Genomic DNA, 125,376 nt, shown 5'->3' with positions numbered 1-125,376 from the left:
TACATGGAAAAGTGCCTGTGTACAATCTAGAGAACAGACAAAATTGCACGCCTACAGGGCGGCTTGTCAGCTTTCTGGTGAACAGAGCTGGAGGTATAGCTTTTTCAAGAGAGGGTTGGTTGCATGTAAGCCCTCATTTACTCCCGAGACGGCATTGGTGCTTTAGGCAGTGCGTTTTCATTCTGCACAGCTCTCGTCTCTGCAGGACAGCTTGTGTCCCTGCATATTGAATAGCAACTCCAAAATGGCACACTTCAGCTAGAAGTCTATATCACACAAAAGTAGCCCGGAGGAGATCAAGGGCCTAGGCTGCTGGAATGTCACAGGTCCACACTTGCAGCTTGCTGTTTTCCATCCTCATAAAGACGGGTGGGGTATGGTCTGCGCTAACTGCTCAACTTCAGCTGTCATTCCCATCACCAGAGAGTACATCTGCTTTCTTTAAGAACATTTCGGTAGAACTTGTATTTCTAACTTCCGCCTACCTCTTACTAACTAAAACTCAGTTTTCCGAAGATACTGAAGTGAAGCAAAGCTGAATAATACATTTTAGGTGGCCCTGGGCACAGAGGAAAATTAGGGAGTTTACTAAAAAAAGGGAGGAATGGATGGAAAGAGGTAACTACTTAGCAGTGAGTTATGTACTCAGCACTTGACTGGATTCACTTAGTTACCTAACAATATTTAATCTTGTCATCAGATTTCACCAATACTGAAGCCAAAACCTGTAAGGCTTTTTATTATCTTTGAATAACTTAGTAAGTGAACCATGCATGGAAAATTCCACTTGAGAATTGATCCGTGTGTATTAAAAGGAGGTATCTTGAATGCCATGCATAAGGTACAACTACTAATGACTGAGCACTGAAGAAAAGTCTAAATAAATAGATCTGCCTTGAAGCAAAAAAAAAAAAAAAAAAAAGCCAGTGCTCTTTTCATTCATTCTTGTGATTACTTCAGGGAAATTTACAAGGACAAGAAGAAAGTTTCAAAATATTGTGTAGTAGAAGGTTTTCCTGATGCTAAGGTAACATCTTCCAGGAACTTACTACAGATTCTTGGGACCTCACTCCTATTGAGTGAATCAGGAATTCTAAGATTAAGACCAGAAATCTACTTAAATACACACATTCACAAAAATGGTGCTTAAGATGCTTGCATACTCCACTTTCAAATAAAATAAGAAAAAAAACAGTTTTCTTTTGTTTATTGTTATCTTATTGGAAGCATTGATAGACATCTTTCATTTGCTGGTTAGAATGCCCACAACAAATGCACTCCGAAATGCTCCCAACAGCTAGGACTGGGCCAGGGCATGGCTAGGAGTCCAAAACTCAACCCAGGCCTCTCACCTGATGGTCAGAGATTCAAGTATTTGAGCCCTTAGCCAGTGCCTCCCTGGCAAGAAGCTGAAATGAAAAGCAGAGTAGCTGGGACTTGAGCTACACTGGAGGATGTAGATGTGCCCCGTGAGAGCCACAGCACTGTTGGGCACAGCACCACATGCCCACCTCAAAAGCTGCCTTATTTGGAAATCATTTCAGACTTGCAGAAATGTTAGAAGATGACAGAGTCCCTGTGAGATAGTGGGTCAGAGGGAGCCAATTGAGCCACCTGGTGGTAGTTGCTATCGGTTCCTCTTGTTATTTGAAAGCACTTAATGTTCTTACCTTATTACGCTCAGCTAATTCCTGCAACCTAGTTTTTCTATGGTGAGCCGAAAACACCAGATGCAACCAGGTACTTTAGGAGGTTTTATTCCAGCGGGGCAGGAACAGGACGGAGGTGGTGGGAGGGCAATGGGAGAGAGAAGGAGAGGGGAAGAGGGAGAAGAGAGAGCAGAACTGCACCTGGAGGCTCTTTATGTCATTCAGGTGAGACCACAAGCTGGGAGGGGTTGAGGGAATTGGAAGGGATTGAGGGCAGGCTCCAGGGGATTGGTGCCTGGAATGGTCACAGATGGTTGCCTAAGAATGATTGGTAAGTGAGCAGGGTTGGGGAAGGGGTTGGGAGAGATTGGGGATAGGGTTCTCGGGTAAAAGCCAGGCTACATCTGATTGGTGGACGAGTGGACCAGCGCAAATTTCGTGAGCTGTGAGGAGGAGCAAATGGCACCAGGTCCAGAGTGGAATGTTCGAATAACTCCTTACACCTCTTACCTTCTGCCTATACTGGATTCATACCTGTTTAGGGGCTGAGGCTGACCTGGATTGGCCTCAAACTCATTGCACACTCTGTGATAAGCAGTATGTTAAATGACTTGCCTACCAACCACCATGACAGAAAGCATTAAGCCATCTGAAGATTCTGGGACATACCCATGTACTTCCCAGAAAACCCATGAACATTCCCTTCACCTCTTCTTTATTAAATGTATAATGTTAAGCTCAGTTCAGAGTTGGAGCTGCTCTCAGTGGATTAAACTCTCAAGGTAGTTTAATCCCCTGCTCTGCAGTATATACTTTAATATTCTCAACCAAACATCTACTGCTTGCATTAGCTATTCTCATGAATTGCATCACTATGAGTTCTTTCTCGAGGCAAAGGAAAGAACCTGGATACCAGGCAGCCTTTGCTGTCCTTTCTGGCGCCCCTATAACACCCCTCACTCAGCTGCTATTAATACTCACATCTTGCATAACCATGACACTAGGATATTGGAATTAATACAGTACTATTAGTAACAGACTATTGAATTTCCACAGTTTCCCCACTAATGTTCTTGATGGATTACAAGTGTGAGTACCACCATCTTACAGCCTCGCCATCACGTGTGCTCCTCAACACAAACTGCTGCCCGAGATCTCTCACCATCCGTTTCCCATTTTCTAATTCTGCCTCTTCTAATTCTGACCCAATAACTGTCCTTCATGTCTTGTGTTTCAGTTGTCAACGGATTCCAGCTAGAAACCTCTTGTCAAATTTTTAGTTATTCCCCTTGTTTTTTTCAATTTTTTTCCTTCAGATGGATGAAGGGAGGTCTTTGGAAGGTTTAATTTGGGGGAATTTATCCCATATGTCCTGGACTGAAATTTATTTGAAATGTAGAGTTACAGACAGACAAGCACGTATGTGTGCATGTGTGTACACCCACACATCTTTCCTGCACTGGCTCCAATAGCCAGAGCTGAGTCAGGCTGAAGCCAAGAGGCAGGAACTCCACCTGCGTTTATCATGTGGGTGATGGGCCCCTTGTATTGCTTTCCCAGGTGCATTAGCAGGGGGCTGAGTTAGAAGTGGAGCAACCGGGATCGAAACCAGTAGCCAAAAGGATGAAGGCAACTGGAAGCAGCTTAACCCTCTGAGCCACAATGCCAACCCTAAGGTTAGTATCTTGACTGCATCAGTGTCTGTATCCAGGTTGTAAAATTGCTCTGTAAGAGCAGGAGGGGATCTCACGGTGGAACAGGAGGGTAAGAGGAGGTCTGTATCCTATTCCCGGAGACTCCCGGAGGCTTCCCAAGTGCTTTCACCACAGAAGCAATGGATACTTAGTCGAGGATTATCAGTATGGACACAGAGAACCCTATCCCGACTGCCTAGGGATACTAGGGAATATGAATCCCCTCGGAGGCTGAGAACTCTGAGGTCAGTCATTTCCTATTGATTTACCACACGGGATGGTAGCAGCCCCAAACCTTCTCATAGGGTCTGGTGACATGGAACTACATACAGCCAGGAGCCCCGGGCGGTATTCTGGGATAAAAGGGTTGTAAATTTCCTTCTGGACTGAGTAGAGGAGTTTTCTCAGGTCCTTATCTAGTTCCAGCCTTGGCTCCCAGGCCTCTTTTATACCGACCATCAGGGTTGCTTGTGAGCCCCAGAATTAGCTCAGATAGAGACTAATAAAGGTCAGCTAATTGATAATCATGTAGCTTGTACCTTACTGATCAGGCTTCCCATTTGGCTTTTCAGATGCACAGAGACTCGTAGATATAGATACAGAAAGTCTGGAACAGCCAGGGAAAAGGCCAACTAGCCTGTCATCGCTCAGCCTGTACTTACTGGTCAGGCTCTCTATTTGCTTCTCCTGGACTTTACTAGATAGGATGTAGAGTTAAATTCTTCCTCACTCACTGGGTTGTTGGGGATTTCCCTGCTCACTTGCCTAAAACTTTTCTATTCTTCAATTGTTAATATGCAAAGTTCTATAAAACCATGCTTAATCACTATATACTGTGAAGTTTAAATTATGGCTTAATTTTCTCCCCCCCAAAATGTTATCAATTTATGACTGTTAATGCTAAACAAGATGTAACTGCATAGCAACTTTGACGTTAAGCTTGTACTCAGCTGTTTTATATATATGATGGATGTTAATGTTTAAAAACAAACAAACAAAAACAAAATAAACCAAGAACTCCTCCTGAAGTGGGTGTCGTGGCAAAAATAAATAAAAAATAAATAAATCTTTAAAAAATTGCTCTGTAAGATGTTTCCATTGATGAGAAACAGAAAAGTGCATATTGTACTATATTTTCTCCTTACAGTGATATGATTCTACAATTAACTCAAAAAACCTGATTTTAAATAATCAGTTACTCATCTTTTAAATATATGCAGTAGATATCATGAGAAAATGAATAGTGTGACTTAATAAATACCAATTTGTAAAAAATTACATTTTATAGTATTTTAGAACATATTGACAAGCAACAAGCCCAAGCTGCCATGCACGCTGCTTGCTAGAAAAGCATCTTCTGAGAAAGCGAAGCTTTGTTGTAGATTTGCAAAACAGTGGGGGAAATTATAAAAAGCCCAGTGTACCTTCCCATTCAGACAAGGCCTAGCGTTTATGGAGTTAAGATAGATAAGGCAGAGCTTGACAAAATTAATTAATGGAACATGTTAGGTGCAGAATAAAAGGCTGTGGAAAGCCCTGTGAACATGGGCATAAACAAATCCTACTTTTGGGGCTGGCATTGTTGCATAGTCTGTTAAGCCACTGCCTGCAACTTCTGCATTACATGGGGTGTTGTGATCCAGGTCCCTCTTAATACACCTGGGAAAGCAGCGGAAAATAACTGAAGTGCTAAGGTCCCTACACTGATGTGGGAGACCTGACGGAAGCTCCTGGTTCCTGGTTTTGACCTGGTGTGACCCCACTGCTTTGACCATTTAGACAGAAAAACAACAGATGTGATATATCTGTTTCACACTCTGGCTCTGCCTTTCAAATAAGTAAGTCTTAAAATGTCATAATTTTATGTCCATTATTACAGTTAGCCATAAGGTAACTCTTTGGTCAGTTTGGTTTAATCTCTGACTATATCCAGTTTTGTACAGTTTTATCAGGAGCTTACAAAGACAGCTCAGCAGATTTTTTTTTTTAAGCAAAGGAAACTATTATGGAATATCCAGTTACTATGCAACAGGCAGACAGATAACTATTTTGGGCTGTTAATGTCAGGCAACTAAGGGAATCTTGCTGTTAAACCGGAAGTGGGGCGTCCCTCATTGTTCACACAGTCAGATATCTAAAGATCTAGAAAAATAATTTAATGTTAAATGAAAAGGAATCAAGATGATTTCAAGTTTTTTTTTTGTTTTTGTTTTGTTTTAAGATTTACTTGAAAGGCAGAGTTTTATACACAGAGAGAGGTAGAGGTGGAGTACAGAGAGAAAGAGATCTTCCCTCTAGCTGAATCCTCAAATGGCTGCAATGGCTTGGACTGTGCTAGGCTGAAGCCAGGTGCCAGGAGCTTCATCCGGATCCCCAGCAGGCATACACATGTCTGAGCACTTGCGCTATCTTCTGTTGTTATTTCCCAAGATATTATCATGCAACTGGGTTGGAAATGGAACACCTACCTGTATCCAGATACAGGTTTCTGTAAGATTTGCAAGCATTGCAGGTGGCAGCTTAACTGACTATGCCAAAATGCTGGCTCCTGATTCAATGTTTTAATTTACTCTGTATATAAAGACTAAGGAGTAAATCAACATGTGAGTTCAGTGTTAATTTGTGTAGTCATTTTTCCTTTTCACCTTATAAAATTTTTTACTTTCTATCCTTATATTTTCATAAAGTTAACAGGAGCTAAAGACATAAAATATAAATAATCTTGAAATAATACAATGTATTGGATTTTGTTCAAAGCCTAGGTGATGAAAGGATGGGTAGAGAAGGGTGCTGGGGTCCGTGCACTGGATGTGGGGGACAAGAAGGTGTGAAGAGTGTTGTTCCATTGCAAGCAGGGTCACAAGGAATTTCCCACTGTGTGGCAGGCCCACAGTCTACCACCACCTGAATGCAGCTCCGCCTTCCTTTGCATGGAAACCAGACCACCCTGCGGAAGAATTCTTATCCACTCAGGCATTGTTTGCTACTGTGGAGTTGGCTTTTTTTTTTTTTTTTTAAGATTTTATTATTATTGGAAAGCCGGATATACACAGAGGAGGAGAGACAGAGAGGAAGATCTTCCCTCTGATGATTCACTCCCCAAGTGAGCCTCAACGGGCTGGTGCGTGCCAATCCGAAGCCAGGAACCAGGAACCTCCTCCGGGTCTCCCACGCGGGTGCAGGGTCCCAAAGCATTGGGCCATCCTCGACTGCTTTCCCAGGCCACAAGCAGGGAGCTGGATGGGAAGTGGAGCAGCCGGGATTAGAACCGGCGCCCATATGGGATCCCGGGGCTTTCAAGGCGAGGACTTTAGCGGCTAGGCCACGCTGCCGGGCCGGAGTTGGCTTTTTACTCAATGTGAGTTTGGAGGTTAATGTCAATAATGTCTTGTAAAAGGGCCTTTTATTATTCATACTGTCTTGGCTGTCCCCATTGACTTTATGCTAATCAAGAGACCTGTACTTAGGGTTTCATTCTTTCCTTGATCTTTAGGTCCTCCGTATCCTTGTGATACAAGACTGAGTTGTAGAATAAGAATTGTAGTAGGTGTAAGGAGTTATTTGAATATCCCACCCTAGACCCAGCACCATTTCTTCCTCACAGCTCACGAAATTCGCGCCGGTCTAGCCATCCACCAGATGTAACCTGGCATTCCACCTGAGAATCCAACCCCAATCTTCCAGCCCCTTCCCCAATCCTGCTCATTCACCAGTCATCCCTAGGCATTAACCTGCAGTAGCCAATCCCATGGGGCCTGCCCTCAATCTCTCCCAACCCTACCCCCAACACCTTGCAGACAAAAAGGCCCCCAGGTGCTTCTCTCTCTCTCTCTCTCTCTTTCTCTCTCTCTCTCTTTCTCTTTCTTTTTCTCTTCTCTCTCTCTTCTCCTTCTGGCCTCCCTTACCCCTCTCTCCTTCTCCTTTTTCTCTCCACCACCTTCACCCTGTTCCTGCCCCCCTGGAATAAACCTCCGAAGATACCTTGTTGTGTCAGGTGTTTTCAGTTCACGGTAAAGAATCAGGTTGCGGGAATTAGCTGCGCATAATAATATCGTAATATCGTATGAACTAGAACTAGAACTAGAACTCTAACCTTTTAAAATAACTACCAGTAGGAGCTTCTATTGTTTTTAGGTGAAACAAGTGGCAGAATTATTCTTTGATACACCCATTTGATCATGATGTGAAAAGTCTGTGCCAGGAGCTTGTGATTGCTTCTGTATAAATACAGGGAACAAAAATAAACAAATGGGACTACATCAAACTAAGAAACTTCTGCACAGCAAAGGAAACAATCAGCAGAGTAAAAAAGCAACCCACAGAATGGGAGAAGATCTTTGCGCACTGCATAGGTGATAGGAGGCTAATATCCAGAATATACAAAGACCTCCAGAACAACCAAAACACCAAAACAAACCACTCAAGAAATGGGCACGGAAAATGAGCAGACATTTCACAAAGGAACAAACCCAAATGGCAAGCAAACAAATGAAAAAATGCTGAAGCTCTCTGGCAATAAGGGAAATCCAAATTAAGACATCAACGAGATACCACCTAATGCCAGTAAGAATGGCTCACATACAAAAAACCACCAATGGGCCCGGCGGCGTGGCCTAGTGGCTAAAGTCCTCGCCTTGAACGCCCGGGATCCCATATGGGCGCCGGTTCTAATCCCGGCAGCTCCACTTCCCATCCAGCTCCCTGCTTGTGACCTGGGAAAGCAGTCGAGGACAGCCCAAAGCTTAGGACCCTACACCTGCGTGGGAGACCCGGAAGAGGTTCCTGGTTCCTGGCTTCGGATTGGTGCAGCACTGGCCGTTGCAGTCACTGGGGAGTGAATCATCAGAGGGAAGATCTTCCTCTCTGTCTCTCCTCCTCTCTGCATATCTTTGTAATGAAAATAAATAAATCTTAGAAAAAAGAATAATTAGTTTATTAAAATGAATATATAACTAATTCTTGTTGCAATAGCTAGGTTATACAAAGTCACCTTGAACACTAAATTAGCAATTATGGAATCACTGCTCCCAGGGGACACATATAGCTAGGTTCCTGCAAGCCTCTAGTCACAACATTTTCATAAGTGGGCTAATTAGGTAACCTTCTTTACTTGTAATTCTGCTTAAGGACATCTTATTAGACAAAATTGTTGATTCATTAACATTGAATTCACACCCAATAGCACAATCCCTATTTTCCCTAATATAACCTCTCATACTATGAAATAAGAGACTGCAGTACTAATTTGGAAGCTATTTTAAATAATGGAATCATCAAGAAAATACACAAACATATGAAAAGTAGTTAATAATTAGGACACAGAAATGAAGCCTGCTGCCAATATAATAGTTGAAACAAGAAAAATGGCCTCTGTTGGTTCAGCTTAAATGGGAACATGCACTAACTCCAGTAATTCTTTCTTTCTTTCTTTATTTCTCTCTTTCTCTCTTTCTTTCTCTCTTTTTTTTCTCTCTCTCTTTCTCTTTCCTTCCTTTTCTTTTTTTTTTTTTTTTTGCCATGGTAAGCATACATATCTCTTTGACCATGAATGCACTGCTGTGTTAATTTGACATCCACGAATAAATTCTGATGATCAAGATATACTTGCAAACACAGATTCGGAATAATGAGAATCAACTGTATTTAAAGTGGCAAGAATGCTGAGTGATACATTGTGACTACTAAGAGTTCCTTCATGAGTCTGAGTGAACTAAATATGTTAGAAAGCAATGTGTTGATTTTTTAAAATGTCACATTTAGTCAATTAAAAGTGAGTTGGTCATAACCTATCTGTGAGAAAATCAAATGTTTTAAAGTAACACCATTCTTAATCAGCATGAAACACATCATACATCCAAAGACTATGTGTCAGCAACTGAAGTGTATGCTTTCCAGTATTTGATATGCACAAGTTAAATATTTTTAAGAATATTTCAAGGAGGAAATGTTAAAGAATTCCAGTTGCATTTCCAAAACTTTTTTAAAATAGGACATTTCTAATGGGAAATGTTGACATTCCTGGTGTAAACCATGAAATGAGAATTGGTGAGTGAGTACAGAAATACCAGGTTAAAGTGTTAACTGTGTCACCCGCAACCCATTTGGGTGCTATTTCCTGTCCTGGGTGTTCCACTTCCAATCCAGCTCCTTGTTGTGGTATTTGGATAAGCAGTGGAAGATAGTCCAGGTGCTTGGGCCCCTGCCACCATGTGGGAGATAGAGATGGAGTTCTAGCCTCCAGATTTTTTTCTGGCCCAGCCCTTACTGTTGTTTTCATTTGGGGCATGAACCAATAGCTGGACAATTTGTGTTTTTCATTCACTCTCTGTAATTCTGCCTTTCAAGTAAAATACACAAACTTTTTTAAGGAAAATGGAGGAAAAAGAGGAGGAGGACAAGGAAGGAGAAGGAGAAGAAAGAAGAAGAGGAGGAGGAGGAGAGGGTGAGGTGTGGGGGGAGGGGAAGGGGTGGAGGGGCAATGGCTGTGGCCACAATGGCTCAACTGACTAATCCTCCACTTACAAGCACTAGTACCTCCTGTAGGCACTGGTTTGTGTCCTAACTGCTTTGCTTCCCATCCAGCTCCCTGATTATGGATTGGAAAATCAGTGGAGGTTGGCCCAAAGCCTCGGAACCCTATACCGGTGTGGGTGACCTGGAAGAATTCCTGGCTCCTGGCTTCGGATCAGCTTAGTTCCGGCCATTGCAGTCACTTGGGGAATGAAGATGGAAGTGAAGATGGAAGATGTTCTCTGTCTCTCCCTCTCTGTGTAACTCTGCCTTTCTAATAAAAATAAAAAATATTTAATTTATTTTTTTAAATATTTATTTATTTTTATTGCAAAGTTGGATATACAGAGAGGAGGACAGATAGAGAGGAAGATCTTCCTTCCGATGATTCATTCCCCAAGTGAGCACAACGGCCAGTGCTGCACTGATCTGGAACCAGGACCTCTTCCGGGTCTCCCACATGGGTGCGGGGTCCCAAAGCATTGGGCGGTCCTCAACTGCTTTCCCAGGCCACAAGCAGGGAGCTGGATGGGAAGTGGAGCTGCTGGGATTAGAACCGGCACCCATATGGGATCCCGGCGCATTCAAGGCGAGGCCTTTAGCTGCTAGGCTACGCAGCCAGGCCCAATAAATATTTTAAAAGAAAAAAAAACTGCTGATTTTTTGAATAGTTGAGTATACTAATGAAATCTTATTTAGTAAAATCTAGTGCATAAAATTCCAGACTGGGCCCAGCACAGTAGCCTAGTGGCTAAAATCCTTACCTTGCATGTTATGGGATCCTGTATGAATGTTTATTCATGTCCCAGCTGATCCACTTCCCTTCCAGCTCCCTGCTTGTGGCCTGGGAGAGCAATGGAGGCTGGCCCAAAGCCTTGGGACCCTGTACCTGCTTGGGAGACCCAGAAGAAGCTCCTGACTCCTGACTTCAGATCACCTCAGTTTTGGCTGTTGTGCAGCCACTTGGGGAGTGAACCAGTGGAAGGAAGATCATTCCTTTTGTCTTTTCTCTGTGGAAATATGCCTTTCCAATAAAAACAGTAAGTTAGCCTTTAACAAGTAGGCTACAAGCAGGGAGCTGATTGGGAAGTGGAGCAGCCAGTACATAAATTGGCACCCCATGGGATCCTGGTGCATGCAAGGTGAGGACCCTAGCCACTAGGCTCTGCGCTGGACCCCACTTTCATATTTTTCAATGAGCAAAAATATATTAAGCTTGTTTTGAGGGTTCAGAAAGAAACTGAATTAAAAAAAAAAAAACCAAAAAACCATCCCTTGTTAATCCCTCAGGGTTTTAGAGGAATGTCTTATCTGTAGTATTTGTTGGGGAGGACATTGTGATGCAGTAGATTAAGCCCCTGCTTGGAAAGCCTGCCTCCCATTTCAATGTGTCAAGTCCTGATCACTCCACATCCAATCCAGCAACCTGCGAAGGCTCTTGGTGACCCTTGGAAGTGGCCGAATCCCTGGCTCCTCTATTAGGAGACCCAGAAGGAGTTCCTGGCTCCGGCTTTGATAGTTGACCACTTGGGGAGTGAGCCAGCAAATCAGTGGATACAAGATTCTTTCTCTCTCTCTGATGTTCTACTGTTCATATAAATAAATCTCTGTAGAAACAGTATTTAGTGTGACCACTCTTTATCTTTTTATCTATTTTTATGCTGTCTATATACTGTCTGCACACACACTTTTGAACATGATTAAATAAGTAAAGATATGGCTAATGACAAAAATTGAAGCTATATAACAACACCGTTTTTCTCATTTTATTGGACATTAATCACTGGGTTTTAGCTTACTGCATATAAAATAGTGAGGGCTTATGTTTAGGGTGTGCCATTCTCCAGTAGAGCATTGAGAGCACATTTGCTGGGGTTGAATTGTGTCCCCCTCTCCCACACCAAAAGATACATTTAAGTCCTTACTTGCAGGACTTCTGAGTGTGATTTCATTTGGAAATGGGATTGATAAAACTGAAGTAAAGTGTGCTCATGGCACAGTTTGTCCAGAGACCTTGCACGAGGAGAAAGGACATAGATTCAGATATATAAGACAACAGTGTCATGTGCAGGTGGACATACTGGCTTGCCGTAATGGAAGTCACGAGAAGCCAGATCCGCAGAAAGCCACCAAAAGCTAAGAGGCAAGGAGGGATATTCGTTATAGGCTTTAAGGGCCACACGGACTTGTTGGATTCTTGATTTGGTCTGCTATGCATTAAAACGGTAAGATAATACATTTCAACTGTTGTAAGCCATTCAGATTGTGCTATTTGGCCAGAGCAGTCCTAAAAATCTATCTCAGTCATCTCTCTTTCTTTTTTTTAAGATTTATTTAATTTTATTACAAAGTCAGATACATAGAGAAGAGGAGAGACAGAGAGGAAGATCTTCCATCTGATGATTCACTCCCAAAATGAGCACAACAGCTGGTGCTGTGCCAATCTGGAGCCAAGAGCCAGGAACCTCTTCCAGGTCTCCCACATGGGTGCAGGATCCCAAAGCACTGGGCCGTCCTCGACTGCTTTCCCAGGCCACAGGCAGGGAGCTGAATGAGAAGCAGAGCTGCCGGGATTAGAACCGGCGCCCATATGGGATCCCGGCACATTCAAGGCAAGGACTTTAGCCACTAGGCCACGCCGCTGGGCCCATCAGTCATCTCTTCGTATGTATAAATTTGGTTCCTGGCCCTCACCCCTCTGGAATACCAAATTCTGATGATTTTCTACTTACATAGATGATATACTAGCTGCATGTGACGTAAGCTACCCTCCCAAATACTTTAAATCATCTCTAGATTACTTATACTGTCTAATAAAATGTTAATGCTAAATAGCTAGTTGTTGTGCTATGTTGTTTAGGGAATAACAACAAGGAAGTAAATATGAATATATTCTGTGCATGCGCAGTTGTGATTTTCTGAGAATTTTCTATTTCCAGTTAATTGAATTCTCTGTCAGATGCAGAAGGCACAGATGCTAAGGGAAGAGTGTATGCACACTTTAAATCTTCTTCAAGAGTATATTAGCCAAGGGACCAGAGTCGTGGCTCAGTGGGTTGTGCTGCCATGTGCAATACTAGCATTCCATATTGGAATATCGTTTCTATTTCCAATTCAGATCTCTGCTGGTATACCTGGGAAAGCAGCAGAGGATGGCATAAGCACTTGGTCACTATCAGCCCTGTGGAAGACACTGACAGAGTTCCTGGCTTCTGACTTTGGCCTGGACTAGCCTTGATCATGGGTGATCATGGGGCCTTTTGGAGAGTAAAAAAATAAAAGCAAAAAGCAAAAAAACAGGTGCGACATCTCTTTCACTGTAACTGCCTTTAAAATAAATAAACATTTTTTTTTCTTTTTTTCTTTTCTTCTTTTTCCTTTAACTGTAATTAACTATGTAAAGATTGTCAACAACAATACAATAAAAAGAAAAAAATTAAAAAAAAATAAATAAACAAAATAAAATATAAAGAGAATATGTCAGCCAGATTTATTTTTTAAATGGGGGTGGAGAGGAATCATAAAATAAAGCGGAAAATAATAACAACATACTACATTGGATCAAGCCATAAGACAGCCCAGTAGCCCAAAGACTTCAGGGATTGAAGAGCTTTGTACAGGGCCCAGCGGCGTGGCCTAGCGGCTAAAGTCCTCGCCTTGAACACGCCAGGATCCCCTATGGGCACCAGTTCTAAACCTGGCAGTACCACTTCTCATCCAGCTCCCTGCTTGTGGCCTAGGAAAGAGTCAAGGATGGCCCAAAGTCTTGGGACCCTGCACCTGCGTGGGAGACCTGGAAGAAGTTCCTGGCTCCTGCCTCCAGATCGGCACAGCACCGGCCGTTGTGCTCACTTGGGGAGTGAATAATCAGATGGATGATCTTCCTCTCTGTCTCTCCTCCTCTCTGTATATCTGACTTTGTAATAAAAATAAATATTTTTTTTTAAAAGCATTGCACAAAAAGAATTTTTTTCATTCAATTTCCCCATAAATTTCTTGAAGCACCCTTGTACTAAAGGTAGAGAAAAAATATAGAGGATGAACGGATTTTTCACTCATATCAGCCTTCATATCCCTGCCAATTTGTCTGGCAACTGTGTAGCCTTAAGTTTCCTCAATTTCAAAATGAAATATCTGCAATGATTGCAGTTATTGCTAATCATGTGCTCAGTGCCTGATGGTCACCCAGTGTCATCCTAGGGTCCCCAGTGTGGAGCATGCTCTAAGGGTACTGACCAAGTGGTTTCAGTAGTTCTAAAATGCTATTGATTTCATTGCTCCAAGGATGAGGACATCCTTCCAAGATCCATTGGCTGACATAGTCCACTTTAGAGACTATTCACACAGATACTTGCTGGTAACACTTGGTTGAGAGAGTTGTCCGATATGTTCTGCCCTTCATTCTCTGCTATGAGACTAGATGTCCTCTGCAGGCCCAATGAACTGCCTTATCCCCCAGATGCATCAAGCATGTCATCAACTGTACTGTCTTTAGCAACTGAGAAGTCCCAGTTCTGACACATGTGCTCCACGCTCAGACCACAGATCCTGTGGTTGGAAATCTGAATCCACTGGTTCAGTTGGGGGAGGCGAGTCTCTAAAAAAACCTCATCTGAGGTGACCCCAGACCTGACTCCTCCTGTATGTACCTGCCAGTACAGGATCAGGCTCAGACTGGCATACACATCAGCCCCTCCCACCCCCGCCCCACTGGTGGTGGCAGTTGCTGGGTCAGTTCTTACTGGAGCCCCATCTCATAAGCAAATCAAGGGATTATGTAACCCAGTCTAACCCTGCCCACCACATACTTGGCCCTCATGCACACAGTGGGAATAGCAGCCCAGTTGGAGCAAACTCCAATAACCTCTAGACATTATCTTAGCTTTACATTGTGTCCAGATGGGAGTTCTCTCAAGGTTTTAGAGAATTGCTCTTGCAATTATGTTACTGTCTTTCACAACATTTTATGGTGTTTACAAGTACAAATGAATTAAGAGCTTTAAAGCATTTCCATTGGAATTCATTACACTTTAAATGTCTCCATGGATCACAATGTGATCATGTATTTTACTTTTCGGTCTGCTGTCTCTGATCGTGCATTTATTGCTTTTTATTTGTGTGAGTTGGAAATTCATAACTTAGAATGCATTCTTCCACCAAACCAGTGTTACAAATGGTGGCCTCTATAGTGACATACATCTTACAATGTTGCTCATCTGATTCATTCTGCCCTTGACTTTTGATTGCCATATCTTCACAAAGGATCCATCCTCTTCATTCTGCTTTTGTTATTTTGCTGCCTTTTTCCTCTGTGTCACACTAAGTGTTGGTTTACCAAGCCCTAGACATTTTATATCTAAATCTCTCCTAGGAGCTTTGCCACAGCACTTTCACTGCTAAGTACTCTGTTTTAGCTCTTCCTGGTTGTCTCTTTTGCCCACGCCTCTGGGCTGATCTCCACCATCCATCATCCTCCATCAGCTGCTGAAGTTTTAGATCTTGTTTCCACATTTTCCTCTTCAACATGGTTCATGATTTCTCTTTATTCATAGCAATTGGCTCCAAATTTCATTGAATCTTGACTAGAAAAAGCATTTTGGAACATTCATCTCAATGCATCTCAATTTATTTCTCATAATGTAGACATTTGCCTTTTTGTACTAATATTAGTCTACAATAAAATGCATCCTAAGAAGAAAGTTTGTAAGTATAGTTTACAAATAAAATTAGAGGAGGGTGCTTGGCCTACTGACTAACATACAGGAAGTTTCTGGGTTCAAGTACTGGCTCCAGCTTCCTGTTGGTGGGGATTCAGGAAGGCACTGGCAATATCCTATGGAGTTGGATTCCCGCCCACAATGTAACAAACATGGACTGAGCTGCCAACTCCTATGTTCCTCCTTGCCCAGCTCTGGCCAATGCAGGCATGTGGGAATTGAACCAGCAGATACAAGTACTCTCTCTCTCTCTGAAATTAATTAATTAATAAATTAATACTGTGTGTTTTATATTATATTTATTCTTCCATATATTAATCTACTCAGTATCTTCAATATATCTTCAATATATCTATCTACTCTGTATACTTATCTATTCATGCTCTTATCAACTTCTTCCAACATACACACGTTTCTGCTTTCTGGTCTCCATAAATCACTTAGAATTTGCTTCTGTGGGGGCCCCGCGCTGTAGCCAAGTGGTTAAAGTCCTCACCCTCCATGCATTGGGATCCTTTATGGGCACTGGTTCTAATCCCAGCAGCCCCTCTTCCCACCCAGCTCCCTGCTTGTAGCCTGGGAAAGCAGTCAAGGATGGCTCAAAGCCTTGGGACCCTGCACCTGCATAGGCAATTGGGAAGAAGCTCCAGGCTCCTGGCTTTGGATTGGCTCAGCTCTGGCCATTGCGGCCATTTTATATAGGAGGCAATGGGGATCAGAAGATACAGAAAGGAACAAAACAATCCTGACTCAATATTCCCCGCTGTGCCCTCACAACACAGATCACTTACGACAGTACGTATGCGAGAGTTCTTTCCCATGCACTAAACAATCAGGTCTGCAAGGGACACCAGTTAATGTTATTTCAATTTAATTCAATTACAAAACTCTATCGGGAGAGGGTGTCACATATCACACACCGGGGGCTCAGTTTTCAGGACTTCCCCTCCCCACATACATTTTATATGCCCGTCACAATCCCTAGGCATTTACCAATGCTTCTAACTGGCTGGCTGCAAATCTGGACTCCTGCAACCCCTCCTATGGCTCATAGAACTCAGGAAAGCATCTTTCTTTTTTTTTTTTTTAAATAAATTATTTATTGTACTTGGAAGAGTTAGTGAGAGAGAGAATGAGAATCAGAGACAGACACCTTCTACCCTAAGGTTTACTCCTCATATGGCTGCAGTGGCTGGAGTTGGGCTGGTCCAAAGCCAGGAGTCAGGAGTATCTTCCGGATCTCCCACATTGATTCAGGGGCCTAAGTACTTGATTCTTCTGCTGCTTTCTCAGAGGCATTAACAGGGAGCTGGATCAGAAATGGAGCAGCTGGGACTCGAATTGGCATCCATGTGGGATGTGGGTGCCACAGGTGGAGGATTGACTTGATACATTACTGTACTGGCCGTAGGAAAGGACTTTTATTAGTTTGGTATAAAGGATCTTTCAAGGGATACAGATTAACAGATGCATAGGATGAGGTTTGCTCTTTCTTGGTGCCCTGCCTGCCAGAAATCTCCATGAGATCAGCTTCTGGAAGCTCTTCAAACCCTGAACATTCAGTCTGCGTCTTGAGAAGGGAGTTCTGAATCATTGATGAAATCATATACATCGCTCAATATCACAGAGACAGCATGTGTATGTGAACCAGAGATTAGAGATTCGATCGGAAAAATAGTGGTTTGGATGAGATTTTTGGCAGAAAACATACAAGATTAAGTGAATTTAATGCAAATCTAGGAGAGCTGGCTTGAAATAAATAGGAACTTTTTGAAGGACAGTAAAAAGAATGCCTGTGGTCCAGGCTTGCTGAGCGTAATTGTTGTGGTAACATTCTGCTGTAGCTAACCTGGTACTGCTGCCTCACATTAGACTGCCATTCGTTTGTTTCATTCATCTGCTCCAGCATCTTCTTGATTTTATATCCATGCACATTATTTCTGAAATGATTACCATAAGTTGCTGTCTGATGAAATAAGTCTATCTTTCCAAGGCTCAGTGGAAATGCTTCTTCTATCTCCGTAAATTCTTCACTACTGGAAAATGTTTAGCCATTTACTAATGGATGAATATTTGTCACCCACCCCAGCTTTTGCGTATTAGAAGTAAATATGCACATATAGGTCTTCATGGAGTTTTCATTTCTCTTGAATAAATATGTGAGAATGGGATTCCTGGGGCATATGCTAGGTATTTGAGGTTATAACACATTATTGAACCATTTTTTTTGTACATAAGTTTACTTACATGCTTTTTCTATACAATGACATGTAATTGATAGTTACTGTTGCCATCCTCATTTTTAAAAAATTTTTTAATTAATTATTTTGCATTATGTGACAGTTTCATAGGCTCTGGGAATCCCCCCACCCCTCCCCACGCCCCTCCCCCCTGGTGGATTCCTCCACCTTGATGCAGTATTACAGTTCAAATTCAATCAGAATTCTTTCCTTGCAAACGTATACCAAGCATAGAGTCCAGCTACTTATTGTCCAGATGGGTTGAACAGTTTCTTGGGGAGACCATTTCTGGTCCGAAGTTAGAACTGGTAGAATATCATCCCAGTCAATTAAGAGTCCCAATATAACATCAACAGCAATTTGCAACATTATGGAATTGACATGGTTTTGAGTAACCAGTATGTTAAAAAAAAAAAAAAAGCAAGTTCTTAACCACAACCTATGGTTAGCTCATTGACATTTCAATTTTAGTTTATATACAGGACCTGCTGCTATATACCTTAAAATGGCTAGAAGGTACCATTCAGCTGTCTCGTGTCTATTTCATTTTAGTATTTAGCCATTTGTTGTGTTGAAGTATAATTTTGCTGATCTTGGCAGATTTTAGGATAATCTAGACTGGCTTGTAACTCTAACAAGACATTTGTCGACAATTAAGGTGCAGAACATTTTTTTGGGGGGGCGGTGTGCAGGAAAATCCTCAACACCACGGTGAGGAGTGACTAATCTTTTTTTTTTTTTTTAAAGATTTATTCATTTTATTACAGCCAGATATACACAGAGGAGGAGAGACAGAGAGGAAGATCTTCCATCCGATGATTCACTCCCCAAGTGAGCCGCAACGGGCCGATGCGCGCCGATCCGATGCCGGGAACCAGGAACCTCTTCCGGGTCTCCCACACGGGTGCAGTGTCCCAATGCATTGGGCTGTCCTCAACTGCTTTCCCAGGCCACAAGCAGGGAGCTGGTTGGGAAGTGGGGCTGCCGGGACCAGAACCGGTGCCCACATGGGATCCCGGGGCTTCCAAGGCGAGGACTTTAGCCGCTAAGCCACGCCGCCGGGCCCAGGAGTGACTAATCTTTGTGTCCCACTCAGAGAGGCATGAGCCAATCCACGCCAGCTCTTTCCTGTATTGAACCATTTTTTTTTAAAAGACTTATTTGAAAGAATTGCAGAGAGAAGGAGAGACAGACAAATCTTTCACCAAGTGTTTCATTCCCCAGATGGCCACGGCAGGTAATGCTGTGTATGACGGAATTCAGCAGCCAGGAACTTCATTCAGGTGTCCCACGTGGGTCAGGGGTCCACCCACTTGGGGCATCTGATACTGTTTTGATGCCACCACAAGAGTGCACTGAATTTTTTTTCTTTTTACTGCAACACCATTAATTTCCTATCCCACCAGCAATTTATTAGCATTTTGTTTGCTCCTTGTCTGTCAGTTCATTTAATTTTAGACAAATAACTAGATAAAAGGATCTCGCTGTGATTTTAGTTTTTTTTTTCTCTCGCAATTAATGGCACTGTGTTATTTTCCGGTGCTTGTGTGTCATCCAGAGTTCTTCTTTGGTGAAATGTCTCTCCTGTCTATTATTCCTTGTTATTACCTTGCTTCACTTCTGGTAGACATGTTAGGGCTCTTTGTTCATCCTTCATCAGATATGTGCTTTGGGAAGGTTTCCTTCCAATCTGCGACTTCTATTTTCCTTTAACAGTAGTGTCTTTTAAAGACCAGGTATTTTAATTTTTGCTAACTCCAATGGAGCAATTTTTATCTTTTATTGTCCATGCCTATTTGTGTTCTATCAAGGAACCTTAAACAAATTCACCAAAAAAAAAAAAACAGTCACTTTATTTTTAAGTAAAAGTTTTATAGGCTTAACTCTAGCACTAAGGCATATTACTCATATGGAGTTGTTCATTTGTATATGGTATGTATATTTTAATCTTTAATGAACAGCTTTCAATAGTTTCAACTTACTTTGATAAGGTTCATTAGTATTACTCCATCTAGTGGGGACCTAATACATTTACATTTGATTATCCAATTACAGGGCATTGGAACAATAAATACGAAGTAGAAGTTTTTTTTCCCCCTAGAAAGAAGAAACAAAGTATTTTAAGGTCAAATGCTTGAAAATCATCATGTGAATTTATTCTTCAAATTTATGTAAGCATATCAATCATTTTCATATCTCTATACATTTAAAGAACTTGGAAATGGATTTTTCTACTTCATTTTAAATCTCCCTCTAGAAAGTGTGTGAAATTGATCTTCCATACACTGATTCACAACCCCCTACTACCTAAATGGCCACAAAATCTGGGGCTGAACTGGGACAAAGGCAAGAACCTTCAGGTCCATCTAGATCTCCCATGTGGGTGGCAGAGGCCCTAGTACTAGATCCTTTGTTTTAAAGCTACATTTGTTTATTTGAAACTTTATTTATTTGAAAGGTTGCGTGACACACACACACACAGAGGAACACACATATATACTCACACACAGAAGGGAGGGGAGAGGGAGATAGATAGATAGATAGATAATAGAAATCTTCCATCTGCTATTTCACAACCTCAAATGGATCCAACCATCAAGTCTTGGCCAACCTGAATTTGGGATTCACCAACTCCCTCCTAGTTTCCCACATGGGTGACAGGGGCTGAAGTATGTTTACATCATTTGCTGCTTTCTAAGGTGTATTAACAGGAATCTAGATTGGGAATCGGGCAGCCAGGATTTAAACTGACATTCAAATATGAGATATCAGTGTGGCCCTACTAATTAATCCTTGATTTTTAAAAATCTTTTGAAAAGTACATGGAATTGAAAAACGTGTAGTAGATCCACATTGTACTGTGAAAGATTTTTTTCATAGGCAAGTATCAACATAAACCTACAAATGACTTTTGGATTTTTGTATTAGGAGGTGATAAACCAAAAATTAAAAAAAAAGATTATGTGTTCTCATTTAGGATGCAATAGAAATGTTATTAATGATGATAGTAAAGATTTTCAATTTATTGATAAAATATGATGAGGTAGTTTATAAGTTGTCCCTTTCTTTTTCATATATATTCTAAATATATTCTTTTTCATATATATTCTAAATATATAAAAATATATATATTCTAAATATATTTTGTATATATATTCTAAATATATTTTAAAAATATATATTTTATATATATTCTAAAATACAAAGAGGCATATTTTAAAAATACAGAGAGGCATATGTGTGTGTATATATATATATATATATATACCCTACAGGTCCAACCAAAATAGTCTGGGTGGCCCCAGAACTAATGCCCAGCAGACCCAGAACCCCATCATTGTCACATCAGCTGCCATTTTGTGTACTGAGGCAGAGGCAGGGGCAGTGGGGTTGGTGAGACAATGAGCTGCACATGTCTAAGCTCGGAGCAAACTGACATTCGGCTCAGTGCATTGCACTGGTCCCACAGGGAAAACACTACCCATTTGGCATTCTGTGGGTTCCACCCAAAATAGGTCCAGGTGGCCTTCAGAACTAATAGTCGGCAGGTTTCAGCAAGAGCAACACTGACAGCAACCCAGTTATTTAGGACAGCTGGCACTGCTCAGAAAAGGAGTGGGAGAAAGGCTGTGCAGGCAACAGTGTGGCCACAGCACAGGATTAAAGGGGGTGGAGAGTGATGAGTCAAAAGCTGGGGCTACAGACACCGTGAAGGAAGCCTGGTACAAGTGCCTGGAGCTGAAACTCACTAGAAGGAGTGGCACAAATGACTACAATTGAAGAACTTGGTACCAAACACAATCAGTAGACCTGTGGGTGACACAGCTTAGAAACCTGCCCCAAGGAGAGGAATCTGATAACCAGAAGTACAATGACCAGGAGCAAAAGAAGAGACAAAGGCACAATGAATATTACTGAAGACTCCCATGCAAAGGAGCAAAAGCCTTTGCCAACCTTAGAGTTAACTGAGGAAGACATCGAGAAAATGGGGGCACAGAATTCAAAACACTTGCTATAAAGCTTCTTATCAACAATGTGAAGCAGGTAAAGCAGGAGTTCAAGGAATTTAATAATATGTCACACTAGAAATGAATCAATGAAAGCTGATAGTTCAGAAATGAAGAATACAGTGGAGCAAATTAAAAGTACAGTGGAGAGTCTCCAAAATAGAATGAAGGAGGCAGAAGAAAGAATCTCAAAATTAGAAAATATTTTCTGTCACCAGGGGAAACAAAAAGCTGGAAACAGAGTTAGGTCAAGCAAAAAAAAAAAAAAAAAGGTTTTCAAGAATTGAAAGACACTATTAAAAGGCCAAATATAAGAGTTATGGGAGTCTGAGAAGGTGCAGAAAGACAAGCTGGCTTTAAAAATGCATTTTATACAATAATAAAGGAAATTTCCTTAATCTAGAGAAAGAATTGGGAAACAACATCCAGGAGGGGCACAGAACTCCCAACAGGGTTGAGCAAAAGTGATCTTCACCGTGACACATGATAGTCAATCTCTCTTCAATTGAACATAAGGAAAAGATGCAGTATGCATCTCTACTTCCAGACCAAAGATGGACTTCCAATGAAACTAGTTACTGTATCTTGAAAATAGGATGCTGGACTCTCTGCCATTGTCCATGCCTGCAATGATGGATATATGACTGCTTATGAAGAACTATACTATAGTAATAATATGGGGGAACTCAGAGAGGGGGAAGGAGATTGGGGAGGGGGTAAGAGAAATCCCAGGTCCTATAGAACTGTATCATGAAATGATAATAATAATAATAAGTTAAATTAAAAAAAAGAAATTAGAAAAGCACCAAATAAGTGAGTTAGCCTTAGATCTAAAGGAGCTAGAAAAACAACAGCAAAGCAATCTCAAGATGAGCAGGAAAAAATAAACTAAATAATAAGGGAAATAAACCAAATAGAGGCTAAAAGAACAATACCTAAGACCAATGAACCAAGGAGCTGAGCCTTTGAAAAAATCAACAAACTAGATTTCCCAGTAACACAACCAATCAAAAAAAGATGGAGAAGATATGAATCAATAGGATCAGAAAAAAAAGAAATATGACAGCAGATACCTTGGACATAGAATTGTTATGAATTATTACAAGCAAGTATATGCCAACAAATCAGAAGACTGAGAACAAACAGATAAATTTTTGGACACATACAATCCACCAAAATTGAATCATGAGGCACTCAAGAATCTAAATAACCTATAACAAGGACTGAGATTGAATTAGTATTTCAATCCTTCCCAACCAAGAGAAACCCTGGACCAGATAGCTTCACTGCACAATTCTAGCAAGTGTTTCAAGAAGAATTTACCCTAATTCTCCACAAGCTATTCCAAACAACAGAAAGGGAGGCATTTCTTCCAAATTCTTTCTGTGAATCCAGTGTCACCTTAATACTGAGGGCAGGTAGAGATGCAACAGAAATGGTGAACTACAGACCAATGTCTTTGATGAACACAGATGCAAAGATCCTCAATAAATTATGAGCTAATAGGATCCAACAGTCTATCAGGCAGATCATTCACCTGGACCTGGTGGGATTTATCTTTGGCATGCAGGGATGGTTGAATATCATACACAAATCAATAAATGTGATACACCACATCAACAAATTAAAAAATAAAAACAGTATTATCATCTCAATAGATGCAGAGAACATATTTGATAAAATCCAACACCATTTCATGCTAAAAACCTGAAGCGAGATAGGCTTAGAAGGCACATTCTGCAACGTAATCAAAGCAATATACAAAAACAAACAGACAAAAAACAACCATGCCAGCATAATACTAAATGGGGAAAGACTGGAAGCTTTTCCACTAAGAAGTGGAACTAGACAAGGATGTCAACTTTCATCACTGCTATTCAATATTGTATTGGAAGTCCTTGCCAGAGCTATTAGGCAAGAAAAATAAATTAAAGGAACTCAAATCAGAACAGAGAAATTAAAATCATCCCTGTTTGCAGATGACATGATCCTCTACATAAGAGAACCAAAAGATTCAATCCAGAGATGTTAAAACTCCTAAGAGTTTTGGTAGGGTAGCAGGTTATAAAATTAATAAACACAAATAAATGGCACTAGTATGCACAGTAACTCCATTGCCAAGAAGGAAATTTCAACTACAGTCCCTTTTAAAATAGTGGAATGGAATTTCAGTTACCTTGTAATTAACCTAACCAAAGATAGTGGAAGATCTCTATAATGAAAAATTATAAAACATTAAAATAAAAGAGAATACTAACTGATGGAGAAACTTAACATGCTCCTGGATTGGTAGCATCAACATAATAAAAATGTCCATATTACCAAAAGTAGTGTACAGATTCAACATGAGCCCCAAAAAATCCCAACAACATTTTTCTTAGAAATAGAAAAGTTGATAGATAAGAAGAAGTTTATCTGGAAACAAGAGAGCATAAATAGCAAAACTATCCTGTGGACTAAAAATCAAGCTGAAGAAATCACAGTTCCAGGTCTCAAGACATCAGTTGAGTGTGTAAAATGGATGTGAAGGATTGGAAGTGGTAGAATATAAAGAAAGTTACTGGGCAGTGCATTCTTTTGACGAATAGCCAGAAAAGCCATTGAAACAGGTTTTTATGAGCAGTCCTAGCCTCAACTCCAAGCAAGACCACCCTGTTAAATTTATACCCAGACCTCTGCATTGTTTTTCAAGGAGCGTGGAGTGAGAAAATAGCTTTGTAAGAGTGTATGGTTCACAATAATTATCCAATAAATCTTTGGTGGATCTGTACATGTCTGAGGGATTCCGAAGAGTTTTTGCTGTATTTTTAATTTTCTGAAATTTTTATCCATTAGTGGAGTATAATTTCTGGTATGAAAAGTGCATTTTTGTTATAATTCAGGCAGGAAGAGCATGGGGTGCAATGGTGCAGCCATTGCTTGGGATTCTCATAGCATGTAACCAAGTAAGTGCCATTGGAGTTGAGACCCCCTTTCTTCCCACTCAGGAGCAGCCTGATAATGTATTCTAAGATATAGCAGATGAAGACTCAAGTGTTTGGGTTTCTGCTACTCAAGTGGAGGTCCAGACTGAATCCCAGGATGCTAGCTTTTGTCTGGTCCAGATCTGGTTGTTGTGGCCATCTGGGGAGTAAGCGAGCAGATGGAAGATCTCTCTCTCTGTCTGTGTTTCTCCTTCTCTGTGACTCTGCCTTTCAAATAAGTAAGTAGGTTATTATTTTTTTTTGAAAAAAGACTCAACAAACACAGCCAAGACAATGTCCAGAAATTCAACATACACCCAAATGACCAATAAATAAATGTTCAATCTCATAAAAAAACCTAGAAATGTAAAATTAGACTAATAATGTATAACACAGATTGTCAGGATGATTCCAGGCAGAATGATAGTGCCTCCTCAAGGGAATTGTCCTTTGCAGGATTGGGCTTGGAGATAGATGCTCTGACTTATAAACTCCGTTTATGGAATGAAAAGCTGAGAAGCAACAGGGAGAAAGAAGTCAAGTAAAGCAAGAGCAAGTTTGTGGAGTAGAGCAAGGCAATGTGACATGCCGTGTGCCAGCAATGTGAGGAAGAGAGGTGGCCACTGGAGGTGACCTCACATGGAAAGAATCTTTTACAAGTTGAAATGCTACAAGTCATTTCCAAGACAAGGAATGATCAGACATATCCTCTTCAATCATGTAGGTAAGGATTCATGAACACTTGTGTCAGCACGAAATGCAGAAAGCTCATAAACTCGTTGAAACACCAAAGTTGCAGAATCTTAGGAATATCAATATGGAACATAAAGTTTATCACATCAACTGCAATATAGAAGGAATGGAGATGTTCTGTTTGAAAATCCAATAGGATGCCTTAGAAACTCAAAAAAGGAAAACGAAAAAGATCCTGTTAAAGCCAAAAGCAAAAGTAAGCAAATTTTCAAAAGCAAAAGAAATAGCAGTATGTCCCCAACTTCATTTGGTGTCTATGGAAGAAATTAAGGGATCACTCAATGGCGAAGGATATTTCAATTCACCAGCATCTTGACTACATTTGTGGAAAGTTTTCATCTTGTTGATCTTTTATTATTTTGTAGATATGAAGAGAAAAAGGAGGAGGTCTGACCCTGAGAACCAAGTTACCCTCACAGGTTGCAGGAATCAATTACTCAAGCCACTTTCCAGGAAGCAAGAATCAAGAGCTGGAGCTGGGAAACCGAGTCAGGTACTTTAAAGGTTGTGAGTGTCTCAGTCCCTAAGCTAAATGCTAGCTCCCTAGTCTTAATCTAGAGAATAGTGTTACAGTTACTTGCTAACTCACTTACGTGTCATCAGTGACTACCTCTCATTTGAACTAAACAAACTTAGAACACTAAAAGTGCTTCCTCATTTTTCAGGGTTGAGTACAATTTTGAGTCTAAGCCCTCTTTTATCCATGCTTAAAAAAAAAAACAATTTAAAGTCTAAGAAGAGTTTAAACCTGATAACTACTTTGGATTGTCTATCTGCACAGAGAGATGTGCCCATTGAGGGGGGGGGGGTGTCAGGCTTGCCAGTTTTCATGGAGATTGTCAGATTTCTGAATTGTTGGGTGATACCAGTGAGTCTCTATTGAATTAACAGCATAGAAAATCCGCAGTGCGGATACTGATCAAGCATAACTCCTTGCTGGCTGAAATGATGCCAGAGTCTCAGCAGAGAAGCAGTGTTTTGCAAAGACTGACTCTGGTGGAGGCTGTGCCGTGCTGGGCCGAACCCTCCCCGCCTTTTAGGACATAGGCACTTGTGTTCCTGATTGCTGTACAGTTGACTGATTGACTCATAGTCCCTCCAATAGCTTTCCTCTACAGAAAGAGGCTGTTCTGGCTCAGGGCTAGACCCACTTGTTACCAAGCAGCTTGCAAGTAGTTATATTCGGAGTGGGACACAGGCCCACCTTCTTCCTCATCTCTGATGAGTGAGCTAGTCCAAGTTTATGCCAAGATGGATGGAGGGCTCTCCAGCTGGTCTGTCGGTTTGGTCTGCCCATCTTACTTCCCTAACTTCCAAGGAGGTAGTATTCATGAGAGCCTACCCTCATAAGCCTCCTGCAAGGTGATGCCATCTTAGATGCTATTTTCAGAAAGTCTGTACTACAGTTCATGCTCCAAAACATACTTTCAACATTGTAAACTCAACACGCAGAGCTGGGTAGGTAGTAAAATAGGTGGCTTTCTTAATAGCTCACTATTGGTCACCATAGAATTGCTTATTGTTACTTACTTTGGAGGGTGCTACATCTGCCTTTGTAGGTCACAGAGATGTCAGGGACCCACAGATTTGAGTCATCATGGACTATCTTCAAGGCACATTGTCAGGAGTATGGATCAGAAGCAGAGGCAGGACACTACCGTCAGGATGCCAGTGTTTCAAGCAGTGGCTTGGTCTGCTGCAACACAAAACGCACCCCAACTGCAGCTTTTAAGTGCCCTAAATTTGATCATGGATGAAGATACCTGAAATAAGGGGGTTCAAAAAATTTGTGCACAATGGAATTAATAGATGAATTTTTTAATGTAAAAAATGTTGAAATATGTACATTGATAGGCCTTCAAACGGTTCATATGTATTTCAAATTTTTGCATCCTTAAAATAGACATCTTTGTTTTGAAAGATTTATTTATTTTAAAGGCAAAGTGACAAGGAGAGGTGAAGAGAGAGAGAGAGAGAGAGAGAGAAAGGAAGAGACAGAGATTGACTTTCTATTTGCTGGTTTACTTCCCAAATGGCTGTAGTAGTTACATCAGGGCCAGGCAAAGACAGCATCCAGGAATTCTGGTCCCTCACACACGTGATGGTGCCCAGGCACTTAGGACATCTTCTACTGCTTTTCCAGCTGCATTGGCAGGATGTTAAATTGGAATTGGAGTAGCCAGGACTCGAACTGAAACCCACATATGGGATGCTGGTATTTCAAGTGTCAGCTTTACTTGTTGTACCTCAAGACTTTACTATTTTTGCAAAAAAAGGAGTTCTTCAAGTCTCAGTTGTGATAGCCTCATTAATTAATATTATCGTGTCTAGTATAGCTAGTGATGTTTTTATGTCTATGTAGGTTGTATCACTGAATTTACAGGTTCAGTTAACCATTCATTGATCATCTTTCCATGTATCAACTGTTTTCTTCCCAGAATGTGTCAATTTTTTCATTCCTGTGAAATAAATAATTCCTGTTTTTGTTAAGCAGAAACTGAGCTTCAACAAATCTAAGTAGTAATATAAAGTTGCATATTTAGCTTTTGAATTGTTCAGACTCGCATCCAGGTTGGTCTCTTTTAATGTATCTTGAGCTGCTAAGTTGTCAAACTCTACGATTAGCCCTCCACAACTATACATTCCACAACTTAAGTTGTGCCTACGATGGTTGGCTTTAAACTGTATACAGAGAAACTTCTTTTTTTTCTTTGTTCCCTAAATAATATAGTATAACAAGCATTTACATGGTATTAACACTGTATTAAGAATGCCTAGAATGTCGAAATGTACTGCAGCTGAGACGAGCACTTGGGCTAGTGGTTAAGATGCCCGTTAGGGAGCCTGTGCCCCACACTGGAGTAACTGCTTTGATACCCAGGCTGGCTCCTGAGTCCAGTTTCCCACTCCTGCTACTCCTGGAAGTCAGTGGATGATGACTGCAGTGACTGAATTCCTCTACTCCAAGGGGAAAATGATGATTTGGGTTCTTGGCTCCAAGTTTCAGCTCAATCTAGTTCTATGGGGGCATTTATAGAGTGAATCAGTACATGAATCTCCACAAACACATACAGCCATTTTTCTGCCTCTCCAATAAATACAGTTTCTTCTTCTTCTTCTTTTTTTTTTTTTTAAGAGAAGCATACTGGAGGCATGCCTAGGTTATATACAAGCATAACCACTTACATAAGGAACTCAAGCTTCTGTTGACTTTTGTTTTCCTGAGGTGGTCCTGGAACGAGTCCCTGTGAATACCAATGGGTAACTGTATTTTTAGTGGATCCATCTATGAAACAAGGTTCTGAAAAATACTTACTAGTTTGATATAACGAAAGAAGTGTTAGCTGGAACCAGTACTATAACATAACTTACATTTCAGAAGGTAAGTATACAAACATGTGCAACAGAAAAAATATCTGAAATTAGGCCCTGCATGGTAACCTAGCTGCTACAGACTTTATCTTGCTTCCGCCAGAATCCCGTATAGGTTGCCGATTCGTATCCCAGCTGCTTCACTTCCCATCCAGCTCCCTGTTTGTGACCTGGGAAAGCAGTAGAGGACAGTTTAAAGTCTTGGGTCCCTGCTCCCATGTGGGAGATCTGGAAGGAGCTCCTGTATCCTGGCTTCTGAGCAGTTCAGTTCTGGCTGTTGTGGCCACTTAGAGAGTGAACCAATGGACAGAAGATCTTTCTCTGTGTATCTTCTTCTCTCTGTAAGTCTGATTTTCCAATAAAAAGATAAATCTTTTTTATAAATCTGAAATAAACTCTTAAATGCTAAAACTGTGAAAAAATTTTATTTTTATACACTTCTTAAAATTTTGTCTAATATATAAATTGTATGTTCAATTGTAAGTAGAAAATGTAGGAAGCTTATGAATATAAAATTGCTTCCTATTTTAAATGGCTATATTGGTCCTGACAGTTTTAAGAAGTACAGCGTAAAATGAGCGTATTTAACCTCTGGTTGGACAAATAGAAAAAAGTGGTTACTTCAAATTGTCCACTAGGTGGTGCTACAGCCAAGGAAGAATATTTATTTATTTATTACTTTTTAAAATACAAATTCCTGAAATTTTGATCTTGTTTTGGAGTTCAAAGTATCACTCATTGAACCAACTGAACCAATCCATGGTGTTACCATTGGAAAATGTGTAATGTAATAATGAAAGAGATGATATGTACCAAATACTGTGGAAAATTAACTGACTTAACTGATACTACAACCAATGGTTTACTAGAAGCATTTAACATGCACACATCTCAAATATCAATTTTATAATTGGGAGGGTCTTAGAAATAACTGGAGGTACTTGAATGAAACTTGCTGAGGCATGTATGATACAGTGCTGTAAGAAATTTAGCTCAGTAATTTTCTTTGCTAGCATTTTTCAACTCTCAGGTATGCAGCTTTAGTAATCTAAAGTTATGAAACATTGCTGCTTACACACATACTTCTTTTGTTTAAACTATTTATTTAAGCAACACAGAGATGAGGAAAGAGAGAAAGGTCTTCCTTCTACCAGGTCGTTCCCATTTGGGTGCAGCATTGGATCTGCACAGAAACTGGGAGCCAAGAACTTCCACCTGGCCTCCCTGTAGGTGGCAGGGACCCAAGCTCTCTCCTCATCTTCCGCTGCCTTCCTAGGTACATGAGGAGGGACCTGGATCAGAAGCTGCCTATCTGCCTCTCTAGCAAACAAAACACTTAAAAAGCTTGTAAACAATATGCCAGATTACACTCATGGCAGCCTCCTGTACCTCTTTTTGCCAGCAACAGTGCACTTCACACAGACAGTAATGTCTCCAGAGAGCATGTCGAGTGATTGACCTACCTTATCTAGGCTCTGCTAAGTCCATTTTATGATGTAGAATTACCTAATGACACAGTTCTGGCAATATATTAACCAATCTATGAATGAGTTATGATTCACTGCTTTAAAATGTACAATTCAATGTTTTTAGTATTTCAATATAATCAAGGAGTTGTATGAGCATTCATTTCTTGAGAGGAGCCTAATACTGACCATCTTCCTCTTTTTCCAGGATAGCGATCAGAGTTTCCCCAATACTGGAACTTTTGACATTTAGGGTCATGACATGTGTAAAACCATCCTTGTTCGAGCAATCAGTCAGTGGCAGAGAAGATGGCTTGGCTGTGGCTTGTCACTCCTTTAGGCATGACCAGGAATACTGCACACAGACCTCTTCTGGAACCTGGTGCTTCTAGAAACGTCTCTCTGGCAATCTACAGCAGCCTCAGGTTGCCCTTTCTCACAAGTGTGGTCCCAGTCTCACCCACAGCAAGTTCTCAGTGTCCCTGATGAGTTCTGAGGGTGCAGATGCCTAGCTGGTCTCCTCCCCTGCCAGTAGAGCAGGCAGATCTCTGCGTGGGACTTTACAGCCCAGAATCAGACACAGGTCATCCTAACAACAGCCTCTCAGTTGAACCTCCTTGAAGGCCAATTCTCTTGACTTCAGGAGAAATGGAGCAATCCTTACACCCGCCTTTCCAACTGGGTCTCAACTGCAATCTCTCCAGAGAGTTCCTTTTCATAAATCTTCCTTTACTCTCCGTTTTTTGAAGCTTTCAGCACTTACATAAGGATAAGGCATTCAGAAGTTGTGAGCTGATTTTCAGAAAATCAGTTGATATTCTTATAGAGTACTGTGTCCTGTAAGGTCCTTTGATATTTGATGTGTAAATATCTTAAAGTCTAGTAAAAATTCCCTTTTCTCCGCTTGGTTCCATGTTTGACAATGCTGTGAATTAATAAATAATTTATAGTGTGTTTGCTTCATAAAGTCTTACACAGCCATTAGAAAGAGGAAATGTTTGCAATACATTAATGGAAGAAAAGGATATAGCATGTTTAGACCTTGTGACTTGACAGAAAGAAATGAATTCAAATTTAACTTGGGACAATCTGTAGATGGTAAGTAGAACTATTTCATTTCAGAAATTTTGTGTTTTTCCAAATTTTGTACTATACACATACACTGGCACTTTTCATGTTTATTTATTTTCATTTAACTAGAACACATAGTAACAGACAGAGAAAGAGAGAGAGAGAGAGAGAGAGAGAGTCAGTTCAGCTGCTAGCACTCCCTAATTGACTGCAACAGTCAGGTCTGGATTGGGCAATGGCCAGGAGCCAGTCTGGATCTCCACAGGGTTGCAGAAGCTCAAACATTTGAATCATCACCTGCTGAATGCCAGGATGCATTAGCAAGAAGCTAGATGGGAAGGAAAGGAGCCATAGCTCCGAGATAGGTGGGGAAACAACAGCTTAACCAGCTGAGCTACATTCCACATTCCCTTCTTCTCCCTGCATGGAATATTTCTTACCAGAAAAAAAAGTTTGAAAATAACTGCAATTAGTCACATTCACATCCTCGCCCTCTTTAAACTCCAATATTTAAAAGGCTCAGGTGCAATTGAATTTCCCCCCAATTTTTATCTATTTCTTCTTTACATGGTGTCTCATTGCTATAAGAATAAAGACCCAAACCTATAGTAGATGTTTCAGATTCTCACTGAGTTCTCTGCGTGTCGTCTGCCTCTGCACCATCAGTGTCTGCAGCCACCTGTCCCTTCTGTACTTTGATATTCAGTTTGGGAGAAGAACCAGCAAATTTTATTATCCAGACTCCCTATCATCTGGCTTTTGACCAGTTTTCAAGATGGGAGAAGGGTCTAACATAGTGGCTCAGTTGGCTAATCCTCCCCTTGCTAGTACCAGGAAGCTATGTGGATGTTGTTCCATGTCCCAGTTGCTACATTTACCATCCAGCTCTCTGCTTGTGGCCTAGGAAAGCAAAGGAGGATGGCCCAAAGTCTTTGGACCCTGCACCCATGTAGGAGACTGAAAGAAGCCCCTGGCTCCTGGCTTCAGATTGTCTCAGCTCCTGCCATTGCAGCTGTTTGGGAATGAACCAGCAGATGGGAGATCTTTCTCTGTCTTCTTCTCTCTGTAAATCTGCCTTTCCAATAAAAATAAACAAATCTTTAAAAAAAAGGGACTGGAGGGAAAGAAAAGGGATTCAGTCATGCTCCATTTTTCCAGCAGTCCTTCAGCTACAGCATTCAGCTATTAAAGAGCATCTTTTAATTCTTCCATTCCCCAACAGGCACAGCCCCTTCTGCAGCCATGGCCTTAGTGCTCAAACTCAGGACCGTGGTTCCGGCATTTGCTAAGGCCTTCTTCCTCATGATCCCTTAGTGCTTTTGGAAGTCCCTCTACTTTCTAGCAGATCATGGGCCCAGGAGTGGCATGACTTTTGTGCCAAGAGATGTCTCCCCCGGGTAGCACGACTTCTTCCCATTATTTTCCCAGGGTTGGAGATGGCATGTACTTTCTGAAATTACTATCTTATCACTACATAATCTCATTATTATATATTTATTTCATCATTATATAAGTTTATGTTCATCCCCAGCATTGCCAGCACCAGTGCAAGTTGTAGTTTGCATATCTGTTTATCAAATTGGATCCTTAAAAAAAAAAACTTGATCTACTTACTTGAACCACAGATTCTCAGAAAGAAGTTTTTACTCTCCAAATGGCTTTGGCTCATCCTGTACTGGTATTTCAGGCCACAAGCAGGGAGCTGAACGGGAAGTGGAACAGACAGGATATGAACCGGTACCTGTACGGGATCTCAGCACATGCAAGCCAAGGATGTTAACCACTAGCTATCATACCAGGCTCCCTGATCAGCTCTGGACATTACATTTCATATATGTTTAAATACTATTGGCCAGATTTTAGTCACAATTCCCACCCTATTGCATGTGTTGTGTGCTCTGGGAAATGTGGTCTAGAAATGTTTCCAGAGCCAAGAGCGTAGACACAGTTCTACCAATAGTCTTTTTTTTTTTTTTCACACCACCTAAAGGATTATTGACTGTAATGAAAAACTAGATAATTAGGAGATCAAGAAAATAAAAAAGGTAGAATTGCCTAAAGAAAATCTAGACAAGTATGTAACAAACACCTGAAATGAATTTGTTATTTAAAACTTGGGCACTGAGTGTGGATCTAAAAGCTAAGGTGTGTGAAGAAACCTATCATGTTACAATCTTTAAGTGTATTTACAGTTAAAATAAATAAATAAATCACAGGTATGACTGATTTTATTGACTAACACAATAAAATATTTCATAGGACTCTAACTCTGCTCTGGTCTTAAGCCTTCAAACTCACAAAGCTATCAATTTTTAGTACTTTTAAAAGTTTTATTTATTTTAAACGTAATAGTTAGATAGGGGGTGGGGAGAAAGATCTTCCATTGGATGGTTCACTACTGAGAAGGCTGCAATGGGCAGAACTGGGTCAGGTTGAAACCAGGGCAGCAGCTTCTTCCATATCTGCCATGTGGGTGGCAGGGGTCCATGGACTTGGTACTGCTGACTGCTGCTTTTCCAAGCCATTACCAGGGAGCTGGATAGGAAATAGAGAAGTTAGCACATGAACTGGTACCCATATGTGATGGTGACAGTTTTATCTGCTACGCCACAGAGCCAACCCCTCTTTTGATATTTTCTAAAGTCCAAAGCATGCATTAAGATACTTACAGGGAAAAAACCCTTAGAATTTGAACAAACATTACCATTGTTTTTTCAAAGATAATATTATGTGATAGTATCTGGAATTTTCAAATCATGAACTTTCTTATAACCAATTGCAACCTAATATGCTAGAAACAGGATTTCACTGTTTTATTTTTTGATTATAGTCTACACAAACTTTTTAAAAGTATTTATTAATTTTTGTTGGAAAAGTAGGTTTACAGAGAGAAACAGTGACAAGGGGAAAAATCTTTCATTTGCTGATTCACTCCCCAAACAATGATGAAGGCTGGAGCTAAGAACATCTGAAGCCAGGAGCCAGGAGCTTCTTCCAGGTCTCCCATGTGGGTGCAGGGTCCCAAGGTTTTGGACCATTGTCTATTGCCTTCCCAGACCACAAATAGGAAGCTGGATGGGATTCTGGTGCATGCAAGGCAAGGATTTACCTATTGATCCATCATGCCAGGCCCAACACAACAATTTATTTTTACTTATTTATTTATTTATTTATTATTTTTAATTCATTAATTACATTGTATTATGTGACACAGTTGCATAGGTACTTGGATTCTCCCCACCCCTCCCCAAACCCTCCCACCATGGTGGATTCCTCCACCTTGTTGCATAACCACAGTTCAAGTTCAGTTGAGATTCCCCCATTGCAAGCATATACCAAACAGAGTCCAGCATCTTATTGTCCAGTCAAGTTCAACGGCTTCTTAGGTATACCCTCTCTGGTCTGAAGACAGAGCCAGCAGAGTATCATCCCGATCAATTAAAAGCTCCAACATACCATCAGCAAAAATTTACATCATTATGGAATTAATTGACATAGTAATGAGTAACCAATATGTTAAAAGTAAATGCGAGTTCTTAACTACCTTCTGTGACCACCTCATTGACATTTCAGTTTTAGTTTATACACAACACATAACATACATAACATGTTATACATAACATCATATCATCTTAAATTAAGGCAAACATGTGGTATTTAACCTTTTGGGATTGGCTCATTTCCCTTAGCATTATGGTTTCCAGTTTGGCCCATTTGGCCACAAAAAAATGCATTTTGTTTTTTTTTAATAGCTGAGTAGTATTCCATGGAGTAGATGAACCATAGCTTTCTTATCCAAACCTCTGCTGATGGGCATTTTGGCTGCTTCCATGTTTTGTTTTTGCAATTACTGATTGTGCTGCTATGAGCATAGGAGTGCATGTTGGTTTCTCATAAAACAATTGTTCTGGATATATTCCTAGGAGTGCTATTGCTGGATCATACGGTATGTTGATTTTGAGTTGTTTGAATGTTCTCCATACTGATTTCCATAGAGGCTGTACCAGCCTGCAGCCCCACCAGCAGTGGAGTAGGGTTCCCTTTTCCCCGCAACCTCGCCAACAAGTGTTGTTGGTGCTTTTATTCATGTGGGCCAGTCTTACTGGCGTTAGGTTGTACCTCATTGATGTTTTAATTTGGATTTCCCTTATTGCCAGGGAACTTGAGCATTTTTTCATATGTTTATTTGCCATTTGGGTTTGTTCCTTTGTGAAGTGTCTGCCCATTTCCCGTGCCCATTTCTTGAGTGGCTTGTTTGTTTTGCTGTTTTGGCTGTTTTGTAGTTCTTTGTATATTCTGGAGATTAGCCCTCTATCACCTACATAGTGCGCAAAGATCTTCTCCCATTTTGTGGGCTGCTTTTTTACTTTATTGATTGTTTCCTTTGCTGTACAGAAGCTTCTTAGTTTGGTGAGGTCCCATTTGTTTATTCTGGTCTTGATTTCTATTGCTTTTGGAGACCTTTTTAGGAAGTCGGGACCTACCCCTAGATCTTGCAGAGTATTTCCAACATTTTCTTCCAAAAGTTTAAAGGTTTCTGGATGTAGGTTTAGATCTTTTATCCATTTAGATTTGATCTTGGTGTATGGTGAGAGATGTGGGTCTATCTTTTTGTTTCTACAGGCTATCAACCAGTTGTCCCAACAGCATTTATTGAACAGACCTTCCCATTTGCCAGAATTATCATTTGTGCTTTTGTCAAAGATTATTTGGCTGTATCTGTGTGGGTTCCCATCTGGTGTTTCTATTCTGCTCCATTGATCTTCCTCTCTATCTTTGTGCCAGTACCAGGCTGTTTTGATAACCACTGCCCTATAGTATGTCCAGAGGTCTGGAACTGTGATTCCCCCTGCTAACTTCCTATTCTTCAGGATGGTTCTGGCTATTCGTGGTTTTTTGTGTTTCCAGATGAACCTTTGGATCATTGTTTCCAGTTCCGTGAAGAATGTTTTGGGCAATTTGATTGGAATTGCGTTGAATGTATATATTGCCTTTGGCAATATAGACATTTTAATGATATTGATTTTACCTATCCAGGAGCATGGGATGTTACTCCATCTTTCGAGGTCTTGTTCAATTTCTTTTTTAAGCCAACACAACAATTTAAAAAGTGAATGAATAGGGCCTGGCGGTGTGGCCTAGTGGCTAAGGTCCTCGCCTTGAACGTGCCAGGATCCCATATGGGCGCTGATTCTAATCCAGGCAGCTCCACTTCCTCTCTCTCCTCCTCTGTATATCTGACTTTGTAATAAAAATAAAAGTAACTTTAAAAAAAAGTAAATGAATACAGTTATGTAGAAATGCACTTGGAAATCTTTAATCATGAAAACACTAATTTTATGTACTTGAAACTACTGCGAATTATTCTTTAAACCTGGCTAAGAGGACAAAAGTCAATTTGTATAACTGCTCTCCAGAACTAACTCAAAGGGCAAGGCTGAGTAAGCATGAGCCACAGTCGGTCTCTGGATGTTGACAACACTGAGTACTGTACTAAAGGCCACCATTGAACAAACAGGCTGCAGATGCTGCACTGCTTCCCAACACTTTGCTTACAGATGTTTATTGCTTTTCCCAGGATATCCGAATCTATTTAACTGGATCTCATGTAACAGGAGAATTATGTTACCATTGTAAAACAAGAGAAATCAATTTTTTTATTGTTGTAATATGATGTAAATAGTACCAGGAGCACAGGAAGTGGCTTGCTTCTCTTTTATGAAACTGTATTTTCACCATCACTGTGTTGCTGTCATCCTGCTTGATGACACTGTGGCATCACTTGTGGTTGGGGGACTTTAATTAGTATTGATTCTACATGCCACATGCTGTGCAGGTATAGCTACCTATGCTCATGACTTCTTTATTATAAGTGAAGCTGTTTCATGATGGACATTTTTGTATTTTTAAATGAATGTAATGATAGCCATATTAATGCTATAACTTAAACTATTACAGGGAGAAAGCAAATTTTAGGTCAACAGAATTCTCAAGTGCTATACAAGTTTATACTGAATGAAGTACTGAGCTTAATTTCTTCTCTTTTTAGATAAATGAGATTGAATGAGTTTCTGTCATGTAAGATTCAAAATGAGGATATGAATTCCTAGATATAAGGTAAGTACAATTTGATCACTTTTAATTGTATTTTAAAAAGAAGATTATTGGACAAATCTCTGTTTACATTGCTACTATTTGACCTGTTATGCTGTGCATGTTTATGGGGTACAATGTGGTGTTTGAGTTTTTGCATACATTGTGCAATGATGAAATATTCTTCATCTTAATCATTTAATCATTTCTTTGTAATTGGTATATTTAAAATCATTTTTCCTTATTTTGAGATTTATAATGTACTAGTGTTAACTACACTCACGTGTCAGTGTGTTAGCACCTTGAAACAGTTCTCTTATTTAACTATAACGTTGAACTCATTGACCAACTTTTAATTTCCCCCAACCAATCCCTTAGTCTCTCCCTCCACTAGTAAGCAAAATTTCACTCTTCTGTGAGATGAGCTTTCTAAAATTCCACACTCACATGAGATTATGTCTTTTTGTATTTGATTGATTTCATTGAACAGATTTTTCTCCAGGATTTCACTCTTTTAAGCAACAAAATAATACTCCATTTTGATTATAGGCAAATCTGTTTTGAACAGTTCAGATGGTTCCATAATACATCCTTGATTCATTCACATGTCAGACTCCTCAAGAAGGAGGAAAACTACTGTCTCGCCTTTACAGTTATGAAATCTTCAGCTGAGCAAGATGAATTTGACTATTTTCAGTTCTCAAATTCATTTATGCAGAAAGTCCCCAGGATACCTGTTAAAAACTCACATTTTTTGACTTTTTCCCTGGAGAACTGGGAATTTCTGTCTATATCAAAACCCTAGGTAAATTATTCTAAGAAAATTTACATGTTCTGCTTTGCTTACCAAATGTTATTGGCTAGTTTGGAGCTGAAGTGGAAACTCTGGATTGAAAGATGAATCTTGGCCTCATGTGAATCATAGGAGCCCAACCAACTGAACTGCACAAAACAAAAAGGAGAATTGAGACAGGAGCTGGGGCTAAAATTGTGTACTGTGTCGAACAAGAATGCCTCAATGGCTTTGCCAAACATCATTCTCAAAAGAGCTCTTTTCAATTTTATTAGAATTTTTTGTCATACCATATTGTTCTGAGGAATAGATGAAAAAAGCACTGTAGTTAGATACGTTTGACTTATTCAATATTTTATATTGCTGAAATCAGGGAGTCTAAGACTGGTAACACCTTGGTATTGTACCATAGTTTAATTGGCAGAGATTTTGCTTTCATGATATATAAAAAATTGTTAGACATGGCATGTTAGACTCACTGAAAGATGTCATTAATTAAACATGTTGGTTAGTGGTTTATAAAGCTTATCCACACCAACATACCCCTTTTCAAACACACTGGAATGAAGTCATCCATGTCTGTGGTTTTCCACACAATTGCCATCCTTTGTGGTATCAAGATGCAGCATTTGTTAAAAGAGTTCATGAAAGAACTAAACCCCATTTATTCTGAACCCTAAACCAGCTTTATAGGTAAATAGAATTTATTTTGACTTCAGGAATATTTTTAAAAATATCTGATTCATTAATCCCTCAATTTCTTTCCCATATTTGGTGTATACTTACAACTTATTATTGACATTGGCTGAAAGATTTCACCTACAGAAGCTTCTATGGGAACAGTTTGTCAGTTTGCTAAGAAAATCCACCCTTAAGTGTAAATCCAGAAGAAATAAAATCATGAACTTGTACAGATAATTGTATCTCAATGTACACAGCCTGGTGCAATGATTCAGTGTCTAAATGCTTGTCTGTATGCACCATGATCTCATATGGGCACCAGGTCATGTTCCAGCTGCTCTACCTCCCATCCAGTTCCCTTTTTGTGTCCTGAGAAAGCAGTAGAGAATGGCTCAAAGTCTTTGGACCCTGCACCCACATGGGAGACGTGGGGGAAGCTCCTGGCTCCTGGCTTCAGACACGCGCAGCTCCAGGCGTTACAATCAATTGAGGAGTGAATCAGCAGATGAAAGATGTTTCTGTCTCCTCTTTTCTATATAAACCTGCCTTTCCAACAAAAATAAAGTCTTTAAAAAAGAATTGTGTGTGTGTGTGTGTGTGTGTGTGTGTGTGAAGTAGAGTGACAGGGATGAAGAGAAAGAGGGACACACACACACACACACACACACACACAGATATAACTTCCACCTGCTAGCTTACATCCCAACCAAAAGCAGGAGCCAAGAACCTCATCCTGGTCTCAGTTCATGAGTGGCAGTGGGCCATTTTCTACTACCTTCCCAGGTTCATTAGCTGGGAGTTGAATTGGATGGAAGCATCCTAAACTATGGTTTAACCTCTGTATCACAATGTCTGCCCATGTACAGTACTTTTGTTCACCCTACTCAAAAGATGAAAGTACCCCCAATCTCAATGGACAAATGAGTTGATAAACAAAATGTATATGATTGAAACACTATTCAGCCATAAAATAATATAATTGTGGTATGTGAAATATTAATGGACCTTGAAAACTATGTTAATAAAAGTAAGTCAGACATAGAAGGAATACTGTAGTATTAATCCTCCTTCATGAAGTATCTAGAGTAGGCAAACTGATAGAGACAGAAAGTAGAGGCTACCAGGAAGATGAGCAAGGGAGCTGGTTCATTCACAGGTTCAGAGTGAACAAAGAGTTGGCAACAACGGAATGTTTAACACTGGTTAATACTTTATAAATGAGTGTAATTGATGTCATTTAGTTGTACATCTGGATCAATAAAGTTACAAATATTATGCAATGTCTATCTTACTACAAACAACGGAGATAAAAGGTTACCTCGTTATCTTACCTAAACTTTCCTTCTATGTCAGTCTTTATGGTGACCTTTAGATATGAGAACGTAAGACCAACAGCAATTTAGAAGTCCCTTTAAGAAATATTTCAGTGACATAAAATGTGGAAAAACACACGCATCAGAAGAACTGAGAGGAGAGATCCAAGGTAGCTGGATAGGGAAGAGATGATCTGATGTTCACCATGGGAAGACACTGGAAGAACATTGACAGAGAGCTGCGTTCTCAAGGGACAGTTGGAGAGCAGCTCTCAGTGGATTGTCTACAGAAAGGAGAAAGACTCTACGGAGCAGTGAAGATTATACAATCACACAGCAGTTGGTGGGATGGCCAGCAGGGATGCCATCTTTTCAGACTGTGAGAGAATTTTGTAGTAGTATGAGTGCCACTGGGACACTTGTCTGAGGGACAATTTCATGTTTTTAACTGACCTTGAGTCCAAAAAGAAGAACTGACAGGCAGGGGGCAAATTGTTCACAAAGGGAGGGTACATTTTTTTTCCTTCCCGTCATCTCACCAACCTCTGTTGGATAGATGTCTGGCTCTGGAAATGGGGTAATCCTCTCTTTGGATGAGGGGGCTTTCAGGGCAAAAAGTGAATCTGCCGCAGCCTGTGACTGCACACTCTGTGCCTGCCTTATAAATCAGGAAACAGGGGAGAGAATGGGGAGTGCCTGGGTCTTTTCGAAACCACTGGATCCAACTCCAGACACTTGAGTCTGGCTGAATGCTGGGGAGGGTCATTGCGGAGGACTCCGTGCTCACACTGAAGAGCACAGACATCCTCAGTGTGGTTCTTGCTCCTGAGTAGGTGGAGTATTCAGGCCCTGCAGGCTCACCCTGGTCATTTGGCTCACCTGGGCAGAGTGGTGCTGGCATTTAAACATGCCACCCAGAGTGCTCATATGCTCCTCCTGCCTATGACAGTGGAGATCTACTCTGTCCATTTTCAGTATCATGCTGGTTTCTTGCCCCACTCTGGAGCTTTGTCCAGAGTTTCCTGGCCCCACTGAGAGTTATATCTCTGGATATCTGCTGAAACAGAAGGCATTCCACTAAGCCACAGAGCCACATTTCAAAGAATAAACCCTTCAGTGGGGGATATCTATGAGTATTTACCCAGATGCATAAAAACAAGCATAGAAATACAAGAAAAAGACATGAACGAAGAAGACAATATGGTGCCCCGAAAGGGACACAATATTTCTACATCAGAAGAGAATGTGGAGACGAGAAGACTGATGAAATGGATGAAAAGGATTTTTTTTTGGGGGGGTGGAGAATCCCAGTCTCTACAAAGTTGTACCATAACATTCAAAATAAAAATTTAACCAAAAATGATAAAATTACTCAAATACATAGAGAAGTGAGCGGATGAATTAAGGCTACATATGACAACATGACATGGATGAGAAATTCTTCCAGGATGTGTGTGTGTGTGTATATATATACATATATATATATATATATATATGAAAAATCAAGCTAAAATATTAGAAATTAAATCTGTGAAATAAAAATATAGTGGAAGGCCTTAAGAAAAGACTCAGATGGGGGAGAGGATATCTGAGCTGGAAGACAAATATTTGGAAATGTCGAAGTCATAGAGAAAGAAGAAGAAAACATTAGCAAATTGAAAACAGTGTTTGAAATCTACAGGATGCCATTAAATGATCAAATACATGAAGGTGTGGAAAGGAAAATAGCTTAGAACTATTATTTAGTGAAATAACAGCAGAAAAGTTCCCTAATTCAGAGAAAGATGTGGACATCTGGGTACAGGAGTTCATAGACTCATCAGCAGTCATGATTAGAAAAGATACCATGACACATCATGTAAATTTTTGAAAAGAAAGCATAAGAAAAATACCCCAAAACGCACAAGAGAAAAACAGACCAGATTTCCTTTAAAGGAACTCTAATAAGATTCACAACTGATTTTTCAGCGGAAATCCCCCAGGCTAGGAAAGAATGGAGACTCACGGTCCAAGTACTATAGGAAAAAAGAAAGACTGCCAATTCAGAATACTGTACCCAGAAAAAGTCTCATTTATAAATTAAGATGAAATAAAGGATAATCTCTTCAACAAATGATGTTGGGAAATGTGGGTTTCTGTATAGACAAATGTAAAACCCATACCTTTTAACTTAGGCAAAAATCGACTCACAGTGGATCAGAAATCTAAGCCTAAGACCTGAAGCCATCAAAATAATATACAAGAAAACATGGTGAAAACATGGTGAGATGGTGGCCTTGGCAAAGACTTTTTGGATAGGACCCCAGGAGCATAGACAACAAAAGCAAAATTAGACACATGAAATTACATCAAACTAAGCAGTTTCTGCACAACAAAAGAAACTCTATAGACAAACTGAAAAGGCAACTGATAGAATAGCAGCAAATATTTGAAAACTATGTATCTGATACAGTATTTTTTTTAAACATCACAATGGAACATTTTTTAAATTACATGTCCATTGGTACTCTCACATTTTTTTTAAAGATTTTATTATTATTGGAAAGCCGGATATACAGAGAGGAGGAGAGACAGAGAGGAAGATCTTCCATCCGATGATTCACTCCCCAAGTGAGCCGCAACGGGCCGGTGCGCGCCGATCCAAAGCCGGGAACCTGGAACCTCTTCCGGGTCTCCCACGCGGCTGCAATGTCCCAAAGCCTTGGGCCGTCCTCGACTGCTTTCCTAGGCCACAGGCAGGGAGCTGGATGGGAAGTGGAGCTGCCAGGATTAGAACTGGCGCCCATATGGGATCCCGGGTCGTTCAAGGCGAGGACTTTAGCCACTAGGCCACGCCGCCGGGCCCCATGATACAGTATTAATATCTAGAATATATAAGGAGTTAAAAAATTGATGAAGCAATTAATACAGTTCAGAAATGGGCGAAGGCGTTCCCCCATCCCAGGGACCTGGGGCAGTTGGGAGGTTGGGTGCAACTTCTCCACTTGTCTCTTCCTTTTCCCCAGATACAGGAGAAAGAAAAAGAAAATTTGAGCACAATGGTCTCACTCACTTTCCCCTAACCCTCAGTCCTTCCCACCCTGATCACCTATGTAAACATCATCAAAAGACAAAAAAGAAATAAGAAAAGAAATGGGGAAAGGATGTGAACAGGCATTTTTCAGACCATGAAATGTGGATGGACAACAGACACATGAAAAAATACTTAGGCTTGCCAGCCATCAGGGAACTGCAAGTAAAGGTCGCAGTGAGAGTTCACCTTAGTCCAGTTAGAATGGCTATCACCCCCAAAATAATAAACAATAGCTGTTGGTGAAGAGGCAAAGGAAAAACTATCCCAATATACTGCTACTGGGGGATATGAACTACTGCAGTCATTGTGGAAGACAGTATGGGAATTTTTTTCAGAAATCTGAAAATAAGTGTACTATTTGACCCCACCTACCCAAATCTGAAAATTTACCTAAAGTAGATGAAATCAACATATGAAAGAGTTATCTATACCCTCATGTTTTTAGCAGTTCAATTCACAATAACTAATACATGGAGTCAACACTGATGTCCATCAAGTGATAATCAGATTTAAAAAAAACATGTGGGTCTGAGGCGATGACTCCATTGGCTAATACTCCCCCTTCAAGTGCTGGGATATGGATGCTGGCTTGTGTACCAGCTGCTCCGTTTCTCATCCAGCTCACTGTTTATGTCCTGGGAAAGCAGTGGAGGACAATCTGGAACCTGGGGACCCTACACCCACATGGGAGATCTGGAGGAAGCTCCAGGCTTCCGGCTCCAGATCAGCTCAAATCCGGCCATTGTAGCCAGATGGAAGATCTTTTTTTTCCCTGTCTCCTCTCTGTAAATCTACCTTTTCAATAAAAAAAGTTTCAAGGGTCCGGCACAGTAGCTCAGCAGCTGAAGTCCTCACTTTGCATGTGCCAGGATCCCATAAGGGTGCTGTTTCTAATCCCGGCAGCTCTGCTTTCCATCCAGCTCCCTGCTTGTGGCCTGGAAAAACAGTTGAGGATGTCCCCAAGCTTTGGGACCCTGCACCCATGTGGGAGACCTGGAAGAGGCTGCAGGCTCCTGACTTTAGATTGGCACAGCTCCAGTCAACAGATGGAAGATCATCCTCTCTGTCTCCCCTCCTCTCTGTTCATCTGACTTTGCAATAAAAAAACAAATCTTTTAAAAATGTATTAAAAATGTTGTGTATATACATGACGGAATACCACCCAGACATAAAATGAATGAAATCCTGTTTTCTTCATGAAAATGCATGCAAAAGGAAACCATTATGTTAGTGAAATAATCCAGCCTCAAGAAAGCAATGTGTTTTTTGTCTTTTTTTTGGACACATACTTTGAATTTTATTTTTAATACTGTTTACATAGTTGAGAGGGATGCACCCCCTTGTGGGCCTATTATTAGGGTTTGGAAGGTCAGGCATGGAGGAAGTGGGTGGTATAAAAGTTTGTTTTTTTCTCCTGAAATAGTGGAGGAGTGGTGCACTTCTTTCTGTCTGGGGGCGGGGAATGATCACTTGATGTCATCTTAGAGACCCCAATGTGGGGAAGAAAGTTCTGATGATGTTACTTGGGTTCTCTTCATAATTCTGCAATATTGTTGGTTTTATAGTTCCAAGCTGAGAAAATCTTTCCAAGGTCGATTGGTTACAAAGTTCACCTTAGTACATCCACGGAGCCAGGAACATGCTTCACAGCTTGGCCAGGAGAATTGTCCAACATATTCTGCCTTCCATTCTCTGACAAGGGAGCTGATGTCCTAGTTGTCCGTCATCTATGTGCATCTGGGAATTCTGGCCACTGTATTGGCATCAGCAACTGAGGAGGCCTACTTCTGCTACATGCATTCAAAGGTCAGACAACATATCCTGTGATTTTCCCCTGTGATTAAAGCCTGAGTTCAGTAGGATATTTGGGAGTTTCCCAAAATCCTGCTTGGGGTGACCTCAGACTTGATTTTATGTGTGTCAGCCAGTACACGGTCAGGTTTGGTCTGTCACCTGCATCAGACAATGCACATACCAGCAGATGCAACTGCCTAATCACTTCCACCTGAGCCCCATATCATGTGAACTTATGGGTGCTGCAGCCCAGTGCAGCTAGCATGCCACAGAAAGGTCTTCATGCATGCCAGCAGGTGCAGTGGCCTAGTTATGGTTACCATGTGTTTTGGTTCTGGAAATATCTGCAAGAGCTAACAGTAAGTAGGAGGCCCCTGAGTTCCCGCTGCCAAGTGGAAATTTCTGTACTCTCCTCATTTGGTGAGAAGAAGAGTTAGCTTCAGAGCTTGAGGTCTTCCATTTTTACCACATGAGACAGCACATTACCTGCTAAGATAGGTATAAACATCTGGATGTTATTTGGTTCTACAAGTTGATCCAAGAACATGCACTTGAGTAAGCAAAAGTAATTATATGATTCGTTCTTGGTGGTTGACCTCAATGTAGTTAGGATCAAAGATCATGACCCAGGAGTGCTATAAACCATAACAATGTTCTTAATTTATAGGAAACTTGGGAATGCATGCACATAATGTCTAATTAAACTAGGTAGCTTTATCCAGCACCCAATAATTGAATGGCATGGGGTTCACAGTGGTAATGTCTTAACAACGAATGTATCCATTTCTAAGTATGGGTTATATTACCCACATAGTACAGTGTTGTAATATTAGGGATGATACAAGAAGAATATCTAGTGTAGTATCTGTCAAAATTGTAGGCAGAGCAACACTTAATAGTCTTCAAATGGTTTTTTACTTGTTTTTTTAAAATATATTTTTATTTTGAATTTTGAATTATGTGGTACAATTTTGTAGGCTGGGATTCCCCCCAAACTCCCACCTGGTTTCTTACTTGTTAATGACAGGTATACTGACCCAATCAGTCACCTCTATAGCAATCTGCTTTCCATAAACTCATAAGAGAAACATTTTAGGGAAAATACCATAGTGGTTGGGGATATGGATTTAGCACTGAAACTAAACTGGTTAGACTTTCACATGTGTAGTTTTTGGTCAGTTACTTAATCTCTCTCCTTCAGTTTCTAGAATTATGAGTTAAAGAATCTACTTTGTAGGATTATAGTAAAAATCAAGTGATCTTTGCAAATAACTTAGGATATTATTTGGAATATAGTAGAAGTATGTGTCTTTGTTTAAATTTTTATTTCCTTTTGTTCTATTTTATTTTTAATTTTATAATACAATTTCAAGGCTCTAGGATTTCCCTTGCCTCTCCCCAAATTCCCTCCTCCCAATTGATTTCCCCCATATTATTACAATAGTATAGTCCTTCATAAACATTCATAAATCTATGATTCTGCTACTTAGTGCATCCTGACATTGCAGGTACAGATGATGACAGACAGTCCAACATCCTGTTGTCAAGATATATCCAACAGTTTCATTGGGAGTCCATATTTGATCTGGAAGTAGCGATGTATACTGCATTGTATCTTCAAATCTGGATATGATAGTTTCTATTACACTGTTACTATACATCTCCTTAAGTGAAATGCCAGAAAACAAAATCAGCAACAGGAATAAAGTCTAAAAAATTTGCAACAACATGGAATTAAATGGCATGGTTCTGAATGATCAATGTGCTGCTGATGAAGTGGAAAAAAAAAAAAAAAAACCTCCTTAGAGAAAATGATGCTACTGATCTATGAGTCAATGAAAAATTTAACAAAAAAAAAACTATTTTGAAGAAAGGAAAATAAAAACAAAAATATCAAAACCCATGAGTTGCAGTGCAAACAATATTGAAAGGGCTATTGATCTTTTTTTTTTTTTAAAGATTTATTATTATTTATAAAGCTGGATATACAGAGAGGAGGAGAGACAGAGAGGAAGATCTTCCACCTGCTGTTTCACTCCCCAAGTGAGCCGCAACGGGCCGGTGCGCGCTGATCCGAAGCCGGGAACCAGGAAACTCTTTCGGGTCTCCCACGCGGGCGCAGGGTCCCAAAGCCTTGGGCTGTCCTCGACTGCTTTCCCAGGCCACAAGCAGGGAGCTGGATGGGAAGTGGAGCTGCTGGGATTAGAACCGGCGTCCATATGGGATCCCGGGGCATTCAAGGCGAGGACTTTAGCCACTAAGCCACGCCGCCGGGCCCGGCTATTGATCTTGTAATTTGAATGAAGGTTACTTTAAATCAGAGAGAATATATGTTATTTGTTATTTTGGGATTGTTTTATTTCCCTGAATATAATGATCTCTAGTTGAGACCATTTTGTTGCAAATGGTAGAAGTTCATTCTTTTTAATGGCTGAATAGCATTCCGTGGAATAGATGTACCACAGTTTCTTTATCCATTCCTCTTTGGATGGGCGTCTGGATTTCTCTAAACAAACTTTTAAAAACATTTACTTATTTGAAAGAGTGATAGAGAAAGAGAAGAGAGAGAGATAATGAGAGAATTTTCTGTCCGTTGATTCACTCTTAAATAGCTATAATGGCTGGGAGTGAGTCAGACTGGACCCAAAGTCATGGAATCCATTTAAGCCTAACTCATGTATTGCAAGTGCCCAACAACCTGAGTCATCACAGCTACATCAGCAGGAAGTTGGATCATAAACTGAATACAACCAAAACTCTTACATTAGGTGTAGGCAACCCAAGTGTCAACTTAACTTCCTATACCTTATCCCTTCATAAATAGGTAGATTTTATTTGGACTTTGATATGTGTCATTTTCAAATGAACTCTTCAACAGTTACTTTGTAACATTCTAACAAGGTGCCCTAGGTGCCATTCCTGTTGTTATAATAAAATGCCTGGGGCTGGTTAATGTATAAACAGTGGAAATTTCTTGTCTACACTTCAAGATCAATGCACCAGCAGTCAGTTCCTGGTGATGATTGCTTTCTGCCCCAAAGATGGTGTCCTCTCCCTGCATTCTCACCTTGTGAAAGAGCAAACATACTCCACAAAACCACTTTCACTAGGGCACTAATCCACAGAGACCCTGCCCTCTTTACATATCCACTTTGGAGAGACTCCACTTGTTAATACTACTGTGCCGGGGTCACGTTTAAGCATCTGAATTAGGAATGGAAGACGCCACAACCATTAAGATGATAGCACAAGGCACTTTTTAAAAACTTTTGTGTCCATATTATTCTTCAAGAACAGCTTAGGAATGGCATGCATGGCTGAAAATGGATAAACCAATATGCAGTTTAAACATCTAAATAAGTATTTTGTTCATACAGAGGCCAGTCTCTGAAGATGTTTCCTAGTACAGGTATACACTATGAATCTTTTTCTTACATCAAGCCTGGAGGAATTTGAAGCCGTTAATCAGATTAGTGGAGAAAGGGAACTATTTAGATATTCTAAGGAACACCAGATGTTATCAAATTAATACTCAGAGCTCCGAAATGACAGCATTTCTCTTTATAATATGATGCTCTAGTCTTGACTTGGAGCTCATTTTACTATAGGTTTGATGCAATAGGAGACTGATGCTGTGATTATTGCTTCAGCCATAGCATATGATAAACACATGTAACATCTGGCAGAATGTATTTGTTGATTTCCTAATCTATGTAAAAAGAAGCCAACAGAGACCTTCAAGCAGACACCATCCTTGTGTCCATGGCTGTTCTCTCATCTAGCCAAATGAGTAAACCAGAAGCACTAACACATCTCCAGATAGTTTAGATAATTGAGGTGGAGATTTTTCAATGACCCTTTGGTTAGCAAAATCCAGATGCCTCAGCAGATGACTGCATTATTGTAATAATTTGGTGAAGACTTAAATTACAGCAGAGGTTATAGATGTGGTTTCTTGACTAGAACAATAAGTCTACGATTTTGATCTAGAAAAGGCTTTCCAAATAGTTGAGATGTTAAGAAACTTTTATCATGTGAAAGGGACTGTGATCTAACTTGAGAGCCCTGGAGCTCTTCTGCTTTCTAGTCCAGTGTAATCTAGAGATATCTGGATTATTTTAAGGATGAGCCCACATTGATTGACTAGAGTTCTGGCCAGAAACAAACGGCATACTCAAATTGTATAATTAGGATGGCTTAACAAAGAAATTATATACAACAGTGAAGCGTTTTGAAACACAAAGACATTACTACCCAGGGACTTCATCCTGGGTTGAATAGTGTCCTCCCCAGACTCATGTCTTTTTCAGAACATGACTTAGTTAGGTACCATGCTCTTTTTAGATCAAGTTAATATGCAGTATTACTTGATTAGGGTGGGATGTAATCCAATGCAACTGGTCTCCTCATAAGAAGAGAACGCAGACACACAAACCACCAAATGACAGTGGAGATAGATATTGGAGTGGTACAGCTACAAGATAAGAAGGGCCAGGGTTTGCTGGCAAGAACTGGAAGCTCAGAAGGAGACTATTGGAGACTACCTTAGAGTTTAACAAAAGAAAAAAATAAAAAATGTGTTTGTGTAGCTGCAAGTCAGAATGAGGGGAAGAGAGAGAGAGAGAGAGAGAGAGAGAGAGAGAGAGAGAGCTGGAATTAAGAAGGCAAGAGAGAATATTGGCCAATAAAGGTTAACTTTTGGGCAAACAGAACATAGTAAAAAGTAGAGGGTGCATCTGAGGTGAAAATGGAAAATGCTGTGCACACTGGACAGCTACCAGATTAAACATTAATTGAGCCTGTGCATAGGACCTAGCTAATACAAGGGACATTACTAAGACACTGCACAAAAAGAGTGATGGACCGCACCTTCACGAAGGTGCTGCCACATCAATGACATTTTAGTTCAGGACATAGGAAAAAGTCCAACACTTAAATGGCTCCTCAGGTTTTGAAGACAATGTATTAGGGATTGAGCATTTCTTCAAATGAAACTTCCAAATGTGAAATGTTTCACAACTCAAAACTTTCAGACATGATGACGTAATAGTGGAAAATTCCTTACAGGTTTCATTGTGACAGGTTACAGTAAAAAATACAGCTGCTCTAAAAGTGTCTAAAGTTACCTTCAGGCAATGTGTAAAAACAAGGTATATTTGAAACATAAATGAATTTCATATTTATACTTATGTTCCCTTCCCAATATATCAGATATATACATGTAGTTCAAACGCCAAGAAAGGACAAGAATCCAAAAGGTTTCTAGTTTTAAGCATTGCAGGTAAGTGGATTGTCAACCTGTACTACATTTCAACATATTCCTCCAGCATACTTACCCATTTATCTGCTTGTCAGTCTTGAATGGTGCCGGGGTCCGTGCAGTAGGTGTGGACGGCACGAAGGTGTGAAGAGAACAGCTCCCCTGCTTGGCAGGGCCCTGGGGAGCTTCCAGCTGTTTGGCAGGGCCCAGCGGATTTCTCTCTGACCACCTTGAAGCAATCTCACCACCTTTTTGCATGGAAACTCAAGCACCCCACTAAGAATTCTGTAATCTATTGAGGCATCGTTTGCCCCTGTGGGATGGCTTTTGCCACCAACGTGAGCTTAAGAGTTAATGTCACTGATAATGTCTTGGGCCTTTGACAATTTACACACGGGAGTACAATTAAGCCCATGCCATTTTTAAACACTTTATTGGGTACTTAACCATTGCCTCAGAATTTGGTCCAGACATGCACCACTCCTTCTGGGAGGGGGCTTGAAAATATCCTAAATATTAATGTGAGTGATGGGAGTGAGAGCTGAAATTGCTGTGGCAATAAATATAGTTATTGTTATCTCATAGGCTAGCCTGTTTTTGCAATTTTTTGGAGCATAGAAAATGTAGCTGTTTTAGCCGCTTTTATAATTTTTAGCTAGAGGAATTAAGGATGTTTTTATTAAAGAAAAATGTTTTTGATTATTGTTTTATTTATGGGGTTGCAGGGTCTATAGTTGTAGAGGGATTTAATATTTGTAATTTTTGTTTTTAGAATTATATTTTTTCCCTTGTAAACTATTTTCCCATTAAATAATGGGCAAGATGTAGAAATAGAAATGTGGTAGGAATGTACTACTGATTAGCAGGTAATCGCATGTGCCTTGGCCTTGGAGTCCTGGCTGCCGCTCCATGGCTACTGTTAAAGAATGAATAATGGCTTGCTTTGAAGAATATGAATACAGTGTTTTAAAGAATTATCTCTGGGGACACCTGCTTAGCCCTGAAGTGCAGACAGAATGACCAAATGTCTGTACATGCCCCCTTAGTCATGAAGTAAAAAAATAGAACAATTAGTTGCTTGTGCAGAAGCTTGTGAGGTTTTGAGTAAATAAAAAGGACAGCTTTTTCTTGAGCTGTTGTGAGAACGCACCAAGTGTCAGTGTCTGTGTCTTTCTTTATCGCCGACTCCACGCACCCTTCCCGAGCTCCGAACTCTCGGCTGGAGCTGGACTCCGGCAGAATGGCACATAAGGTAAGAAAAAGGAGTGAGTAATTGGTGTAGCCATTGACACTCTGTGCATGCATTCCATATCACAGTGCCTGGGTTCCAGTCTCAGTTCTGCTCCTGATTCTGGCTTCCTGCTAATGCTTATCCTGCGAGGCAGAAACTAATGGCTCAAGCAGCTGAGTCCCTGCCCCCTGTGTGACAGAGGCAGATGGAATTCCCTGAGCTTGGTTCTCGTGTGGCCAAGCTCTGAATGCTGTCAGCATTTGAGGGGAATGAGCCAGGAAAAAGAAGATCTATCTATCTTTCTGCTTTTCAAATGAATGCACAAAAATTTTAAAAATACAGAAGGTTTAAAAGGTTTTGCTGCAGGCCAGGTTGAAGCACCATCTGCCCTATTATTTGAGCATCATAACTCATCCAGTGTTGCAGAATATGTCTCAAACATTAGAAGAGCCACTTTATCTGTCCCTAGAGTTGTCTTACATAAAAACTTGTATGTCTTGTTTGACCCTCAACATGTTATTTTTATATTATTAAAAAAGAGCTTCTTGCTAGCTGTTGGGCCCTGGTAGATACTGAATGCCTGATCATGGGGCACCAAGAAACCACACAGCATGAATTGTCCATTAACCACCATGTTTTCTAATCTACTCAATCATAAAATTGAGTATATGTGATAGCATTTTGTTGTTAAATACAGAGAATATATACAAGGATGAACCCCTGTAGGTCAGGACCCAGATACATTTCTTAAAGCATGTGGCACAAATCCCCATAGGGCCTGGCTTACTGCTTTGTCACCTCTTCTGTAACTCATATCCTGGGCCTTTTGTATAGGGCCCCCGAAGCCAACCAATAGAGGAGGGAAGAGCATAGCCCACTTCGAGACATGGCTGTGGTATAATGGCACCAACTGGATATGGATGACATGAAAGATAGTGGTTACGGCATATCTTGCCAGTGAGTGGAGCCTCCCATGTCATGTCTTGTTGTCTGCTTTATGTTGGAGTATAGAAGATTTGTAATAAATATGTGTTCTGTTTTCTGGGAGGCAGTAAATGGGATGTCAGAATAAGGCACCTGGGAAAAAACAGCAGTAAAGGAGTAACAATCAGCCAGCTGGGTGTCAGTCAGTGATGTACCTCTTGAGATGAGTATGGCTGCACGTGCAAACACTCTTTTTAGTTAACCCTGGTGTGTATTACCTGTTGTTTTTTTGGTTTCTCTGTTCACATTTTTTAAATAGTTCTCGTTTGTGAATTCATGTCAAGCATTCTCGCTGAGATCTTAACTGATACATCTCTGTTATCCTGTTAAGTAAAAAAAGCTATGACAAGTATTTGTATTGATGTATTTTGTGTAAAAGTAAAAAGATTATACATCTGACATGTGTAATAAATTTTATTTTCAAAAATAGAGAATGAATGTATTAACCAATACGTATTGGAGGGGTAGATGTGAAAGCACAGTTACTCTGGATATACCTCCATTTACTTATTTTTTATTTTGGAACCAGTTAATGTTTTAAAAATCAAATAAAAAGAAATGAATTCATTAAAAGTAGAGTTTATTTATTTAAAGATTGTTTTTATTGGAAAGGCAGATATACAGACAGTAGAAGAGACAATGAGAAAAAGATCATCCATCTTGATGCCTACTTCCTACATGGCTGCAACAGCTGGAGCTAAGCTGATTCAAAGCCAGGAGCTAGGTCTTCTAGATTTGCCAAGCAGGGAGCTGGATAGGAAGTAGAGCAACTAGGACATGAACTGGCACCCATATGGGATGCTGGCACATGCAAAGTGAGGATTAGCCAGTTGAGCAATTGTACCAGCCTCCAAACTGGATTTTTTAAAAAAGAAAGGGGAAGCAAATGAACTTATATGTCAAATTGATTGTATCCCTACGGAGAAAATAATATCTTTTTCAGTGAGTTTAAATTTTGACTATAGGCAATTTCTTGAAAAATTTAATGCAATATGCTTATTAATAGAAAACTGTACATGTACATGATGTCAAAAAAAACTATTTGTACCTAAATAAGTTTATTCTGGAATTTCATTATGTTATGCACTTTTTAAGGGTATTCCTAGTAAGATAGAATTGGAACTTGAATATTCATCTTTATTCCTAGTAAGATAGAATTGGAACTTGAATATTCATCTTTATTATCCTGAATGTGAATGTGCTTTATCTTTTTTGGATCATAGAGAAAGTATTTGCTGCATATCTCTAGTTTGCAATTAATGGGTCGATACCTTCATATGCATTTTTGTCCTCCATGTGAGTCTACGTGAACTGAATGAAACGTCTCCTGCATGAGCGGCCAAACAGCTGCATTGGAGAGGGTTTTTTTCTGGCCCTTTAAACCTTTCTCTGCTTATAAAAGGAGACAGCTGTGCCCATCTCCTTGAAAAAAACTCCTTAGTTAATTCTATGACTTTGGTATGGAAGTAAAATCTCACCCAGACCCAGAGTCACTCCTCTCTGACTCTGTGTAGCAATGACCCTTGGTACTCCTAGCCTGATCTTGCACTGAATTCCTAAGGAGAATGACCATTGTAGTCTTTCTGCCATGTTGGGGCGTGCAAAGGTAACTGTGTAGCCTTCATTTAGCTTTCTGATCCCAGAAGAGAAGGTTTCCTCTTCCTTCGGACAAGAGTAATGGATCAGACATATGACTTGAATAGCTACTCAGGCTCACTGAGGACACTGCTGGGGCCAGGATTGCAGGGTGAGTGGGAAGGTGCTCGGGGTTTTACTGGACAGTCTAGGAACCTTTGTATAGACACATCCTAAGGAAAAAGCACCCCAAAGAAATAAACATTATTCAATCATCTTATTTTCATTATTTATTGGTAATGCAATTTTAAGCTACTACATGTAAGATATATGATGAAAGCAAATCAGTAACAATGTTGCTATCAAAAAGGTAGGTGATATTTTTAGTATTAGAAAACAGATCCAGATAGAAAATCATTTCATACATGCAAGACATTAATACAAGGGAATTGAGTTTGATTTGGAAAATTTATGTAAGTTTATGATGTATGTGCTCCCTGATGATTCATTTTTTAGTTATCTCTACTACAAACAAAATGGGAGACTATTGCAATCCATTGGAAATGAGCTGATAAAAGAACCTCTTGTGTAGCCTTCAAGTCACTACCTGTCCCCCCTGTGCAGACTCTGAACACACAATTCCTCTTGCTAGATTTAAGCTTGCTGCTTATGGAAAAATGCAGCATAAATTCTGTGAGCCTCTCTTCTTTAATCTCAATTTTACATTTGCAAGATGAATCCATGTCATTGTGTGTGCTCTCTGTTAATTCATTCTCAATGTCTGGAATGTTCTACTGTATGAATATTTCACAATTTATTTATGTGTTCTGGTATTGGTGGACATTTTCATGATTTCCAATTTGGAACACAACAGATAAACTTCCTATGAGGTTTGTTTTTACACAGCCTTTGCTGAACACGCAGTATATATGGTAAGTTTTTCTGAAACATACACACATAATGTGAACCAATTAATAAAACTACCAAGCATTTACTTCACATTTTCTATGAAAATAGAATTCTGGGTTAAGGAAATGGCTGGTAAGGGAAAGTTCCTATACATAGAACCATTCTTTCTAAAACAGAAGGAGGGAATGCTAGAATAGGAAAATGAGCATTTGGCAATTCGTATTAAAGCAATGGCCCTAAGTAAACAGGGTCACCTGGAACTGCTAAAATCATTGAGTGAAGGGAAAAGGGAAACTTGAAAGTGGATAGACTGAGGTGACAGCGTAAGCCAACTAAACAATATTAACATGTAAAGGGAGGGACATCACAGCCATTTTTGTACCTCATGTTATGTAAAAAGAATCACTTCATGATGCAACGTTGCCACTGCAAGAATGAACTTAAATAAAATCAACCCTGCAGATACAACTATTGTTTGCTAGAAATGAAAAGAGGATCAATTTAATGACACAATAAAAGCAGGCAGATCCAGAAGTGGCATGACTAAGGAAAATTTTCCTGGTTACTGCAACAAACTAATAACATGAAAGAGAGAGAGGAGAGAGAAAAGTCATACATCATAATGAGGCACAGCAACCAAATGCAATATGAGGATTTTACATGAATTTTAGTCTGAATAACTTAAAATGTGCTTTGTGAAAATCAGGAAAAATTAAATATGGAGTGCATATTAGGCAATATTGGGAATTATTACCAATATTTTTAAATATAAAAATGATATTGTGGTGATATTAGGAGGAGAAATGAATTTTGTGATGTTGCTGATATAATAACATCACATGTGGGTATTTCCTTAAAATATATCAGTTTATTAAAAAAGCACAACATATATTTCAAAGATCAGCAGCACATCGCTGATGGCTAAAGTAGGCTTTTCTTTGGTATTAACTGCTATTCTTTCTGTGTGCATTTGAAATTTCCCATGATTAAGCATTATTTTAAAAAGTTTATTTGAAAAACAATTACAACAGAGAAAGGGGAGACAGAGAGATCTTCCATCCATTGGTTTATTCCACAAATTGCTGCCATAGCAGGAGCCAGAATGCAGGGATCCAAGCACTTGGTCTGCTCTTTGCTTCTTTCCTAGGAACTAAGTTGGAAGTGGGACAGCTGGGATCTGCACTGGGGATGCTTGCACTGTAGGCTGAGGCTTAACTGGCTATACCGCAGCACCAGCCTCTAAAATAAGATTTTGTAAGTGATGCAGGGTAAATTCTATGCTTCAATGAAAAGTTATACATTGTGTAGACTGCAAATGACAGATCCTGGATGACCAGTTTCTGATTCACTCAAAAAAGCAATTTTACATAGAGGAAGAGGGAGAGGGAGAAGAATAGGGAGAGGGAGAAGGAGAGAGAGAGAGAGAGAGAGAGAGGCAGTCTTCTATCTGCTGGGTTACTCCCAAGATAGCTTCAACAGGCAGGACTGGGTAGACTGAGGTGAGGAGCCAGAAGCTCCATCCAGGTCGTCCATATGGGTGGCAGGGGCACAAAACACTTGGGTCATCTACACCGTAATAGCAGCCACCTTCTATGAGGGTACTTTCAACTTGTTGGAAACTACTCAGAGGTAGGTCTCCCTAATTCTCTTGCAGATTTTCAGAAAGTTTCTAGACTCGTTTTTCAGCAGCTTTCCATCCCACTCCAATAGACCACAAAGCTTAGAATCTCTGGCCCTCATCTGCAGCTGCCTTCTCACTGCTTTCTGAGTAATCACTCACAGGGTTTCTCACCTCCTAGAAATACAAACCAAAGCCTGAAGCCTCTAATCCCAGGCAGTCTGGGCATGCTCCTGCACCTGTCCGGTGTTCATTCTGATGGTATTGTAGGCTCCACACAGACTCTGTTTTGCTTGTTTCCCTGTAGTACTTATACCATATTTATTCATTTATCTTGTTAATTATATATGTACACACACACTCCCAGACACATCCCCAAGAATGGAAAGTTCTTGAAAGCAAGGATCTTGGCCAGTTTTGCTCACAGGAATGTTATGAAGTTCTAGGCAAGGCAAACGCTCAATAATTTAAGAAAATTCTTTTAACTTTTCTTGTTAAAAAAAAAAGATTTTTGTTTATCTGAATGGCAGAGCAATGAAGAGAAAGGGAGAAACAAAGAGAGCAAAGAGAAGGAGCTTACATTCATGGGTTCATTACCAAACTGGGAGTGCAAAACTCCACTGAGCTCCATCATGTGGGCAGGGACCCAACTGCAGGGTCATGATCTGCTGCCTTCCCAAGTGCATTAGCAGAAGGCTGGATTGGAAGCAGAGTTAGCTGAAACTCCAGCAGGTGCTCTGACATGGGATGTGGGTACCCCAAACTCTGGATTAGCTTGCTGCTTGTGTGTCACAGTGCCTGCCCCTTATTTATTAATTTTAAGGAGAAGTTGGAAGAGGGAGTGCACTCATCTATTGGGTCACTCCTCCATATTAGCAATATCTGGGCCAGGAACTCATTTTGGCTCCCCTACATTGGTGGCAGAGAGCCAACTGTTTGAGCCATCTCCTGCTGCCTCCCCGAGCACTCATTAACATGAAGCTGACTGGGGACCTATGGAATCCAGGTCCTGTGATGTGAGGCATACGCATCTTAGGCTGATGAGTCACCAGGTCAAATGTTTGCCCCAACCACTTTTTAATGAAGGACTCCTTCGTCTCCTTCTCCACTCTTGGAGCTCTTTAAAGGCAGACATTTGGCATCACGACTTCTCCCTGCCCCACACTCCAGTATCCATTTACTGGAATTAATTTCCTGAAATCTTCCTTGGGAAGACAGATTAATTACAATAGTTTCAGCGGGTTAAAAATCTGGTCAACGCCCATTCAGGTTTCTACATCATTGCCCATTCATTGTCTTTGTTACCCAGGACTCCGCAGAGGCGATCCTGCAAGGGCTTTGGGGCACCTCCTGAGACAAGACGTGTACAAAGTTCAAAATGGAGGCAAAGGAATGCTTTAAGCTCGTATGGCATTTAAAAATGCTCCCCCCGCCCCTTGCTTACTAGACATTTATTGTAAATGTCTCTAAAATGGTCAGGTGCCAAGAACTGCAACAGGAAGACAGGGAAGGGGCAGTGAGCCTGGTTAAGGTAGCATTATGGAAACAGGGCTTTAAAATCTGGCCTTGTAATAGCTGGAGGTTGAAAACTTAAGGACGCAAACAGGGCTCAGTGGCCACAGGGCCATCAGTGATGATTGATTGATTGATTGATCGATTGCAGTTTGCAGTTCATTTTTTCTTTTTTAATCATTCCAAGTAACTTTTTGGCATTGTCACTTAGATGAACACCAGTGACCTCCCTCACTGGGAAAAGGCCCAGGTTATCAGGTCCAAAGCTTCCCCAGGCATGCACAGCACTCATGGGAACACCATGCTGCCTGCCTTCCCCGCCCAACGAGCAGCTTCTTCCCCGCCCCACGGGCCGGGCATGCGGGCACTGGGAGGAGGGGCGAGGTGAGGGTGGCGCGGGACACGCGCTTCTCCGCGTCGCCTGGGCTGCGGCTGCGGCGGCGGCCGGCATGGCAGAGACGCAGCCCGGGCCCGGCGCGGCACCGCAGCTCAACGGGCTGCCCGACCACTCGCCGCTGCTGCAGCCGGGCCTGGCCGAGCTGCGGCGCCGGGCCCTGGAGGCGGGCGCGCCTCTCCAGCCGCTGCCGCTCACGGACGCCTTCCTGCTGCGCTTCCTGCGCGCTCGGGACTTCGACCTGGACCTGGCCTGGCGGGTAAGCGCTGGTGCCCGTCGCGCTCCGCCCTGCCGGCTGGGCCGGGTAACTGCGCCTTTTCCCGGGGCAGTGGCTGCAGCCTGGTGGGCACAGTGTGCCGACTAACACCCGGTGCGGGGTCTGTGGGGCTGCAGAGATTCGGGGAGAGCCCGCGCGGGACCTTCCAGTTTCTCTGGGTCCTGGGATCTGGAAACCTGAAAAAGTGTTGGTAGTGTAGGTGGCACGGCCAATCCTAAACACTGGAAATCGCCCTAGACCAGTATAACTGAGCCTCTACGATTTGGGGGTATGACTTCTCCCTGCAAGAATAAGGGTAACAGGTGACGAGCAATTATCGCACCTGGGCAGATAGTTCTGCCTGTGCCAAGGAAAGTCAGCAAGAGTCTGAATAAAATCTCAGCCAAAGAAAACAGGCTTATGAATAGCAGTGCCTGGTGTCAAGCGACAAAGCTGCCTGGTATATTCTGAGTCCCGGGATGAGCAGGGGCAACTTGGACAGGTTCTTTTGTGTTTCCAAGTGTGTTACTACTGATTGAAGGGCTGCTGCAGAGACGACCTTGGGTTCTGTCAGTACAGACTGGGCGCCCTAGGTGGTACCTGATGAGAACACGGGGAGCGAGGATTGAACATTCTCTCGTTAACCCGTTGGAACAAGAGATGCCCGGCGCGTCCTGGTGCTCAGCCTTGGTCCGGATTCAGCCCTGTCTCCCAGCACCTGCTCAGTTCAGTGTCATGCCGAGAGCTAGGTGTGATAGGCTAGGTAAAGTGAATTCGAACCTGTCTCAGGAAGTGTTTTCAAAGTTACTTCAACGTTTCTCAAAGAAGTAACGAGTGCGGCGTAATCAAAAGGTACACAATATGTTTCTAAAAGTAATTTCCCAAGTAAAAGTTCCCCGCTCCAAGCTTTAGTTCGCAGTCATATGCCCAGGGCCCATAACTCTAAGTTTTGTCTTCGTGAGTTTATCTAACACAACCAGGCGGGTTTTCTACCTTTATTAACGGATCAGCATCTATTTGTACAGTTTGCTCTTTATTGGGCTGCTCTTTTTTTATTATTATTATTATTTTTATTACAAAGTCAGATATACTGAGAGGAGGAGAGATAGAGAGGAAGTGGAGCTGCCGGGATTAGAACCAGCGGCCATATGGGATCAAGGCGAGGACCTTAGCCACTAGGCCACGCCGCCAGGCCCCTGGGCTGCTCTTATCCCACTGGAATGGTGATGTGAATGTCTGGTCTAAGCATTCTATTATTGGACATTGGGATTACTACCAGCCAGTATCAGGAAATAATCCTGCCTGTTCATTCCCTCATTCAGTGATAATTTCCCTGTCATTTCATGGTTAAAGAAGAGTAAATAAGTGACTGCGGTTTCTTCTGTCACTGACTGACTTGTAGCATTTCTTCATCTTTGTGTGTGAACAGGAATATATCCTGGGAGAACCAGCTCAACCGGTGACATTTCTGGATGAAGTGAGCTGTGCATTTTTCTTTTTACATTTTTGATGATTTTTACATAGTTGATTAGGCTGACTGGGGTCAAGGGTTACAGGAAGGTGGGTGAGATCACAATTTCCACGTTTTCTTTTTTCCCTTCCTTTATCTGGGGGAAGGAGAGAGATAAGGAGGGAAGCCATACCCAACCTCCCAAATACCTCTGCAACCCCAGATGGAGGGCAGCCACCCAACGCCAGAGCTGTGCAGTTTTTAGTGTTGAGGATATAACAAACTGTTCTACAAAGACTTTTTTTTAAAAAAAGTTTTGTTTATTTATTTGAAAGTCAAAATTGCAAAGAGAGAGGAAGAGACAGAGATTATCCATCTGCGGTTCACTTCCCAGATGGCCACAACAGCCAGAGCTGGGTCAGGCCTAAGCCAGAAGCCAGGAGGTTCATCCAGATCTCCCATGTGGGTGGTGGGGGTCCAACCATTTGGACCATCTTCTGCTGCCTTTCACAGGCCATGAGCAGGGAGCTCAAATGTGGAGCAGCTGAGACACAAACTAGCACCCATATGGGATGCTGGCATTATAGGTGATAGTTTTACCTGTTGCACCACAAAGTTTTTGCACTAATTGTGTCATTGTAATGGTGCTTTGTCCTCCACATTATCACCTACACAGTATGATTACACACTAATTTGTGTGTAAACTTGCTAGGTGAGAAGTGGTAATTCACTGTTGTCATAATATGCATTTGCTTGGTTATAAATGAGGTTGATCCTGATTTGTACATCCAGAATTTTAGAATCATTTTGCAGCTAACTGTCTGCTTTTGACATTTATCATTGTTATGTTTTATGGATTCATAAAATGTATTTAAGTTTAAAGGAAAATAGGCCTTGTCATAGTTTGTTGCCTCCTTTTGATTTTGAATTGATTTTTCAATTTGAAAAGCAGGGAGAGAGGGAGAGAGACAGAGAGAGAGAGAGAGAGAGAGAGAGAGAGACTGGCTTACACCGAAAGCCTGCAACAAGGAGGGCTGGACCAGACTGAACGAGGAACCTGGAACTAAATCCGGGTCTTCCATGTGGATGGCAGGGACACAGCTGGTTGTGGCATCAGCTGCTGTTTCCCATGGGGCAGGCAGCTAGCGGGATCCCATATAGGCTATGGGCATCCCATGTGTCACTAATTTGCCCCCGTTGCCGATCTTTTGACATCATTTATACTATATTCTGTCTAGAATTTAAAAAAATTTTATGTCGCTAATTGGATTAATTTGTTCTTAGATTATTTCTGAGTTTTCCTGGTTCTACTGTTGAAAATTGTCTCTGTTTTTGTACGGCTATTTTTTTCTTGTAGGGGATTCTTTTAGGGAGATTTACTGGGGTTTATTTGGATGTTAGGGTCAAAATAAGAATTCAACTTTGTTTGTTTTCACTGAGATGGACACACGAATGTCCCAGCATCATTGAGTAATAGTCTAATGTGCACTTGGCAGCTACTGAAAGTGACGACACAATCTCAGGTCTTAGGAAGAGTGTGGCTTCAACGAGACATCAGACATGCATATAGATGTATACATATTGGTATGGAGATAATAAAATGAAGTATATGAGTTACTGATTTCATTTTCACTGCTTATAAAATGTGTAGCTAGGAAAGTAAACAAACTTTACTTCTGGTGTGTGACATACACACACATATGGTTTTATTTTCAAAATCATTCTTTCACTGAATTGTTTTCTTTACACCATGCCCTTGAGGAATTGACTAGCCCGAGTGTGTCCAAAGCTCCTGGCTAGAAATCAAGTTTCTCTTGTGACCTCTTTGCCTTACTTTTCTGCCAAGTGGAAAGGAATGGGTAAGGGTGACAGTGTGAAACTGTTTTTTCATTTTCCTCCACAGTGGCAATTAAGTCATCTCAAAGTCCTGTATTCATAATGAAAAGCTCTGTTTTTTATATGAAGAGAATTTGTTAGGTATCTCAATTATAATCAGACTTTTCATTATTCTAGCTTTTGTGCTCAAAGTTGCAACAAACTGGTAGGTTTTCAAAATTCTAATGAATATACCTACAAAACTGTATCATGGAAAATAACAATAATAAAAAAATAAAACAAATACAAGGTAAAAGAATGGTTTGTGGAATGCCAAATACTTTGGTTGGTAGGATTTGTGTGGATTATCTCATTATTTTCTCATTTTAACAGAAACTGATGTATGAAAAGTAACTTGGCTTAAGTCATGTAACTATGAAGTGGGGCAGGAATTTGAACTTGGGTGATATCAAGCATATTGTTCTGGCTTCTTTTCTGAAATGAACATTAGGGCCTGGTGTGATGGCTTACTGGCTAATCCTCACGTTGCAAGCCGTGGCATCCCATATAGGTGCCGATTTATATCCTGGCTGCTTCATTTCCCATCCAGCTCTCTAGTTATGGCCTGGGAAAGCAGCAGAGGATGGCCCAAAGCCTTGGGACCCTGTACGCATGTGGGAGATTTGAAATAAGCTCCTTGCTCTTTGCTTTGTATGTGCTCAGCTCTGGCCATTGCAGCCATTTGGGGAGTGAACCAGTGGATGCAGGATTTTTCTCTTTTTCTCTCCGTAAATCTGATCTGCCTTTCCACTAAAAATAAGATATTTCATTGAAAATAAAATAAAATGAAGTAAAATAAAGCAAAACATTAACAGAAAGATACCTGAATTTCTCCATCCTGCATATTCTTATAAATTTTTGTCTTTATCCGGTATATGGCCTAGTTCCTTATACTTTTGTTCTATGTAATGTCTTTTTTTCCCTTAATTACATTTGTGATTTTTTTTTTTTTGCAAAGACTTTGGCAATTTCCAAATCCCATGGACTCTTGCTGCTAATTTTTATGTGAAGATTCTTTTGTACAATATATCCTATGTCAACTTCAGTCTCCATTCTGCCTTTGTTAGTTGTTGCTCTTGACCAAATGTATAATTTTTGAGTTTTTCTTTCATATTCATAGCGGTGTAGTAATAGCTATTTCTCAGAGTAGTTGTGAAAGGGAATGCAAATGATGCCATTACACCCATAAAAATGATTCAAATACAGATGTTATTTTGTTTGAAAATACATGACAATTGTGGAAGATAGTCAAGTATTTGAGCTCCTGTCACTCATGTGGGAAATCCAGATAGGGTTCTAGGCTCCTGGCTTTAACCTGGCCCAGGCCTGGCCATTGCAGGCTTTTGTAGGAGTAAACCAGTAGTTGGAAGATTTCTTCTCTGTCCCTCCCCCTCTCTTTGCCTGTCAAATAAAAAATAATATATATTAAAATACATTAGAATATAAGACTAAATCTTGGGCCTAGCATAATGGCTCGGTGGCTAAATCCTTGTGTTTCAAGTGCTGGGATCCCTTAGGGGCACTGCTTGGTGTCCCAGCTGCTTCACTTCTCTTCTTGCTCCCTGCTTATGGCCTGGGAAGGCAGTGGAGGATGGCCCAAAGCCTTGGGACCCTGCACCCATGAAAGAGGCCTGGAAAAAGGTCCTGACTCCTGGCTTCAGATGGGCTCAATTCCACCCAATATGGTCACTTGGGGAGTGACTGGCAGATGGAAAACCTTTTCTGTCTCTCCCCTCTGTAAATGCACCTTTCCCATAAAAATAAATCTACTTTATTACAGAACAAAGTTGTTGCATTTAAATATTTATTTATCTGTAGTTTTTGTACAAAATAGGCACCTCTCTATATTGACTACTTATCTGCATTCTCTTTTGTGTTTGGAAGTTGTTTTAGAATTCTCACTAGCAGTTTATATCAGTTGCATAATGCATTCATGTCGGCCGCACTTGTGAATTTGTCAATGAGAAAATAATGATCACCCATCTAGTTGTTGGCTTAACAGGAAAGATACCCCTTGGGTTCCTTACATCCAGTATTGGGAAGTGCTTGGATTTAAGTCTTGGTCTGCTCCCGATTCTGCTTCCTGCCAACATGGGTTCTGTGAGATGGGAGGTGCTGGCTCAGGGAGTTAGGTCAGTGCCGTTCACGTGGGAGATCTGCACTGAATTCCTGACCTCCTATTTCGGCCTATCTTTGACCTGGACATTGAGGGCATTTGCATAGTGAACCAGAAAATGGAATCTCAATTTCTCTCTCCCTCTTTCCTTTTCTTTATCTGTCTGGGTGTGTCTCTCTGCATTTCAAATTAAAACAATTTAAATTTTTCAAAAAGAAATGATCGAAGATTCAGGCTTTGATCTTTCGATTTGCATAGCTGAAGAGATATGAAAGTGATTGTTTTTTTTCTTTACTTTTTTTCAGATGTGAGGATACAGTTAGTTTACTCATGAATTGAATGATTCTTTCACTTAACATGTTTCTGTTTCTTGTGAGCCTAGCAATCTGCAGAGATGAATAAGCAGAGCATCCCACATCTAGTATCTAAGAGATCCCTTTTGATGAAGACACAATCTTTTTTAAGATTTTAATTGGAAAGATAAATTTACAGAGAGAAGGAGGGACAGAAAGAAAGGTCTTCCATCCACTGGCTCACTCCCCAAGTGGCCGAAATGGCCAGAGCTGAGCCGATCCAAAGCCAGGAGCAAGGAGCTTCTTCAGGGTCTCCCATGTGGATGCAAGGTCCTTCTACTGCTTTCCCAGACCACAGGCAGGGAGCTGGAAGGGAAGTGGAACAGCTGCTCCCATGAAATCCTGGCGCATGCGAGGGGAGAACTTCAGCCACTAGGCTACTGTTCTGGACCCCCAAAGGCACAAATTTTACCATTCTGTAGGAAAATAAAACAATTATTTCTATATAGGCACTATTTACTAATGTGCTGTTTCCAGCATTTTGCTTGAATCAACTTAAAAGGACTGTTTTTATGTCTGAATAAGCTATCAAAACAGTAATGAACTTTGCAAAATGCTATTAGCTCGTATTTTAATGTCTTCTAAGATGGGAAGAGGAAGAGAAGTTAATGTTATAGAATAGAATGACCATAGCAAAATCTACAATGTGCCTATTGTCTTACTGCCTTTGGAAAGTACTATTTGGGTCACCAATTATTTTGTTTTTGGCAAACTGAATGACTTTTTTTTAATGTTATTCTTTCTTACCCTTCTGTTGCATGTAACTCTTAGAAACATTCTTGAATTTTGAAAGTTACGGAGTTTATTAAGTGCAGAAATGAGAGAGAGAGAGAGAGACAAACAGCAAAAGAAAGTGCCAGACAAAAGCCAGGGGGAGAGAGAGAGAGAGAGAGAGAGAGAGAGAGCGAGCGAGCCACAAAGTGAACTCTGATACTCTGTCTTCCGTTTTGTATCCTGTGTCTGAAAGCTTCTGTCTTCCCTCAGCCTTTCCCAAACCAGCACTTTTTCAAGGTATAGAGTTTCATCTTCTATCAATTTTCTCTTATTTGCTCTTTCCTCCGGACTGCTAGTATTTTTTCTGGTTGGAACTACTATGCTTGTTTCAATGATTCTCAAATATAAAATTGTCCTTTCTCTTGCATACTAATAGATTTCCTTAAGCTCAAATAAATATATTATTTTGGAAAAATTGAGGATGTGCAAATAACACAGGAAAATTAAAATCTAATTCTGAAATACATGATTTGCTTTAGGGTGATTCATTCTACAGCAGTAATATTTGCATTGTTGGCATACTTTGATTAACCATTTCTGGTGGTTCTTTTGAGAGAAGAAAATGGGATTTTTTTCAAACCATATTTTGTTGACATCTAACATCCAGGCATACTTTACTGTTCCTTAGGTTTTCCCAGCTCATTTAATTGATTTTTATTCTCCCTTACTGAACAAACAAAAGCCAAACAAGCAAAAAGTTTAAAAATGATATTTTATTTATCTGTTGCTGAGTAACAAATAATCCCAAACATTAATGATTTGAAGCACAACTCTTATCTGTGATTCTTCAGTTCAGTGGGGCTCAGCGGAGATGGTTCATCTCTGCTCCACATGGCATCAACTGGGAACTCTGATGCCGTGTGGAATCCTTGCAGCATTACCATGCATCCTACAGGGCTGCTTTCCACTATCGTCATTCAGTAACCTTACATGCTAGATAGGCAAATGCAATAGGTATCACGCTTATTAAAATCAGGCATAGTATCAATTTTGCCACAAACTGTGAAACCAGCCAGAGTCACTGGGAAGGAATCAAACAGATTCTACCCGTTGGTGGGAGCAATGGCATATGTATGCCAGGAGGGGAAGAATTGTTGGTGACTGTGTTTGGAGATGACTATAGGAAACAAATGAAAACCACTGATGGATTTGTCACTAGCTCCTATCACCTCAGATCTTTCATCGAAGAAACTTTTTTTTTCTTAATAGCTTAAAAAAATACTGAAATCCCAAACCAGCAAAGGATGTGTTTCACACACAATGCCAAGGCTTTCTTACTATTTCTATAAAATGCTTGACAAATCTGCTATCTGTAGAAAATCTTTTTTTTAAATTTTTCAGTTATTGAAAAACTACTATAAGTGGAGAGCAGAATGTCCAGAAATAAGTGCAGATCTACACCCTAGAAGTATTCTTGGTCTTCTAAAGGCTGGCTACCATGGAGTCTTGCGAGCCAGGGATCCCACTGGCAGCAGAGTTCTTATTTACAGAATTGGTAAGTGACACACAGCTCTTCCTTCTTCCCTATCCCACTCCCTCCATTTCCTCTATGCGTCTCTTCACCTCCTCTCCTTTTATTTTTCCTTAGCTGCTATTTACAGACTCTCAAATGAAACCCTCTTTAGGAATTTAGACTTTCAGGGTTGCATTTGTTTTAATTTGGGTCTTGATAGTCCCCAAATACAGTGAAACTCTGGCAGTTGTGAGAGAATGAACACAAACCAGTGAAAATTCTACTTCTGTTCTACACAGTGTGTTGTTTAAAAGAAGGAAAAAAGGGGGCCCAGTGCGATGGCTCAGTGCTAAATCCTTGCCTTGCATGCACCAAGATCCCAAATAAGAGCTGGTTCGTGTCCCTGCTGTTCCCCTTCCCATCCAGCTTCCTGTGTGTGGCCTGGAAAAGCACTAGAGGATAGCTCAAAATCCTGGGACCTTGTGCCTATGTGCAAGACTCGGAAGAAGCTCCTGGCTCCTGGCTTTGGATCAGTTCAGCTCTGGCCATTGTGGAGTGAGCCAGCAGAAGGGGATCTTTCTCTGTCTCTCCTCTCTGTAAATATGCCTGGTAAAACAGATTGCTAAATCTTTTAATTTTTTTATTTTTTTAAAGATTTATTTATTTTTATTACAAAGTCAGATATAGAGAGAGGAGGAGAGACAGAGAGGAAGATCTTCCGTCAGATGATTCACTCCTCAAGTGAGCGCAACGGCCAGTGCTGCGCCGATCCGAAGCTGGGAACCTGGAACCTCTTCCGGGTCTCCTGTGCGGGTACAGGGTCCCAATGCATTGGGCCGTCCTCAACTGCTTTTCCAGGCCACAGTCAGGGAGCTGGATGGGAAATTGAGCTGCCGGGATTAGAACCAGCGCCCATATGGGATCCCGGAGCGTTCAAGGCGAGGACTTTAGCCGCTAGGCCATGCCGCTGGGCCCAGATCAGTAAATCTTAGAAATGAAATAAGAAAAAAGGGAAAAAGAAGAGAAAAATGGGAGTAGGTAAAAAGATTACTGAAATGTATTTCAGATATACTTATTAGAAAACACATTTAGGAATTCTGAATTCTAGTAATAAAATTTTCATGAGGTCATGAATCTTGTTTGTTCACTGGTAGGTCCCAAGCTCTGTAAACAGGTGTGGTACATGGTCGGTGCTCAGTAAATATTTGGGGAATGAGCAAGTGAATGACTAGCTCTATAGCTTCCTGGGCTGAGGAGCAAAGCATTTATTTCTCTAGAAGGTGGAGGGTGCAGTGGGAGTGCAGTACTCCTGGGAATTGTAGCAGACGTGTAATTTGGTTAGCTACTCTTTCTTTCTACTGCTTCTTGCTTTCACTATTAGGTATTCCTAATGTTTCTTGTGGATTGATCTCTCTTTGGTTGCTGTAGCAAAATTTTGTAGACTGGGTGACTTATAGAAACAGAACTTGCAGGCTGGGAAGATTGACTATGCGGTGAGGCTGGTTCCTGGTTTATAGACATGCAATGGTTATAAAGGAAAGGCGGTGGGTCTCTCTTGGATCTCTTCTACCAGGGCACTAATCCCATGCAAGAGGACCTTACTCACCCTCATGATCTAATCACCATGAAGTTCTAACTTCCTAATACCATCATTTTGTGAAATAAAATTGAGCCTAGCCATTTGAGAGGGACACAAACATTCAGAGTATAGCAATTGGTGACCTATCACAGCTGCCTCTTAGAACTGTGTGTGCTTAAAAATGGCAGACAAAGTTATTCCTAGCATCGCTGATGGTCAGTGGATGGGACGAAGATAACCAACATATTGTAACAGAATGTTATGATTTATAGTATTGCAGAAACTCCTCTGGCTTTTAACTTATTTATTTATTTGTTTGTTTTACAGTTCCATAGGCTCAGAGATTTCCCCACGCTCCCTTCCTAATTCCCCTCCCTACACTGATTTCCCCAATATTATTACAATAGTATAGTCCTTCGAAAGCAGTCACAGGTCTATCATTCTACTATTTCAGTGTATCCTGACAGTGTAGGTGTATAAATCCCTCTGTCTTTAAGGATTTAAAATATCGGCACACTCCCATATCTTATTTCCTTATAGATGCATGACAATGTTGCTACTGTATAAGGCACTGAATTTAGTGATTGAAAGAGTGACAAAATGGTGAATAAAATTATTCTGTATTTTGCCCTAGCTAAGGTGTGAAATAACACTGCATTAATCCCGAAGTTATTATCTGTAACACAGAGCTCTTTCATAGCTCTATCTGTATCAGGGAGTTGAATGAGCTCATAACAATGAAGTTCCTGAGCAACCCAAGGATATAGTGGTCAGATTTAGCTGAAACTATGCTTTAGCCATATATAACAGATAAATCCATGTGTTATAGGATACTGTTATGACTTGGATTATAGTTTGGGTTCTCCTAAAGGTTCATATGCTGGAACCTTGATCTCCAAAAGTTTATCATGAAAAATAACAGTTAAAAATAATTGTGGCAAGTTAAAAAAAGTTAGCCAATGAAGGACAGAGCTTAATCCAATGATGGTGTCCAAAGGTAGAACCTTGGGAATTGTTTTGATTGGAGTGGGCTGTTGGAGTGGAGCTCCCCTTAATCATGGTCATCTCATAAGGAGAGATCATAGTCCTAGCATGAGTGTGCTCTCCATCTCTGAATGCATCCTCCCTCCACATCTCTTCTGTCCATTGCCCTCAGTAGACACTGGACTCATGGGTCTATCTGATCTTTGAACTGAACCTCCAAAACTGCAAGCCGAAGTAAACCTTTATTTGTAAGTAGTCTCTCATACATTTTGTTCTAATAATAAAAAGTTGAATAATAGGCATACCTAGTTACATTTCCATTTTACAGAAATGACTTCTTTTTTAAATTTAGAAGCAAGTTCTTGGCTGTGGTTTAAAGGTTTATTAATTTGAAAGGTAAAATGATAAAACTAGAGTACTGTTGATACAAGTCTCTCTCTGTCAGAGGGAGATGCCCTCTGCTGGTTATTCCATAAAGAGCTGCAGTGGCTGGTACTGGACCAGACTCAAAGTGGGTGCCATTAAATCCATCCCACAATGGGGGCAGGAAACGAAACATTTGGGCTGTCTTCTGCTGCCTTCCCAGGTGCACCAGAGGCAGCTGAATAGAAGTGGAATAGCCGGGACTTCAATCAGTACTCTGACATGGGATGCTGGTTTTGCAGAATCTTAATATGGTACACCACAAACGTAGGCCCTGCAAATAATTCCATTTTTTTAAGAGAAAAGTTTTATTTACTGATTTGAAAGGATGAGAGAGAGAGAGATTGAGATTGAGAGAAACATCATCCATCTTTTAGTTCACTCCCCAAATGGCTGTAACAGGAGGGTCTGAAGCCAGGAGCTTTTTGCCAGGCCTCCCACAGGGATGCAGGGACACTTGCTCCATCCTCCATTGCTTTTCCCAGGCCATTAGCAAGGGGCTGGATTTGAAGTGGAGCACTTGGGACTCACACTAGTGGCCATATGAGATACCAGTGCTGCAGGTGGAAGATGTCACCAGCCGCAAAGATATCAGCTCCAAATAATTCTTTGAGTATGGTGCCTACATAGGCTAAAATTATATTTCGTTCATCCAAAATCCAGTTTTGACTGATACACTTTTATTTTTTCAGGGAACTCTATTCAGGGATCCTAGAAACTCAAAGCTGAAACTGTAGCTGATGATTTCAGCGAGTGCCTTGGCCCTGTGGTGTCTGCTGGATGTTTTTTTCTAGTTTATCAACTTATTTAAGGTGCATGAAGAAGTAAAAATGATACCTTTGAATAAGAATGCACATCTACTACTTTGAAAATTAAAAACAGTAAACCAAAACACCTGTTGTCTGATTGTGACCTCTTTTACTATATTAACTTACAAGAAAACCTGTAGATCTAGTGCGGGTCAGAACACAGCTGATCTCCTGCATGTTATGTTTTTCTGGGATATAAAGAATCTCAGACTATCTTATGAGTAAAATGAAAAGATGGGATAAAAATTTGTAAGGTTTCCTTTTGTTTTGGTAAGATTTATTTATTTTTATTGAAAAGGTAGATTTGCAGAGAGGAGAAACAGAGAGAAAGGCCTTCCATCCACTGGCTCACTCCCAAAGTGTCCAAACTGGCCAGAGCTGAGCTTATCCGAAGCCAGGAGCCAGGAGCTTCCTTTGGGTCTTTCATGTGGGTGCAGGGACCCAAGGTTTTGGGCCGTCCTCAGCTGCTTTCCCAGACCACAACCAGGGAGCGGGATGGGAAGTGGAGCAGCCAGGATATGAACTGGCACCATATGGGAACCCAACATGTGTGAAGCAAAAATTTAGCCACTGAGCAATTGAGCCAGTCCTGAATTGTAAGATTTCTAACTACAGTTGAACTAAGGAAGGAGAACTGGCGTAAAGATTTTCGGGAAGAATCTTAAAGAAACTGCATCTCTAGGGTATGGTCTCAGCCCAGTGAAAGCAGTGAAAAGCAGCCTTTTCCTGCATGCTGCTATGCTGCAGAGCAGCCTCAGTAAAACTAAGTGTTTGCCTTTATCAGTTTCATGTTGGAGGATATGATTTTATGCCTCATGGGACCGATAATGCGCTAGAGCAGCAAAAGTAAAATTTAACAGTGCGTATTGACTTTTGACCATGGGTTATTTCTGGTAGATACAGGAGCTGAGGCATGCTATCTGGGTGGGGATCTTAGCTCTGTCATATTTTAGGTCTGTGAAATGCTGTGTAGATGGGTAGCATTTTCTTATTTGTAAAAGGAATATAGTAAAAATCTATCATATATAAATACTATGAACATTAAATCGCGTGTGTGTGTTTGTGTGTGTGTGGACATTATTAGCATTATTTGTTAGGTAGTTACTAGAGAAACTTTTCATATTAAGATTTACTTGTTTGGGAGGCCAGTGCTGGTTTATTCTCCAAAATTACCACAATGACTAGAGCTGGACCGATCTGAATCCAGGAGCCAGGAACTTTGGCCAGGGCTCCCATGTGTGGTCAGGGGCTTGGGTTATCCTCCAGTGCTTCTGCAGTGTGTAAACAGGGAACTGGATCAGAAGTGGAGCAACCAGGACATGAACCAGTTGCAATTAAGAAGTTGAATTTTCAATTTAAATTTGAATAGCTAATGTGGCCAATAGCTACTATACTGGACAGTGCAAGTCAGACAATCATGTTATTGGCTCATAAATTTAGGTCAGTACCTCTTTTTTCCTGAGCAACAAACATTGTTCTCATATTTTCATCACTGTAGTAATTAACCAATATCTGAAGCTGTATAACATTTTTAGTTGTGTTATCATCTGTGGACAGATTATTTCTAATTCTTACCTGGATTCTGAGACACCTCATTGTGCCTCCCTAGGAAAACTTCTGATGAAGCTCTGAAGTTCTAGATCTCCTACTTTTCCCTTGCTACTAGATGTGCCAATTAGCAATTAGATCTGAAGGATCAGTATCTAACAGAAAACAAAAACTCTACCCGATGAAATTCTCCACACTCCTCCTCTTGCCCAGAATCTGTCCTCACCTCTCCCCTTCTGCTTTCAGCTAAACATATGTTCCTCCTCAGGCCATCTGGTCTGCTTTCATTTCTACCTCTACTGAAATGACCTCAATCAATACTCCTGTTACCTGACCTCCCAACCAGCAAATCACTTCCTCCTTCTTGACACATTCTCCTCCTTTGGCTTCTTGGATGCTGCATTTTCCTGATGTTTTCCTCCAAGGTAACTGCTTGCTCCTTCTTCATCTCGTTTGCTGATATCACATTTTGTCCTAGTTCGCCAGAAGATGCTGAAATTCCTGCATAGCTCTCTAAGTTCTCCCATGCTGCCTTATGACTCCACCAAAGCAGAGAAACAGAAAACTGAGATAATTACTACTGTGGATTGCCATATATGCACAGGCAACTTCCAACTTGTACCTTCTCCTTCCATATCCAGATCTGTGAACCCTACTTCTGGTTCCAGATGTACCATACTAGACATTTTCATGTGTCCAAGCTCACCAATATTTTGCACTTAGACTCCTCTATCTGAAATGATGCCACCATGCACTCGAGTAGTTCCAGTCAAAACATTGGCTTTGGGAGGAAAGATATCTTCCCTTTCTGGAGCTTTTTTAAAGATTTATATTTATTTGAAAGGCAGACTTACAGAGAGAAGGAGAGAAAGAGAGAGATCTTCCACCTACTGGCTCACTTACCTAATAATGGTTGTTATGGCTAGAGCTGTGCTTATCCGAAGCCAAGAGCTTCTTCCAGATCTCCCATGTGGATTTAGGGACCCAAGGAATCAAGCCATCCTCTGTTGCTTTCCCAGGCCGTAAGTAGGGATCTATGGCCTAGGAAAGTGGAGTAGCCAGGACATACATGGATGCTCATATAGAATGCCACCACTGCAGGCAGAGGCTTAGAAAACATGGCATTAGCCCCAGTCAAAATACTTTTTTCTTTTTTCTTTTTTTAAAAATTAATTAATTTACTTTTTAAAGATTTATTTATTTTTATTACAAAGTCAGATATACAGAGAGGAGGAGAGACAGAGAGGAAGATCTTCCATCCAATGATTCACTCCCCAAGTGAGCGCAACGGCCAGTGCTGTGCAGATCCGAAGCTGGGAACCAGAAACCTCTTCCGGGTCTCCCACACAGCTGAAGGGTCCAAAATCTTTGGGCCGTCCTCGACTGCTTTTCCAGGACACAAGCAGGGAGCTGGATGGGAAGTGGAGCTGCCAGGATTAGAACCGGCGCCCATATGGGATCCCGGGGTCATTCAAAGTGAGGACTTTAGCCGCTAGGCCACGCCGCCGGGCCCTTAATTTATTTTTTTAAACTGATCTTACTTAGTTGATTAGGATACAAAGGGTCAAGGGCTACAGGAAAGTGGGTAATACCATTGTTTCCACACTAATATCATTTTTTCCCTCTGTATCTGGGGTCAGGGCAGAAACAAAGGGAAAAGCCCCACCCACTCTCCCACCCATCCCAGGTCCCCGATGTGAGGCATGCTCTGAGGGTTCTGCTCAAGCAGTTTTGATAGTTCAACATGTCTGAATTGCTGCCAATCTCACCGTTCCAATCGTGATGAAACCTATTCAGAATTCATTGGCTGACATAGTCTCTTCATGGTTGGGGTTCTAAGCTCAGCAGTTCAGTTGGAGGGATCTCCAAAGAAACTTTATCTGAAAGGGAAGGGCCACGGTGGGCTGACTGTTCCGACTGGTGCAAGCAAAAACTAGAGTGGGTGAGGGTTGGTTGGGCTAGCCACAGTACTAGCTGGCAGAGGCTGGCACTTGGAGCTAATTCTGTCAAGTCTAATGCCGGAAGTACCTGGAGAGTGCATAATCTGGGAGTGAGTGTGGCCTAGAGGGAAATAGTGGGCACCTCCCTCGGGGCTACCACTCTCATTGGACAGCACGAACACCAGGACAGGGACAGGGGTGGCTGGACAGAAGGGCACCTGCCAGTAGGTGTGTGGGCTGGATAGTAGGTTGGTTGGGTTGAGCGGGGCTTCAATGCCCATCAACACGTGCAAGAGCTAAACAGGATGTGGGACAGACTTGACAAGCCTGCGGTGTGTACTGGCAACCATGGGAACCAGGGTAGGGGGCAGAACTGGTAGGGATTATGGGGAGTCGCCCCAACTAGGCTGCAGCTCCAACCGGTTTGCGTGAGGACCAAGTATTAAGTGGGCAGAATTGAACTGGACTACAACACCCGTTGGTTCACGAGGAAGACAGGGCTCGAAACAGAACGAACCCAGCAAGCCCAACGACCAGCATGAGCATAAGCTGATTGGTGTGACGGATGGTGTCGGACTCTGTACTAGCAAACTCGGGCAAGAATCAGGCCTGGGATCATCTCAGACGAAGTTTCTTTGGAGATCCCTCCGACTGAACTGCTGATCTTAGAACCCCAACCATGAAGAGACTGTTAGCCAGTGGATTCTGAATAGGGTTCACTGCGATTGGAACTGAGATATTGGCAGCAATCCAGAACTGATGAACAATCAAAACTGTATGAGCAGGACCCTCAGAGCGTGCCTCCCGTTGGGGATCTGGGAAGGGTGGGAGGCTGGGTGGGGCTTTTCCCTTTGTTTTTTTCCCTGACCCCAGATACAGGGTAAAATGATATTGATGTGGAAACAATGGTATTACCCACTTTCACCCTGTAGCCCTTGACACTTTGTTCCCTAATAAACTAAGTAAGATTATTAAAAAAATTTTTCTAAAAAAAAAAAAAGAAACTTTATCTGAGATGATCTCAAACCAGATTCTTGTGTGAATTTGCCAGTACAGGGTCTGGCACAGTCCGTTGCCCCAATCCGCTTATGCATATGCTGGTTGTTGCAATTGCTGGGTCAGTTCTCTTTCCAGCCCTGTCATCCACTTGAACCTCACCTTCAGGTGGTGCTGCCTTGACCTGCTCAGATTGCCATCGGTTCCTTTACCTGTAAGTGATGGCAGGTGCCATGGTCACTCCTAGCTGAGCCCATCTAAGCTTGCAAGCTAACCTGCGGGATTTGTATTTCCACAGGGTTGGACCCACAATTCCCCCACAGAGTTTACCCCCAGACCAAGTTCTCTCACGTGCTGGTTAGTGTCTTGACCTGCCAAGTGTGCCCAGTCCACTATTCCACCACCCAATCTAGCCCTGCCAGACATGCCCCCATCCATAGCTTTGGTGTGGACTGCTGTGTGGCCATCAGTGATGCTCCATGCTAACAGCCCATTTCAGGATTCCTAATTTAGCTAGTGAATCAGTCTGGTCCAAACAGATCTTATGGACACTCCCCTCCAAACCATCAGGTCTCAGTCCCCACGCTTGCCCGAAAATTTCATGACCCTGATACTGGGAATCACCCAGAATTCATCTCTCACCTAAACTAAAGCTGGCCTTATTCACGGGTGTCCCTAAGCAGCAATTTCATATCCTAAAAACTCCAGAGCCTGCAGCTGGGCAGCCAGCAGGCAGAGCCTGGCACCATTTGGTGCACTGGCAGTCCAAAGCCAAGGACTCATTCACTGCCTTTCGGCAGTGGCTTTGGCCTGAGTCCCCAGCCTTGGATCCAGCCCGGCAGGGGCACCCCCCCCCCCCCGCGGCCACTACACTGTGGGGAGCTGCAAGGCGTCCCCAACCCCAAGGCCAGGACCCTTCCCAGAATTGTCCTGCCAAAAGATTTTGGTAGCAGGGCGGAGCTAGGACTTTAATTCCGTTCCCAATGTTCCCTCATGGTGTACTCACTCTGAGGGAAGATTTCTCTTGGGCCTGGAGAAAGCCAAGGACTTAGTCACTGCCTTTCGGCAGTGGCTTTGGCCTGAGTCCCCAGCCTTGGATCTGGCCCGGCAGGGGCACCCCTCCACAGCCACCACACTGTGGGGAGCTCTAAGCCACCCCCAACCCCAAGGCCAGGAACCCTTTTACTTTTTTAAATGTTATCATTACTTAATTAGTTGTCTTTGTTCCCTTTTTCATTAATCCTTTATGTTAGGCACTCCATGGACTCTTCATATAAAGCTTTTTTTTGTTTGTTTGGGGGAATTTTTCTGCTAGTTTTCTCTCTCTTAGTTATCTATTTTTTGTTATTGCCTCAAGAATTCTTGATTGTATCCAGCCAATTGTCTCTTTTTTCATTTATACATAGTAACTCTTGTTTTTGTGATGCATTTGAAAAAAATTCTTCAGTGTAACCTTCCAAACCACCTTTCTTGTTGGCTGTGATTTTCTGTCATTTGTCCCACCAGCAGTTTTTTCTTTTTTCTTGAATCATGTTTTATTTCGAAGATAGTTTTTTTAAAGATATATTTATTTTTATTGCAAAGCCAGATATACAGAGAGGAGTAGAGACAGAGAGAAAGATCCTCCATCCAATGATTCACTCCCCAAGTGACCACAATGGCTGGAGCTGAAGCCTGGAGCTCTTCCTGAAGCCAGGAGCCTGGAGCTCTTCCAGGTCTCCCACATTGGTGCAGGGTTTGGGCAGTCCTCGACTGCTTTCCCAACCACAGGCAGGGAGCTGGATGGGAAGCGGGGCTGCTGGGATTAGAACCGGCATCCAAATGGGATCCCAGCGTGTTGAATGCGAGGACTTTAGCCAGTAGGCCACTGCGCCGGGCCCTCCAAGATCTTAATTGAGCTATTTTTAAATTAAAAATGTTTCTTTAAAATTTTATTTTCATTTTCATTTGAAAGGAAGGGAGGGATGGAGAGGTCTTTCCTCTACTGGTTCACTCCCCAAACTCCCAATACCTCAGGCTGGGCCAAGTACCAGGAACTCCGTCTGAGACTCCCTAGGGGTGTGACAGAGGATCCAGATGCTTGAAACTGCTTCTGCTGCCCAAGTTGCACATTAGTAGGGAGATAAATCAGAAGTAGAGCAGCTGGGACTTGAACTGGCACTGAGATCAGATGGGGGAATATCAGGCAATGGAAGCTTTACCTGCTGTGTCACAATACCAGTCGCAGAACATTCTAATTCTAGGAGTCAAGGTATCCCTGTTCCCTCTGCTAAAATGTTTCCTTCTTGCTTTCTAAGATGTTTCCTTGAGTTTGGGTTCCTAAATCAATTGAGCTTGGTTCCTCAATTTCTTTGTATATGTGTGTGTTTAATTTTTTAAAGGATGCTTTTTTTTTTTTTTTTTTTAAAGATCACCTGCCTTCCTATCCTTTCTGCCTCCCATATTCTGTCCCTGGGGATGGCAGGGAGGGGTGAGAGCTACAGAATGTCAGGACCCCCTCTGTGGGGTGTAGTCAGTTAGCTGGGTGCTTCCTTGGTTCTTTCTTCTGAAGCCCACACTTAGGTTCTAGCCTGTAGTGATGTACTGCTATGCACTGCTGGTTACAAAGGGCTGTCTGAGGTTGGCCTGTTGATCTACTTCTGGTTCATTTCCCTTTATGACTTCTTTGGACACTGTACAGTCAAGTTCTTCCTCATTCAGGTTGCTTTTGCTTTTCTGATCCCCAATCTCTGAGTTCGGAGCATACTTGGATGCATTCCACCATCAGCTACAGCCCTTTCCAGCAACTGGATCTAGCCTGCACCCATTTTTTTTTTCTGCCCCGTGCTCTTCAATGTCCATTTTTCCCCCCTGAGGAATCTGAGGGGATAGCGAACTAGGTATGTGTTCTTAGATTTGTTTGATCTAAGCATAAAAATAATTAGTTTCCCTTTGTTAAGTCTTTCTGATTCTACATGCAAAACTGAGATATGATGTTTTATTTTTTAGCCAACTGGGACCCAAAGGTTTTTACAGCTTATGACGTATTTCGTGTAAGTCTAATCACATCCGAGCTTATTGTTCAGGAAGTGGAAACCCAACGGAATGGGATCAAGGCTGTCTTTGATCTGGAAGGCTGGCAGTTTTCTCATGCTCTTCAGATTACTCCATCTGTAGCCAAGAAGATTGCTGCTGTACTTACAGTAAGTGTGTTTATTTTAGCTGTTAGGTGTAATACTTTCAATGAATAATTTTTGGTGTTATTGTATGATCAGTGAAGAGAAGTGATCGTGGCTTCATTGGAAAGTTAAATAAGAAATAATACAAAGAATTCAACAAGGCTAAGAGAAAGGAAAAGGTCATTTTACAAAAGGAAAAGTGTTGTAACAAATTCTCAAAATGTGCTCAAAATTCATAACCATAGAACTTACACATTTAAACAACGGTGTGGCAACTTTGTCTTCCTGACAATATTTTTTTCCTACGTTAAGAACATGATTTTAAAAGGTTACAGCAGTGGTACAATGAAATGTCATTTGGGTAGGTATAAACTGACACAGCTCTTTGCAGAAATCAAAAGGTTTTTAAAACTGCCATCATCTCAAGGCTGCCAACCTCTGTCCTCAGCTGCCATGTACTCCTGGGCTGAACGCTACTGTATTGTGTCTGTAAAGAAAACAAAACCACCTAGGACGATTCAGTGCCCTGCCCTTCAGGCAGGCTTGTGAATCTCCAGGGAGCAGTGCCATACCCACTCCCATGTGCTGCTGTTGCCGGCCAGCACCAGAGGTGCCCTCTGCCCTGCAGTGCTGCAGTTGGGCACGAGTTCTGGTTTGTGTGGTGAGGCCACTGGGCCGGCTTCACTGTCCTTTTCCAGGGCTGCGTGTGGCGCTGGTCATACAGCCGTAGGATCCTTTTTAATACACAGAGAATTGTTGGCCATGAAAAAAAAATGGCCATCACTTGTGACGTAGGAATTCTACTTCAAGGAACCTACTTCTGGAATAATTAATTTAAAATGTTAAATTAGTGAAACATTAAGTTAATTTAAAAGTTAGAGTACTAATAGCTTACTATATGCCAGATACTCTGCTAAGTATTTCAAATGTTTTAGCATTTAATGGCCATGCTGAGCCACATTCTGTTTTCCCCCTTTTTACAAAACAATAGCCTGTGTGAGAGAGTTGATAGGGCAATGCCAAGCACATAGCTCATCAGCCAGGAAATGTCAATTTCTGTCCAAGTCATTTGAATGTAAAAGCCATGTATAAAACCACTTACTCTCCTTTGCATTTGGTGGCTATGTGCATCATCAATTTTAGTAGGAAAAAACCCCCTAGAAATAGTTTATTTGTCCAGAAATAGGATATTATTACTTAAATTATTTATATTATTGGAATGATACTAAAACTCATGATGTTACAATGACATTTTACATGTTTACAAAATGTGTATTATGTCAAAGGACCAACACAGTATGCAAATTATTTAAAGTATAGTTTAGTAATTATGCAAAAAATAAAATCATATGTTCAAAGACTCTAGAGGGAAAAGCCCCAAACTAACTAATGATACTTCCTTAAAAGCTATGCACAGGGGAAAAGAAAAGAAAAAAAGAAAAACCCACGTTTAGCATGGAAGGCCTTTAGAAGGAAAAGTCTGTATTAAATATCCAATTTTGGGGGGGAGAAAACTTTCCATGATGCTTTATTTCTTTCAATTATTAATAATAAGTATATAGCAACTTCATGTTAGAGACTAACAGTAATGTCAAAAGTATATGCTTTTTATGAAAGTTTTATTTTTTTAAATAAAAAAATGGGAAAATAAGTAAAAGTGTCCAAATGACTCATTGATTTGCTTAAAAGAGCATTTAATGTAAGTGGGCAGTATTTTCCAGTGAGAATGTGTAGCTATTTCCCAAGAAAGTTTGCCTAAGCTACAACGGGAAACATTTTTAGAGTCCTTTTCTCAATCTAGTGACAGAGAACTGAAAGCCAGGCTTTGTGGTGCTGGAATGGATAATTATGCAAAAACACCTTATGTACTGTTCTGAGGTTAGAATGTCTTAGAGGAAGAGACATCATTAAAAATATGATTGCAGTGGTTGAAGAAGTTTTTTTTCCCTTTCATTTTCAAAAGGATTCCTTTCCATTGAAAGTTCGTGGCATCCATCTGATAAACGAACCAGCCATTTTTCATGCAGTTTTTTCCATGATTAAGCCATTCCTAACTGAAAAAATCAAGAAACGGGTGAGTAAAATAGTCATTTTAAGTTACTGTCTAGCAAACATTTCAACCTTTACTCATTTAGGTTTTCTTTATTTTTTTCATATGCACTTGTGCTTACCATTAGCCCAATTTTGAATATTTTTCTCACAAATCAACTAATTTTAGAAATGCAAATTTATTTCTCACTTAAAATAAGAAGGAGTGTTAGTGATGAGGCAGTGAGGAAACCAGGCCTATGGTACACTGCTGGCTAGTGTGCAGGGTGGAAAATGCCCTGCAGAGGGCACTGTGGTAGGAGTTCTCAAAATCAGCCTTTGCTTTACACACAGTTCATCATGAAGAAGATTGCACATATAGCAGATTTCACTGCAATAAGTGATTGGGAACCACCAAATGTTCATCATTAGGGAACTAGTTAAATGAACTAAAATACGTATTTACACAATAGATACCATGTTTACAGATGGCATTATAAAGTGAAGTAGCAGCATGCCCAATAGTGTTTATGGCATACTACTTTTGGCATAACAGGGAGAAAATCAGAATATATACTTATTTTGCATGTAAACTATAGTAAAAACATATGAGACAGAAACACTCATGTAGGTGGTTACAGCTAGGGAATCGCATTAAACCATGGGCTGCACAAAGAGCAGGTACCTCAGTGTGTTCTCTTAACCTGTTTTCATTACTACCTGTGACTATTATTTATGCAAATTTCTTAATGATAATTTTTGTTAAATATGTGCAACTGAAACCCACAGTATCAGATGTATGTGACTTAATATCATCCAAGTTAGGGAGATTTAATATTTTTAACTGAAGAATTTTGAAAAGTTGGAAATAGAATCTGCCATCACTCTTCTGCAATTATCTGCAGAGGAGAATTATTCTTGCTCTTTTTTCCCACTTACTGTTTTATTTATTATTTTTGAGATAACATTTTAAATTTACAGTCTAGTTAAAGACTTACTGCTCTATAAAAGAGTTTAGTACTTAAAAAGTAAAAAGACCATAGATGGGCAGGAAAGTAATAACTGAACAGGAAAACAGGCAAGATGTATTATAAATGATAATCAAATAAAAAGTATCAGCTTCACTCATATAAGTACTACAAGTCACAACATCATTTAAACTATAGTAGTATAGAGGGCATGACAATGATTTAAAAGCAAGTTCGACCAAACACTGTGTTTGCAGCAAAACATATACACATAGGCATTTTTTTGTTGTTTTTGATTTTTTAATGCAAATTTTAACTTGCACATGTAAAGGAAAGCATACAGTCTTTGTCTTTCTGTGTCTGGCTTATTTGACTCAACATCATGTCCTGTAGTTCTAATTATTATTATATAAATGATAGGATTTCATTTTTTATGGCTGAATATTGTTCTAGATATGTATTTATGCCACATTTTATTTATCCATTTTCTGATCATGGACAGGTCAGGTCCATGGACAGGTAATCAAACCTTGGTTGATTCCACATCTTAGCTACTGAAGCAGTGATGCTCTAGCCATTGTGGTGCAGGTGTCTCTTTGATGCAATGTGTTTGGGTCTTCTATCATCCAGCGGTGGGATGGCTGAGTCATATGGCAACTCTATTTCCAGTTTTTAAAAGAAAGTGTAGAGAAGTATTTTAGAGCATTATTGGCACTATTTAATGTCTTGAACACAAAAGAGTGCATCTTTTTGGCAATTTTTCTTCTTTTTGAAAGATAGAGTCACACACATAGAGGGGGAGAGTAAGGGAAAAAGAGAGAGAGAAAGAGGGAGAGAGGGAGAGAGCGAGAGAGAGAGAAAGAGAGAGAATACATCTTTCATTTGGCAGTTTATTCCCTAAATGCCTATGGCCTTTTGGTTGGGTCAGGTTGAACTTCACCCGTTTCCTTCATGGGGAGCAGGGACTCAAGCACCTGAGCCGTACCTATGCTACCCAGGATATGTTAGTGGGACACTGATAGGAAGTAGAGCAGCTGTGAGAGAAATCAACTCTCTCCTATGGTATGTGGGTATCCTGAGAGGCAGCTTAGCTTGCACAAAGAGTTTTAAAAGGTTTTAACTGTTTAAATCACCCAAATATTCAAGTTTAGTGATGGACTCAATTATAATAATATAATGGAATTTTAGAAATGATATTCTTTGATATTAGCAAAATATTACCTCTGGTATCTGACCAGAAGATTATAACCCCAGAGCTTCTTTGGAGATTGTCCAGTGGGTGTTTCCACTTGTTCTTGAGAAGAAACATTCCAAATTATCTACTGTAGGTATAGATGGCCACATTAACCTCTTTTCAGTCTAATCCTTTGATGAAAGTCAGCTTTTTGTCCATATTTTTTCCGTCTTCATTGCAGCTTGATAATAGCTGGCCACCCTTTGTTTAACTATTAACTGTCAACTATCTGAATTAGTAAGCGTTTGGTATTTGTCTATAATGTGTATTTGGCTATAATCTATACCAAAAAAGGATAGAGAAACATTAATAAGGAGAATGCAGAAAAAATGAAAAATTTAGAAGTTGCATGAAGCATTTCTATAAAAATCAGTTGACATGAAACTGACTTGTCCACAGAACATGGAAAGGACTATCTTTATGCAGCCTTTTCCTTTTCAACTTCTTGGCATTGATCTTATAACTTTTAATTTTCCTCTTTTTAATAGGAAAGAATTTCTGCTTAGTTAACTAAAAATATTAAAAACTTCACAGAAGATTGAAGATTGAGATTGTAATACTCATGAGTATAACACACTAATTTGACTCATCAATTCACATATCCTAATACATAGTGAGTGCTCATTCAATGATTATTGAACGCATGGATGAACATTTTGCCCTAGCAGATAAAAAAGGTTATTTATTTATTTAGCAATATGTGCTTTTGCTCCAGGTTTCTATGCTTTTATCATTAGGACAGTCTATGACCAATTTTTGAAGTTTAAAATATTTAAAAAGCTGAGGCTCTCAATCATCATAATTATCTCTTAATTTTGTACTAGCCAAGATAGCAAGTTGTTCAGAATTATATACTACTATAGTGTTAATGATTTTGTAACAACTTTAAAATTTATATGAGTGAACTTGAATATCTTTTCATTTGATTACTGCACTGTACCACATAAAATATCCTTTATTTATTTGTGTTCTCAGAGATATGTTCCTATTTATGAAGAATTTATACCTTTCTTAATATATTAATGTATAGGATAGTACATTTTATCGTCTTTTAATAAATCTTACACAGTTAAAGGAACACAAATAATAAGATTAGCTTCACAGTAGAATGATCTACCCGTAAGTAAAATCCTTAGATTCACAAGCAGAATTAAGAATGCATTATCTATACCTACTTTCATGTCTTAGACGCTGTTACTGTACCTTGTTTTATGATGCTGATTTTGTACTGGAAATGCATTAATAAAGTGAGAAGCAGAAGTAAACCTTCTAGAATATTTTGTCTATTTCAGGTTCATATGCATGGAAACAATTACAAGCCAAGCTTACTGCAGCATTTCCCAGACATTCTTCCTCTGGAATATGGTGGTGAAGGATTCTGCATGGACGATATCTGTCAGGAGTGGACAAATTTTATCATGAAGTCTGAAGATTATCTCAGCAGCATTTCTCAGCCCATTTAGTAAGAAAAATTTAACTTTTGTGAATGGATTCCTATTTAAAAATACGAGTGATATCCTACCTAGTTACTTGCATGAAAGAAGAACTACTTCATGCTAATCTGATCTGCTAAAATGTGAACAATGTCTAACATGAGAGGCATGACTATTTGGGAAGCCCTTTATTTTGAAAATATTTAAGCAATTTTTTGAAGTAATTAAAGGTCAGTACATTTTTAAAGCATACAAGAGATTCCTTAGTTTTGCATTTGAAGAAGCAACATAGACAGTAATTTCTGAAGTAACTGTTCTTGTATATCTTTGTAGGTTTTTGAACCATTTCATTTTCAATAAATTCTGTGATCGCATTGATTTTCAATAAATTCATAAATATTGAACTAAAAAGTAATATTAGTACATATGACTGATGATAAAAAACTACTTTTGGTGGATGTCAAGTTACATTAAGTTAAAAATCTTAATATAACTTTATAGCTACTTCTGTGAGCCAACAAGATAGTTTATTTCAGGGAAATTCTATATTAGCATGATTTTCACTACAGAAACTTCTATTTAAACAATGTTTATGCCATATTATATACAATGCCTATATATCTCTGAAATTGATCATGTTGATGAAATTTATTAACTAATTTATAAAGTGTTTCAGGTCAAATTGATAGTTTCTCAACATTTTATATTTTCAAAAAAATCAGGAATATTGATTTCTGTTTATGATTGTTGTTAGTATGAGACATAGAGTTTTAGGGAGGGAATAATATCCAGTTGTCATATTTAGACTATTTTTGGTTGAACAGTAACAAAACTACAATGGAAAGAAAATGTTTACAATGTTAGATCATTTTCAATTTTGTCTTGTATTTCCATATTGTACAAAATATAATTTGCATGTTACTAATATTTCAGCATTTTCAAGGTAACTCCCATTAATAATTTATTTTTACTTAAAAACAATTAAGATGTACTATTTGTATTGCAGTTTATATCAAAGTGTATTTCATTATTCAAAAGAGTGAATTCAATGTGACTTTGATACATTTTATACTTAGTATTTTAGAATTAATTTTATTTCAAGCTTGAAAATAAAAGAACATGGGGTACAAAATTTGTCGGAAATATGTTCAGATAGTTTAATTTCATCTTTAAGTATGTGATATTATATTTGTGTAAGGAAACATGAATGAAATTTTTCTTTATAAGAAAATTAGTGTAATCAGGTGAGCTGATTCTAGAGATTCTCTGTGTGTATCTGTATGATAACAATAAGGGTAATTGTGAATGTTCTTGAGAGAACATATGATTCTGACAGTATTGGAAACAAACTTTACCACTTTTATAAACAAATGGGATCCTTTCTATTTTAAAAGGTAAAACCTTCTTTATAAAATTATTGAATTTAAAGTTGTCTAATTAAAAATAATCGGCAAAAAATTAAAAATAAAGAAGAATAAGACATCTTTGGCTTATTCCTCCTAAAAGGAGGTTCCACTTCATTTGCATTTGGCTATTTAAGACAATTTCTTATGACTTAGTAAATGAACCATTAGTTTAATATGCGAATAAAGGGAAACAGTTTAAAAATGTTTGCCAATTCATTGGTCATGTGGATGATAGTAAAAAGAATTACAGTAAGTCAGTATTTTTGTGATGAGGCTTTGAAGTTTTTATAAAATAAAGCAATTCATAGAAGAACACTAAAAACTATGAAATGAACAGGCAGGATGCGAAGGCAGTTAACTGTTTGATTGTATTACTGTATCATACCAGAAGTGCCTAAAGGTTAACTTTGTTAACACACGTCCATTGCATTATTGAATGCATAATAGTTTATTTAATATTGTTGGAAAGAAAATAAACTTATTTCACATAAACCATAGTATGTGTGTGTTTTTCTTTTAAAATGTGAATAGAAATTTTTACAAAAACCGCTTCTCGTTACTGAAAATTTAAGAAAAGCATAGTGCGTTTAGTTGTCCATTACACAAAAAGCAGTTTTTCCTCCGTAAGTTTTAAATGCACACTTACTTTCTCTGTTGCTTGGTTCACCACCTTCTTCCCTTAATGCCTTTTGCCATGTATAAAGCGACCACAAACTAATTTCATAAAGCTAAGCCATACATATTTAAGAAGTTAAAACATCTAAGCAAAAAAGCCAAAGGGTGCCACTTGATCAGATAATTTAGTTTTCCTTACTAGATACATTTTTTTAAGTTTCACATTCATAACAAAACTGAGTATAAGGTGCAAGACAGAAAAATCTGAAACAATGTGTATGGATTATTTTATTTGTCAAATTGAATTTTTTGTGCAAAAATAGCTCTGAGGTTCTGTTAAAAATAGGATCCTTGCTAGGCATCTGAATTGAACTCTGCAGATGACATAAGAGGCTAAAAACACCAACAGAAAACCAGCCAACCAGTAAGATGCTGTTTGGAACACTTCCTACAGGCCCTCAATGCTGCATTTTACCATTCTTAGAAGTGGAATACATATGTTTCACAGATAAAACTAGAAATGGGGGAAATAAAATTAGAATTTACCCCACTAATTTTCTGGTTCATGAGGAAATGTACCATCCTCCTCTCAATTGCCAAGTGCTCCATTGATTGCTTTCCTCTAAGGCAATCACATTAATCTACTACATATCTACAACATTGTGCTTTGAATTAAGTGCAGTAGTAATTAGAAAATTTAACCAGATGCTACCTAGAAGAGAGAAAAATACATTCAAAATAGCCAAAGAGTAGTACAGTTTAAAGGCGGTTAGCGTGGTTCCAGTGAAGTGCTTTTGGAGTTTAACAGAAGGAAAGATAATTGTTAACTGATGTAAATGAGGATGTCTTCTTAGAGGAGGTCCTGTTTAAAACAAACAATTTTATGAGAATTAACTTTTCTTAATAAAAACCAGAACTGAGTGGAGGATGTATATACCAAGATAAAAAATAGCAATTAGCGAAGTTTCAGAGATAGCAAAGAACAGGAAATATTTGAGAAATAAAGAATAACCCTGTATTTTTCAGGTGAGAAAACAGACACAGCAAAGTGAACCATCTGCTTAGAAAGATCTAGGTATGTGGAATCAGGAATGCCACCTGAAAGGCACCAACTGTATGGATTTATTATTTTGTGTCAGGTACTATATTATAGCTCAACATACTCTGCATCATTTAATTTTTGGCAAAGAAGAAAAGTTAAGTGGCATTATGCTCATTTTTGCATCCTTTACTGTGAATCACAGTGCTAGTAAATGACAGAATCAGAACGGACTGATTAGGCCTGGCTGTTACATACATGCATTTTATTACACCTTCTGACTACAGGGCATGAGGATCAGTAGCTACCAGATTCTCTCAGTCCTGCTCAAAGTGCCTAACCCTGATCTCTCTCTTTCTTTTAAGTCATACTTCTAACAATGTTATGTTTCTTCTGAACAAAGGTTTTCAAAGATTTATTTATTTGAAAGGCAGATTTACAGAGAGGAGAGGCAGCAGGGCTGGTGAGGGGGGGAAGGGGTGATTGGGGTGAGCAGTGGGCAAGACCAAAGCCAGGTACTAGCTGCTTCTTTCAGGTCTTCCAGGGCTCCCACATGGGTGCAGGTACCTAAGTACTTGGGCCATCTTCTGCTACTTTTTCTGGCCATTAGCAGGAAGCTGGATTGGAAGTGGCGCAACTGGGACTGGAACCAGTTCCCAAACAGGATGCTGACAACACAGGTGTGACTTTACCAGCTACACTGTGACAAAAGACAGCCCCAGGTCCCGAACTATTTTTGAGTCTAGTAATCTCTCAGCCAATCTATTGTGACACATTTCTCTTTCAGTGTGAGTTTCCCACTGTTTCTCTTTTTACCAATACTTCCTTTTTGCAGGATTATCTTCATGCAAGATTTCCTTCCCTGATATTTAAGACAGCACAGTACATGCAGGTAAATTGCAAACTGATACCTAAAGTTCTTCACACCCAGGGCTGGCCTGTTTTTCCAGCAGCACATTATAGGACTCCTGACTCCACCCATACTTCAGGGACTCTACCCTCACTGCTTTGAAAACATCACTCCTTCTACACAAGACAGGGAATATAGAAGGCAGGTGAGCTGTATTTCATATTTTAAACCCTTGGTCCTATTGTTTTTTATGCTTAATATCTTTGACTTCGAAGTCCTGTGCACTTGTTACCTGCGAGGACTGTTCAATCCTTCCCAGGAAGAGTTCTTTGCTCCCACTTGTATGTTTCTCTGAAGGAATGTATAGTTACTTGTCTCTACATCTCGCCTCCCTCCTCCAATGTTCTTAAATGTGTTTTTCATTGTTAGATAACCAGTATCTAACCAGTTCTAAGACAGAGTAAATTTTAGGAGGCGGACTTGACCAAGGCAGCTTTGTTGATTCAAAGCTGGATGACAGCCATCCTGGAGAGTGCGTGTGAGTCTTTTTGGCATGTTGAAGTCATGTACTGTGCTGACCAGAGTGTTGTCTACACAGAAGTGGACTTATCTTAGCCTCATCTTTATAGCCCTTAGATCAGACCTCCTTTCTCCACTGTCTGTCTCATTGTAAATGTTCGCTGGCTGAAAATGATCAATTCCCATTCCTTTGGCTTTAATTTTTACTCAAGCTTCCCTCTAATTTGTGTACCTTAAATATATTAACTAACTTTATGTTTTAATTGATTTTAAATTCCAATTATTTTCATTTCACACACTTACATGTTAGGAGAATTATTAATGTTTGCTAAATAAAAGCCCATTTTGACTCTCATGTATATCCCATTTTCCAGCCAATAGGAAAATACAGCTGCTACATCAAACTCTTGTGGCAGGTTTCCCACAGGGAAGCCTCTCTCAGAGCACTAAGTGCCTGGGGAGACTTGGGTGGATGGTTGTGAAATGGTCAGCCTTTTTCTGTCCTGCTTAGTCTCACCACACAGGTATTAGGTCTATCTTATTTGAGGAACTTAGTCCACTGGTCACCTCTGAAACTGTTGACCCTTCATAGATTAACCGAGTAGATAACTGTCTTATTAGGTCAATGATGCTTGCCAATCCTCGATATTTACTCAAAACGTTTGCCTACAAGGCACATAACATCTCTTAACACAAAAAGAAGTTAATAGCTCTCAATTTCTCTTTCTCTCTTTCCCTCTCTCTCTCTTTCTGACTTTATCTCCTAAAGAATAATTACCATCAAGGTATTCTTCATTAGTAACAACAACAACAACAAAAACAACAACAGAAAGATAGCTCTAGGGTTCCTAACATTAGTTGGCTATTGTTAAAACTAGGTCCCTAGGTCCCTAACTTCTCCACTATTGTTTTTCCCTGTTAACATGACTAAGATTACTGGCCCAAAGCTGCCTAGTTTGGACTCTGTGTCTGAATTTCAAAATCTCCAATATTCTCTGTTCTCTTCACACACTCTTAGAGCCCCCCAATTCTCATTACTTTTCCCTCTGGATACATGAAAGGGATCTCAACTAAAACACAACCATTTTCCTCAACACTTAAATTCCTGAAAAACTAAAGAGAGTTCACCCATCATAATAAAACAAAGCCTTACTTTAAATGCACCACACCAGTAAACTTCAAATTAAAGATCTTTTAAGAGACCCCAGAAGTAGTTTTGACACCTTGTGGTCCACTGCTTCCACAGAAATAAGTATTTCAAATCACAAAAGGTCAGCTTCCACCTGAGACAACAGAACAAGATTCCACGCATCCTACATTTAATCTCCTCCTCTGTATTTTCCATTTTCATTCTTTTCATTATCCTCCTCCTAGTTCTATATGACTCATGAGTATCAAGCATTATTCTCCAATTTCTATATTTATTCTGATTGTGATGATACTATTTCCAATTATTTGAACACCTCTTCCCACCTCTCTCTGAAAAATGACATCCGAGAGCACTAAAATGGCATCTAGAAGCACTAAAGTTTTACATCTAGAAGAGTCTTGATCACAACACTCCTTTTTCAACCATATTCTTTTCCAACCTTCTATGGCAGAAAGGATGACCCTACTGGAAAAGAATTGAACCGTTTCATTTGATTGGCCCCGAGAGACATCCCTGCATTTGTGGAAGAGGAGTCGATTGGAACGACCTGGCATACTGGACATCTCATGCTGCCTATCCAATCTGGTTAGTCCTAATCGTGTGTACAGTTCAACTGCTTCTTCAGCTGCTTAAATTGCCCTACTGCTCATGACTATTCTTACACATGTACTAGTCTCCTGAAATGAGGAGACTTACATCAACTGGCATGGCATTCTTCCTCTCACTGCTAGATCTGAAAAGAAAAAGTTGAAAAGGAAACTGAGAGAAATTCCTTGGAGATTTCAAGAATTTATTGCTATGTTAACTTACATTTGGGACACCATGATTCCCAAAGTGGCAGCAGTTTGAGATAGTTCAGAATAATAGGAAACTTGTTTTCAATGACAAAAAATGAAAGGTAATCACCACTGAACACAAAAGAACTTTGCTCTGTTCATCCATGAACTTCCCAAGACTCAACACACAGCGTTCCAGTTAATTGCCATTTAGTATGATCTTTGTACCCTGAGGGCAGATATGAGTTTTGTGTGAAAGTCACTGGTATAGGCCTGGCACGTTAGCCTAGCAGCTAGAGTCCTCACCTTGCATGCACCAGGATCCCATATGAGTGATTATTATCCCAGAGCTCCACTTTCATCCAACTCCCTGCCTGTGGCCTGGGAAAGCAGTTGAAGTCCGCCCAAAGCCTTGGAATCCTGCACCAGCATGGGAGACCTAGAAGAGGCTCCTGGCTCCTGGCTTTGGATTGGTGCAGCTCCGGCCATTGCGTTTACTTGGGGGGTGAATCAGCAGATGGAAGATCTTCCTCTCTGTCTCTCCTCCTCTCTATATCTGACTTTCCAATAAAAATAAAATAAATCTTAAAAAAAAAAAGAAAGTGAATGCTGTGATTGTTCACCAGGCTTCTTTGACCTCTACATCATAAGCAAGAACATTCAAGTTGCTAGTGGAAGACATTCCCCTGTTGTCACTGCGGTCCTAACATTCTCACACCAATTTCCTGGGACAGTTCACTGGACTGGTAGCTTCCTTGCACTAAGGTTTAACTTTATTCCTTAACATGAACTTTAATTACTTCATGCTAATTTCATAAGCATCCCTCCAATTAAATGGCTAATGCTAGAATGGTTTTCATTCTATGGTGAGGGCATGACGGATGAATGAAGTGTTTTTCCCACACACATAACAGCACCAACAAGAAATGTTGATTCTGGGGATTATTTCGTTGAAACTTGACCAAAAAGCACAGAAATCAGTCGAATCACTAAGTTTATTCTAAAACATTACTTGTCCTGAATAGTAAGATTAGAGACCTTCCTCTTGTCTGTATTAATTGACAAAGCCAGACACAGACTCGGAAACTTCCTGCTGTTTGTTTATGAACCGGTTGAGATTTGAAGTACTTGTTCCCCTGAAACTTGCTAACAAAGAATGAATTACCTGCTTGAGACTTTCTACTGCTTATAGAACTACCCCTACTATAAAGCTCCTGTTGCAGGGTGCAAGTGAGATCACACCAGACATGTCTAAGGTTTATTAAGCAGTCTTTATTAACTAAGCTTGGTGATAATAGAACACAATAGCAAATCACAAGTCCATACGGCAATCCAACCAATCATAATCCAATGAATCATAATTCCCAAAGGAACAAATGGTCATTCTCATTAAGTCTATCCATTAAGCTGAAAACCTATGTCCCAGCTTCCCGAACAATACAAGTTATCCTAAGACACATGCAACGAATAACCTGGACACACAAAGCTGCAGACATTCATCTTTCCCTGGCTTCTCTGCCCACATTCTACTACTGCTAGGCCTCACCCCTCCTGGAACTCCTGATAGTACACAAAACAACATCATTACAATCATTGCCTTATCTAAGCAGTACACAGGGACCATGTTCAGGGGATTACCTGTCCTGGGTCAGCCAAGAGTCGAGGTGCCAGAGTAACAGAAGCACCTGGCCAGAAAGAGAGTGAGAGCCCCTGCTTCATGGGCCTTTTAAAGGGGCTTGTGAGGGGAGTGGTTACACACAACACAATACCATCCCCTCTCAGTGCATAGGTGAATCACGGATAGGCAGGAGCGAATACCTAAGTGTTGTGGGCTAAGGAGTTGATTAGTGCTCGTTGGGATGGCAGGAACAGGAACTGGGCTTGTAGCAAAAAACACCCAGACTAATTGGACTTCCAATATCCTGGCTAACTTAGAATGTGGGGGAAGTTGTTGAGGATGGAATTAACATTCCATTGCTGTTAGGACCCACCTTCAAGACAGAGGGTAGAGAACACAGCCAAATTTCATTTGCCCACTGTCAATGGGTGCTGGCTATCATTGGGTGCACCCCATAACACTTCAATTTGCAATATTTACCTCTTTCCATGAAAATCTAAAAACAAAACCATCCTAGTCAGACACTCTGATATTTAATTTTGCTTTAGTATTCATATTGCAATAGCCACATAAACTGTTTCTTTACTTGTCCAGTTTTTGTCTTTGACAGAGCCACCCAAATATTGTTTGATGATTTGGTAGGTGGTCTGTCTGGAAGCAACAAAGGAAATCTACGACCCCATTTTTATGCAGCCTCTGCTGTTTGCATGTTTTATGTAGATGCAAATGTGCAACGGGGCCTCTTTTAGATAACTCTGTCTTCACTCAGCCATATCCATACTATAAAACATTAATTAACACAGACTTCTACTATAGCTTTCATTCAGAAATCAACAAAAATTTAATACATTCCAATTCTGTGATAAAAACATCCTTGTCCATTTCCTATCTTTTCTCTTATATTTCATAACATTTAAAATAACTACAACTTCACTGTGAGGATCACTTAAGGGTCTTTCACTTAAATTTTTATTTTAGGCTACAATGAAATATTTCTTCTCTTCATAGATTCAAGTAATTTTTTATTTTATATTGGACATTCTATTAAATTGTTGACACTTCTTGTAATAATTTCTTTTTAAAACAATACAAGTTTTAGAGGCTAGCCTGGTGGTGTGTGTAGCAAGCTAATGCTCCATAGCACTAGAATTACATATGGATGCTGGATCCTGTCCTGGCTGTCCTTCTGATCCAGCTCTGGGTTACGGCATGAGAAGGCGGCAGAGGATGGTCCACATCCGTGGACCCCTGCACCAACGTGGGAGACCTGGAAGAGGCTCCTGCCTCCTGGCTTTGGACAGGCTCAGCTCCAGGCATTGTGATCATTTGGGGAGTGAACCACCACATGGTTCACTGTCATCTTTCTTTATGTAAATCTGCCTTTCAAATAAAATAAGTAATCTATTAAAATTCAGTTAAATATTTGAAAGGTAAAATAAGAGGGAAGAGAGAGAAGTGTCTTTCATCTGGTGCACTCTTCTTGCAACCTTCTTGTAAAACATTAGATCAATAGCCTTTTCAATACTGTTTTTGCTACATCTCATGGGTCTTGATATTTTTATTCTTATTTTCATTTATTCAAAACATTTTTCTTATTAATTTTGTCACTGATTTGTAGGTCATGCAGCAGCATAGTTTGCTTCAAGCAGGTTTTTGATTTTCATTTCTTCAAGGACACATTGATCATTCAATGGCATGTTATTTAACTCCATGTGTAAATTTTCTATTTTCTTCCTGTTGTTGATTTTGTTTTATGGCTTTTCATTGAATGGGATACATAGTAACTGTATAATAGAGACTATCATATCAAGATGTGAAGATACAATGCACTATGCAGCTCTACTTCCAAATCAAAGATGGATTCCCAATGAAACTACTCAATGTATCTTGACAATAAGATGCTGGACTCTCTGCCACTGTCCATACCTACAATGTAAGAATACACTTATACAGCAGAATGACAGACTTAGGACTGTTTATGAAGATCTATACTACTGAAATAATATGGGTGTAGATCAGTTGGTGGGGAGGGGACTTGGGGAAGGGAAATCCCAGAGCCTACAGAACTATATTATAAAATAATAATTAAAATTTTAATAAAAATAATTTTATTTGAAAGGCAAGGTTACAGAGAGAAGGAAATCTTCCATCCTTTGGTCCCCTCTCAAATGGCTTGCAGTAGCAGTAGCTGAGGAGCCAGGAGTTTCTTCTAGGTCTCTTATGAGGACTTAGGACCTGAGCAATCCCCTGCTATTTTCCCAGGCAATAACTAGGGAACTGGATCAGAAGTGGAGAATGAATTGTGGGTGCTGAAGGGTGAGACTTAGCCTACGATGCCACGGTGTTCGCTCCAGCTGTGGTTGTTTGGAGCTGCCACATCTGGTCTCATTTTCTTACCCACTGCCTACCATTAGTACATGATGACCCAGGCTTGTCTAGTGTCTTGGCACTTGCTGTTTGACATTTCCTTTTAAGATTTTATTCCCTTCACTCATTTTTTTCATTAATTTTCTGAAACACTGTGTAAGAAGTCAAACTCTCTGTACCTCATAGTCTTTGGCAGTGGAAGAAATTCTGTTGAAATTTGAAACTTCAATTTTTCTCATAATTTCAAATTTGTTTTATCCTCGATCACCAGCTTTGGAGAAAACATGGATCTTGTGTAGCTACAATAATTTAAAATTCTACCAGAGGTAAAATTCTCATTTCACTAATTCTGAACTTGTACTTGTCAATGGCTTACATTGTTCTCAAATGGCTGTAATATATATACATATATATATATGTATATATATAGTTCTAATCTATAATTTACTGATGATTTGTTTGTTTTTTATATCATTTTCTGATTTTTCTTTAGTTTCAATTTTACTTCTTTGTATAGTGTAGAAATACTTTCTTAAAAAAAGATTTATTTATCTGAAAGATTTAGAAAGAGGAAGACACAAGGAGACTGAGCTTCCATTTGCAGTATGAGTGCCTAATTGCCTACGAAAGCTACGGTTGGGCCAGGCTGAAGCCACGAGTATGAAACAGCATCCAGGTCTCCCATATGGATTTCAGGATCCCAAGCACTTGGGTTATCTTCTGTTGCCTTCACAGGGTCATTAGCAGGGAGCCAGATGGGAAGTGGAACAGCTAGGACTCAATCTGTGATCCATGTGACACTGTAGGCAGCAGCTTAAAGACTGTTCTCCTAGAAGTACTTTAAAAATTTTGTATTTAAAAAAAAAGAGATTTATTTATTTTTATTGGAAAGGCAAACCAGATTTATGGAGAAGAGACAGAGAGAAAGATCTTTCACCTGCTGGTTCACTCCCCAAGTGTCCGCAATGGCTGCAGCTGAGCTGATGCACAGCAAGGGACCAGGAGCTTCCTCCAGGTCTCCCGTGTTGCTGCAGGGTCCCAAGGCTTGGGGCCATCCTCTCCTGATTTCTCAGGGAGCTGGATGGAAAGTAGAGCAGCCAAGACATGAACTGGTGCCCATATGGGATCCCGGTGCATGCAAGGTGAGGATTTAGGCAACAGCCATTGTCCCAGTCCTAAAATTTGGTACTTTAAAAATGTTTTACAAATCTGTGCCTTATTTTGAATTTGTTTTCATTATGTATATATATATATAGTTTAAAAATATTAACTCACCAAATCCATTGACTTTTCTAACATTTTCATTAATTTTTCTGACCATGAAAGTTTTGAACAAACATTCCTATACTTTCCTGTCAAACTGTACAGTATTTTACCTTTCACGTTAACTTTTGACTTCACCCAAACTTTATTTTTTTGTGTAATTTCAGGGAAGAATTTAGTTTTTCCTACGTGGATAGTCAGTTGCTCCAGCACCATGAATTAACATATACAGCACTCCTTGTCGACTCAATTACGTGCAAAACCAGATTTGCAGGGTCTCTCACCATTTCCTTGGAACCTTATCTTTCACCACACCCACAAACTACAATACCATCCTCTTGTTAAACCAGACTTACTGCCTTTACTCCCCTTAAAGAGGGTCAACATATTGCTCTTTTTCACAGTTCCACAATGCCTATTCTTTTGCCCTTATTGAAAAAGATATTTTTAATTCATTTTGTTGTCAGCAATACTACTGATAGGGGCTTTCAAGTGCTTTTCAGTTTTACACTGAATTGAAGCTGGCCTCCACGAGTGGGAGTACACATATCAGAAGCCAAGCAAGTATTCCCATATATTTAAGAACCCTCAAAATGTTCTGGGGAGTTCTGGTCCTCACTCATCACCCGTGTCCTGTTGAGCCGAGAATTTGCGGTTGTCAGTAACTGACGCTGACATCTTCCATTATCAGGAGAAGACGTCGCTAGGGGGTGTGGCCGGCACCTGCCCCTTCTCAGGAGGGGCTGCGAGTCCGCTCCTCCTTGACCTAGTTTTACAGAGAGGCGCTGCCCTGGCAAGGTTCAAGTTCCCTGTCTTCTGTACTTCACGCCCTCCTGATGCCTGGGCCCCCTCTGCACGAGTAACAAGTTGTGAACATTACCTCCTAAGCCAAATGAACGATGGCGGGTCAGACCCGGCTGCCTGCACTCCTAAGGACTGGTCCGTGCCTGAGCATATCTGAAGCCAGAGCTGAGGATGGCACAAAGTTCTGAGACTTCTAGAATCTCTCCGCCTAGCTCGCTGCTTGGTTACCACACGCCGCAGGCAGAACCCAGCGCTTCCTCCTTGAGGGGGACGTGGGTGAGCGCCCCAGTTTTGTGGAGGTGACTTCAGGACCCTGTCAACATAGCGGTTTAAAGACAAGATCCCGGGCGAGCCGGGGCCTCCTCAGGCCCGCCGGAGCCATGGGGCCGGCGCGCCGCGCGCGCTCCCGGAGCCGCTCGTCCCCGCCCCGCGGCCGCCGAGCACGCGCGGCCGGACTGCATTTCCCATAAGCCCGCGCGGCGCCGCGCCGCCCCCGTCTGGGATCCCTCGGGAGGCCCGGGGCCCCGCAGTGCCTTTGAACGGCGGCGGGAGGCGGCCGGCGCGATGGCGAGCCCGGGTCGCCTGCTCTGCGTGCTGGCTCTACTCTACTGCTGGGCGGCGGATCTCGGCCTCTCCGTGCCGCTGAACACCGCTGAGACGAAGCCCATCATCGGTGAGAAGGCTGGGGCTGGGGGCTGCGTGGCATGCTCGGCGCCTCCTGTTACCGCGCTGCTTAGAAAACCCCCGGTGTAGACGGTTCCTGTGTGAGTGCTTTGCTAGGTTCATCTTGTCCGAGTGAGAGCCGGAGCCAGACTCCTTGTGAATCTCACTGAGAGGTAGCGGAAGCCTGGCTGATCCCTAAATCTGTCAAAACTGGGAGGTGGCGGGTGCACCAGCAGGTTTTCTTATTTTGTGCATAGGTGGGAATTCGTACTATGAGAATTTTCTTTTCTTTTCTTTTCTCTTTCTTTTTCTTTTTCTTTTCTTTTTCTATTCTTTCTCCCAACTCCAGTTTTACTTTCTTTCCTTTTTTCCTCCACACAGCTACTTATTTCCACCAGTTGATGCCTACAAATTCTGCATTTGCATCATATTAAGTTACTGTGTATTTGAAGTTGCCATGCACTATGCGTATAAAACATGGAGTAGACTTTAGAGGACGGACAGCAGTGGTTAGGATGATCAGTGTGACATCTGTTTAGTGTTGAAGGAGAGCTTGTGATGGTTGCTGTGAACACATTTGGGGTCTGGATCAGCCAAGTCCAGTTTCTCACAGTGATGGTTAAGAGGCTAGCTCAAATCGAATTACATGCACTGAGTTCTGTGTTGTGGGTCCCTAAAAGTGAAAACAAGGAACCAAGTTGGTCAACTGACTTCTGTTTTCTAGAGTTGAGGATAGCTGAGGTCAAATGTAGAAAAAGCATTTGGCGCTGGTTTATGGCTGACTGGATTAAGTCGCCACCTGCCGGGCAGCAGCTGACCGCCTATGCCAGGCTGTCCTGCTCCATTTCTGATTCAGTTTTCTGCTAATGGCCTTTAGGAAAGTGCTTTGGTCGCTGCCTCTCAGCTAGGAGGCCCTGATAAAGCTTCTGCCTCTGGTCTGGCCCAGTGCTGATCTGTGGGGCCATTTAGGGAGTCAGCCAGCAGCTGGAGAATATCCCACCCTACCTCTGTACCTCTAAGATAAAAACATAAATCTTTTTTTTTTTTTTTTTTTTACAAAAAGGGGGAAAGAGTGTATGTTTTGTGTCCCTGATCTGTTTAGACAAAATAGTTGACTGAAGCCAGCAAGAATGTGCGACGGTATATTTGAAGTAGGGGTGGGATTTTGGTCACATGATGGGCAACAGGGAGTGTATCCGGGGCTGCTTTCCATGGAGTGAGAGTGAGTACATGCAGGGGGAGGGAGGGAGGGAGACAGTGGAACTTGCTCTGATGGACTCTGCTTCTTCGTGTGCCTTGTATTCATACGATGTCTCAGTTCATCCCTTGTAGCCCCTCTTCTGCCCTGTCCCTCTCTTCACTGGGGCATTCCTTTTTCTTTCCCTAGCTATATTATCACTTTTCCTTAGTGAAAGCAATCTAATCAGCCAGAGAGGAAAACTCTTACTTTGGCATTTGCCGTAAGTTAAGTGCGAACCTGATAGATACCAATCATTGTGAGAAGCTCCCGATACAGAAGCAGTTGAGCAAGAGGTGGCGGCTCTTCCTGTTGCGTAGCCTGCAGAGACCTTGACAGTGTTCCAAAGGGTGACAGGCTGAGTGACATGGGTGCAGAGACTCACTGGATGGACATGTCCTGATGAGTGCTGGATGTCAGCACTGTGTGGGGGCAAGAGTTTCACTGTGAGAGAGGAGGTAGCTGGGGGCATGAGGAGCTGTCCAGTTTGTTAAAATTTAGGAACCTAAAAAGTAAGGTTGTGACCCCTGCTGATCTGTCTCTGACCTCCGTCCTGTTGCTTCCTCCCTGCTCTCTCAGAGTTCTAATCAGATGGGTTTGTAGTGCACAGGCTCCCACCTCACTCCTGGGTCTCTGCTTGCTGTGGCCTTGTCCTGAGTGGCTCTTCCCTCAGGGAGCTGGGTGGGGCGTACTGCCTCCCCTCTCTGCCGTCCCGGCGTCAGTGGTGTGTTCTGTCTTCTCCGGGCTGACGAGTCTGGCCATTCTGTTAACCACACTGTGGATAAGACGCCCCTTCCTCTTCCTCTGCTTTATTTTGTCTTCTCTAGTATTCCTGCTCCCCATCCTGTCCCATATGGTACTTTTTCTTCTTGTTTACTGGTTGTTCTCTTTCTCCTCTTCTCATACACTGAAATGAAGAACTCACAGGACAGAAACCTTTATTTTATTCACTCAGGTGCTCCCAGATTATAATAGGATGCAACATTGTCATGAGTGAATGAAGCCCAACGCTGTGTCCGTGTGTGGAGAACTGATTGTAATTGAGGTGTTCACGAAGAAAAAAAAAATGTGTAGAGACTTTGAGTAGTTAGTATGGAGAAGGTGAGCTGTTGATTGAATACATCAAGATGGTGTGGGAGAGATATACATGGGAGATATTGCCACTGTTTTGTTGTCTAGGAAACAGCATGTCTCTCAGTGCAGGTGGCCTCCTTGCAGATCTAAGGATTTGTGCTCTGAATTGAATCCTAGGACCACTGTGGGTGAAGGAGGCTGAGGCTGTTGTAAATCCACTTTGGGAGCCCATTTGGCCACACAAATAAGGCAAAGGAATAGGTTGCCTGACAGTAACATTTACTTCTCTCATTCTGTTCCCAAAGTCTGTGGATGGCCTAACATGATGTGTCTCCTGATTAATGCTATGAATTGAAAGAACAGTGATTTTTCACTGTAATATGTTAATCTTCTAAGCAGAAAAAAAGGAATTTTTATGAAATAATAAAATGATTTATTTTTTTAATTTTTAGGAATATTGATGCAAAAATGCCATAGTAAGGGCATGAAAAGCCTTGGAAAATACTATATTGCTGCATCTTATGTGAAGTATTTGGAGTCTGCAGGTGCTAGAGTTGTACCAATAAGGTATAGTATATTTTTTACGTTGTTTATAATAGTTTTTAAAATTTGAAATTCAGAGAGCAAGGGAGAGAGAAAGAGAGAGAATTCACCATTGCTGGTTCCCTCCCCAAATGTTTGCAATGGCTGGAGTTGGGCCAGCCAATGCCTGGCAGTTGGGATCGGTGTTGGTCTCCCACAGAGGTAGCAGGCCCCAAGTATTTGAGCCATCACTTGCTGGCCCCCAGGGTGTACCATAGGAAGCTGGAATTGGGAGTGGAGCCAGATGGCACTCTAACAGAGGATGTGTGTGTACCCTGAGTGGCATTTTCACTACTATACTACTCACTTGCCCCCAAATGACTCTTTTATTGTTGAAGTCAGTTCTTTCCATTTTATCATCTGTCATCTCAGTGGGGTAACATTGCATCTGAGTTTTGTAACACATCAGATGCTTGGAGATTCTCATTTTTTAATGTACATATTTGTAAGGTCAGTAGAGATATGTTACCATTTAGTAAGGATCATGGAATTAATTTCCTTTATTCTTGAAAAAAGGACCCTCCCAGGCACCATGAAAGTAATAAAGAATATGCAAATTAATCAAACTGATTCAATGTTACTAGCACAAGGAGACAGAATAAAAGAGATTTATTTTGAGAAGCTGAAAAAGAATTGCACACTCCCAAAGGTTTGTAAATGACTAACGCTGAAGTATTCCTTCAGTGTAACTTGACAGTGTTCTAGTTTTCTATGATAAAATGACCCAATAAAAATGATTCACCTCACGTTTTATGTGAATGGAGTTGAACTTGTGTTTTCACTCAGAAGGACCTAGGAACAATATTTCAAAGTATCTGTCGCGTACTGTCAATGTACACGACAGTGGCACCCTCAAGCACTTCATTGTAAGTGATGTCACACATAAAGTGTGTACAACTTGTAAGTAATTGTCAGTAATTCCTCATTGAAAAGATAACAGAAGTACCACTCAAATATAATATTCACAACAACCAAAGTGCAATCATTGTAATTTAGAGAATTGTACTATATAGTTAGTGGTCTCATGTTTAGGTCCCAATTGATTTTATTCTTGTTGATCTTTTATGCTTAACTTAGTCGGCTACCTTAGGATGGATGTTTGCCTTTAACTTCAGTTCTTTAGACTTTTAGTGGCAGGTGCAGTTTTTCAGATGAAGTCTTATTTGGCATGGAAGTGATGGCAGAGTGTTAGAGCTGTGGAAGGAGCTCCTGCGGGTTTCTGGAACCATGCTTTAAAGCTTGGATTGCAACTTTTCAAGGACAGCTCTTCTGTTAGGATGGTAGTTCTGATAATGTGGGTGGATGCCAGGAAGGCAAGAGGCAGGTGGACCAGTTCAGGGACTTTTGTGTAGTCCTGAGGGTTTGACTCAGAGCAGTGGCATTGTGATAAGTAATATATATATATATATATTTTTAATGAGCAAGGCATGATGAATAATAAAATGAAAGGTCATATGGAATGGGAAAGAGATGAGAAAGAAGTTTTGAAACCAGGGAAATTGTGAAACTTTATGACTTGTGAGATATTTGTATTCATGACACATATTCAGAATGTCACTGTCAGCGTTTATTAATATCCTACGTGGGTCCCTGTACTTTTTAAGGTAAGTTTTTACAATTGAAATCATGTGCTCCTGTAAGAGCAGTGGAATACAGGGATTAGCTTGGAAAGTGTGGCCCCCTGTAAAAGTGAGACAGAGCTGTTCACACTGGAGATGCTGAGTCCATTTTGAGTTGCTAGTGGTGAGGCCAGTTTTTGCAGTTCAGAAGGAATGAGAGAGAAGGGGAGAAATGTAGGCCAATCTCTGTAAGTGAGTAAGTGTGTTTTTGGTCTCTTCCACCTTCTTCTACTAGTTTGTCTCTCAGGTGCTTTTTGGTCTTAGTTCATCATAAATCCCCACTGAGGGGGTTACTGGAACTCATAGGGTTCTGACTTTTGAGAGGCAGTCCATGGGTCTCTTTTGACTTAAACATGTGTTTAGTTCACATAACATTTTAAAACATTTGCACATCAGATGGCTTCATAAAACTGGATTTCTGGCTTCCCCTGAAGTCACCTGGATCTGATTTTCATGGGGTGAGTATCGTCCAGTGGCAATGGTACCTACTCCTCCCTTTCATTTTGTGAAAACTCAGTGCCATTGGGTATGGTGCCAGGCTTTGACTTATTTTTTTAATTTAAGGAGAGAGTGGAATATTTTTTCTTGTTGAGAAGAGCTTTTGATTTATGAAACATCTGACAATATGCAAATATTATCTATGTTTAAAATATATGGCCTGGCCTATTCTCTGTTGTAGGCTCCTGAGGTCTGAGGGTTCACTCCCTATTCTCCGCATAGACCCCTTAATAGTGATAAGTGGATCCCAGAGATTCCATCATGAATAGTGTGGGAAGAATTTATTTAGAATTAATGAAAAGCCTGAAACTGGCTCTAACTCTAATCTGGAGCCTGACAGTAGTGCTTGCCAACGTGGTGGCAGCGTGGGTGATAAGGTTTCTGGATTTTCTCTTATGGTGCAACCTGGGGAGGTGGGGCTGGTGGAATACCGTAGTCGTGTGGACTTATATTTTGCTTGCCTGTTGCTTCCCATAGCAGGGCCATGTGTCAGTTTATTCTCGGTTTAGGGCAGTGATAAGCACTATGCTGGAATTATTCACTGTTTTTTGACTCTTTTCCAGGAAGGAATTTACTATGAACTTCTGAACTTGTACAGTTTATCTGGGCTTAGAGGAGAGCCTAGATGGTTTTGCTGGTGAAGCATAGCCAAATTCTGGGTGTCATATGTGTCTGCTTAGAAATAGTAGACGTGTTTTGTCTCCCAACAGACTTTTCCTCGGGGCTGCAATGGGCTGTGGCTGGCATCTCATCATAAATCTCTCTTTGGCACAGGTTTAGCAGGTGTATACCTTGTTACTGACTTGTAGAAACAGGAAACTGCTAACTGTCAGAGGGTTCCTGCAAAGATTGCACAACTTGATGCCATCTTCCCTTGATCTCATGTTTTACTGAGCTTCTGGAAGAGCAAAAACCAGAAGACGCATAACTGTGCCTCAACTCAAGCTTTGTCACCAGCTGTTGCTATTGAATCCCATCAGTTTTCTCTGCAGAAAAGGGATAAAATCTTCAAGAATGAGATGATAGGTTGCTCTTCAGGCTTGTTTACTCAAGGCTGTTTTAGGCTGTTAGACAAGTCTTCAGTGGTGTGTCTATGAAGTTTGTGAATGTGTCATGAGATCTGAACGGTTCTTTTTTTCCAATTCACAGTGGTTCTAGACCATTGCACCTGATTGATGAAGCAGGGCCTGGACATTATTTTTACATTGTCTTTATCTGTTAGGGCTGCCTGCCTCTTATTAAAATAAGAATGATAGCACGGTTATTTATGTAACGTTTACATAAAATGTTGAGTACTCTTATTTTGTATTTTTTTATTGTTTTAAGGCTTGATCTTAAAAAGGAGGAATATGAGCAACTTTTCAAATCAATTAATGGGTAAGTTGACAGTTACTCTCCTGATAGATGAGTGCCTATGTATGTTGCTGCTTTTGCAAAAAAACTCCATAAATATTATGCATGTTTTTATGTGACTAACAATGAGTTGTGTAACTATAGTCTTCTGAGTAGTTTTCCATCCTAAATCTGAGGATTTTTATTGGTTATTTTTTCAAAGGTAGTTTGAATAGAACTTGGAACATTTTTCTTTATTTTCAAGTCAACCCTACAGATTTTAATAGTACTTGTTTCTGACAGGGAGTCAGCCAAGAATGAGTCATTGTAAATACTTTTTTAAGAAGAACTTTATTATTATTTTGCTTTTCAAAAACTTCTTTATTTATTGCTTGTTTTTTTGGAAAGAGCTATGTTTGGGAAGTTATTTTCTTTCAGTCCTGCTCAGTAAATACTTACCAGAAAATCTTAGTTCATTTTGATAATACAGTTACCAGACACATTGTATGCAAGGCACTTGACATGGATAATGCAAGCGAAGTACTAGGGGGAATATGATGGCTGAGCCTCAGAAGTGGACCGTTTGAAGCACTTTGTCCCACTGTCTTTCCAACTGCATACCTATTGGAATGGAATCTGAAGGAGTCAGAGTTGAGGCAAGAACAGGTATTTTTGATAGCCTGTTCGGATGCGGTGACGTTTCTACAGCTGGTGAGAATACTGTTTTCTTTCTTCCCCAACTGCTCTCTAACAGGCGCCAACTTGCTCTAGAGTGGAGAAAGCAGGGGCCACATTTATGGTGTCTGAATGTCAGCACTGAGCAGTACTCAAATGCAGCCTCAGAACACCTTTATTGTGCTTCTGGGACACATGGAGCTGCTGGTCCCTATAATATTTTGTGGGGATGTACAGAGATGGAAAGAGAACTTTACTTTAGAGCAAAGATAGTCAAGTTTTATATTATAAAAGGACTTCATGATACAAATGTATTCAGAGACAGATTTTAAAATATGTTTGTGGGAAGATTAAAATATCAGAACTACTAATGAGTCTTTGTGAAGCACTTTATTTGCAGGGTTTATTTATAAGCTGATCCAAAGCCAAAACCCAGGAGCCTCTTTTGGGTCTCTCCCTTGGGTACAGGGTCCCAAGGCTTTGGATTGTCCTCTACTGCCTTCCCAGGCCATAAGCAGGGAGCTGGAAGGAAAGTGGAGTAGCTGGGACCCAGCTTTCACATGGGCTCCCAGCACATGCAAGGCGAGGACTTTAGCCACTTGGCTACTGCAGTGGGCCCTTGTTCCTATTTGATCTCTAGCTTGTGTGCTCTGCTGCCCTTCCCCCATTTGTCCATATTCTCTTTATAAGTAGGTTTGTTTATCAAAAAAGTTTTGTAAGAATGTACGCAAAATTGTTAATAACTGCAGTCATTTCTGAATGACTAGGTTTGTCAATACTTTTTTTTTTGGCCTTAGTTTTCTAACTTTCTATATTATTTTACTGTTTATGTTAGCAAAAAGTTGTTGTAAAATGGAAAGATTATTTATGTTCTGTGGTGGGGGCATGGTTGGAGGAATGCACCTTATTTGATTTTGTTTCAGAGTCCTTTTCCCTGGAGGAAGTGTTAACCTCATGCACTCAGGCTACGCCCATGTGGCTAAGATCTTTTACAACTTGGCCATACAGGTAAATACTGGCTGTTTCTTATTGTTCATTTGGGTTTTTCTGACTTGCCCTGAAAATGATCCCTTTTGAAAGTGTATGGAAATGCATCCTTTACAATGATCCTGGCCTCTCCATCCCGTTAACTGGGAGGTGTCTGTTCTTGAGGCAGTTGGTGGCTGCTGTGCCCGTGTTCACTATGCTTTCTCCCAATCTAGCTCTCCAGGGAACCGCCCAAGCCAAGATGTGTAGCCCTTTCCACTGGTGCTCAGTATTATGAACAATATCCTCCTATGGCTTAGTAACTCTGTGATCTCCTTTTGTCCTCTCTTGCTTTATTATAGCAAAATACATATTTATTAATGTTCCTCGGTCATTAATTCTCCTCTCCCCTTAAAAAGCATACTATGCAATAATTTGCTTGTTTTTTGAAAGAATTAGAGGGAGAGATGGGGAGAGAGAGTATCTTTTACCCTCTGATTCATTCCCCAAATGGCTATAATAACCAGGGCTGGGACAGGTCAGAGTCAGCTGTGTGGAACTCCTTCTGGGTCGTCCATTTAGGTGACAGGGGTGCAAGCACTTGGCCATCTGCTGCTGCTTTCTCAGGCATATAATAAGGAGCTGAATTTCACAGAAGTGGAGCAGCCAGGACCAGTGCTCATATGGGATGCTGGCATCACCTGGTGGTGTCTAACCTCAGTGCCCCATGCTGGCCTCCCTAGTCAGCTTTTCCTCTCAGGTACCTTAGACCTCGTGCATGTCTAGGGAATAGAAGCTCTAACTTCTCTTGTGTGTTAGCTCCGATGCCTGCTGTTTTTCCCCTCCATTATTAATAGCAAACTTCTAATCCTCCTGGCCCTACTGTGTTGCTACCACTTTCCTGCTGTCTTCCTTAAATGTTTTCCTACATAACTTTCAGACATTGGAAATTTTGATTTTTAAGTGTTGAAGAGCTATGCTAGCTAACCCATAACCTCTTGCAGTCTTTGAGTGAAGATCTACAGTGGTCCACAGATCGCCTTCTCTAGTCTGCATGGGAACTTCGGAGTCATAGGCTACTTGCCAATCTGGGAAAATTGTTCAGAAATCCATGCACAACCCAGTTGCCTGCTCAGTAATAAGAAACCAAATGTAATTTTTGACTTGAGAAATTTAAATGAACTTAATTTTCTTTTTCTTTTACTCTGCAAAGAGTTTTGATGATGGAGACTATTTTCCTGTGTGGGGCACATGCCTTGGATTTGAAGAACTTACCTGTCTGGTTAGTGGGGAGTGTTTATTAACTCTCACAGATACTGTTGCGACTAAATTGCCACTGAACTTCACTGAAGGTAAGTATATAGGTTTCAACCCTTTCAGATACATTCACTGAATAGGATTAATCATCAACAAATGTCAAAGTAAAAAGTGATTATATTATTAATTTTTAAATTATTTACATAGGCTAAACAAGTGAATGATCACCTTTGAGCTGATTTATGGAATTTAGTAATATCTAACTGTGTGTGATTAAGAACTCTGAAGTTAGACCTCATTTTGAGTCCTCCCTCTCTCATTTTGGCCTTGGAGAGTCATTCAGCCTCTTTTAGTGTCCATTTTCTTACTTGCCTAGGGTCTACATCTTAGAGTTTTCTGTGAGAATTAAATAAGGTGATGTTTTCCAGCTAGGGTGCCCAGTAGTTTAAGTTCAAGTCAAATAGATGTTAGCTATTAGAGGTTTCTTCTTGGTTTTGTACTGTTTCAGTCTCAAATGGGTCTATGGCAACTTGATTCTGACATGACCCTCAATAAGACGCCTGTTTCAGATGCCAGGCATAAGTCACTCCCCCAGGCTACCCATACTTCTTTTTTTTTTTTTTTTAAAGATTTATTTATTTTTTTTATTGGAAAGTCAGATATACAGAGAGGAGGAGAGACAGAGAGGAAGATCTTCCATCCGATGATTCACTCCCCAAGTGAGCGCAATGGCCGCTGCTATGCATATCCAAAGCCAGGATCCAGGAACTTCTTCCAGGTCTCCCACACGGGTGCAGGGTCCCAAGGCATTGGGCCGTCCTCGACTGCTTTCCCAGGCCACAAGCAGGGAGCTGGATGGGAAGTGGAGCTGCCAGGATTAGAACCGGCGCCCATATGGGATCCCGGCACGTTCAAGGCAAGGACTTTAGCCGCTAGGCCACCGGCAGGGCCCAAGGCTACCCATACTTCTTACCAGCTGTTTTAACTAGGTATTTTCAGGAACCGCATGTGTTTGATAATTCATGAGAAAACGCTGTATTTGATCACCAACCAATTGAACAAGAAAAGTGCTGTATTTGCTCAGCACTCAGAAACTCTGCTAGTCAGTATTCAGTTTTTATTGGGGTTTCATTATGAAATCCTGGTTGACTGAATCATTAGCCATATAAGATAACTCATTTTCTAGCCATCTTCCATCTCTAGACGTTGGGTTGGCTCAGAGATCAGAGCCTCTAATTATGTGATTAGTCTTTCAGGTGATGATCCATTCTGAAATGATCCAAGAGCCCACCTTGGATCATCTCATTAGCATAACAAAGGTAGGAAATCCAAAGTTCCCATCACTAGGGCAAAGACCAGAAGGCTTCTTTGTTATACCACGGGGTGTAGGAAGATAATAATTCTTATTGGCTGGTGAATTTTGCCAACCATCCTGTTCTAAGGATTTTGGGAGGAAAGTAGTCATACATAGAATCCATGCTTTATACTTTTAACTGTTGGGCGCAGGGGTCCAGGCACATTAGCAGGGGTTGAATCAGAAATGGAATAACAATATAGAATGCCACATAGGCTCCACCCACTATGCCACAATGCTAACCTCTAATATTATTTCCTTAATTCGTTATTTAGAAGAAATTTCTTAGATTAGCTGATATTTTAAATCTACATTGTTAGTTTTTTTTTTTTTTTAACATTTTACATCCCAGACACCTTTGATAATATGTTGAAAGTTTTAGATAATTACTAGGACACACACACACACACACACACACATGCACACACACACACAGAAAAATCTTACTTGGTTTGTAGACATGTCTAAGAAAGCTGAGCCAGCATTTTATATTTATTCTCTGACTAGCCTGCTAATTCTCATGCCAGAATTTTGCTTATATTAAAATTCTAAAAGAAAAATACTAAGTCCAGAGCATGTTTGAATTTATATTAAGCATATTTTTTGCTTGATTGGAAAAATGATGTCTTTCTCTTGTTATTGGTGATATTGATTATGTCCTTGTAATGGCTGCACATTAAGTGTCTTTGGTAGAATTTGTTGTTTCCTTTGTTTAAATTATCTCTGTTGTGCTTGCATTATCTCAGGTGCATTGCAGAGTAGAATGTTTCAGAATTTTCCTGCTGACCTACTGTTGTCATTAGCAATAGAACCTCTGACTGCAAATTTTCACAAGTGGAGTCTCTCCGTGAAGGTATTGCGTTATTTACATCATGAGGTTAACATAAATAACTGGTTTGATATAACTGTGGATGCATCAGGCTTTTTATCCCTTTGTTGAATTTCCATCTCAGTATTGGGCTGCAGGGCCTTCAATGTTGACCATTTCATTTCATTTCATTTTTGTGTTCTAGAATTTTACAAGCAATGACAAGTTAAAGAAGTTTTTCAACGTGTTGACTGTTAATACTGATGGCAAGACGGAGTTTATTTCGACAATGGAAGGTAAACACCATTCTGGCGTGTGTACTTGACTTCATCTACTTTATACCTATTTTCTTTGTATGCATATTCTGATGTGAATGGATTGTGCTACGTTGGTGCCTAATGACAAATGAGCATTTTTGAAGGCAAGAGGCTTAATTTTTCCTTGTTTCAAATCAATTGCAGTTTACCTGAGTATTTTCTAGAATAAGAAGATGAAGAATAGAAGTAAAGAATAAGTGAGAGGGGACAGAGAAATGAGTGAAGAAAGTGACTTTTGCTTCTAGAAGTGCTGCTGAATAACTGCCGTGACAGACTGCCTTACAGAGAATAACGTGCAGGAACTCCTCCTAGAGGGAGAGACCTTTAAAGTACATGGATGAGGTGGCAAGAAAGTGTGCCTCTTCAGTCCCACACATCCAACTTGAGTGGACTATTTAAACCAGCATTTAGCTACATTAGGAGAATTTGAGATAAAATTTGGGGTCCCCTATATGGAAAATCCTTGCTAGAACAGGGCCTACAAGGTTACATTGTCATGGCCAACTCAGATTATACCTGGAAACCAGATGCAGAGTTGTACAAAGAACTGCCCATCTCGCAGGTGGGTCCTGAGGGAGAGTGGATTAGAGGTTGGGGAGTGCATAAACCTGACCATTCATAATGACAGGCCAATACTTACTATTGCCTGTATCATACTAACTGGGACATTGGGCAAATGTCAATTCAAGAATTATGTGTGAATTTGTGGATAGCTATCGGACAGCAATGGCAGAAGGAAATCTGAATTATTTTTTGGGAGGAATAGACAATCCTTCTAGGCTTCATGCAGTTTCCCATATGAGATTTGTTCATAGCCAGAAAGCTTGCTAGTACACAAAGAAACAAAATGCCATCAATGAGAACTTGGCAAAAGCAACTGATGTAGAGGTAGCCCTGCACAAATCTTCAATACTAGAATAAGGGGATCAAATGCAATATAATCATCGTTGAATAGTGAAATAAAGAACACTTAAAAAATAAGCATTAAACAACCAGATGTGAAGGGAACCAAATTCAGCTATTAGAAATGAAAACATAATTGAAATAAAAACTTAACCACAGGCTAGTCGTAAGATTAGACAGTTCAAGAAAGATTAATGAACTAGAATAGAAGATAGGACTGAGCTGAAAGAAATCCTCAGGATCCACATCAACAGAAGTGTGGAATGTCCTGAAGGAAAGCCTGGAAACTGGAAGATAGTATAAGGAAGTGAAAACCATCTTATACCCACCAACTGCCCAAAAGTCTGCTGATAACATGTGCTGCCCGGGGTGTAGCCCAATGGATGCATTCATGTACTTACGATTCAGGTGTGAGCAGTTGCAATCATATTGGGAAACTGGCTCTCATTTCATAGTGAATTGAGCAATCTCTGATCTTATTACCCAGTAATTCTATTTCTTGGTTAAAAGTATCTTAGTGAAATTCTTTGGTGTATATGTAAGTGTATATGATATGGTTATTCAGAATATCAAAGGAAGGATGGAAAATAACAGCAAAGAATTAATAATTAAAGAAGTAGCATATAGCACAGCTGTTAAAAGCAGTGGGCATACTTGCATGCATCACTCTGAATGAGTCTCTCAGAAAACAGTTTTGAATGAAGGAAGTAAATCGTTAGGAAACATGTATTATGTATTTTCATTTCTATGATGTTCAAGACTTGGCAAAAAGGAAACGATATACTGTCTAGTGGCAAATCCAGAGAAACAGTGGGGTGATAAGCAGACTCTTAAAGAGTCTTTGGAAATATTCATCATATTTCTTTACATGGTAAAAATCAGATACTCATTTTTATTCAACTGCATACAAATGTCATTTTCATTTTTCCAACTGCTATTTTGAAATTTTAGAAATTGAAAAAGTAGATGGAGGAAGAAATGTTGTCGAGTGAGTAATTGGGAGATAAAAGCAGGGGAAATAGAATGACCAGTTTGATTGTCATGCGAGTGGATAGCCAGGTCAGTGCCCTTTCAGCCCTAATGCATTCGTTATGGTCCCCAAGTCCTGGTGAGAAAAATCTAATGAGGAAATTGTGGTAGCTGATGATAGCTTGCAGAGTGGCCATGGTTGGTTTCTAAGCTTTGCATAAAGGCACTGCAGCTTAAGACATTAACCTTTATTCATTCTGGAAGGTCCGCTGTGAACAGTGACACATATTATGGAGACTCTAATATTGGTACGTTTGTTATACTCTGGTTTCCATTGATGTGGAAGATTGAATGCCTGTAAACATAAGCAAGTCCTTCTGTGAGCAAACTGATAACAGTGGGGCAAGCAGGGAAGACGTAAAATGAGCCACAAGAAGAAGGGGACCCCATGTGGTCAGTGTGCCCAATGGACTGTGCTCTGGGATTCTCTGAGTTGGTGAGCCTTATGAACACTACCCAAGAGGCCAGGGAACTGGAGTGGAATAAGCTAGAATGAAGAGGAAGTAGCACATAGCATTAAAGATAGTCTCCACCACTGTCGTGCTTGTGCAGGGACATAAACCCCTAAGGATTTCGAAACAGCTGCTAAAGAATTTGGGGGAATGTTGGTGAGCCCAGTCTGAGATAGGCCTATTACCCTAATGCTATTCTTTTTGTTTTTACTTCAGCTGGTAGTATTCGAATTCACCTACCCTGAGAGCTGTCCTTGACCTCCTGCCCTCATTATCAACATCTAATAAATCTGTGCCAATGCTTGCCTCCCAAATCCTTCTTGTCTATGTTTCTTCCTCTCAATCCAGCCTGCCCTATCTTATTCCAGCGTTACACGCTTTCAGGGACAAGTGCAGTGGTGCAGTGGGTTAAACTGGCTGTTGGGGGCGTCTGTGTCCCATGTTGTTAAGATGGAGTCCCACCTTCATGGCTTCCTGCTTATGTATATATGTTGCAAGCTACAGATAATGGCACAAATATGTGGATCTCTGCCACCTCTGTGAGGGACCTGGGTGAGGTAAATGGCTGCTGACTTTGGCCTGGAACAGCTCTGGATGCTGTATACGTTTGGGGAGCAGATAGAAGACCAGTATGTCTTTCTGTTGCTCTGCCTTTGGAATGAAAAAACAACCATGATAAAGGTAACCATTTTTCACATGAATTGTGGCAACAGCCTCCTAAGCATCCCCCAAATCTATCCTCCAGAAACTACTGATGAGCCTTCTGAAATTTTGGTCTAATTGTGTTTCTCAAAGAGACTCCTCAGTGACATCTTCAGCCGTGGAGGACAAAGTATAGTTGTAGCTGATTTCATTCACTCCATGCTTTTCCTTGCCTTACCCTCTGGCCATAGAAACAATGTGACCTGCTCCATACACACAGCCCTCCACGTAGCACTGTTTCTCACCTCTATACTTGTCTTTTCATGTTCTTTCCTGTTTTCTGAGGAACTTCCATTCCTCCCTCTAGCTTCTAATCAGTGCTTGGCTATCTAGAAAACCTCAGGGCCGCTGTCATCTCCTGGGGACCTTCTCTGCAACTGTTGCTCTGTATCTTCAGTCTTTTCCTTCCTTTGCTTCAGGCTCTTTAGGAGCACGTGTGTTTGCTCATGTTCCACCATTCCCTTGACACTAAGAGTGCCTCTGCGTTGATAGGGCTTTGGGTAAAGCCTGAAGGTGTCAAATAAATGACCACTTAAGTGAAAGAATATTGGGATGGACATTAAGCAACCAGGCTTCATGTAGTTCTACTGCTATATTGTCTTACCAGACTTATTTGAATATTTTACCACTTGAACATTTCTTGACACCTTAAAGATAGACATATAGGAGATGCTCCATTCTTTGTGCTTCTTTTCCATTCTTGATACTTCTGTTGTACAGTGGTCAGGCACTTGAATTCACTCTAAAGGAGAGTGAATCACACTTGTTTCTGAATGTCAGTGTATGCTGTGTGAGTGTGTGTGGGGGTTATATGTCTGTCTGCGGTGCTGTTGCACTCAGACAACTGTACTTTCAGCTAGCTCTATTTCTCCAAGCACCTTTCACTGGTTGTAATTTCAAAATCAAAAAATAATTGTGAGAATTGTTTCAATTAAAGTAAGGAAGTGAAAAATAAAGATGTGAGTATGTAAACTTTCCAGAAGGTAAATGTTGTCTGTATTCACATTTTTAAGGATAGTTTTCAAGAATATGTAATAAGAGTAACAGAATGAATCTTTCCTTGGGTGTCTGTTTCAACATCTGTGAATGCATATATGGGCATTCTGTTTCTCAAAAAATGAGTTAACAGAATTGAATTGTTATCAACAGTCTTTACCGTGAATCATTCTGTAGACTGAAAGAGAAGCATGGTTTATGCTGAGACAAATTAACTTATATAAAAGTATACTGAAAGTGCTATCATAGTTGATTTTCTATGTGTAAGTCATGATGGAATGAATTCTTGATATGAAGGGCAGAGAAAGAGAACCATGGAAGAAACTCCTGTCCCTATTTCCTGAACTGAAATATATTTTAAGGCTCTATTATTTCATTTTACTGTGCTTATCTGGGAAAGCAAATAAATATATTGTAAGTTGTAAAAGCTCATGAAGCAGTGAAATACATTCATTGAGGTTTTCCAATTGACAGTGAACAGGAAGTTTTAAATTTTGTGTTTGAGGGCCTCCACATGTTTTACTCTGTGTGTCACATGCTATAGTGATTTATAAAATAATGTTTAAGTATAGCACTTAGAGCAATTATAAATGAGGTCATGGAATGTTCTTAATGCTAGTTTGTGTTCTTCTTACAGGCTATACATATCCAATATATGGTGTACAGTGGCATCCTGAGAAAGCACCTTATGAGTGGGTGAAAGTAAAAGGCGTTTCCCACGTACCTAACGCTGTGAAGGCTGCATTTTATTTAGCAGAGTTCTTTGTTAACGAAGGTACTGTGTGGCTACATGATTTTATTAATCTAGTGTGGTTTTGTAAACTCTTTGATTTGTAAATGTTTTCTTCTATAGGTTTCACATTAACCAATTAAAATATTAAATGATTTGAAAACAAAACAAAACAAACAAAAAATATTAAATGATTTGGAAACTCTGAAATTGAAAGTACTCAAGTCAAACCAGAACTTTTAGTTATTCAAGTTAGCAGTAACATTTGCCCTACAGGGGTTGAATTCTTGAGCAATAGCATGAACAATAGTTATTTTTTCTTTTTCAATGTAACCTATTTAGATTCTCCCTCATTCTGTTTGTTTTTTTTAGGAATGATGGTTTCATTATAATGTTCTCTGATATCTAATTGATTTTTTTCAAGATAGTTATACAAATTGAATACATAATGGAATTTCAGAAATTTAGTAGAGACATGCATTAAGGCCAGGCTGAAGCCAGGAGCCCAGAACTCCATGTGGGTGGTAGGGCTCCGGCTACTTGAGTCACTGCTCACTGGTCCCCAAGGTACACATGAGCAGGAATTCGAAGCACCCTAGGATTTGAACCCAGGCCCTCTGAAATTGGGTGTGGGAGGACCAAGTAGCATCTTAACCACTCGCCAAATTCCCACCACCAATTATATGTGGTCGTAAGCAGATTTCCTTAACTCTGTGCCTCCGTTTTTCTTCTTTGTGTATAAATTGGGTTCCTACTGCATTGCTGTGAAGATCAAATGAGAAAATGTGGATAATAAAGTATGATGTTGAAACAAAAAAAAAAAATTATTTTGGTGTAAAAAGTTGTTGAAATCTGGGGCTGGCGTTGTATTGCCATGGATTATGCCATCACTTGGGGATGTGGGCTTGCCGTACTGCAGTGCCAGCTGAAATCCTGGCTATTGCGCTTCTCGTTGAACTCTTTGCTGCTGGTGTACCCGGGGAGGCAGCAACGATGACCTAAGAGCTCAGGGCCCTGACAGTCATGTGGGAGACCCAGAGAGTTCAGATACTTTGCTTCTTTTAGGACCAGCTCAGCCTCTGTGGTCACTAATAAGCCACTGTCTTTCATAAAGTACTGCTGAATGCCCAGCAGGCATAGAGAACACAGTATGTTGGTAAATGTGACAGTTCAGAAGGCACAAACTCAGGTTCTGAGTGCAAACAACTCTGTTTCCTTAAGTACCTTTTGAAAAAACAGTTTTTCACACAACTTTTAGTCAGTTGTGTGGGGTTTCTCAGACACTAAACACTGTTTCCAGATTGACTTGAGAATCTGATTGGCAATGGAAGCAGGCCCACGAAGTGTTTCTGGACTTCATGTGCAGAGAACTTCAAAAACCCCACAGATTGGCTCTGAAATTTGAACCAGTGATGTACTTGAACCAGTGAACCGATGGATGGATTCTTTCTCTTTCTGTCTCTGTTTCTCCCTGTCACTCAACCTTTCAAATAAAATCCTTGGAGATTTTTTGACATCTATTCCTAGTTTTTTTTTTCTTTTTCATAATACACATTTCCACGAACTTTTTAAAGAATTCTCGAGACTTAACACATAGATTTCAAATGTTTTTGCCCCCAAATAAACTCAAACATACTTACTTTTAATTCTATTTTCCTTGATTTTTTAAAAAAGATTTATTTTTGTTTTTATTTGTAAGGCAGATTGATTGAGAGAAGGAGAGGTAGAGAGTAAGATCTTCCACCTGCTGGCTCACTCCCCAAATGGCCACAACAGCCAAAGCTGAGCTGATCTTAAGCAAGGAGCAAAAAGTCTTATCCAGTCACCTACACCTGTACAGTTGCCCAAGTATTTGTGCCATCTATGTTGCTTTCCCATGTCAGAAGCAGGTAACTAGATGGAAAATGGAGCTGGGCTTAGGGGTGGCACCAGTATGGGATGGCAGTACCTACAGGTGGCAGATTAGCCTGTTGAGTCATGTTGTCAACCCTCTCCGTGAGTTTTTGGATAATGTTTTGTACCTCAAAATCTGATTTTCAAAAAAATAATAATTACTTATTTTTATTGGAAAAGGAAATATACAGAGAGAAAGAGATACAGAGAGAAAGATTCCATCTACTGGTTCACTCCTCACGTGGCCGCAATAGCTGGAGCTAAGCTGATGTGAAGCCTGGAGCCAGGAGCTTCTTTTGGGTCTCCCATGTGGGTGCAGGGTCCCAAGGCTCTGGGCCGTCCTCGACTGCTTTCCCAGTCCACAAGCAGGGAGCTGGATGGGAAGTGGAATAGCTGGGGCATGAACTGGTTCTCTTATGTTATCCCAGTGCATGCAAAGCAGGAATTTAGCCACTAATCTACCACAACCAGGCTCCCCAAAGTGTGTGATTTTTAAGGCTGCTTGTCTAAAGGCATTGATAAACTGAAGAACTTTTGCCTTTTTGTTGTTGTTGGGGAAATAGATGTTGTCGTGTTCTGTTATGTTGGTGGATACAATTGAGAATTTGTAGATGCTTACTTCTCAGCTGAGCAGTGAAAGGTATGACAGAGATAGAAGATTCTACAAGGGGCAGAGCCTTACGTTGGTGAAGCGTGGCTTTTTGAACAGCTCATTCACATTGTTTTTGTTCCATCTCTGTGCTTCCGTCTTTGTCGCTTCTCCTGCCCTTCCTGGAAAGTCTGGCCCATCTTACAGTGTTGACTGTATACTGGAATGAGGTGCAGTTGGAAGGATGGTTTCATGACAAAAAGTCTAAATTTGTATTAAAAAATATCCCATGTGTATTATGAATCCAAAGAAAACATGTCCTTTGTCAAGCAGGAGTGAACGGTCCCAGCAACATGGCTGACAGCTTCATCACAAGGTGCTCTGTTTGGACTCTATCTTCCTAGGTGTTTCTTTCTCTGAAAGTGCGGGATGGGCCTGTATTTGGTTCATTTTTAGTGTAGGTTAAAGACTGAGCTCTCACCCCGTCACATTCAACTGTCTGCCTTCTCGCTTGCCTCTTAGTCTTCCCCTAATTCTTCATTATCTCCATCAGTCTCAGTTTGACCAGTTTCTCTTGAAGCAGTTCAATGAAAATATAAAGACATGACACCTGATTTCATTTTGTATGGTTCTAGGCTAAAGTTCTCAAGTGTTAGATCCTTGTCCTATTTGTATTTCCAAACCCAGGTTTTGTATCAAGTGTTAAGCACATGTAGTCACTTAATACATGTTTGAATTTAGGGTTGGAGAGCAGACACACCTTGGAATCCTATGCTCTCTTAAGGGGTAACTGCTGTATTCCAGGCATTGCTGTATTTGGGGGAAAATTTTGTAAAGCATTTATTTTCTGTTTGGCATTTTCCCACTTAATGTTGATTACAGGAAGAAATACTGTAAGGCAGTTTTTTTTTTTTTTTGATAATTTTGTCATTCAGCCTCTTTAAAATGAATACTTTCTTTTTCTTACAGCTCGGAAAAACCATCATCATTTTGATTCTGAATCTGAAGAAAGGGGCGCACTGATTTATCAGTATCGTCCAGTTTACACAGGAAGCGTTTCTTCATTTCAGCAATGTTACATGTTTGATTGAAAGTCTAGGAAGTGTTAACAGGTCAACTTTGAATATCTTCCATGCTTAAACTTTTAAAATGACTTGCTACTTTTGCCAATGTTAGAAAACCAGATTCCTTTTCTCCGATGTGACTGCCTCAGATTCTTCATTCAATTTATAGATATTTATATCATATTTGATAAACAGACAAATAATCATAGTGTTTTTCAAGATGTCTTTTATCTGAAGATTTAAAAATAAATGTATTGAAGATACCAATGCTTTTTCTAATTGATTTTGAAATAAATATCACTCTGTGCTGACGGTACTGAGATGTTTATGTTTTACTTACAGTTTGCTTTTTTGTCTCAGGAATTTGTGTTTGTGTGGGTTGATAAGAGTAAATATAAAACCACCTCTTCTGTTTTAGTTTGCAGTTAAAATGCGCATATTCTGAAAGCACAACATCTTTACCTTCTATGATATCCAAGCACACAGTAGGTGCTCAATAAATGCTTGGGATTACCTGCTCAGAAGTGCACTTCCTTCCTATGGAAAATGATGTTCATATGTTTATTTTGCTACATTTTAATGTGACATTCAATCTGTGCTTTCCTTCTCTATTCTCTGTAATCACATAGAAATACCTCAAAAGTCTGAAATTTCGTAATTCCTTACAAGCTCTTGAGGAGAAGGAGGAAATTGTTTAATAAACATTGTTTTTGCCTTTATGCTTTGGTTTTCCAGAGCTGTTGTTATGGAGGTTCTAGAAACACAAGAAGGTAGCAAAAAGGAAAGATGAAATTATGAATTATTTTGCAGATAGAACAATAAAAATAATTTGAGGTTGTTTATTGTTGAAGGAACCATTCCTGGCCAAGTTTATGTCTATTTAGCCAGATATTTTTTCAAAGGTCTATAATTTTACATAGCTTGAGACCTGGAACTAGATTGTTTATGAAGGGATGATGGGTATGTATGTATTTCCACATGGCAGAGTAGGGAAATCTTCAAAACCTTGCCATTAGACCAAGATTCTTTGGTTAGAAAGGGGTTGTGCGTACAATGAGCACAGGGAAACTTCCTGAGAAAGTATGTAAGCCGAGTGCTCCGCATGTAGAAGGGCCTCTGGAAGTATGCTAATCTTTCCTCCCTTTACCGCAATGATTGAAAAGTCCTACACACATGAGACTTGTGAGAAAATGTACCATTTAAGGACTGGGAGAAAAAGATTTTTCATTTTTTAGCAATAAAAACCTTTTTTAAAATTTAGCTTGGAAATTTATTCTCCTTAAATGTCTTTCCAAAATAAACTTTATTCCACATGACATTTTCATTATAGTAACATTTTAAATGGGTGAATATTTTGCAATAATGTATCAGCAACACTAGATGTCAGAAGAGAACCAGCTGGCCTAATATTTAGCCACTTTTCTTTCTTTTGGAATACATTTTAGCAAGCAGATGCCCAAAGAGCCATCACTAGTACAAGGATTATATTTGTTTAATACAATGGTTATATTTATTTAAGTACTAATGGTTGTCCAAACGCAGACATACATCTCATGCTGGATGCTTTCCATTCTGATTTTGAGGAAATCCTACTCAACTCATTAAAAAAAAAACAATTCTAAGCAAATGATTTCATGTGTATACATTTTTGGACAGGACATAAACTCTAATCCCCTTTTCCCTTCTGCCCAACTTGGCAAAATCTGGGCTGGAAGAATCCACTGGTTGGGGGATGAGCCAGAACCTCAGGTGCTGCAGGATGCTTTGGGAAGGAATGCCTGCTGCCAAGGCACCGAGGCAACCAGGAACAACTCGCAGGTCACCTCCTGTAAAGATATGGCTACAAACATGGACATGATTTCTATTTTTCCCTATAATGTGTCAATGTATGCTAAATTCTTTTTGATTCATTCTTCAAATTTAAGGGATAGTCCTTAGTAAGTTTTTGTGTTGAATTTGTTCATATTTGTATAAATCTGGCAGGTGGAAAGGCTTGCAATTGTCTGACATTTGTTGTTGCTTCTCACAAACCCATTCTGGAGCCAATCCAATTCATAACATATACTGTCTTTACAATATTACATTATCACTATAACATCTTTTGCTGTAGCTTCAACATTCAAGGTGACCTATCCTGAAAGCTTTTTTCAGGGATGAAATCATAAGTTTCTGACAATTAGACAATCCTAGAATGGTACAGAATGTAGATGATTGTGGTGGCCATGGAGATGCTTTTTTTTTTTTTTAAATGAAGCCTTCCAAGGTCAGCCATGCTAGCCCCCAATTAACACTGACTTGCTTACAAGTCAGGCACTAAACTCTTCCCTGTCCATTTCACCTGTCATGCCTTCTGCCCAGTGGACATGGACAAGAAAGAGTGGGGACACACAGATGCGAAGTGTGAAGGCCCCTATCTGTCATTTCCCAACTGTGTAATACTGGACAAGCTTATAATTACTTCGTCATAAAAATTTGTATTTATACTCTGGTCCTTATTTCAGACAGCTTTAATACATCAGACACTTTCCGTGAAGCTGAACAACACAGTGAAAGCTTTCAGAGTAGTTAGAGTAGTAATTTCACTTTGCAAGTAGTTAAAACGCCTTTCTTTCATTTTTCTAAAATAACGACTTAAGGATGAATGCTTAATTTTTTTCTCTTAGCCTCTAAAAGCATCTGAATTGCTTGGTTCTTCTTTACTAGTCTCTACCCAGAGACAAAGGAGACAAGAAATAATAAGTGCAAATCTTTGGTATAATTAAAGATAATGATTGGTCCCAATTTTGAGGGAAGATAGCCTCATAAAACAAGGTTTGAACTGTCTAGGAGACTTCAAACAATGATGCAAAAATGATAATACAAAACCAAATTAAGAGTTCTTTACTCTCCTAATTTTGTAAAAAGAGAAATGCTTACTTTGATTAAAATCTTCAAAAATGTGTGCATGAGGGTCTTCAACAAGTTCATGGAAATGCTTATACCAAAAAAACCTATATGAATTTCAAAATAACAACAACATAAATTTATTTTTTTCATTTCATTTTTCCATGCACTTTTTGAGGTACTCACGCAAACTGTGTCTTTCGTTTCTTTCTTAATGGATTAATGGGTTAATCACGGATTAATCATGATTCTGTGTTGCTGCCGCGCACCCTAGTTGGCTGGATCTTGCCCTTTTGTGAAGCTTGAACGAAGCCAAGTAACTGAAGCCAAATAGAGTAGGATTGGTTGGCACGGGAGGTGTGTCAGGGTTCAGCCAGGGTAGTAATCTACTTGACACGCCAAAGCAGAGCAGGGAGGCAGATCTAAGCCAAAGTGCACAAGGGAATCAGGAAGCGCAGGAGTGAGAAGAGCAGAACTTAGTACTGCAAGTGCTAGCTTGCATTGCAGCAGTACAGACTGGAATTTGGGTCTGAACTGAGGAAAGCTGGAAATGCGAGCAGGTCCCTGTGAGCCAAGAGAGTCCAGGTTAAGTGCCCCAGCACCAGGATGCGATGGTAACTTAACCTAAGGTGTTCTGTAGGGTTATTAGGGGCAAGTCTTTCTGTCTTAAAAAAATATGTTAATTTATCTCTAATGACTGCGAGGCATTCTATCTGTAAAAGTTACCCACAGTTGCCTACATGGGGGCATGCTGCATGGTTGCTTTAAGGTCAGCCTGGGTTGGTACTTTAACCTCACATGTCAGCACTCAGGCTGTGGGCTGCCTATAGAGGTCTTTGAGTTAGAAGACCATCAAGCCTCCTCTTCCCATGTTCTCTGTTGTCTCCCCACCCCTGATGGCATTGCTAGGCAGTTTTTTCTTACCCATCTGTTTTGTGGGTGTACAGGTCTTTGAGGTGGTCTCTCTGGTTTTGTAACTCACTGGGTGATACACAAGATGGGGTTCCAGTCCCAGTATCAGCATCAGTTTTGTGTCACCTTCCTCAAAGTGAGTGTGGTCAAGTGTCTGTGCCCATATTGGGGGAAAACTGTCCAGCCGAGTGTCCCCCGGACAAAGTGAATTCAGGGGAAGTAGTACAGGTTGTTTTGGTCTTGTTCTTCAACAATGATCTCCAGTGAAGTTTTAACAAACAGTAAAGGAAAGGCTTATATTTGAATTCTTTCCCATGTGTGTAGGGAGAAGGAGGCCCAAGGGTTAGACCTGCTCAAAGACACTGGTACTTGCAAGACCCAACTACATAAACGTCTTTGCCTCCCCTTTGCTATAGACTGGTGTTTATAGTCCATCCTCAGGGTGAAGTTGCTACCACCTCCTGGGGCTCAGCCCCGGTGCCTGCTCAGGATGTGTTTAGTGTACAACCCACTGCAGGCTGGCAGGAGCTTCATTCGCCAGGCTCTGAAGCATGTGCACGTGTATTCCGTTTCTGCCACAGGAAGGGCTTCTGGATCAGGCTGCAGGAGTGCTAATCTCACGGAAGGCACACATTGTTTCAGACATCTTCATTGTGTTGTTAACGCTTCGTGCTCCCCACGAATGTGGTTTAAGTAATCAGATGATTTAGCTCCCGCTTCCAGTCTTCCTGGACAGTCCTGAAATATGGGTCAATAGTGGACAGACACTCCCAAGCCTTGCATGGCCAAGACTTCCTAGAACAAGCCCACAAAGCACTGGGTGCATTTGAGCAGGGTTGACTCAACTCCACACCCATGAACTTTCTTTGTTCAGCTGTAGGGCCATTTAGATACAATGAGTCTCTCAAAACAGTGAGCTTAGAACTATGAGAACTTGTCAGCCTGGAGACTACCCATCACATATTGTTTTCAAATGTTGATTTTATTTTGGATTCAAGTCCAGTGGGCCAACGGACACAAAAATTGCCACTGAAAACCTAGTTTAGCACTCACAGTTCCTAAGAGGAAGGCAACATTCCATGCCATACATGAATAGCCACAGAGGGACGTGCAAAGTATCTGTGGGCACAGAGTGAGGGTATTTGTGGAAAAGGGCCTCTACTGTGATTTTTGTAAGGAGGAATGGGTGAGGCAGGGTAAACAGGTTTAAGATTGACTAATTTGATTAATTTTTGTTGCCCACCTGGAGTGTTAGTGCAAGAACTCATAAAGTGGAGGGAGGGTTGGGCTCTGAACTGATCGCTTGTGAAAGACACACACGCAACCACATTTGCTACCTCTGAGAATTAATTAGTTCTGGGAAGGGCACTCCCTCTCTGATCAGCAAGGCTCCAACTGTAAAAACATTTGATACCGAAGTCAGAAAAGTAGCTCATCCAGTCACCTGTGCTACCTGTGCTACCTGTGCCTAGACTAGGTGGCTATGTGACATGTTCTGACCTTTAAGTGATCCTAAGTAGTTCCTAACTTAGACCTTTCTTTTTACTTGCCTTCTGGTAGGGTTGTGAGGCTTATGTGACTCTTACAAGTGCCAGGGAAGCCATCCCTCTGGACATCAAGATCCTCTGAATGGATTTCTTTAATGTTCAAATGATTAGCAATGAGACTTGATGCCTTCATGGATAGCCAAGTCAGCCTACCTCTGACTTTTGTGTCTGCATTTTAGTCTTTCTTTGAGCCAGACTTATGTGTTTTTCTGTTCCTTATGGATAAATCAAGAGCCAATCAGAACTTGCTGGCTAAGACCTCTAGCAATGTATGTCTGATCAAGCATAAATCTGCTACTGTTATCACCATGATGGAAATAAAAGGGTACATCACGTCCACAAGATCTATTGTCTTTTTTTCATTCCATTTTTAGTTTTTAAAAAAGATTTATTTATTTTTATTGGAAAGACTGATATGCAGTGAGGAAGAGAGACAGAGAAAAAAATCTTCCATCTGCTGGTTCGTTCTCCTTGTGACCGCAACAGCTGGAGCTGAACCAATCCTAAGCCAGGAGCCTCTTCCAGGTCTCCCACATGGGTGCAGGGTCCCAAGGCTTTGGGCCGTCCTCGACGGCTTTCCCAGTCCACAAGCAGTGAGCTTGATGGGAAATGGAGCTGTCGGGATTAGAACCCGTGCCCATATGGGATCCTGGTGTGTTCAAGGCGAGGACTTTAACTGCTATGCCATCGCCCCGGGCCCTATTTTTAATTTTATGATACAATTCCATAGGCTCTGGGATTTCCCTTACCCCTCCCAAAGTTCCCTCCTTCTACTGATTTCCCTTATGTTATTGCAATAGTATAGTCTTTCCTAAGCAGTCATAAGTCCATCACTCTGCTATTTAAGTGTATCCTGGCATTGCGGGTACAGATAATGGCAGACAATCCAGCACCTATTGTCAAGATAAATTCAACATAGGATCAATGGCTTTTATACTGATTATTTCATTGCTTCCTCTGTAAGGATACAGAGGATCAGGTCAAATCAGTGAAATAAGGTCAGACATTTGGCATGGTAGTTAAGATATCAGTTGCAACAATTGCATTCCATACTGTTGGGCTCCAGCTACCTATATATGGAACATGTATATAATTCCAGAATGCTGGTACTGGAATGGTTCACTCAGATTGCTGCAGTGCTCTGTGAATCATTACCTGGGATAGTTAAGGGCCTCCCAGAAGGATTTTCTGGATACCTGTGACACATCAGCGATTGTTAATGGTTAATTCAGAAACTTTCTTAGGTATTTCACCCTGATATCTGAGCAAACCTCCTCAAATCCAAGACTGACCTAGGCTGACAAATTATTCTGTATCTAACATGTTTGTTATCTTTTGTTTAATTTCCTTAGCATCTCAATAATGAGATTATTGGGAAACTTCCAATTTTTCATTCAATTGTAAAGTTTTTTATGAAGATCAGTATATATTAGTGTTTGCAAATATATTACTACACTAACTTAATTAAATTTTTTTTGTATTTCTTTGAGAAGGAAAGAAAGAATATGCATGAGTGAGTGAGCAGGCTTCCACTTGTTCATTCACTTCCCAAATGCCTACAACAACTTGGGCTAAGCCATGTCAAACACAGGCAGTTGGAACTCCATCCGTGTTGCCCACATGGGTGGCCGAGCCCACGTATTTGAGCCATCATCTGCTACTGCCTGGGGTATACATTAGCAGAAGCTGAATCAGAAGGAGGGGCAGGACTTTAACACAGAAATTCCAAAAACAAAATGTGTCAGCAGCAAGCGATGACTTCATTTCTGTGCTGAAAGTCTGTCCCTATTACAGCAATTTTACTTTACCCTCAGTAATTTTGAATATTGTAATTCAATACAACCAGGCCTGAATATTTGTACCACATCACTAAACTTTAGCATACCATTCTTTATAAAAACATTTTTGTTATTATTTTCCATGGTGCGGTTTTGTAGATACAGGGATTTGTACCTCCACACTCCCTTCTTTCCTCCCCATTGTCCCTTACCCTCACCATTTCTCCCTTAATTATTTTTGTAAAGATTTATTTATTTTTATTGCAAAGTCAGATATATATCATATATGTGTATATGTATATATACGTGTGTATATGTGTATATCTATCTATCTATAAAGATAGAGAGAAAAGAGGAAAGACAGAAAGATCTTCCATGTGATGGTTCACTCCCCAAGTGACCACAACGGCCGGAGCTGTGCTGATTTGAAGCCAGGAGTCAGGAGCTTTTCCGGGTTTCCCACATGCATGCAGGGTCCCAAGGCTTTGGGCCATCCTTGACTGCTTTCCCAGGCCACAAGCAGTGAGCTTGATGGGAAGTGGGGCTGCCAGAATATGAACCAGTGCCGATATGGGATCCCAACACATTCAAAGCATGGACCTTAACCTCTAGGCCACCACACTGGGGCCTCCCCACTGAATTATTATAATAGTATAGTCCTCCAATAGTCATAAGTCCAACAGTTTGCTATTTAAGTGTATCATGGCATTGTAGCTATTGGCAATGGTTGGAAAAGCTAGTGTCATATTACTAAATTATATTTAACAGTTATATTGAGAGTTCTTTTATTTGGGAGCAGAGGTGAATGCTGCAACATGTCTTTACTTCCCAATATGCTATTCTCCATTATACAGTTTATCCTTGAGAATATTTATATATAATTGCCCATATCTATCTATCTATCTATATATATAGATATATACATGTTATGTATTTTGTATGAAGGTGCCTTATATCAGAGATATATGATAATTGTCTTATTGACTTATTTCACTAAGCATAATGGTCTCCAGGTGGGACCATTTTGTTGCAGATGGTAGAATTTAATTCTCTTTAATGA

At 40.5% G+C, this 125,376-nt stretch overlaps 2 protein-coding genes and 1 long non-coding RNA gene across 5 annotated transcripts; 2 read left to right on the top strand and 1 right to left on the bottom strand.

Moving 5' to 3' along the window:
- The first annotated feature begins 58,663 nt into the window (after positions 1–58,663).
- Positions 58,664–85,368, top strand: TTPA (alpha tocopherol transfer protein). Of its 2 annotated transcripts, XM_058668668.1 has the most exons (5): positions 58,664–58,931; positions 66,838–66,991; positions 78,217–78,410; positions 80,350–80,460; positions 83,909–85,146. In XM_058668668.1, exons 1-5 carry the CDS (start codon positions 58,728–58,730, stop codon positions 84,077–84,079), a joined length of 834 nt encoding a protein of 277 aa, XP_058524651.1. In that variant the 5' UTR covers positions 58,664–58,727; the 3' UTR covers positions 84,080–85,146. The 2 variants fall into 2 exon arrangements, with proteins under 2 accessions (XP_058524651.1, XP_058524652.1); XM_058668669.1 differs by lacking the exons at positions 78,217–78,410; positions 80,350–80,460 and having other exon boundaries at positions 83,909–85,368.
- On the bottom strand, positions 82,851–96,775 carry LOC131481147 (uncharacterized). 2 transcript variants are annotated; one of them, XR_009246081.1, is made up of 3 exons: positions 96,533–96,775; positions 86,617–86,782; positions 82,851–82,896 (listed from the first exon to the last, which is right to left on the bottom strand). It is a non-coding gene; the product is annotated as an uncharacterized LOC131481147 (long non-coding RNA). The 2 variants fall into 2 exon arrangements; XR_009246080.1 differs by lacking the exon at positions 82,851–82,896 and adding an exon at positions 83,920–84,009.
- A 96-nt stretch (positions 96,776–96,871) lies between these two features.
- On the top strand, positions 96,872–117,386 carry GGH (gamma-glutamyl hydrolase). Its single transcript, XM_004588010.3, has 9 exons — positions 96,872–97,129; positions 99,883–99,997; positions 103,456–103,506; positions 105,060–105,144; positions 106,316–106,454; positions 108,460–108,566; positions 108,727–108,817; positions 113,558–113,695; positions 117,102–117,386. The coding sequence occupies exons 1-9, from the start codon at positions 97,021–97,023 to the stop codon at positions 117,221–117,223; spliced, it is 957 nt and encodes a 318-aa protein (XP_004588067.2). The 5' UTR covers positions 96,872–97,020; the 3' UTR covers positions 117,224–117,386.
- The last annotated feature ends 7,990 nt before the right edge of the window (positions 117,387–125,376 follow it).

The sequence above is a fragment of the Ochotona princeps genome, chromosome 9 (genome assembly GCF_030435755.1).
Source record: "Ochotona princeps isolate mOchPri1 chromosome 9, mOchPri1.hap1, whole genome shotgun sequence".
In the NCBI taxonomy this organism is placed as follows: domain Eukaryota; kingdom Metazoa; phylum Chordata; class Mammalia; order Lagomorpha; family Ochotonidae; genus Ochotona; species Ochotona princeps.
This window is presented reverse-complemented; position numbering and strand designations above follow the sequence as displayed.

Coding starts and splice junctions, on each gene's coding strand:
- TTPA (XM_058668668.1), top strand. CDS start 58,728: ATGGCAGAGACGCAGCCCGGGCCCGGCGCGGCACCGCAGCTCAACGGG. Junction 66,992..78,216: donor AGTTCTTATTTACAGAATTG/GTAAGTGACACA, acceptor TTTATTTTTTAG/CCAACTGGGACCCAAAGGTT. Junction 78,411..80,349: donor AGATTGCTGCTGTACTTACA/GTAAGTGTGTTT, acceptor CATTTTCAAAAG/GATTCCTTTCCATTGAAAGT.
- GGH (XM_004588010.3), top strand. CDS start 97,021: ATGGCGAGCCCGGGTCGCCTGCTCTGCGTGCTGGCTCTACTCTACTGC. Junction 106,455..108,459: donor GCCACTGAACTTCACTGAAG/GTAAGTATATAG, acceptor GCATTATCTCAG/GTGCATTGCAGAGTAGAATG. Junction 108,818..113,557: donor GTTTATTTCGACAATGGAAG/GTAAACACCATT, acceptor TTCTTCTTACAG/GCTATACATATCCAATATAT.